This window comes from Prionailurus viverrinus, chromosome A1 (assembly GCF_022837055.1).
Source record: "Prionailurus viverrinus isolate Anna chromosome A1, UM_Priviv_1.0, whole genome shotgun sequence".
NCBI lineage: Eukaryota > Metazoa > Chordata > Mammalia > Carnivora > Felidae > Prionailurus > Prionailurus viverrinus.
In genome coordinates, this window is record NC_062561.1 from 239,043,336 (window position 1) to 239,186,521 (window position 143,186).

General features: G+C 50.9%; 2 protein-coding genes across 15 annotated transcripts; one reads left to right on the plus strand and one right to left on the minus strand.

Annotated features, from left to right (window-relative positions):
- Window positions 1-59,868: 59,868 nt before the first annotated feature.
- LOC125177012 (protein enabled homolog) lies at window positions 59,869-103,657 on the minus strand. Of its 14 annotated transcripts, none has more exons than XR_007156485.1 (7): window positions 103,442-103,657; window positions 102,877-102,996; window positions 102,341-102,421; window positions 100,349-100,795; window positions 98,839-100,058; window positions 62,134-62,238; window positions 59,869-61,449 (listed from the first exon to the last, which is right to left on the minus strand). XR_007156485.1 is itself a non-coding variant. In XM_047879048.1 (4 exons), exon 4 carries the CDS (start codon window positions 99,960-99,962, stop codon window positions 98,835-98,837), a length of 1,128 nt encoding a protein of 375 aa, XP_047735004.1. In that variant the 5' UTR covers window positions 99,963-100,058; window positions 100,349-100,795; window positions 102,341-102,421; window positions 102,877-103,657; the 3' UTR covers window positions 97,687-98,834. The 14 variants fall into 14 exon arrangements, 2 of the variants coding, with proteins under 2 accessions (XP_047735004.1, XP_047735019.1); XR_007156488.1 differs by having other exon boundaries at window positions 102,868-102,996; XR_007156471.1 differs by having other exon boundaries at window positions 102,877-103,291.
- Window positions 103,658-104,269: 612 nt separating this feature from the next.
- On the plus strand, window positions 104,270-109,284 carry IRX2 (iroquois homeobox 2). The gene is made up of 5 exons (XM_047867380.1): window positions 104,270-104,518; window positions 105,829-106,234; window positions 106,498-107,238; window positions 108,030-108,104; window positions 108,810-109,284. The coding sequence occupies exons 1-4, from the start codon at window positions 104,270-104,272 to the stop codon at window positions 108,080-108,082; spliced, it is 1,449 nt and encodes a 482-aa protein (XP_047723336.1). The 3' UTR covers window positions 108,083-108,104; window positions 108,810-109,284.
- The last annotated feature ends 33,902 nt before the right edge of the window (window positions 109,285-143,186 follow it).

The window sequence follows — 143,186 nt, forward strand, 5'->3', positions numbered from 1 at the left end:
TACGATAGATCATGTGTCGAACAGATGGGGGGACAGAGCACGAAAAGCACTTGTTAAACTTCAAGCACACTTCCATGTATTGCTAACAATAAGTGCAAACAGCACCCCTGCATATTCATGATGGGGCAGAAGGTTTATTCCTACGGTGCGTGAGTATCGAATAGCCACGTTAGCCCGCGAATCTCCAGCAACAGCCGACAGCTGAGGATCAGAAGCCTGTGGTTTGGAGGAAGCCCGTTCCCAACGCAGACGAACGGCCAAGAACCATCCTGCCGCGGTTTGGGGACGGGAACACAGAACCATCAGTGACACAAGCTGCAGGGTCTGAAAGCTGCTGTCACTCTGGGGAGGAGGGAGACAGGGGCCGCGAGCCACAGCGAGCAAGAATCGCACACGCGAATGGCCATGGCCGAAAGATCCTCTCGCCCCTCCCCCGGCAACAAAGCCAAGCTAGTTGTGACGGTGCTGGTATTGTTGCCGTGAAAGCGCAGCGGACAAGTGACACAAAGACAAGCCTGACAATCGGGACAGTCCGGCGGCCTTTCCTGCTCACTCCTCTGCCACCCAGTGGAGAGCACGCAGCAGCCACTCGGGGCGGATCCTGGGGGGCGGTCAGCACCCCCTTCACTGGAGGTGCCGTGCCGGAGGCGGGTCTGCCAATGGGGCCTGCCGAGTCCGGAGAGGGCGCCCCCCAAAACCCGCTTAAAAGTGGCCGGCTCCCTCCACCTCTGCAGGAGTAAAAACGCTTCCTGGCACAGAATGAAGATTTAAGAGTAATAATAATAATAATAATCATAGATAAGCTCATAAAACCTGTGGCCGTTCCTTAAGTAGTCCTGTCCAGCTAGCATTGGGTTTGGTTTCTCTTGTCTCTACAGATTCATGCTGACTTCACCTTCATTTGCACCCACACAGCAATAATAATGAGCACACCGCTTGTAGGAGCACCATCACCACTGAGCCCATCTGAGCTCCGCCCTGGGGAACTGGTGGAGACAACCGCCTTTGCTCAGGGCCAGCCAGCTGGTATGCCATGGAGCCGGGCTTCCAGTTCATTCTGCTGCTGCAGACACCAGGGACTCCACCCTGTGCGCCTGGCGTTGGATGGCGAGCCGCAGACCCTCACATCGAGTGCCTCTTGCCCGCCGGCCACATCACGCACCCTCCAGTTCACTTAGTAGCTTTGTAGAAGTCACTTCTTCCTCCCTGCTTGGAGGAGAACTCATGTATTTTGTGATGCACGATTTTGAATCACTTCCATCACCCACGGGGAAAGGTCAAGAAACCGTGGAGTCCCCGCCTCATCGGGTGGCATCCTGCTCATTGAGAAAATCTCTGAAGGGCGGAGGGGTGGGGGCTGCCCGCTTTCGTCAACGCAGCCCCTGCGCTTAATGGCAAAGGAGACCCCGAAGTCAAAGACAAAAGCGTGTGTTTAATTACATTTTTTAAAAGAAAACTTAATTGTTACTCAATTGTCCCTTCCTAATGACTTTCTAAAAGACAATTAAAAATATATACTCCCATGAATAAAAAAGAGCCTATCCTTTTAGCACATTATAGCTCATGTGTTCAAGAATAATTGAATCTCTGTCAATTATGATTCCGGTAAATTATAGGGAAGATCCATTCTTAGCCACGTGGATGGAATTGGAAGCTGGCATGGTCTGACACTGCACGCTTACTTTAATAAATTGACGACCTTATAATGGGCTCTTCCCAAAGCATTTTTCCCACTCAATTCATCACGTAGGTTGACCTACCTTCTGAGAGCTTGAGTTGAGGATCCCCCGGAAATATGAACAGAGAATGCGTCCGCGTTTCTCTCCTTCTAGCCCCCGGCTCACGCATCCTGGCCGGCCTCTACCCGACGGCCGGGTGGCTGGTGTCATCTCCCGCCTCTGATGGGCTCCGCTTACAGAGATTTATCTCAGGCGTCCTTGCCCACTCCCAAATCTTTGCACGGCTCCCACCTTTTCTAGTAACTGCACAGTCATACGTTTCACCTGTGGGTGCTGTGCTGGGGTCCACCACTGTCTGCAGAGTAAGGAACCGACTTAGTTCTACACAGTGCGTGTCTTTCCCCGACACCATCTGCCGAACGACAGATTCAACCCCCGGTGATTCGAAGACCGTCTTTCCCCATATTCGTAGTCCTCGTAGATACACGGGTCTCTACTCTGTTCCACTGCTCCGTTGCCTGCTTTTACACCAAAAATCTACTGCGTTTATTACTATGGTGTGTGTATTTCTTAGTGACCGGAGGGAGAGCCTGCCGTCTCTTGTTTTATGAGGTTAATGCAGATCTTCGTGAAATTTTATTCATCCATTAAATTTTAAATTTACTGTATATCAAAGTGGACTGTTGATTGGGATTTCATTAATTTTACAGATTTATTTTGAAGGAATTGACATCTTTGAAGCTGCCCCAGTGAAAAGCATAGAAAATCTGTCCAATTTATTCAGATCAGATTCTGTGTCCTATATTAGGATTTTTAGAGGCTTCTTTGTGGAGGGCTTGTGTGTTCTTGGATAAAATTAACTGCGGATACTCCGTAGTTTCTGTGACTATTTATGAACAGTTTGTACTTTGGAATGGCCTTTGCTGATTCAAAGACATGCTGTTACGGCTGTAGATGGAAACTTCTTGAGCTCTTTCTGGTTCTAACAGTTCACCTAATAAACCTGTAATTTTCTCGGGTGTATAACGCCAGTAATGATAGCTTTTCTGTCCCCCAACACCAGAACTTGGGCAGCTATGGCCAATCGCCACACGAGCGCTCTGGCACCCCCAGGCTGGGGATCCCGGCCACGCTGACCTAGTCATTCTTCAGGGGACCCGGTCTCTCAGCCACAGGACTCTGGGGCTCAGAGACACTTTGTGGTTCACGTGGCGACCCATCTAACCACCCTCAGATACAAGAGGAGCCCCGTCTCACCCTATGTCTCCAACCCCCCCCCACCGTCCTCCACTCATCTCTTCCCCCGTGGTGGCTACAGTTCCCAGCTTGCCCTCACACTTGTCCCTGTGACCCCGTGGCCCTGTGGCCTCTGTTGTGCTGTAGTCGTTATCACACAACCACATCTTCCCCCTGCACGCGATCGGGCCTGTGATGCTCCTCGTAAAATGTGGTGTTGAGCCTGCCTGGTGACCCCGGTTCAACCTCCTGAGAGAAGATCCCGTGGCACTTCCCTTTGTTTGTGGCCACGTGTGTGCCCGACACCTGGACGCCCGGCCGCGGCCCGGGGGGAGGGCACCTGCCCCTCGCACTGAGCCCCGCGGAGGCAGCAGTGACCCCCAGGTGGCTGGGCGCTCCCTCCTGCCCCCCTCGGGGCCACAGTCGGGTCGGCAGGGGTGCCCATAGCGCGTTCACACGCTCGCGGAGACTTGAGGGGTGGGGGCCGCACCCACATAACTTTTGGGCTCGCTCACAATGCCGCTGAGCCCTGGTCCCCCGTGGTCCCCCCTGCTCCGGACTCGGTAACAAAGCGAGGCCTCGTGCGGCCCCCACCAGACAGCAGACCCGCTTCTTAGACTCAGCTGCCCTTGACTTGTCCCGGCGGAGCCGCTGGCCGGAGCCGCCCGGCAGGTTTTCAAGGGAAGGGCGCTGTCAGGCTTGGAACGCTCTCCCGGGCGCTGCACACAACTTTTGCTCCTGTTTCTCTGGAAATAGCGGCATTTTGTGTGAATTTTTAACACCACACGCCTCCTCCCACGGCCTGCAGGGAAGTCACCTCGAGATGTGGCCACTCAAAGCTCAGGGTGGTGCCCCTTCTGCGTGTGAACACGTGGGGGCCACGCGTTAGAGTCAATCCCCCCCCCCCACCGGGCCTCCCGTGTGCCACCAGGGCCAGCTGGCCGGTGCCACATGGACGTGCCATTCACTGGCATTTTGCTCAACGTCTGACGTTCCAGACAATTTTCCGTTTTGTGCAGCCTCGCGGTGTGATGCTGGCACCGAGGGGCGTCTCTGCAGCGGGGGAGGCGGCTCCGGCCACGGGCCTCAGCGTGGGGATGGCGGCCGCCCGGCCGGAGCTGACGGGGGCCCACACGTCAGCGCGAGGCGACGGCAAGGCCCGTCACATCGCACACGCGGCCTTTCCCGATGCGCACGGAGCACAGGGCCGCCACTGAGGGTCCGCCTGGGAAATAGATGTCTGTGGCCGTCCCCGTGGGGCAGCCCGCCTCCAGCCGGAGGTGACGTCACCTGTTTGGTGACATCCTTGCCTGCTCCAGCCTGGTGACGCTCCGGTCTGATGGGATCACAAGTCAGCCAGTGTCGGAGCCCATCGTGTCCCTCTCCTCCACCCAAGTGGCTGGCCCAGGTCGCCTCCTCCCCCGTGCGCTTGCAAAGAGAGTGGGTGACAAATGGCAGGAAAGGCTGGATGCTCCCCGCTCAGGAAACAGGCTGCCGCGGCCGCTGTGTTTGCAGAGCCTCTGTGAGCTTTGACCTCCACTCTAAACGAGACAGGCCGCGCAAACCTGCAAGACGGTGTCCGGCCGGCCACAAACACTTCCCACCAACAACATGGTCGCCTCCGAAACGGGACCACGTAAAAGCCGGAGTGCGCACGGCCGCACGGTTGTACGGTCCGACCATTTCAATTGCAAATAGGAGTAAGCCGAGTACCTTCTAGAAGGTAGCAAGATTCCTGCTGTGGACAGAGCCAAACGAGGCTTCTCGCTTGTGCCAACCTTACTTAGCGGTATTTGTGGAAGCGATAACAGAGGCCGGTACCTGAGATCCCTCTCTGGTGGCCAGTGGAACTCGAGCCTCGTTCCTCGGGCCCCGGAATCACAGAATGTCAGCACTGACCAGGTGCCTGGGGGGGGTTCTGTAGCGGGGGACCATCTGTGGGTCAACATACACACAACGCTGTGCTTCCGGACTTGCTCACGCCGTTTGCTCCTGCTGTAAGAGAACGCCCTCGTCACAGCCTCTCGTAGAAGAGAATTGCCACTGCCCTTATCCACGGAGAAGGCCACCCTTGGCTGACTGACGTACCCGGTTAGATCCCAAGTTGCCAATGACCTCTTAATTTTACAAGCCACACTTCCCCCGCAAAACTCTCCCTGAGTCCATCATAGACATCTAATCTGCTTTTCAGCATATGTGAAAGGCCACGCACGTCGTCGCCAAGGTCCGGTTGGCTTTTCTGGGGTGACGCCCACAAGGCGCTTCCTGCCTGGAATCCCAGCGACGCCCAGATGCATTCTGTGGCAGGCACAACCATGCTTCTGCCCCTGTCTTCCGGTCACGGGCTTCCTCTTTCCAGGGGACCCGGTGGCTCCCTTTGTGGAGTAGGATGTGCCCTGGTCAGGTGTGACCGTCCCGGACCCACTTTCTCCATTGAGCACAGCCCCCCCCCCCCCCACCTCCCGCCCTCCCACTGCTAGCTGAGCAGCAAAACTGGCCGGAGAAAATGTTAAATACTAATTCTTCGGTCACATACTTAGAAGCGTGCTGGCCGTTTTTTGTGGTGATGATTTTAAATGAAGCAAAAATCAAGTTCTGGGTAGGTGACATGTGTACACAAGTCACAAGGTTGAAAAGGGGTGGAAAGGAAGACCGTTCTGACCCTGCTGACCTCCAGCTCCAGCCCCTCCTGGAGTGTTGGCTCGCAGCCACCTCGCCTCTACCCCCATCCCAGCCGGGGCTCAGAGGACAAGGGGCCACAGGCAGTTTCCTGAGTCTGATTGATATCCACGCGGGGATCCTGACCGTCCAAGGAATCTGGCGGTTGCTTCTCCTGCTGACCACACGCTGGGATGGACTCTCCCCGCCACCCCCGTCCCCATGAAGGGGAAAACCCACAGGTTTTTTAATAGCCACAGGTTTTCACCCCCCGAGACTCCAGTTAGAGCATCAACTCAAAGCATGCAGATGGAGGCGGCCGGGCAGAGGCAGGTAGGTGACCACCGGTCCCAGCTCTGCCCAGAGACGGCCTGGTCCCTCTGTTTGGGGAAACTGTGCTGGGGTGGGCTGCCCTTTGGGGGAGGATGAGGGGGAGGGGGTGTGGCCAGCCCCACAGACCCCCTAGCGTGCTCGGCCGCACGACAGGTCATGGCGTCTGCCCAAGGTGGACTGTGAGAACAGGGGGAAGTGCGTTCTGGACACTTGCCCTCCCTGGAAGGACAGTGCGTATGCATTTATCCACCTGTGCAGGGTGGGCAGACTGGAGGGCGACACAGAGTCAGGGGTGACACAGAGTCAGGAGCAGAGACTCCGGAGTGAAAGGCCAGCACTGCCCCTGCAGGCCGCCAGACCCAGGCGTGCCAGCGATGTTCTCCGTGCCTCAGTCTCCTCAAATGAAACCCAAGGCACCCACACCTTCCCGCTCAGGAAGGACGAAGCAAGCTGCGCGTGAAGACAGAGCGCCTTGCGAATGCCATGAGGTGTCTCCCTAGCCCTTGGTTCAGGGCCCAGGACAGCAGGCTCTGCTGTGGGAGCTGGGGACACGTGGCCACCGGGGAAGGCCGAGCCCTGGCCTCGGGGCGGGGGGCGGGGGCGAGGAGGGAGCAGCAAACAGGTCCCCGTGCAAATGTGCGAGGTCCCCACAGAAGCCTGTCGTAGGGACCGGCGGGGCTGCAGGAGGAGGGATGGGGGTGGAAATGTTATTTCAGGCCCCACACGTGCCTAGGCCTGGGCGAAGAGGGAGGCAGCCTCCGGTGAGGAGCCGGGGGCAGTTCCAGGCAGAGGGCAGGGCAAATAGGCCTGGAGGCAGGAGTGGGCAATGTCCGTTCACATCCCTGAGAGCCTGGGCGACAGTACTTGGAGCAGAGCCCGACCAGATCACGGTGGGCTGGGCCGGAGGGGACACTATGGTGGGCTTGGGGTTCTACTCTGAGTCTCACGGGAACCCCTCCGAAGGTTTTGATCCAGGAGTCACCACGATCTATGTGACACTGTACAAATGTGCTTCCGCGATCGGTGTCTTGTCTGATTTTTTATTCCATTCTTGACTTGGCTGGCCAAGGGACCCGCTTGGTTGACAAGGACCAGCTGGAACGCGGCCTCTCTTAGTTCCGGGAGTGGAACCCGGGGAGCAAAGGGCTTAATCGGCCACTGGTGCCAGGCGGGGTGGGTTCTGTTAACACTGCCACGATGCCCCGTCCTCACAAACCCTGAGTCGAGCCCTGGCGGGTGTGCCCCCTGCTCTAGAGAGGGATAGACACACAGAGGGAGACAGACAGAGGGAAAGGCACTCTGCCCCTCCCAGAAAGATCCATGGTCAAACGGATCGTGGAAGGTTGCCACAGTGTGTTTCCAACATTCATCATTCACGAAACACTCTAATCTCCACAGCCTAGAGTTGTCCAAACATAACGTGACTTGATTAGAAAATCCTTATAAAATACTAACTTCGACAAAAGTGACTTCACTTAATATGAAAGGATTATTTGTTTTTGTCTTCTCTAGAGATTTCCTCATAACATGCCGGGCACCACTCCATGCTGTCAATACTCACGCGACACCGCGGTGCCCTCCCGGTTGGGACAGAGGACACTGCCTCGTCGGGCGGGCAGTCGCCGATGGCCCAGCCTCGCTCGAGGGCCACCAGTCGGCAGGGCTCACGCTGGTGTCTACATTCTATGAAACATTAATTCATGATTTTCTTAATATCTTATTGATTTCCCCCCTCCAAAGGCCAGAGGTTAAGAAACTCCATAAAAACGTCCTGGCAATTTATTGCCATCCCTTTAAGATGCTACAGTTGCCCCACAGCTATTTGATTTCCCCCATTGTCTTTCCACGTAAGGTTGCAGCTCAAAATGACAAATTTACCTTTTCTATGAACTTTATATGAACTTGTTTTTAAATTTAATACGTCGAGAAATACCCAAGCACTGTTCTCAAATGGTTGTAGATCCAGACTCTCGGCAAAGCAACGGTCAAGTGGAAAGCCCGGTCAGATGACATCGCGCACCAGGACGCCTTTGCACAGCGCGGCTCAGCGATCCCAACCGTGATCGTTTTTAACAAGCGGACGACAAACCACGATCTGAGTCCTGGTGCTTTGTGTTTGTTTTTAGGAAACGGGGGCGTAAAGAGAACAAGGCTTGTGGTCAAATGCGAATGGTCCACTCACAACAGGGCAACAGCTGCCTGCAAAAGGGCCGCATGTTTGGCACTCCCGACTTCCGGCCTGAAGGGAATTTATCAGAAAGTTGGGAGCAGGAAATCATGAACCAGAAGATTAAAAATGGAAACCATTTTGTAATTTCAGGGAAAACATCCGTTACTGTAAATGCTATAATGAACAGGTGAAAAACTAAATGTCTTTTTAATTACATTATTTAGCTTGAATAGGCACAGACTTGAGAGTTTTAATTAACCTGACTCAGAAAGTAAATAATTTCACATTACAATTCTGCTCCAGCCTCTCCCGTGCAGAGCCGGCCACGGCGAGCAAGGGCGTCCTGGCATTTCCAGCGAGAGCGTCCACAGGCCGTCACCGAGAGCCAAGTGGTTCCGTGGTAGGTGAGGGGTAGGCACTGGGCAGAGGGAAGACCGTTGTTTTTGGTTTTGTTTTTCATCTTCAGCTCAGGCTTTCACTGAGCAAATCTCAGGGAAGCTTAGAGATAAGAAAATTGTCTAAAAATAGCGTGTTTCTAAAAGGTGCATATTTGGGCGGGAGTCTCTCAGTCCCTGTTTTAACTAGCTGCTTGGCCGGATTTGGTGTCTTCAAGCTTCAATTTAGAGCTATCAACGAGAGCATCTGGAGACAACCCTGGTCCTCGCATTCAGAAATCTGGTATTTTTTTTTAATTTTTTTTAATGTTTATTTATTTTTGAGACAGAGAGAGACAGAGCATGAACGGGGGAGGGCCAGAGAGAGAGGGAGACACAGAATCCGAAGCAGGCTCCAGGCTCCGAGCCGTCAGCACAGAGCCCGACGTGGGGCTCGAACTCACGGAGTGTGAAGTCGGACGCTCAACCGACTGAGCCACCCAGGCGCCCCAGAAATCTGGTATTTTAAGATCATCTTTTGTGTCGCGAAATGAGCACTGTGGACAACGTGTGCCCTCCGTGCTGGTGATGTAAGCCCGCGCCCGAGCGCCACCTCTGTGCAAACCCAGGCAGACGGGGTGGACTCAACGGCCCCCGGCCGAGCTTCACACGGGTGTACATGTGGGTGGTGAGCACTGCCTGCTTGATTTCTCTCTCAGGGAAAATGCTCCTGTCCTGGGTGTTTTCTGGCTGATGCATTTGCTGAGTGCAGTCCTGCCAGAAAGAGGGTTCAAAAAGCATTAGAGTCTGAAATACGATGCTCTTTGGGGCGTTAGTAGACAAACCGGAGATTCTAAGCATAAGTTACTTGAATTCCTTAAGTTTTGGTAGATGACTGTGTCTTCTTTCCACCATATTTGAAATCGCACTGGCATTTTAAATCAGGTGATAGCAAATAATATTTCCTTTTTAAAAATGCCCGACAAGGACAGAGCAGTCCCGGTTCCCATCATTCGTTTATGAAAGGTCCCCAGGCCTGCTGCCACTTCTGTGTCCACCTGTGCGCCACCGTGGTGACCGCACGGCACAGGGCCCGCCGGGGACCCCGACCTCCGGCTCCCTGATGGCACGGGGTTGGTGGTTCAGGAGTGCAGACCACAAGGGCACGGCTGTGTTCCATTGTTGGCCCCTGCCCAGCCCCACCTCCAGAGCTTTTTGAGTGTCCTACGACGTGGAGAAGGTGCCCTCACCTCTTTGAGGCCATGACTGTCCCCACAAGGAGGACCGGTGGGGACAAGCACTGCCATCAGCCCGGGGGGTTTCACCCCACGTGCCTCTCCAGGAAGCCTGAGACCTCCTCCCAGCCCAGGGACAGATACGCACTGGGGACAGGGGACAAAACCCTACCTCACTAAGTGCAGTGCGGAACCCCCTTGGAGAAGGTTCTAGATGGACGCTGAACTCTCCCTGGAGCTTCCTGTCTTTGCTTCCTGGTTTGGAAATGGTGACGCAGTGTTTCGAGAGGACTGAGGTTTATCAGCCTGGATTTACAGATGGGGAGACAAAGTCCAGGGCAGAGGATGAACCACACACGTGCAGGACCCGAGAACCACCGGGCTCCTAGCCAGACGCTGGCCGTGCTCTAGACGAATTCTAGCCCTAGGCGGACAGAACTGCTCCTTCAACAATCACCAGGTTCACTCCGCTGCGGGAGGTGTGAGCGACCCTGTGAACAGAGCCGGGCCATCTGGGGAACCACGTTAACAAGAGTCAGATCTCCAGATTATGAAAATGTTTAAACGGAACAGAATGATTTGAGAGAGTGCTGAAGAATAATATGTAGCAAGAACCTAAGAATTAACACTTTTACTAAAAATGTGCTAAGTGTTAAAAATACAACCGTTTAAAAGCATAAGGAAGTCAGAAAAATGCAAAAGCAAATGTGCATTAAATACCGTTCAAAGTTAAATTATTATTTTCTGGGACCTGTAATAAAATATTCTGTTGATTCATATGTTTTTAAATGTTTATAAACACTACTTAATATTCATTTAATAAGTTCAGTACTTGGAAGTTTTAGAGGGACTGGGCTTGACTGGAATCATTTTATGTCCGACATCAGCGAAGTTTTTTCTGTCTCTGCACCTCTGGCCCCTCTCTGCCGTCCCCTTCCCTTCTCCGGGCCTTGACCCTCGGTCTCAGTCTCATAGTGCTTGTGCCCATGCAGAGGGCTGGGTGGTGTTTCCCACAGTGTATGACCACCCGCAAGTTCAGGATGTGACCTTGTCTGCAAAGAAGGTCTTTGCAGATGGAATTAAGTTGAGATCAGGGAGGCTTTCCGTCTTTAGGGTGGGCCTTAAACCCCGTGGCTGGTGTCCCCAGTAGAAGATGGGGACACAGGGGACAGATTGGAGAGTGATGCAGCCACAAGCCCAGAGACACCTGAACCTCCCAGAAATGAGAAAAGGCAGGGCAGAAGGCGCCCCAGAGCATCAGGACAGTTGGCAGCCTGTCGACACTTTTGTTCTGTCCTTCTGGCCCCCAGAACCACTAGAATCAACTTCTGCCTAAGCCACCTGACTTGTGCTTTCTTCCTACACAGCCCTGGGAGGCTGATCCAGCCCTCATCCATGTCCGCACTTCCAAGTGTTCACATCTGTAATTCTGCAGAGAGGAAGAGTGCCTTTCATCCATCCATTGTGCGTGTGTGTGTTTATTTTTTATTTTCATTTTCTTTTTTTAAAATAGTTATTTACGGGGCGCCTGGGTGGCGCAGTCGGTTAAGCGTCCGACTTCAGCCAGGTCACGATCTCACAGTCCGTGAGTTCGAGCCCCACGTCAGGCTCTGGGCTGATGGCTCAGAGCCTGGAGCCTGTTTCCAATTCTGTGTCTCCCTCTTTCTCTGTTCATGCTCTGTCTCTCTCTGTCCCAAAAATAAATAAACGTTGAAAAAAAAATTAAAAAAAAAAAAATAAATAAAATAAAATAGTTATTTACTTTTGAGATACAGAGAGAGACAGAGCATGAGCGGGGGTGGGGGGAGAGAGAGAGAGAGGTAGACTCAGAATCCAAAGCAGGCTCCCGGCTCTAAGCTGTTTGTGAGCACAGAGCCCAACTCGGGGCTCGAACTCACAAACCGCGAGACCGTGACCTGAGCCGAAGTCAGACGCTCAACCGCCTGAGCCACCCAGGTGCCCCTTATTTTCATTTTCCAATTGCCTCTGTAGCAAGGAAGATTGTCTTTCTAATTTAGTCACCAAGCACAGCCTCCCGGGCATGGGGGTCCCACATGGAGATTTCCCTCCCCCTGGATGAAATTTGCCTCCGGGTAGAACACTAACAAGCTGAAAGGTGTCGGGACTCGGAGAAATTTATTGGAAAATGTGAAACTGACAATCACAGCTCGGCATCATCGAAGAAACGTTATTTTCAGAACTAATACAACGGCCGCTTTGGGAGACAGTTTGGTGGTTTCTTACAGAAATAAACACACTCTTGCCACGGGATCCAACAACTGCACTCTTCGACATTTACCTAAAGGAGCTGATAACTTGCGTCCACAAAATCCCCGCACAGGGATGTTTACAGCAGCCTCTTGCATGGTCGCCAAAACTTGAAGGCACCCCAGCTGTCCTTCAGTAGCTCATGGACGAACCGTGGTCCATTCAGACAACAGAGCCCAGCATCCCAGAGTGCTATTTGGGGGTAAGACATGGCAGCATATTCCCAGATCCCAGCTCCGTGACGTTCTGGAAAAGGCGAAACTATGGACTGTGGTTTCTGGGGTTCAGGGAGGTAGGAGGAACGGGCAGATCACGACTGGTTTTCACGGCAGTGAAATACTCTGTGTGATACCATGAAGGGGAGGCGTGTCCTTATGCATTTGTCCAAACCCATAGGATGTACAACACCAGGCTTCATCCTCAGGTAAGCTATGGACTTGGGTGATAATGATGTGCCCCTGCGGGCTCATCAATTGTGACACACGTACCACTCTGGAGGGGGTGTTGATGGCAGGGGAGGCTGTGCACGGAGGCAGGGACAGGAGGCTTATGGGAAATATCTTTACCTTCTGCTCAGTTTTGTTGTGAATTACAAACTCTTCTTTTAAAAAATCCCTTGAATCTATTGGAATTGGAATTTTCACTTAAAACTCTATGGTTTAAAAATGTTATATGGGACACCTGGCTGGCTCAGTCTGTTAAGTGTCCGACTTCGGCTTGGGTCATGATCTTACGGTTAGTTTGAGCCCCGTGTCAGGCTCTGTGCTGATAGCTCGGAGCCTAGAGCCTGCGTCCGATTCTGTCTGTCTGTCTCTCTCTCTCTCTCTCTGCCCCTCCCCCACTCACTCTCTGTCTCTCAAAAATGAATAAATATTAATTTTTTTCTTAATGTTATATAACACATGTATATTGCATGCAGTAAGAGCCACACACACACACACACACACACAATACACATTCTGTACATGTTTGTCTACATTTATTCTGGAATGTTTTTAAATAGACTTCCTTGCCTTGTCAAAAAGCAAATGACTGTCTCAGTTTTCTTCACACTTGCGATGTGAATCACGTTGAAACTTGGAGAAAATAGCACATCTGTAAGCAGATAGAGCATTCATGGGAAATTACCCAATTACTTCTATTTACTTTTTTATAAGTAGAAATTGAGATATTTTTCTGTGTTGTTAATAGCTATATGTAGTTTTAGATCTTTAAAGTTTCAATGACTCGGATCAAGTTTTAATTTTTCTAGATATAGATACTCCACTGGATTATATATCTCCTATATAATAAATTTGAATTTCTATTTGCATTATCCCTTCATCAGTCTTTTTTTTTTTTCCATAGTGGTGTTTGGCAGTCTTGTGGGTCCCAAGGGTGTCTCCCAGCTGGCCTAAATACTCAGTAGGGATGGCCCTATTCTACTGACTAATGTCATATATACTTGTGGAAGGTGTTCGCAGCTTATCTGGAAAACTGGGACGGGGAACTGTTTCAGATTTTTATTAGTTCACATCGCATTTTTTTCTAAGTCAGTCACTGATGTCCACGTGGCCAGTGCATAATCAATTTTCCAGAGCAGATGTTCTTAGGCCTCGTTCCCCCAGAATCTGTGCCACATGCACACTAACTACTCCGTTGGAGAACACTGATGGCCAACCACGGGAAGCCAAACTTGGAGGTCTCTAACTGAGGTCCGGTAAGGTCTCCCCTTGTGGAATTGGGTTGGCCCAACCTTGTCTTAGGATTTAAAGTCAGGGAGGCTGGGGCTCTGGCCTCCTTCACAGGTGGGACCCGACCTTCACACGTGTTTCCCTGAGGACATAGGAGGGCACCATGAAAGCCTATGTCCACTCACTCATTGCTGCCTGGCCCCATGGCCATTGCACTGATGGGTCTAGTTTGGTGGGAAACTAAAGGGAAAGGTGCGTCTCACCTGTCTTTAGACTGCCATCTGCCCAGCTCAGGTGCACAGCTGAAGGAGAGCCACGTGGTTTGGCTTGCTTCTATCCCCAAGGGAGCTTGTATTGCTACAGCGATTGGATTTGGAGACGGTGGCAATGCCCTGGATGGAATGTTTTAAACAGTTTAATCTTACCACGAATCAGACTGATTTTCCATGTAGAACGGACAATAGGTGGATACAGGTGTTTTCTAATTAATCATAAATACTAAATATAAGATAATGCTAATTAAATACAATATATACCATTAAGTAGTACTATCAATAATATTCAAATTTTTGATAACAAGAATGTAGAATTGGTTGTGATCAATCTCTTTGACCAAGCTAGAAAAGTTACTTGGAAAGGGTAATAACACGTATCCAAATAAATTTTATTTGATTTCAAATCTTCTGGGAACCTTTGAGTAAGAGAAATGACTATCAGTAATATGAATGAAAATTTTTCCCAGTAACACATGGCATCTTAACAATAAGACTGTGTTTATGGAGAGAAAGAGACATAATATGAAACACTGAGCACATGTCTTTTCAGCCACATTTTATGGAAATAACCAGCACACTGTATTACCCAGGAAGAAATCCTGGAGGTCATCAGACAAAACAGAAGGCCAGCAGAATGCTCTCCCCATGAAGGAACACTGATAAATTCTTAGATGACCGATCCACTTGGGGAACATAAGAGTGAGAAATATGAGTCCAAAATACAAGACAAAGTTCCTGCAAAGATGACAGTGATTCATTCCAGAGATACCCCAAATTGAGAGTAAAAATAAATAAGGCGAAAGAGGAACAGGGCACTAGAAGAGAAAAGCCACCAGTCTGGGAAATCAGTTGCATCGTGGGAAAGATGGTCCTCGATACAAATAGAAGCAAACAACCCAAAACTTGCAGACCCTTAGAAAAACTAACACAATAAAAGAGAAGTCTTCATCTAAATAACAGAAGAACCACAACCAGAGAGAACACAGGAAAACAAACAGAAAAAAAAAGACTTTAAATAATTAAAGCAGATATCCTGAGAGAGATTAAAGAGGCAGTCACATACATAAAGAAGATGAGATCTAAAAAAAAACAAAAACAAAAACTAATCAGTTCTTAAAAAGTTGAATTGAACAAAGAGACTAGAAGACTAGGTACAGACAGAGGTCAAATCCCAGGAGCTACAAGATTAGTATCACTGCATCCCATGAACAGTCAGAGCATCTAAGAGACAAGCAGAGCACACACAGAACTTACAGTGCTTGTCCAGTAGAGTTCCAGGAGGAGCAGAGGAGAAGAATTCATCTTAAAATATCAGTAGGAAGAAAAACACCTGCCCCTGAGCTCTGCCACACATACATACACAAAAATGCAAGGCTGAGTATGATAAATTCTAAAAGGTTTAGTTACTACAAGACATCACTTGATGACATTTTAAAACAACAAAGATAAAAAGAAAAGAGTAAAATCTTTCCAAAAAAAAAAAACAACAACCCAAATTTCTTAAAAATGAACAAGAGTTCATTTGACTTCAGGCTTCTCCTTGGTATGCTACGTGACAATATTTACAGCTTTGAAGCTCAGAATAAAAAGTATTTTGAAGCAGCCCGATGTGATCTCTGAAAATGGTTTGCTATTCAATTGACCCAGAAGCCCCACAAAATCATGCAAATCAAGAGGTTCAAGTCTTTGGGTTCACTTTAGGAACACACGTGAAACTGCCCGAGACATCAAGGGTGTGCATGTCTGGAAAGTCCGAGTCTCTGAAGGATGTCGCTTTGCAGAAGCAGCATGTGCTGTTCCGTCGCTACGATGGTGGAGCCGGAGGGTGTGCCCAGGCTGAACAGTGGGGCTGGACACAGGGTCAGGTACCCATAGAGAGTGTGAGATTTTTTGCGGCACGTGCTCAATATGCAGAGAGTGATGCCAAGCTTAAGGGTTGGGATGTAGGTTCTCTGGTCACTGAGCACACCCGGGTGAACAAAGTCCCCAAGATGCAGGGCAGAACTTCCGGGACTCACGACTGGATCAACCCTCACGTAGCTCTCCCTGCCTCACGGAGATGATCCTGACGGGAAAGAGCAGACTGTCCCTAAACCAGAAGAGGGATGCACAGAAGGAAAAGATATCCCAGAAGATGTGGAAACAAAACTTTATGGCCCGGGAATAAATTCTTCATAAAATAAATGCAAATAAAAGTGAAAGAGATGTTTATTTTAAACAAAGAACCATTTACCAAACGAGATAAAGCTTTAACGTTTAAAAACAAAAGAAAGTGTTTACATATATTGTCAAATGTGCTGAATGGCAAACTCACTGTCACTGAAAAAATATTACTTAAGGATGTACTCAGGCAAAACAAAACAACAACCAAAAAAAACAGTCCTCAGAAAGCAAAATGCGGGATTGAATAAATGACGGCAAACTCAGAAATCAGTAAAACTGATCTTTAAATATAACACGTCTTTGAGTCATAATGAGACAATAACTGATATAAACATAAATACCGTTTAAGAAGTTTTTAACATGAATGCTTTGTGTGTAACAGGGAGGATGTGTACTGAATTTAGGTATCCGTAGAACAACATAATTTTAAATGTGTTTCCCTAAGTTAATTCCGCATGCTAAAATTTTAAGAGAACTGCCAACATAAAATAAAGCAATAAAAATGAGTCTAAAATGCCAAAGCGCCAAGACATGGAATCAGTTAAACTCAACTATTTCAAAAAAGAGTCTATGGTAGAGAGAGTTCCCAACTGTGTTCTCTTCCTGTTTGCATTATGTATTGCCATGTAAGACATCACCCCGAAACTCACAGGCTTAAACCAGCAGACAGTTACTATGTCCCAGTTCGTAAACTGGGAGTCTGGGTGAGTCTTAGCTGAGCCCTCCGGTTTAAAATCTCCCACTGCTGCAGCCAAGGGGCTGCCCTGGGCTGTGGTTTCATCTCAGGCTCGACTGGGGCAGGATCCAAACTCATTCAGGGGTGGTCAGAAGGATTGAGCTCTTCGTGTTGCGACTGGAGAGGGTCTCGGTTCTTCACTATTTTTTGCTACCTGGGGCAGCTTAGGACCTGGTAGCTTGTTTTATCAGACGGGGCAAGCGAGAAATTCTAGGGGGAGTGGGAGATCATGATTATTTACAACCTCATCTCGAAGGTGGCCACCCATCACTTTTGCCTGTTTCTGCTCCGTAAAAGCAAGTCACCAGATGAAAGTCATCTCCAGGAGTGGGGATCATTTGTACGCAGGTCAGGGGCAATGCAAATCAGGAAGCAATCTGGCATGGAAATGGTAATCAGGAGGCTATCCGAGAAAATAGGGTTCATGCAAACAGTGATTATCAAGAACAAATGGTTTTGTTATGATGAGGCTTGCTCTGTATATAAACACAAGATCCAGCAAGGAGTTACAAGTAAATGAAACATGTTCATCTAACAATAAAACTTGGAAATAAATAAGGCAAAAGTGTATAGAAATATAAGGAGAACTATTTGCACATTCTTTGCTCACATAAAGTAGCCCCCAAAGAAGTGAGGATATGCCTCTTTTTTTCTTTTTTTCTTTAGGTTTATTTATTTATTTTGAGAGAGAGAGAGAGAGAGAGCGCAGGTGAGGAGCAAAGAGACAGGGAGAAAGACGATCCCAAGCAGGCTCAGCACTGTCAGTGCGCAGAGCCCAATGCGGGGCTTGAACTCAGGAACTGTGAGATCATGACCTGAGCTGAAGTCAGACGCTCAGCTGACTGAGCCCTCCAGGCGCCCCAAGGATACACTTTGGCTTTGAATAACCAGACTGGACTGAGCACAGTTGTGAAGTTTGAGCACAACCACAACAGTGTATGGATCCTTTTCAAACGCGAAACTATTACAAAAATCGTATGAATTAGAGAGGCCCTGTGAGAGAATGTCAATAGACAGTAGTCCCCAGAAGAGTCATGTGAGCCAAATTCTTCCAGAGCAATAAAAGAAAAAACAGATGAGCATTTTCAAGAAGTCTCAAAACTTGGAAATTCAAAACGCAATGGATTAAATAACTCATAGCTTAAAAAGGAAAAAACAACTTTAAAAATGCCTACATATCCCATGTAGGAATGCTAGGAAAAAAGATACTCCCATACATTCTTTGTAGGGTTGTGAATTGTTTGACTTCTGACAAGCAATCTGGAATCTCCTATAAAAATTAAAATAGCATACTTTTTGGTCCAGCGTTCTGACTCCTGCAATCTATTGCGAACAATGAAAATCGCCAGTATCTAAGAAAACATCTAGAGGACATATACATCCGTGTTGTTTGAAGTGACGACACATTCGAAATGAAGCAAACGCCCAGGTATGGAATTACAGACCAGATCACGGTTCTGCCCGACCACGGGTGGGAGAGTAGCCACGCAGGAATGCATAGGGCCTCGAGGACAGACCGGACGGGGTGCACGGGGCCTCGTGCAGTGAGCAAAAGTAATGGCACCTCCATGACAAGAAGGGAAGCGAAGAGAGCACACTGTCCCCGTTGGCCCATTTGTGCCCCATAAATCCACCCACTTGCCCTGGACTGTCAGCATGGAAAGCCGGCAGAGAGGGGCAGAGGATCTGCAGTTAGAGAAGTTACACACTCAGCCTGGGCTCCCTGTCTTCTTCATGCTGAGAAATGTTTGTAAAACTATCTGGAGGACAGCAAAAGCTTAAATTACATATATGTGTATGTGCTCATATACATATACACATATATGCATGCATGTGTAATATGTGTTTATACGTGTGTGCAGAGACTGTGTGTGCATATATATATATATATATATTCTTCTGTGTGTGTGCAATATGTATTTTCAAAGCCCAAATGCCTCATACGCACACAGGACTGGCAGCGTTGAATTCATTAAAATGAAACACTATGCAACAAACAAAGCCATGAGCAAAGGTTAAAAACAGTTAGCAAACTGGACAACTATATTTGTAACCTATATAACATCCATGAGGTGTGACCAGTACTACAAATGAATAAGAAAAAAAAACTGATCAAATAAAAATTACTCAAAAGAAATAATTCCGAGAATTAAAAATGTGCACAAATGGACAAGTAATTGGAGAAACAGATACAGAAGTAAGAAGCTGTTTGGGCTGAAAGCCTAGCTCTTTTATATGCCGGATGCAAGAGTAGATTGGAGCCACTTTTCTGGAAGGTGATTGTTTGCAATTCTGGAAATTCACCACTGGGAATATGTGTAAAAATATTATTTTTTATTCAGGCAAAGAAAACAAAAGTCCATGTGGAAAGTTGTTCGCTGGAATATTATTTATGGCAGAAGACCCAGAAACGATCTAACTGATCAGGTGGGAAATGCCTCCCTGGCCCTAAAAGAAGTCACGGGCCATGAGACTGTGGTGTGCAAATGCACGCCTAGTTTACTGCAATGTGCCTCTTCAGGAACTAACACAAAATGTTTCTAAGGGGAGGGGCAGCCAGATGCAGGACAGTAAGTGTGATTTGCTTTAATTTTTGGAAAAATCTGAAACCAGTGTGCATAGGCACATACGGAATATTTTCAGGAAGAATGTCCGCCTAAATAAGGGCTTACTTTGGGAGGCGGAGTATGGCATCTCGTGGGATGTCTACTTCGAAATGAAGATGGAGAGAGATTGAGAACATCACGAATAGTGGCAGGGACGAGAAAGGAAAGTTAGGTCGAGGGTCGGACACCCGTTTCATCCAATAGTTTGGGGCGCGGCTCTGCTCTTTCCCCTGTGCTGTTCCTTGACTTTGTTTTCTTTTCCCCGGGATCGTGGAGGTGATGGTAGCACGTGTCGATCACGTCAAACTACGGGCTCTCCCTCTTTCGCCCACCTACTTGTGTGTTGTTAGCTTTGTTATAATTAGAATATATCGACTTATTCTCGACACAGTTAAAACTAACTAAAATTGTAATAGGAGTAGGAGGTTTGCAAGAATAGACCAAGAATGCCAGTGACAAAAAATCATCAGGGGCCCACATTACACAAGCGACAGAGCCTCAAATCAATGCGGTCGCTTATTCTTGGCCGACCAGTGCCATAGACCCTGGCAGGCAGGCCTGGGTGGAGGGGGCGGTCTCATGTCTGTGCCCACAGGCAGAGGGTCTGTCCTGGGCAGGGGGATGCCTGTGCCCCCAGAACTCTGCAAAAGCCCTGGATGTGAGCCAGGCCCTGCCCCATCACCATGGAAACCTTGCAAGATCCTCGGTGCTAGGGCACATCGAGTACGAGTGCGATTTATAGGAAAAGTGCTGCTCTATTTCAAGAAGTCATAATTACCACTCTTTGGCCCTTCAACAACTAGAAAACTACACAGACATTGAAGACACATCTCTACTTGGGGTCAGAATTCTTAAAATAATAGGAGTGTTGAGTTTCAGGTTCCAAAAGTATTTGTATAGGAACGTTGGTTGGCGACAGTTTATCTTAAAAACTCCTCCTCCTAATACAATATTGTTTTGAATCATTTAGGAAAGAAATGATAGATAAAAACACACTTGCATTTTCATTGAGTTTCTCCTCCCCAAAAGTCCACTTTTGTATACGGTTAAATTAATTACAGGATTCTGTTCATTTCCTCTCCGTTTCAGTTTCCAGTCTCAGAAATCATTAACCGCTCATTTGAAATACAATTTAAGAAAGAAATCATCCGTTCTGTTGGAATAGATGTGTGTCTATTCTAAAACGTTCTAACAGGAGAATACATTATAATACAATAAATTAATCCTTAAATGCTAGTATCTCAGTGTTCTGAGGGGGGGAAATGAGAATTTGCTTTTATTTTTTTTACAAGACAGTTAAAGGACAGGAAGTTAGAGACTGAAGGAAGGAAGTTAGAGAGAGACTGAAATGGGTGGAGCCTAGGGGTGCAGGCGGGAACTGGCACCCCGCACGACTCCCGGTTCTGCATGAGGGATTAGCAGACGAGGTGGGTGCTCTCGGGCCGGAGGGTGACAGGGTGCCAGCCCCCTGAGGCCCCCACGAGTGGTAAGAGCGCCAGTGTCCCCATCTTGAATACGTGCACATTAAAGCCACATTTCTTTGGGGTACATATTGTCGAGAGCCCCGTGGCACCTGAACAGGGACCACATTTGCCCAAACAAGTGCGGGATTTTAAACGGTGCTGATTACACTGAACAAAAGACAAACATTGTGAGAGAGATGCCATGCCTCTTGAAAGCGTTTCACTTCTCTGCTTCCTTTCTCCACGTTGCCCCCGAGACCCAGGATCTTCTGCACCCTGCAGCCATCCCAAGGCAGCATCCCTCCACCCAGGGCCACCCCCTCTGTGTGGGCGGCTCCATGTGGGGTCTGCAGGCTCCTGAGACAGCCTGAAGGAGGGCTGGGATCTGAGTGCGAGTGAGCAGAGGCACAGGGCTGTGTCTTTCAGCTAAACTGTGTGATGTGGGCCTTCGCCCAGGGGATCAGAGGGCTGGTCCTTCTGTGGGCCGCGGTGAGCCGTCCTTCAGCACCTGCAGAGTCACCCTTAGCTGCCCCACCTTCCTCTCCTTGAGCCCCTGTACCCCGGTACTCTCCGGCAGCCCCAGGCACACTGATGTACGAATGCATCTGTTTCCTATTTCAAAAGTATCCTGATGTTATCAGTAGAACTGTGTCCGGCCCGTGAGAGGTATGTGGACGTCCTGACTCCCCATACCTGTGAACGTGACCTTATTTGGAAAGGCGTAGTCAAGGTGAAGGCATTTGGGTGGGCCGGAGCCACTGTGACTGGAATCCTTAAACCACGGAGCTCGGGGCCCGTCGCCAGCACCAGCGGCTGGAATTGCTGAGCAGACGCGCCAGCCAGGGTCGCAGAGGGAGCACGGCTCCGCACGCAGCGGGACCCCAGACGCTGGACCTCCACGTCGTGACACGGTCGTTTCTGTTGCCGGAAGGGAGCCTCCAGCATCTGCCTCCTTATGGTGGCACAACAGCACGCTAGTGAACCCGGGTACAAAACCACATACGTCACGTAACAATACCCGAAGAAAGTTCGACGTCACTTCAATTATATGGAAGGCTTTCTAACAGAAACCAGACAGTTTTCACGTCTGTCCCGGCAACTCTCACGTGTGTAGAGCTCCGTGGGACCCGATCTCCGTTCTCCCCATCTTCGTCCGGGACTGAAGCGATCTGCAGAAAAGTTTCGTTTTGTTTGTTTCTGTTTTTGTGCAGAAACGATCTACTTCCTGCTGTACAGGCCCTTCCGTGCCCAGAATCTGGGCTCACCTGCCCCCTTCACGTCTGGTTTTCCTCATGTGATCCACGCAGAGGAGATCGAGTCCCTGTTGACGAAACGGGCAACGGTATCGTTTCCGTCCTGCTGAATGAGAAATGAGCGAGCCACAGGCATCCGAGAACACCCCCCTGCCCACCCCCCCGCCATGCCCCGTACCCTTGACCTCCTGGGCCAGGCCAGGCAGGGCCCCCGCTCCTGACCCGCCAGGGTCCTCGCTCGGTTGTGCTCTGGCCGCCCGCTCCCGCCTCCAGGCAGCTCCGGGAAGAAGGTAGGACCGTAGCCCTCCTGTGGCAAAGCTCCAGGTGCATACCCATGGTGCCGCTCCCGGCTGTGCAGCCTTTTACTATCTGCATATTTATTTCACCTCTTAAATGAAATCCAATTTGAGGCTATTAATATTAATGCACAGAGATAATTCTGATGATGAATTAATAAAACACTTGGCCTCTCAATGTGCTGTTTGCTCTTACATTTAATGACGCTCTTAACTGGAAGGAGGAAGGAGCAAGGCAGGCTCCACCCGGAGCCTGGAAATTAGAAGCCACTTCATTGTTTTGAGCTCGCTGCTTTAATGACAATCAATAGAATCGATCTGGGAGAAGAAAAGTATTTACTCAGTCTCTCCCACGTGCTACACTCCTCGCTATTTGGATTTCTCAAGCATCATCTGAACGCAGTATTTCATCAGGGTCCTACGTGTGCTAATGAATTACACGCTAAATGACTTTTTCACACACACCCCCCCCCCGCATGGTTATGGCACCACAAAACATTGCTCTCCCGTAACAGCATCGGACGAACAGTGCAGGTAGGGCAGGAAGGGTGGCCTTGCCACAGAATCAAGAAGTCATGTCAATTGTAGATGGATTCACTTGCAAAATGGATGTCATCCCAGGCCCTCCGTTTTCCAAAAATAATTCCTGGCCGGTGGGCTCTTACTGTTCAAATAAAGATAATTTACATTCACACCCTGCCGGATTAGTCATTTAGATGCAATTAACTTAACTAGATTTAGCATTAAACTTCAGCTAAACACACGTTCGCTTCAACAGTCATTCAACAAATATGTGTTAAAGTCCCCTAATTAGGGTGGTTTCTCAGTTGATTGAAAACAACAACATCCACAGTCTATTGTTCTTGGAAGCCCTCCCAGACGCAGGCACATTCCTGCCCAAAACGCAGCCCGGGCCTCTGCTCCATAAGGAAGGGACGATTACCCATCTTACCAGGAATGAAAATTAAGACCTCACATGGAAGCCATTAATACAAAGCCAAGTACTAAAAAGAACTAAAAAAGAAACAGGCTCACTCGAGATGGGAGCGCATCTCAAAACAGGAATCTCCGCGCAAATTAAGTGACGGCGGGCAAGACACAGCACCAGCCGGCTCTTTCTCAACTTGCGAAAGAGATGTTTTTCAAGCCCATTTAAATTTTAGGGGGGACCTGCAGGATGAGACCAAATCTATTTAGGGCAGAATTGATTTGTTCACTGTCATTTACAAGGGGCTTCCTAGTGTTTATTCTTCTATTAAATTGGAACGAGCTGTTACATGGGGAGCAAGCCACGGGTGTGTGTTTGCCTCGCAGTGTTTAAAGGCCATCTGCTTTAGATCCGAAGCCTCGCTCGGTTTGTCTCTATTGCAAGATGAAAGGGGGCTGAGTTTTAATCACTGGTGAGCACGCACGTGCAGGGAAGTAGCGGGGACGGGGAGCGGGTGGGGCCAGGTGGACGCGGCCGCACGAGGAGCTTTTGGGGACGTGCTTTCTAAAGGGTGCGACAGCCTCAGCCGAGCCGTCGTCGGCCGTCAGAGATGCTAACCTCAGAGGGTCTGTTCGTCGGAGCGCGTTACCGTTACCAAATCCAGCAACGTGGAAAACAGACTTTTGAGGGGACGTTGTGGCCAGTGCATCGACAGTTACCGACCCCAGGGAATGAGCACACAACACACACAGGTGCCCACGCGCGCACACACACGCACGCACACCCAGGCACGCGCGTGCACGCACGTCAAATATCTATACATATGGTACATGTATAAACTCCCTGCAAACAAAACGTACACGCACAATGTTTTCAGCGTTTGTTGGCCATTTAACCGCCTTAAAACGTGCTCCGAATTACTGTGACTCACTACTTCTCATCTACGGACAAATGGAGCCGTCATACGAGTCTAGAAAGTCACGCACGATGTAAAAGACCAAAAGGCCTCACTTATCATTAGTGTAAAGTCACGGGCACTAGACAGAGCGGTGGCTGCGGAGGAGCATGAGGGAAGCGTGGCTGGCAGCCGTCTCCAAAAGGCTGAGGTTCGATCTCAACCAGCCACCGAATTTCCGACCTGAGAAGAGCTGACGCCCGCAATATCCGTTGGTTTGTAATTGTGCCTTCTACTCATCTGCGACCCAAACAGGAGATTTTGGAGATTAAAAATATTAACAGTTAATAACAGAGACACGCATGGACTTTAGGACCAGTGTCTTTGGTTTAAAAGAAAAAGGAGAACAGCCCTTCACACGCGAGGTAGGGAGGACCAAGCCGCCGCTTGCCCTGGGGGTCAGGCTGGTTGACGGAAGGGCGGTCTCGCAGGCGGTGGCCCCTGGGGACCCGCTCCGGAGTCCGCTCCCAGCCTGGGGCAGAGCTCTGCTGTTTGCCGGCCGTGCAGAGGGCAGCTCCGGACACCTGCACTTGACCAACATGCATCCGGAACTCTGTTCAAATGGCTCCATTTTTCCACGGAGTCTTTTTGGAAAAGGTGTGGCATAAACACACGAATACATAAAATAAAATGAAATGGAGTAAAATAAAATAAAAATATTTTCCGCCTCCCACCACCATGCACCGTGGCTCCGCGGATCAGATTTATGCTGGAGGGGGGGAGATAGCAAATGAAAAATGAAAAACAATTTTATATTTTAAATTTATGAGACTGGAGGATAATATATCACTTTTTTTTTTTCTCCTCAAGCTCACTGCAATAAATTGTCTATAGCCTGCTCGGCATGTTTTCTGTGTCACTCACGCGGGCTCAGTTTCAGTTAAAGCCGTGAGTCTCAACTAAATTGTTCATTTCAAAAGCAGCACTGCATAGTTAATTATTTGGGGGAAGAGCCTGTCCGATTTTTCTAGACATAGACAGATAACGTAGAAAGAGAGAAGAGGCAGACGGGAGCCTCGCACGGCACCTCCCACCCTCGGTGTCTATAAAATGCTTTCCCCAAGCTTCGAGGTGATGAAAAGGACAGAGGAAGGCGTCTAAATCAGCTGAGCTTGATATGATGCCAAAGCCTTTGGCTAAACAGAGATTGACTTAATTCTTTCAATAATGACTTTGGTCTGGAGTGCTTCTCCACCACAAGAGGGAGAGACCCAACAGAACAGAGAAAATCTCCTCAGTCGAGTTATCTTGACTCTGCTCCAGGCAAAACCTAGAAATATTTTTTTAATCGAGATTCTCTACAGCAGCCCTTTCCAAATGCCAGTATCCATCATCGCTGACTGGATCAATATCTGTGTTTTGGCCCCAGTCTCCTGCGAGAGATGGTTTGCCATCAGTGATAGACAAATATCACAGTTAAGCAAAGTATCCAGCCAGACCTAGTAACATTTTTATTGATTTTTGTTGTGCAAATAATGTCTTTTTGGGCTGAATAAATGGCTTTGAGCCAAACAGTCATTGTTTATGATTCCAAAATGCAATAAAGGGACAGGAAATATATTATGGCCAATGTCTCAAGGCACACAACATAATCATCCTTTGGTAGTAAAAACCTAGCCATCTGAAACCAAGAGTGCATATACTTATCCATGCTTAAAGGTGCTTGTAGGGCTTGCAAATCTTACACAAAATGTCCTGTTAGGAAACAGATGGTTTTGCCCTTTAACCTATTGAACAACTACTAGAAGACCAAGCAAAAAAAATAAGCACCATATTTCTTCAATCAATACAAAGAAAACAGTTTATTATACTCCCTTCGAATGAAATATCAAAGTTGCCAAAACAGCATCCATTCACTTCCAGAGAAAACACATCAAGAAACCCCCTGACTTTATCAAATGCCTTAAAATCGGAAAATATTTTAGGAAGGTTTTTTTTTTTTTAAATCGTACTCATTCAAAGGGATTGTGAGTTCGTTCCGTGTGGTGGTTCAGCAGAAAGTTGGCCACGCAAGATCGGCCCCCAAACTAAAAGTCGCTTGTGCGTGTTAATTTTGGCCTCCTTATCTTTACACGGCCTGGTTCCCCAAAGGGGTCGCTGAGGTGGGCTCCCTACTCACGTTCTGTGTGGAGGGTGGCTGCCACACTTTTGCATCCAGACCACAGCGGAATCGTGGTTCTGAGGGTTGTTCCCACGCATCCACAGAGACGGCGGTCGTGAGCTGGGCGGCTCTACACTGAGGAGCCATACAGTCATGCTGGGTCCCTGCGAGAACTCCACCTCCGGGGAGCAGCACGATTGTGGGGGGCTGGACAGCCTGCAGTCTCGCAGAAGCGAGCGTGCATTCCAAACCACGGGATCACTCAGCTCTTTAGGTCCTGCCACGGACACACGCACAGAAAAGGAGGAATTCAGCTGCACCTATGGTCTATATGTGCTGAGATTTATTCTTGTACCTAATATCATCGTTTGATTCGTGCTTTCACTTTTCGGGAGTATAAGGCTTATTTAAAGAATACACAAGCAGTTATATCCTACTTTACTCATTTATTTATACATGGCTACTATTGAATTACTTTTTCATGAACTAAAGCATTCAGTTTTCTCAAAGAGCATTTCTTGTACCATCAGAACACACTCAAGGCAAAAAACACGGTTGCTCAGAAATTATATTTAAACAGGGGCGCCTGGGTGGCTCAGTCAGTTGAGCGTCCAACTTCGGCTCAGGTCACGATCTCATGGTCCGTGAGTTCGAGCCCCGCGTCGGGCTCTGTGCTGACAGCTCAGAGCCTGGAGCCTGCTTCGGATTCTCTCTCTCTCTCTCTCTCTCTCTCTCTCTCTCTCTCCCTCTCTGTCTGCCCCTCCCCTGCTCATGCTCTGTCTCTGTCTCAAAAATAAGTCAACACTAAAAAAAATTTTTTTAAAGAAAATATATTTAAATTTGCAATTAAGTACCATAACATTACAAACGGTATTCTTTTGTTAGAACGTATGCCTCTGTGGAGGATAATATATGCCTGTGTATTGGACAGAATGTTCTCTTCGTAAGCAGTGCTTTATTATTATATGTTTACACGCGTAACGAAATGAGCTTTCACATGCACATACATGAGGAAATGTTTGGTAACAGGATGCCGTGTCCTCGAGAAAGTCAAGCTCGTGCTCACGCTCTCCCGCCAGCCGACACCAGCACTGAACAGTGGCGTTCTTTGGAATCCAAGCCCGTCTGACAGCTAAAATTTATCTCACAATTTTAAGTTTTATTTTTCTCATTTCTATATATTTTTTTAAATTTTTTGTAATGTTTTTATTTATTTTTGAGAGAGAGAGAGAGAGAGAGACAGAGCACGAGCAGGGGAGGGGCAGAGAGAGAGGGAGACACAGAATCCAAAGCAGGCTCCAGGCTCCGGGCTGTCAGCGCAGAGCCCGATGTGGGGCTCGAGCTCACGGAGTGTGGGATCATGACCTGAGCTGAAGTCAGACGCTTAACCGACTGGGCCACCCAAGTGTCCCTGTTATATTTTTTCTTTATGACATGTTTTCTCATTATTTCACATGGGGAATAAAAGTCCTCTGTCAGCCATGGGGGGGAGGGAGGGCACCGGGCGGGGGGGGGGGGGGGGGACACGACCTGGTCCTGTTATGTTCTTTGACTGTCAATATGTTGATGGTATTGATTATTTTACATACTGAATGATTTTTCTTTTCTTTTTAATTGAGTGCCCTGTCGGTCTCTTAGGGCTCTGTCTCCAATGTCATTCTGAGTATTCTGAGGAAGACAGACGCACTCTCGACTCTCACGGGGACATCCTCTGTCCTTCTCACTCCGAACTCAGACCCGCCGGAGGTTTGCTTTAGCATGAGGTGTGCAACAGAGAGCTGGTGGCATGTTCCTCAATGCTGACGAACACGTGGCCCTTTTCTGGATCATTCCAAATGCTTCATTTGTCATCAGTGGAACGTTTTGCTGGAATTCAGACTGTTTCCGGTATTCCCACCCTGCTTTCTCTCTCTCTCTGTTTTTCCCACTCCCGTCTCTGCTTTCATCGTGCTGCTGGTTGAGTACACGGCCTCTCTCGGCATTCCTTTCAATGATCTGAATCGTGACAGCCATTTTGCCTTTTCCGTGAACTGTAGCGTTTGACTGGACTCCCATAGTATTTATAAATTAGCTCAGGGGACAGCGGCATCTTCTAGTGCCGAGTCTCGTCCAGGAACCGGGTGCTTTCCTCCCCAGTCCTTGGCTTCCCTTCAGATCGGGTGGTTTTCTTCCTGGACATCCTGTGTGTTTGTGTACCATTTGCTTCTCAGCGCCCTTCAGGTTCTATTGTTACCGGAGGCGAGCTCCTTTCCCACCATCTTGCCTCCCTGGCTCTTACATGAGCGCCTCGCACCGTCCCCTACATCTTTCTGGACCCAGACCCTCTGCTGAGTTTCTCCTAGAACATGCGGTTTTCACTGCCTCTCTGGAGACCTTTAGGCGAACAGCCATTTTCCGAAAATGATGGGACTCTTTTCTCTTTCTTTCCAATATGGTAACTTGTTTTGCGTTAATGCCTAGGACCTCCAGAATAACGGTCCATGACGGTTGAGCAGTTGATCACACCTAGTGAGGGGTGTTTGCCCAACAGCTGTAACCTCCAATTTCCTCCTGGGAGCCGGGAGGCTGGCGTGTGCTGGGGGAGAGAACAACACTCTTCCAAATCCAGTTTGCTCCTTTGTAGGTGGCGTGTGAGGACAGCAGCATAAACCCAACAAACAGGTCTGGAAATGGAGCCCAACACGCAGAATCCAGGCACCTGCTGGGCTCCGTCCCAGAGCGCATCGAATGGTAGTTTCATGTTAGTATTAATTGTGGCTTTCATTACCGAGTTTTCACTACTGAGATGAGGAAATACATATTCCAAATTCAAAAATCTGTGTCAGTGATATGCGCAGGTCACATTTTGAACTATTCAGTTCAAACTACTCATTTTAAAGACAATACAGAGAAAAATTATAGTTAGCCCAGGATGTCCACTCATTGGAGTGATCTGGCCGACCCATATCCCGTTTCTTTCCTACAGGCTCTAATGTCAGGCACGAGACATTGTCAGAAACCTGGTGCCTGAGAAATTTGCTCCTTTGTCTTTTAGAGCTTTTACCCCATGAGGTGTGTAAGTCACCACTTCCTAGTTCCCTTCTGCGGTCACACCCGAGAGAAACGCTTTCTGGCATCTTCGTCCCTACAGACCAGGTTACAGGTGCTTCGCCTCCACACACCCGATGGATCCGTGCGACACTCGCTGTTCCCGTTACAGAGACAGTGGGACCTGCAGAGAAGGCAGGATTTCCTCCAGTCCAGCCACTCTCACCTCGTCGGCCCTGTAAACCTAGAAACAAACTTCTCTTCTTACTCTCTCCCTCCACACACATGTTCACCTGTGCTTGTTTACACACATGGCAAGCTTCATCGGACCCAACACTAAAGAGGAGAGACAACATTCAGTGATGAATATGGGGAGTCTACAGAATTTTGATCAATTCTCATGGGTTAGGTTCATCACCCCAGTCATATGTAAGAAAGAATATCTATACCTCTGTTGGCATTCTCAAAGCACTATGATTTCTTTCAGGATGGGTAAAAAGAAAATTTAGGCTATTACAAGTCTGAATATTGCATGCACATTGAAGAGATAATACTGAGACCCCAACCCCCAGACGGAAACCTCCGTCCACGCAAAGACTCGTGTGTGAATGTTCAGCGAGCGTTAGTCACGGCAGCGCAAAAGGGAAATCCAGCCACGTGCCATCAACTGGCAAACGAATGCACAAAATGCAGAATATCCATGTGCGGAATGCTACGCGGCTGTGAAAAGGCTCACGGTACCAATCCCCAGCATTACGCTACAGCATTACGCTACATGGCAGAAGCTGATCACAGAAGTTACGCATCTATGGCACACCTCCGTTCACCTGAAGTGCCCAGACAAGACCAATCCATAGGGAAAGAAAGGTTAGTGGTTGCCAGGGGCTGGAGGTGAGAATGGGGCCATAGCTACACGTGAACACCTGCTTTCTTTTTCGGGTGATTTACGTGTTCTACCACTAGACCAGTGGTGGCCGCATAGCTCTCTACATTTGCGGAAAATCATTAGCTCGTAACCCTTTAAATGTGTGAATTTTATGGTACATAAATTGTATTTCAATAAAGTCGTTTTGAAAAGGGATACTAACTGCTAATTTGTGTCTCAACAATTCTTTACGAAACACTAACCTTTCGGAAGTTTTCTGTTAAAGTTTCTCTCATAGAGTCTTTTAGTGCATGAAGGTAGGTAGGAGGCGTGCAGTCAGCAGACCAGGAATGAGTCAAAGCTTTGGTGTATAGCCTTGGGCAATTTACTGCGTATTTTTATGGACCCCTTTCCTTGTCTGTAAAAAAGGGACACCAGTAACTGCCTAGACACTCCCCCTTCAGTCTCTGGATGGGAAATAACAAATGCTTGCACTTGGTATGTGGTCAGACTCGGCAAACGTAGCTATTTAATTCACAGGGTTTCCATGGTGGTGCATGGCAGAGGAGGAAGAATGAGCAGGGCACCACGGGCACCCAAGCTCCACGGTGGGCCAGCTGTGCAGCCAGTAGCTGACGGTCTGAACCCCAGTTCCACCACCTGGACTCCAGGGGTCCCACAGCATGTTGTGGGCTCAAAAGTAATAACATAAAAGCACTTACCACAGGCTCTGGCACACAGCGGGTGCCTAATCAATGCTGATGTTTTTCAATCAGGCTGCCTTTTGAAGCAAAAAAAAAAAAAAAAAAAAAAACACCATAAAAAGTATTGAGCACAATACTTTTAAGCAATAAAACACACACCTTGAGTGTAGCCATCTAATTAAAGAGACACGGATATTTTATTATTGATGCTCTGTATCCACAGTAGTTCCAGCAGATGGGTTTCATAACATCAGTTAGATTACCCATGCATCCCCACCTCTGCAACACACACACACACACACACACACACACACACATCTCAGGGACTAAAATACCAAAACCTGGCAGGGAATTTCAGAAGGCTTTATGGCCTAGGTCTACTGGGTGTGGGAAAATCTGTCCCAATGGCATGGAAAAGCTGGGCAAAAACAAGTGTAAAAGTAGCGTTGAGATTCCCCGACACACTGGAAGAGCCAAAATCCGGAACATTGACAGCATCAGATCCTGATGATGGAGCCACAGGAGCTCTCGCTCACCCCTAGTGGAAATGAGAAGTATTGCAACTGCTCTGGAAGGCAGTTTGCTGGTTTCTTACAAAACTAAACCTACTCTCACCACGTGGTCCAGCAGCCGTGTTCCTTGATGTTTATCCGAAGGAGTTGAAAACCTATGGCCACAAAAACCCACACGTGGAGGTTTACAGCGGCTTCATGCGTAATGTCCCAAATGCGGGAGCAACCAAGATCCCTTGCAGCGGGTGGTGGGTAAATAAACTATAGTCCAAGCAGACAATGGAGTATTACTCAGCACTAAAAAGAAATGGGCTCTCGAGGCACCAGGAGAGATGGCGGAAACTTAAATGCATATTACTAGGTGAAAGAAGGCAATCTCAAAAGGCTCCGCACTGTATGACTCCGACCGTATGACGTTCTGGAAAATGCACAACTCTGGAGACAGGAAAAGGGTGAGGGATTTCCCGGGGTTGGGGGCCAAGGAAGGATGCAGAGGTGGAGTGTGGAGGGTTTTCAGGGCAGTGAAAATACTCTGCATGACACTGTAACCCCAGATACATGACATCACACATTTGTCCAGACTCATGGAGCATACCGCGGTTGGAATGAGCCCGCTGTGAACCGTGGACTTTGGGCGATAATGGTGTGTTCCTGTAGGTTCATCCATCATAGCAAATACCCCGCTCTGCCAGGGGATGTTCACAGTGAGGGAGGGTGTCGTGGGGGTAGGTGCTGTATGCGAAATCTCTGCATCTTCCTTTCAGTGCTGCTGGAACCCCCAAAAAACAGTCCTTTAAAATGCAAATGTAAGTGCTCACTCACAGTGAACATTCTGAGGGTGTCCTCTAGGCTATTGTTGGCTATCGTCAACAGCAGAGGCTCTCGGAGTCTGAGATGGGCACCCCAGGACACCTGCTGCAGGAAGCTGGGCTCCACCCTGGGGAATAAGCCCGCACTCCAGGGGCTGTTTACAGAAAAGCCCATTTCGCACACAAAATTAGCCGGCCAGGCACCCAGGTGTCCGTTTACCGCGCCAGAGCTGACCTTCCTAGGAACGGGCTCAGCGTGCAATGCCGTGGATGGGTCAACCATCCCAGCAGCACTGCGTGCCTGAAGGTTTGCATCAGTTACCACGCTTCCAGATCGCACTCTCCAACAAGACGCAGGCCTCGTTGGGCTCTCCGACTTTCCAGGAAGGCAGAAACGATGACGAGCATGGGGCTTAAGCAGGAAGACAACAGGAAGAGTTCTACCAACTTGGACCGTCCCCCAGACTAACCCAACCGGGCTGAAAGTCACCTTGCAAAAGGGTCTTTTGGCCGTTGGGAACCGGTGGGTGGACAAGAGACAGCAATGGCCAGGTCATTCTTGGTTCTATTCTGTAACGTTTTCTTGTGATCTTTGACCACTTTCAAAAACATTGTTACAAGCTTCAGATTGCTCATCTTTGAAATTGCACTAACAATACGATCGATCCCAAAGGATCGCTATAAGAAACAGAAAGCGGTCGATATACAAACTGCCTAGAGCAAACGAGGGGCTTATGAACATTCATTACTTTTCCTACCTTTATTCCTTTCCTTCTTTCCAAGATGGTCTGTGTTTGAAGGTAGGAGCTGCGGAGCCCAGCGCTAAGGATCAAATACCACCAGTCAGGAAGGAAGTTTCATGACTTTTAATTTTTGAAAACAACTTGACTCGCCCCCCACCAAATTCCCCAGCCTGTCTCACCAACACGTGTTCTGATAAAAAGACAGGCTGGGGGATGTGTCATCCACAGAGGACCAAAGGAATATGTCTGGGGAGCAAAACGTTTCTGTGGGGGAACAATCACCTGGTTTCCCTTGATAAAGGAGGTCCCTACGCAGCTGGGTGGCGTCGCGTTGGGCCGTGACAGTTAGTCTCAAGGCTGCAAGTATCACATCCCGGACCAGATTCTGAGATGAGGCTTTGGTGTGTGAATGGGCCAAAGCCACCAACGCTGTGCACAGCCTCATGAAAACCGAAACCAAGAGGTCTCTTGTTTGGTTGTTTTCTTTTCCTTTTCCAAACATTTTGAAGTTTTGGGGTAGACAATTTTAACCTTCTTGTCTCTCCCTGAAGCCAAGAGGTTTTGTTTTCACTGAGCACAAATGGTCCATTTAAACAGGTCGTTAAAATTTTCATGCGTCTCCTACGTTCTTTAGGACTCTAAAGTTGGGGTAGAATAAATCAGGAGGAGACTGCTAGGAAAAGTGGCCAAATGCCGGAATGAATCTCCTTTGAGAACCATCTCCTCCTGGCTGTGCAGGAAGCGAAGTTGCAGGAAAGCTCCAACGCACACAAACCCATCCACGCGCATCGCAACTGCTCTGTGACATTCTATCGACTCAGGTCCCAGCTCCTTTAAACAAACGGCAGAAGGTCATGTCACATGGTTTGCGGGTGGGGTAGTGTGACGTTGAATGGTTAACTGCCTGACAGGTCAACAGCATTTGTGCCATAGACTTGAAATCCAGACCACCACCTGGTCGGAGCTGTGGGATCCATGTCTCTCGCGAGGTTCACCAGGGCAGCCGAAATGTTGGTTGCCTTGAGTAAGAAAGATGCGTTGTCTCTGGGTAAGCGAGCGGATGGTAAGATCGTGAGCAAGGTGGCCCATGAGAGAAATCGTCTTTCAAGCCGGATGCCCTCGAGTGCCCTCCACCGTCTATCCCGCTATCAGGTACTGCTGGACCGTGGAGGGTCTTCCCAAATCCTGGGGAGACAATGTTCTGCCACCACGTGCACTACTGTCTGGGGAGAAGGTCTTCTGCATCTCCTGGGAGCACAGCACACAGGGAAGGTAACAGAAGGGAGCTGAGCACAGGGCACCCCATGGGGAGGAGGGGGCCTCCTTCACATCCTTACATCTACAGGGCTGGATGCCAGCTGGCCCTTCGGCCGGACAGAGAGTCTGCCTCCAGGACCTCTGAGGTGGTCTTCGGATTTGCTACAGAATGCCACTTGTCCCGGGCTGGAAGGGCTGCCTCCTGCGCTGAGGGCAGGCAGGCACAGTTTGAGGTCCCCGGACGGCGCCGTGAGGGCAGGAGTGCAGGCTTTCTCTGGTGGCGGGGAGTTCGGTCGTGGTCCCCGTGGCGGGGAGACGTTTACATGCCACTTCTTTTTTTATACAGCTTGATTGGAATGGGATTTACATACCACAGAATTCATCCATTTGCAATGTACAGCTTAATAATTTGGGGTACGCTTACAGTTGCGTGCAACTGTGACCACGGTCAATGTTGGAACATTTTGATCACCTCAAGAGAAACCCAAACTCGTTAGCAAGAACTCCCTTCTCCCGCCATGACCCAGCCCTAAGAGGCCACTCATCGACTGTCTCTATAACCCTCTTCTGGACATTGTACGTCCCGGAATCATAAACTCTGCGGCATTTGGTTTGGTCTCTTTCTCCCGGGATCATGTTCTCAAGGGCACCCACCTTGTAGACACGGGTCAGCACTTTACTCCTTTTGGTGGCCGACTCATTTTCCTGTGCACGATGGACCCTATTTGCTCATCCATCCATATGCTGATGTACCTCTGAGTTGTTTCCACCCTTCGGCTGTTGTGACTCATGCCGCTGTGAGGATTTGTGTTCAAGCTTTCTCGTGGAGAACACTTTCGTTTATCTTGAGCGTATATCTAGGAGTGAAACTGCTGAGTCCTACCACAAGTCTGTGTTTAATTTAACCTTCGACGAGCCACCAGGCTGCTTCCAAAGGGGCTGCGCCTATCAGCCATTCCCACCAACAGAGCGCGAGGCTTCTGAATTTTCTATGTCCACGTCCACGTGGGTTTTTTAAAAATGTTTATTTATTTTTGAGAGTGAGAAGACACAGAGCGTGAGCGGGGGAGTAGCAGAGAGAGGGAGACACAGAACCCGAAGCAGGCTCCAGGCTCCGAGCTGTCAGCACAGAGCCCGAAGCGGGGCTCGAACTCACGAACTGTAAGGTCATGACCTGAGCCTAAGTCAGACGCTCAACCGACTGAGCCACCCAGGCGCCCCATGCCGAAGCGTATTTTTATTGGACTTTGGATTCCAGCCTCCCTAGGAGGGGGGGAAGTACCCTCTCAATATCGTTCTGATTTGCATTTCACTGGAGGCCAATGATGCACGTCTTTTCACCTGCTTACTGCACATTTGTGTATCTTCCTTGGAGAAGGTGTATATTCAGAGCCTGTGGCCATTTTTTTTAAACTGAATTATTGTGTTTCATTTTTGAGCGTAAGAGTTCCTTATGTATTCCACGTACAAACCCCTATCAGATATATGATTTGTGAGTATGTTCTCCCATCCTATCCATTGATTTTATTTTCATTAATTAGTTAATCTATTTATTTTGTTGTTGTTGTTGTTGTTTATTTTTAAGTAGGCTTCCCACCCAGTGCAGAGCCCAATGTGGGGCTTGGACTCACGAGCCTGAGATCAGGACCTGAGCCCAGATCAAGGGTTGGACGCTTAACTAACTGAGCCACCCAGGCGCCCTATCCATTCTTTTAAATTTCCTCCTGGCGTCCTTTGAAGGACAGAAGTTTTTAATTCTGATGAAGTCTGACTTGTCTGTTTTGTAGTTTGCTCATGCTTTTGGTGTCATACCTACCATCCACCATCAAATCCACAGTCTTGAAAATTTACTGGTGCATTTTCTTCTAAAAGTTTTACTGTTTTGGTTCATACATTTAGGTCATTGATCCATTTTGAGCTAATTCTGTAAATGGCGTAAAGATTCAACTTCATCCTTCTGCATGTGGCCACGCGGCTATCCCAGCACAATTTGTTGTCAAAGTTATTTTTCCCCATTGAATGGTCTTGGCACCCTTGTCCAAAATCAACTGACCATAGACACACTTGAGCAGAGACAGTCTGCAAAAGGTTCATCTTCTGTCCACGATCAGCTAAGAACAGAAATAGAAAGTAAGCATTTAGAAACTGTAGTCGCACTGTGACAGAGGAATTTTATGTCTGTTGAGTTTCATCATTTAAAAGTTTGTTCTTTCACTATTTATATTCATTGTGATTGTATTAAAAAAGGCGGTCTGCTCTGGATTGGGGGTAGGGCAATCCTGGTCCTTCCTGCAAGCTGGTTGGAGAAGCGGTGATCTTCAAGATGGGGGGTCGGGGCGGGGGGAGTGGGGAGACCCAGAGGGAACGCTGCTGTGTAGGAAGCTGATCGGTTCGTGGGCAAACACTCCTTTCGTGGGTATGAAATCTACACTGACACAGTCTGGCCAAGAACAATCTGCATCTGCTCTTATCTGTGTCAAATGCAAAGTCTTTATCATTTAAAGTGCCCTATTAGTGAAAAAATTAGTAAGAACGCACTGTCTTTCTCAAATTAGCCAAGAAGTCAGACTATGCAGATCTGGGGATCAGTCAGAGGCAAGGGGTCAGCAAATGGAACCGATAAGGCCGAGCGTTCCATGTGATTTCAAATATTTCACTATACTTAAAAGGTGTGCAAATTCAAATAAATCTCAAAGCCTACGTTTATAGCTAACATTTTTTTTTTTAATTTTAAGATTGCTTCTGTTGGTTCAAAAAATGATGGGAGCATATTATTTTGCAGGGATATGAAGATTGAAGCCCAAATAGAAAACTCAGGAAAGCCTCCTTCTAGAATTCTAATAACTGATTCCGTAGAGACTGCCGTCAGGGGCTTGGGAGCACACACCGGGTACTCACTGCGAGGCCTTTCCTGGGTTATCTGGCTTTGAAAGGATCATGTTCAAACCCTGCCAAGATAAAAGGCGGCCTCCACAGGCTATGAGCTGGACCGTTAAACATTTCCATATGACAAAGTCCTCTCCTGAGGTCTGACCTGCTGGGAGAGCCCAAGTCTGCAGATCTGAAGAAGTCAGACCCTCTTCTGCCCTGCTTCTCAGAGACAAGTCTGGTGGGAGAGCTTTGAAAACTACTTTAAAATGCTTTCTGTGGGGGGAGAGTCTTAACGAAAAAGGAGCTACGTACATAACAATGTTCAACACCAAACTCTTATTTAAATGGATTTTTAGAATTTAAAAAAAGAAAGAAAAAAAAGGCAACCAGGGGTTATCATACATCATGAGAATAAGGTTCATTTCTGTTGGCTCCCACTCGCTCCTTTTGATATGCTTGTCAGATATTATTTATTTCTTATCTTGATATTTACTTCATCAATTTAAAAGAATGATAGTGTTTTCTATTTAGAAGCACCGTAAGCTTCTTTTGTCCCACCATCTTAAGTTTCTAGAAGGACTCTCTTACCGGACGTGGTCTAAACGGGGGGACATACCTGGATTTTCTTTTTTTATTATTTTTAAAAGTCATTTCTTGGGTTTTCTTTTCTACCTTTCCCACTAATTAATTTTAATCATTTTTCTCTTGACCTTCTTAGTCATCTTTAGATATGCGCTTAAAACCAGGTACTGAATGCAATCAGTGTACGGTATGTTGTTTACTCACGTCATTTCTCGCCAGTGTCTCAGATATCGGAGGCAACCGATACGTGATTTCCCACTGGCTGCAAAAGATCTATTCTTTGAAGCATTTGTAAGGCTTTTAGGAACCATTTTTATGTGAAAACAAAAACAAAGAAAATCGTTTCTCCTGAAAACATTCCTACCATTCGTCTACGAGTTTTGCGTGCTTGTATTTTCGAACGCTGCAACATGAGGCCAGTTGTGAAGTTGCGAAGCCTAACCCTGCTCCGTTCGGACCTCTCGAACGGTTTAGAGGGGACATACTGATTCCCCGTGACACACAGGGGGTGGTTTTAACGCGCAAACTCTTTGCTGATAGTAGAATCTGGGTGTAATTGGCCTCAAAGACTGGAGCCGCTGGAAGAATGACCAGCTTGATAACGCATCGGAGACGCTGTACTGGCGGCAGGAGCTAAAGGTTTAAATGTAAGAAATGTGCAGAGTTCATGCAAAGGTAATGTCTTCATGTCACACAGGACCCAGCAAACTTCTTTTTTTTTTTAATTTTTTTATGTTTATTTATTTTTGAGAGAGGGCGACAGAGCACGAGCAGGGGAGGGGCAGAGAGAGAGGGAGACACAGAATCCGAAGCAGGTTCCAGGCTCCGAGCCGTCAGCACAGAGCCCAGCGCGGGGCTCGAACTCACAGACCCTGAGATCGTGACCTGAGCCGAAGTCAGACGCTTAACTGACCGAGCCACCCAGGTGCCCCCTTTTTAAAAAATAGTTTGGGGCGCCTGGGTGGCGCAGTCGGTTAAGCGTCTGACTTCAGCCAGGTCACGATCTCGCGGTCCGTGAGTTCGAGCCCCGCGTCAGGCTCTGGGCTGATGGCTCAGAGCCTGGAGCCTGTTTCCGATTCTGTGTCTCCCTCTCTCTCTGCGCCCCCCCCCCCCCGTTCATGCTCTGTCTCTCTCTGTCCCAAAAATAAATAAACGTTGAAAAAAAATTTTTATAAAAAAAATAGTTTAATGTTTATTTATTTTTGAGAAAGAGAGAGGCAGAGACAGAGACAGAGCACAAGACGGGGAGGGGCAGAGAAAGAAGGAGACACAGAATCCGAAGCCGAGGACCCAGCGAACTACCTCGGGGCTTGTGCACACCTGTGTCAGTACCAACGAGCAGGTGCTGTGCTGGGTGACATGGTCCCTACAGAGATATGTCTCAACACAGCCAGGTCCCTCTGATAGCTGACAGGGCTGAGCCCGCACACGTGGGGCGGGGGGGGCGGGGAGGGGGGGAATCTTGTATTCTGTCACCTCTTCTGAAATACCTGCTCCAGGAAGGATTTTGTTCCCAGAACCCTAAATTGCCACGTTTGTAAGCAATATGTCCCTTTAACCCTTGGGGATTAATAAAACCTTTCTCTGTCATCTCTGGGAGCTCCTGGTTTGCCTGTTCTGACCTATGACACACAGAGGCAGCCTCACCCACGATGCCCAGGGGAACAGTGAAGGCACAAAATAAAGGACAATGAGGTATGCTTTCAGGTTAACTATGTATCAGGCAATAAAATAAAAAAAAGTGGCTGACATGTGCATTTAGCAGCCCAAAGGCTAAATGAATCCATTGAAATTACCTTTATTTATTTATTTATTTTTTTTTTATGAAACTTCACATGGAATAGTTTTTAAAAGTATATCTGGAAGGTCCAGAAAGTTGTATTTTAATCAGTCAGCCTAAAAATAAAATGCGAATAGCTCTTTGGAGAACAGAATTTGTTCTATCCCGAAAGTTCCTTTTGAAAACTCGGTTAATAAATGTATCATCAAATTTACCGAATTGGAAGCTAAATTTAAGGTTCTGAGGAAACAAATGCAACGCGCCGTACCGTCTCACTCCCTGCACGCCGTTTTGGAAGCTCTTCGTGTTTCTGTTAAGAATTTCTGAGTAGAAATGGAAGAATGGATAGTCGTACCCGAATCTCACAAGTGGATTTCACTATGTCTGTGAATATTTAAATGATCCGAAGTTACCTTCTTGGCTCTCTTAACTTCCAGGCTCTTTGCGCAGAGCGGCAGGGAAGAAACACACCCACACACACTGTAACCACTTCCCATAATAGTCTCTACAAGAGATTATTAAGATGTGGATTTTACTAATTTTATTGTGAAAAGATATGAATCATTTCTCTGCCCGTAAAACTCACAATTCGCCCTTCCCTCCCCCCGGCTCGGCATCAGAACTATTGTCGCCACTATTTTTGAGGACCCTCCCCACTGCTCCTACGCTGGTGGGGCCCGGGGCGTGGGTTCCTCTCCCCGTCCTCCTCTGGCCTCGGCCACAGCTGGCTCTTGGCCTTGAGAACTTCCTACTCCTTCGCTGATCTGAAGACCCCCACCCGCTAGGCAGCCACAGGGCAAACCTGAGCCACCTGGGTCTCGCGAAGAGAAACCCAGCACGGAGTGAGGCTCGAGGAACCACCTGCCATGAGGAGCAGGGGCTGGCGTGCGTGGCTCAGACATGTGTGAGTTCGCCTCCCGGTTTTGCCTGGGTGATGCATAAGGGAGACTGTCAGAGGGAAAGGTGTATCAGCAAAAATGGGACCGACGTTGGGTCATCAGGTCAGATCTTTGGAGCAGCGGCGAAGAAATAAGGCCCCAGGAGCTCACAAAGAGTTGCTAGGATACCGAGGTCTCCACCGTCAAACAGGTGCCACGTCACCATGACCTCGTCCAGGAACACGGTTCTCGGCCTCGTACAGGTGACTGTCCCTATGCCGTCGGCCACTGTTTGTTAGTTTGCACACAAAACTTAGCCCTAGATATTACTACATGTGCCCTTGACCCTAACGATGCACCTAGATGACATCGCACCTGCAGGGATGTTGCAGGCGGGGGGACGATGAAGCCAGGTCACAGCGGAGACAGTTCCCGCACTCAGCCGCCAATAGCAGGGACAACAAGCTGGCCCCGTGTCAGGCTCTTTGCAAGCTCTCTGGAAAAATGTCTCATTTATTCCGAGTCCTGTGGGCCCAGTGTTGTGTTGTCTGCACTTTGTAGATGAAAACAGCAAGGTTTCACGGGACAGGTGTCACGCCCGACTTAAGGGAGAAGTAACCTTAGAGACATGGAGGGGACTTCCACTCTGCTCTCTGGGGTGACCTCTGTCCTGGCCAGGATGGTCTGGGCTGAGATATTGTCCCTGTACCCGGTGGCCATACCCATGTTCTTCAAGGGAACTTTCCACAGCAGAAGAGGAGCCCGTCCAGAGCCAGGAAGCAGGAAGGCTCACAGGTCTCGGCAAATCCATTAGGAAACTGCCCGGTGACAGCTCTGGTCTCCTGGGTCACGTCTCAGACTTCTGGGTCAGGTGCTTTGTGCTTAAAGGGAAGGGTGATGGTGGTGGTGTTTTTAGCCACAGGAAAGCCTTGAGGTCACGCGTTTTGACTTAGCAAAGGCCATGCGCCCCCATCCTTGGCACGTGGAAATGAAGCCACTGCAGTGACATGGGTCTAGAAGCTTCCAGGCAGCAAGGAGGAACTTTCTCCTGCTTTCTGCTGAAGGAGTGCTGAGCAGGAACCCCGGCCTCAGACAGGCCCGCCTCCCCGCCAAGCTGCACTGCTGCCCGGGGCACAGGGCTTGCCGGGTCTGCCCACGGGCCACAAGGCGCCGCAGTGGTCGTTTCCAAGATCTTTTACCTGCAAAACCTAAAAGGAAACGTGCAGGTGCATTAAGTTGCTGGAAATGAGCAACGGGAGGCATCTCACTTCTGAAACTCGGTTTTCCGAAAGCTTTGTTTAAAACTAAACGGACGTTTCTGGTCACTCGCGGCCCGATGTGAGCGGACTGCAGAAACGCCACGTGCACGCAGGGAGCCCCTCGCCTCCTGGCGCCCCGCTCCTGGGGCAGCAGAGGAAAGGGGCTCAGCTTTTACTCTGTCCCTTCCATTAAAAGTTCGCTTCAAACGGCATCTCGCGCTTGATCACTTTACGGGCGGTCACGGGCGCGATGCACTATGGACCCTGTCCTGGGTGTCACCGAGTCAACACGTTAATTCATTTCATTTCTAAATGACATTTACTTATACGTTGCAAAGCCAGGGGAGAGAGAGTCTGTGTTGGCTTTATCTCCTCCGAAATTAAGATAGCGGCTTAAATTGAAAATGTAATTTAAATCCTCTCCGGCAGGAGAGTCGGGCCTCTCACCCCCCCCCCCAACCCCCACCCCAGCAGGGCTTCACAGAGAGACTGGAACAGCCAGGATGCCGTAGAGGCAGTTCCCCCGTCAAAAGAGAATTCGGAGCGGATAGAGACAAATCATCCCATGACAGAGGTTAAAAGAAACCTGTTACTATGACAACAGATGGGGTCAGATAACAAAATGAACAGCCACTTTTGATCTTCAAAAAATTCTCTTCCCTTTGCTCTCGCCTGTTATCTGGACCATTCCATCAAACACCTAGCAGATAACACAGCTGAAAACCCAATCGACCTTCAAGAAAACCCAGACAAGTTGGAAAGTGTATGGAAAGGTTACCATCACAGCCAAGGCTTTCTGATGATATTTGCCTGGGTACACAGAAACACACACACACAGCCATTCCTTGCGAATGCGACGGCGTAGGGTTCAAAGGAATCCACACAAGTGCTTAACACATGTACATAACAGTAATGTTTTTATATCACCGAGAATTGAGAAAGTGAGAGGCGTGCAGACCTAAAAGATTTAGGTGTCAGGGCTCCCTGTCACCACGGTTTGGATTAGTTAGTGTAGAAACAGTTGACATCACATCGGCACGCAAACAAAATTACACCCGTGAATGGCTGCGATTTAAATGGGGAGGGGGCTCAAACTCATTCGGTGGTAGTCACAGACAAGTCGATCCAAAAGCACATGTCGAGGAAAGGAAACTCGGCACGCCTTTCCCGTGCTGTTTGGCCGTAGAGAGATCGAGCGGGAGCCCGAGCACGCGGTGCATTTCCTCCAGACGTTTGTGGCGCTCAGCACCCAGCACGGTCTAGGCACCGCCCAGGTCTCAGCACCTCGAGCAGGACGCTCATGTTACAGGGCGTCTTCAAAAACGCAACATGAACGTGTTCTATATTTCGGCATATGTGACTTTTCCTTTTTGTGATGATGGTCAACAAATACATTTGCATTGAAAACCATCAAGTTGTCTCCCCCAAAGTGAGGTAAGTTCTCCACATCAGTGCTGTACAATCTGTTCTTTGTGGGCAGGTGCCCATCTCTGCTGTTTTGGCCAGATTGCAGCAGAGATGTGTGGTAAATGGGGAATTCGTCCTCTGTGAGCATGTGACACCCAGAGCCTGATTCGCAGCGGCCTTGGACGTGAAAGAGAAGAAGCGCTTCCACGAAGACCGCCCTGGTCCCGCGGGTGTGACTTCCCACAACATGGCGCCATTCTGAACTCAAGTCTTCACGGCACGGCTCAGGCTGGAGAGGATTTATTCACATTTGGTTTTAAGAAAAGAAGAAATGTCTCTCAATCAAATCTTTCATTCAAAAGATTTTGGAAAGCATACATCCCTTTCCTATTGGCTTCCAAAATAATTTCCAACACAAAATCATTTGGGATGAAAGGTGCCCAAAGCTAAGGCAGCAGAGAGTGAATTTAAACTGGCTTCAGGGATAATTATTTGCTCTGGTCGAGCCCAAACACACAAAAATGAACAGGACTCCCTACACGGTGATTTTCTCAAATACCAATAAATGTTTAAATGTAACAGAATATGGAGAACGGCCACATGTCAATTTTGAAGTGACCTCAAAATTCATAATGTCTACGATCGTGAAAAGACTAAGGTATTTTGATGTAAAGATGCTGAATGAAAACAGCAAAGGCGTTTTCCCCCCTTTCTTTTTTAGCTTAAGTGGCATTTGTTGTTTATAATTTCTGCATCTAAGAACTAAATGTCTCCCAGTTGCAGTAAAGAAACTCTGTTAAAAACCTGGTTGTTAAATGAATATTTTCCAAATTTTCTTCAGGATATAGTAGAACAGTATTCAACTTACAGCAAATGTCTTGGGTCATTATGAAGGAAGTTTGATGGAATTCGTTCTGTAGAGACAGCGAATTGCAGGGTGTTTCTGGGAGGCTGGATGGTGCTGGTCACAGGCCAGTGGTGGCCTCAGCACAGACATGCACTCGTCCTGCGGCAGCCACTCCTCTCAACGGTGAGGGTCACCTACATCCCAACGCAGTCCAAGGGGACAGCTCTTACCTCTAATTTCAAATGGGGAACCCAAGGTTCAGAGACGTGGCCATTCCCAGGAGCACTCGGGTCGTCAGGGCGGCCGTGAGCCAAGGCCAGGGACCGTCCCAGCAGACATGACCTCTGTCCCCATGGGTTCTGTGACTCTCCACAGTCTGCCAACAAAGCATCCATCTCAGACTCCGAAATGACATCCTCACAGCACTTTGCTTCTCGTCCACGCTTTTGTTCATCATTTTTATCTTCACTGAAGGTGGATTGAAATGCGTGGAGATGTGTGTGAGGTGACTCCCAGGGTCCAGTCCCCCGGTGCCACACCGTGTGCGCACGAGCCCCTAAGTTTGGTCTCCGACAACATGGGATACATGCCCGTTCTTCAATAAATGCAAGGGTGCTCTTGTAACATGGACGCAGCGAATTCTCTTTCTCCTACGTAAATAAACACGACGGCCACGTTTCTTCACCCCCATCACCCTCTCGCTCTTCTACGTGTTCCGTCTCTCTAACTTTCAGAGGACCCCAGCTCACTTTTCTGTGTTATCCTGCTTTCTCATTTGCAAAGATAACTGGCCATTGATACAACCTTCAGGTGCAACCCAGGAACATAAACGTGCAAATTCAACGGGCAAGAACATTCGGCAGATCTGACCGTCTCTGGTTCATTCTACGATTCAGTGCAGCAAACAGGATTTTTGAGTCACGCTGCAGAGAAGACAATCTGGCAACGAAGAGCCCTCTGAGACCGACATCGCTAAGTGAAAACCAAATCACACGGTGAACCTGATGTCTGTGACGTGACCGCCCAAGCCTTGTGCTTGTGGGAGGCTCTCCCACGTCCCCTGGTCCAGGCCAATGGTTCTTCCCGGGGACAAAACCGCTCGATGGTGCAACGATCTCCATCCTACTGTTTTCTTGCAGACCACGCTCCCTGTCAAGCCCCACTATCCGACAGATCCCCCGCCAAATGCCTCCTTTTCCTTGGAGGGGGGACCCTATAACCCTCAGGCACTACCGCTCCTCTCCTGGAGTGTCCTGTCCGGGCATGGCTTGAAGGCTCCCAGTGGTGACCTTTTTCATGTCTGAGCCCCCTGAAGCTCCAGGCACAGTGCCTTCAAAGCCCCAAAGTCGTAGGGCCACAGCCCGTGTTCGTGGCATCCAATGACATCAGGAAGGACCCCTCCCTCTAGAGTCGTCGGCCTCAGCCCTCCCTTCGCTTCCCAGATGAGCCGGGCTCCAGGGGGCAGCCCTCTATGCTCCTGTTGCCTGGCTCCTCTGTGAGCAGAGCATACTCGGGCATCACTGGATGATGGAGGCAGGCTCCCTGCTGACCTAGTGGCCCTGGTTCCCTTTGAAGACTCAATGCCAGGCTCCCTGGGCGAAGCAGTCAGCTGGAATCTGTCTTTGCAGGGCGACTCCATTTCCCCAAAGCTACTGCAGAAGGGAAGGCCAGCAAACTAGAGACAATCACCTGTCGATTAAGGGGAGGGGAGGGTAGAAAACAGTTCTGGGGCGTGGGTGTTAGGTGGCAGGCCGGTGGATGTGAGATGTCACATGACCCAGCGGCAGGAATGCGTAAAATCATCCCAGCCCGTGAGGGTCCGAGCACAATGTCAGCACAGCCCTGGCCTGACCCGAGGCCCTTCTTAGGTCCTGTCACCATGGTGACACTCACCTGGGCCCACCCAGCACTGCCCCACACCGCCCCGTGGCAGGTCGGCAGGTGCAGCCTCGGGCTGGGGGCTGTGCTAATACATAGTTTGAGGTGATGAATAGGACCATTCCACTCAAAGGGATTGATTTCAACTCCATCAAAGGGTTGGGACCAGAGGCCTAGCTCGCATTCAATCATGCCTGATGCCCTAGAAATGCCTCCCACACCATCTCTTTCTCTCAGGACATATATGCGAGGTTGTGCATCGGGAAGTGGAAAACTGAGGACAATATTCCATTTACAGGATGACGAACTGGCCGTGGGAAGCAGTCTAGGGCTCTGAGATGCCCTCGGACACCGTATGTAAGACACGCCTTCATTACCAACATACTAATCATAGGAACGTTTTCAATACTTTGCATTTCAAGAAAGACCTTCTGTGTTAAACAATCAGCAACAGACTCACTCCCAAACCTTGGAAGGGTTTCGGGCTCTACTTTGTGATTACTAAAATCAAACAAACAAAAAACAAACGACAACAAAAAAACTTTACACCAAGCTATAAAAGGAAATAGGAAATACTCCTTAACGAAGGACATTCAGAAACTTTTTTTCCGTACAGCAAGTAGAGGTAAATGCTTCATTCACTTTGGAACATCATCTAAGAAACATCTTTTTGTATTTGTATGGTATTTTGTAGGCAAGTAAATGCATTTTTCCCCTCTATTGGGCTGTGATGTGCTTGTCCACGAAGAAGAAAAGGTATCTGTGTTTTTTTAATATGAAATTTATTGTCAAATTGGTTTACATACAACACCCAGTGCTCGTCCCAACAGGCGCCCTCCTCAGTGCCCATCACCCACCCTTCCCTCCCTCCCACCCCTGGATCAACCCTCAGTTGATTCTCAGTCTTTAAAGAGTCTCTTATGGTTTGGCTCCCTCCCTCTCTTTTTTTCCCCCTTCCCGTCCCCCATGGTCTTCTGTCAAGTTTCTCAGGATCCACATAAGACTGAAAACATATGGTATCTGTCTTTCTCCGACTGACTTATTTCACTTAGCATAATATCCTCCAGTTCCGTCCACGTTGCTACAAAAGGCCATATTTCTTTCTTTGTCATTGCCACGTAGTGTTCCATTGAGTGTATAAACCACAGTTTCTTTATCATTCATCAGTTGATGGACATTTAGGCTCTTTTCATTATCACCTCACGCCAGTCCGAGTGGCTAAAATGAACAAATCAGGAGACTATAGATGCCAGAGAGGATGTGGAGAAACGGGAACCCTCTGGCACTGTTGGTGGGAATGCCAACTGGTGCAGCCGCTCTGGAAAACAGTGTGGAGGTTCCTCAAAAATTAAAAACAGATCTACCCTATGACCCAGCAGTAACACTGCTAGGAATTTACCCAAGGGACACAGGAGTGCTGATGCAGAGGGGCACTTGTACCCCAATGTTTACAGCAGCACTTTCAACAAAAGCCAAATTATGAAAAGATATCTGTTTTGCAGATAATACTCACCAGGTGATTTTGTCAACTAACAGCTATTTTCCAGGCACAGCATCAAGGAACGCTCGGTGAGTAAATAGCTCGGGACCCATGTGACATGTTTCAGCCATTGTCACTTGACCTTGAGCTGGTCCCTAGCTCTCCCCGAGCCTCCTCCTTACCCTTTGTGAGAGACGGCGGATTGGAGTCGGGGAATTATCTCACGGCAGCCCGGAGAGTTCTACCTGAAAATCTTTGAAGCACAAATACAGAAAGATAATGAGAACAAGAAGAAAAGGAAAACACGTGTAATCCTTCTCTGTTCTTATTTCCTTTCAGATGATCTTAGTAAAGTGAAATGCTGTTCGGCAACTACTATGCCCAACACTGGAGGAGCTCTTAAATACGTCCACGTCCCAGACTGCAAGGTTTTAAAAGGGAAAAAAATAATTCAGTGTATACAACAAATCAGAGAAATCAAATGAAAACGCTTTTTCAAGCTTTATGTCCAACTTTGCAGTCCAAATTCTAACTCCAAGTTTTAGTGCCCAAGAGAGGGGTGACCTTAAGTGACAGGTGTTTCCGTCACTGTATCAGATGGGTCCCCAGCAGAGAGGACACGTGCTGACGCACCCTCGGCAGAGAGGGGAGGGGCAGGCAGCGGCCTCCGTGCCACCAGATAAAAGAGTTTTCACACACAGAGAAAACTGAGGGGCAGAGCTCATCCGGAAAGAAAGCTCCCGAAGTGATTCTTTGAAGGTTGGGTGTTATTTAATATTTACATTTAAAAGTAAATTAAGGGCTCTTTAAAGGCTGTTTGCATTAAGAGATTGGATTTGCTTTAATTATGTGGTTATTTGTTGTTCCTATATAGGATTTGTTAACCCAATAAAAATGTGGCTTTTAATAGAAAATGTGGCTTTTAAAAAACAGGGCACTAATTTCTTAGATGGCAGCCTCCCACTCCGGGGTCAGCCCGCATCCCTCCATGACGACCCCAGCCTGCAGCCTCCCCCTCCCCCTCCAGCCTCCAGCCTCACTCCAGCCTCCATTCTTTGTGGGCTTGCAAACCCGGAAAGCTTGCTGTGTGGTCTTCGCTTGGAGTGCGGCTTCTAGTGACCACGTTCCACCTAATTTCATTTAAAATCCTCAGTTCTGGGGCGCCTGACTGGCTCAGTCGGTTAAGTGTCTGACTTCAGCTCAGGTCACGATCCCACACTCCGTGAGCTCGAGCCCCGCGTCGGGCTCTGCGCTGACAGCCCGGAGCCTGGAACCTGCCTCGGATTCCGTGTCTCCCTCTCTCTCTGCCCCTCCCCTGCTCGTGCTCTGTCTCTGTCTCTCTCTCAAAAATAAATAAGTATCAAAATACATTTTAAATCTCAGTTCTCACCTTGCTGAAGACTGAGGCTTCCTCACCTACGAGGCACGCGGGCCATCGCGGCCCCTGGGGTTGGCCTTTCCCCACCTTCCCCGGGCACACAGTGCAGGGATCTGAAGACTGACTGCGGCCCCCACGGCGCCTCTGTCTCCAGCCCCGCGTCTAACGTGTCCCGACTGCTGGGGCGACGGTGGCGTTTCAAGCGCCAGAAACGGTAACTGGAGGACGACTGCGTGGCAGAAGGCCCATCGCCCGTCTCCCTGCCGCCCGCCAGATGCCCCAGAAGCACCGTCCTTCCCGCTGCCAGCCTTTCCCGGCACCCCCCCCCCCCCCACCTCCCACGTCCGGACCACCTTCCCTTCTCCTTACACGGGCCAGGTGGGTGCACGCCCCTGCCTCCGGAACCCCACCTCGCTCCTCTGTCCCCACGGCTAACCGTGTAGCGTCCCGCTGTGGGGTCACCTGGCCCACCTGTGGGCTGAGCCCCCCCAGGGCTGCCCCTGGAACCCCTCTCCCCGGGGGGACCCTGGGCGACGGCCCAGGGCCCAGGCGTTAGTTCTTCCAGCCGAGTTACATCTGCGTGTGACTGTCGTGTTCGGCCCCAGGTGAGAAGCTCACTTCACCCCCCCCCCCCCCCCCCCCCCGCCGGCCGTGAGGTCCGGAGCGCGCTCCAGCTGGGCCAGGGTGGGCTGGGCGGCCCTTCCACCGTGCAGCTCCAGGGCCCAGCTGGAGACGCTCGGCCCTCGAGGGATGAGCGCGTGGCCGGCAGAGTGAGCACCTGTCCGCAAGGGAGAAGGAAGCGGGTGAAGGAGTGGCGGCTCACTCGGGGAACAAGGCCACGAGGCCCACCGCTTTCTGCCTGGTCTCGCTTGGCTCGCAGCCTTGATTCGCCGGTTTTGTGGCTCTGACCCTTTTCCGTGGCTTGCTGGGCCCATCACCTAGCTCCTGGAAGTGAAGCTCCTCGGGCTCCAAATAAGGCCCAGCTACGCCCAGCGGCCACCATCCTCCCTGCCCTTACACCCACCTGGTGGCCACCGGGTCTTGCTGGCCTCAGGGGGGCACAGGGCCCCGTTTCTTCAAACCTGCACCCTCACATCCTAACATCTTAGAACCTGTGCCCGTTGGCTTCCTCCAGCCTGGAAATGGCTCAGGATCGTGACCTGAGCCATTTCCAGCCTGGAAATGTGGTGTTGGTCACGTGAGGCAGCCGCCCACAGGATGCGGGCAGCGAGGGGCGACCGGGGCTGTGTTCGAACCCTTCCCCAGACGGGACCTCCGTGTGCAGCAGGGGCACACTCGTTCACACCGTACTGAGCCAAAATCTGTGCCCCTGCCATGGCAATATGCTTCTTAGGTGTGTTTTCTAGAAAAAAAAAAAAAAGGGCAAAAGTCCAAATCCTGCTTTAAGATATCTAGATATCTTTCCTGTAAGCACGGCTCTTCCCCCTTCCCGGTGTCTCCAGGCCACTGTCCTGATGCCTGTTTGCGTCTTGACTGCCCTTTGGATGTGCTCATCACCGCCGGCCCCGGCCTGGCCTCCCCCATCCCGGGGAGCACCTTCCAGGTAAGCAGTCGCGGTGAACCAGCCCACCCAGCTCCACACCCCGCCCCCCCACCGGCCTAGTCCTTGGGGCCCTGTGTCCAACACCTGCGGAAACAAACCAGACCAAACCTATGTGGTGACCCCAACACAACAGTCTACTGGGAGACGAAACACACTTCATTAAGCCTGGCGGTCTCTCCACGGACGCGTGCCCACTCTGAAAACAAGCTTCACCTTTATTTTTAGATGCGCTGATCGTCCACAGCCCCCGGGGGCGGACTGTCCCCGCAACAGCGGTAGAAACAGCTAACGTTTGTCGCACGTTTACCATTCTGGGTATTGCTAACCGTCTTACAGACTTCATCTCGCCTGGTCCTCAAAGTAGACCTTCTCCGCCGGGCCAGTCTTGTCTCTGTTTTAGTCTGAGCACACGGGTCTAGGGAAGGTGCTCTAACTACAACTTGTCAAGAATTGCCAACCGATGAGGGACGGGGAGGATGTTGTCTCAGGTAACCTGGTACCGGGGCCCCACTCTTAGCCATGACGCCGCCCAGGCCTGGGACGCGGTCCGGCTGGGCCCTGCGATGCCACCCGCCTGGCCATCTCATGACCCGCCCTCGTGGGCTCTCTCCTGGACACAGGTTATTCAACCACCCCGGGGGGCTCCTGCACCACTGACCGTGTGCCAACGGTTACAACAGTGCTAGGAAGTGAGCAAGGGAATAAACAAAGAGGCCCCCGCAGAAGGCGCCCCCGGAGGAGGCTCCCTCTGCCTTCCTACGCAATTGCTCTTCCGTCTGTTCCCACGGCGATTTCTTCCTTTCTGTCTGTGCTCAACTTCCTACCTCGTTTGACCGTATTTCATTCCGCTTTGCATTTACCGTGCGCACGAGGTACATTTACGTAATTTCATCCGTTGTATTTCTTGAATTCCTGCAACGTGACTCCACGGTTAACTGTGGCATGGAAAACACTCCCTCGGAAGGTCATGACCACCTGTTTCTTGTCAAATTCCGCGCAACCTTTTCCTACCGCGGACTCGGGTCTCCTGGGGCTTTCTCTGCACCCGCGGCTGCCACTTGTCTGCAACTTTACTGACTCGCTTTGTTCAAAACAAGAAGCCCCCGCCTCTCCCCTCCCACCTGCCGAGTGCCTCCCTGCACCCCCACAACTGCGCTCAGCCGTGCAAACACTCCCCCTATCTGCGTGGGCGTCAGTCTCCAGGATACCCTGGCACAGCGACACCGTGGAGGTTGTGGTTCCGCATCCAAACTGTTCAAGCGCTACACCATTTCCTTGCGGAAAATAGGTTCTTTGGAGGTGACCCTACAGACTTGTAGGTGCTGATTTGTTGGAAGGACCGAGGAAGGCGCGAGGGAGGGAGGGGCGTGTGGGGGGGAGGTGGGGGGGTGGTGATGACTCCACCTCTCACCTCTCCTCTCCGGAGGGTCTGTATGAAATCTTGGCTGCCCTCCCCTCTGCCGCTGTGCCCCCAGCCACCGCCCTGGGCCAGGCCCCAGTCCCCTGCCCTGACCTCCCCAAGATCTTTCCCTTATGAAACGTATCTCCCAGGTTTTCACCGTAACATCTTCTGGAAACGAGCCTGGGGGCTGAAATTTATAGTCATCCCATAACGACTCCACCTGCAGTCTAAGCGTGGAGGTTCAGAGACCCTCACGCGTCCCCTTCCTTACACAAGCATGGTCGCGACATGAGCTCATTCCTGAGGATGCGCGCCCTGGGCAGAGAACCTTCCGGCCCTTCTGTTCCCCAGCCCGCCTCAGGCCACACTCCCACAGGTAGCGCACTTGTGGTGTTGGCTTTGTGCTTTGGATTTTTAACCGTGATCTGATGGTAGATTCCCGAGGGCCCGGGTTACCCCTAACAGGGTGGCCGTGTTTCCAGAACAAAGCCCATTCCCATAAATACGCTTACTCGGTGCAGTGTATCACCGTCCTCAGCGCGTCTGACAATATCGGGACGCACGCTTAGCAAGGGGCCCCCGTCTGGCTCACACCGCGGGTTTCCTTGCGCAGTCTCAGCCAGGACCCCCGCCACCGGGTCCGGGGAGCCGTGTGGTCCCTCCGGCCAGGCCCGCAGAGCTCAGGCTTCTCTTTCATTCTGCTCAGAGCACAAAGGACTCTCCGGATTCGTTTATTTATGCACCAGGGAAACCGACAGGCAAATTTTCAAAAAGGATTGTATGTCATTAATTCCTATTGATGTTAAAACTTTCCTTTTTAGCAAAACAAAAAAGTGTCGGGTGAGCAAGATGCTCTCTGTCAATAGCGGGAAGGAAACTAAATGTGAAAACATACTAAATAATTGCCCGACGGTACTTGTACTAATGACCGTAAACTTCTACTCTGCTAATTTTTCTCTACACTTTTAATTACCGATCAATAATACTTTGCAGTTGACATTTAAAAATGCTGAACCACATGCAGCAACACAGACTGAGTGAAAATCTACAATGTGGGACTGAATTTGCCAAATCAATAAACGTTGCCATTTAACAAATAGTAGCATGTAAACACTCACCAAGATTAGCAGGCGCGAAGGGCTGCACCTGCGGGGTTTAATTACTGTTTAATAACACGAGGCTGCATCTCGCGGACGGAAGCCCTCTGCCGGGGGAAACAGGGCAGCCCCTGTCCTCGGCCCTGCCGTCCAGACCAACCTCCTCAGCCACAGGAGAGCCTGCTGAGAAGATGTGACTTGATGGTCTGAAGGGACAGACATCTCCATGCATGGGCATTCTCCTTGCTTAAAAGGAATTCCTTCATAAAAATCAAAGGGTCTGCCCAATGTCTGTAATCGATTGAATTATAAAGGCATTAGATGAAGGCATGTGATCTTAAAACCATCCTCTCGTGAGGATATCAATATTATGTCGATCATTTGTTTGGAATATAAAGGATGGAGGCTATGAAATACCCATCCACCTTGGAGACTAAAGAAAAGGAAGTCTTAGAACACCATGCAGACCTCAGGAAAATCAATTTTTGTAGAGCGCTGTGGTAGGGCATAAGCAATCTTCATTTTTATTATTATTAGCAATAATAATAAATCTAGACCTTAAGTACCGGGAGCCTGCGATTGTCAAAACGCCGTTATCCACACCGGAGGCAGAAGTGATTTGTCTCGGCTTCGCTGGGCCGTCGACGGGCAGCCGGGCGGTCCGTGTGCGTGTTTGCAAGATGGCAGTGGTCAGTGGGCCCGCGGGTCTTCTCCTTCGCCTCGGCAACTTTTTGTGCCATGTTCGGCAAGAGGAACGTGGAAACGAAGTGAAAGACGTCAGCTCGCACCACAGCTGCAGAGCGGTCCGCTGGCTTCTCGAGGCATCTCCTCTGCTCGATGGGAAAAGTCCAGAAGCTATTTAATGTTCCTGTTTACATAGCATCTCAGCCACCACAACTGGTGGCCCGAATCTGTTGACTGTGTGCCACTCGAGTCCGTTCTGGTTGAGCAGAACCAGAGAAGGGCACACTCAGAGGGCGGGCCCAGTGGCGGGGGGTCGGGCCGGTCCTCTGCGTGGCCTCGGAGCCAGGCTGACTCGTGGGGCCCGGGGGTCCCGCCGGGGCTCAGACTATCTTATTTTCCAAGGACAGTCTTCCTTTATAAGGACGCCAGGGATGCCAGGCGGCCCTCTGCACTTGGCTCGTCCTGCACCCAGACTGGGCTCACAACACGCCTCTGGGTCTCCCCTCAGCACGAGGCCGAGTGGGGTAAGCTGCCTTCCTCCTGTCGGTCCCATGGCCTCAGAGGGTATGGAGGGTGTCCCGAGAGGGACTCCTGAGAGGAAGGAGTGGAGGCGTCCAAACCTTCTCCCTCCCGGCCCCCTCCGAGACCAGCCTTCTCCATTTCCGGTCCTTATTCCAGCCCCGAGCACATGGGTCGACCAGATGGCCCTGCCCTTCCCCAGCTCCTTCTCATCCAGGGCCTCCTGGTTCAGCATCACATCGTCCTCCTCAGGTGGGCGAGAAAGGTCGAGACTGCTCTTGCTTTCGCTCTGCGCTCGGGACAGGGCGCTCTCGCGCTTTCGCTCCCACTGGCCTGCCCCGCTTCAAGGTCCCCTCCACCCCTGTTCACAACTTGCCCTTCCGTGACTCACCCCTGGGCCGGCCCCAGTTTTCTGGTTGAATCGACATGAGTTTCTGATACTTCCTGCCTCACAACGGACGGACGGCTCCCGCTCCACAAATGAAGGGCTTTCTCGCGGCATTTGAGGACCCAGCATCCCCACCCCACCCTTGTCCCCTAACAGGGCCTCCTCCAGGGCAAGCATGTGCCCGCAGGCCGCCAGGCTGGGCGGAAACCCAGGCTCGCCTTTAAGTGGAAAATGTGCTTTCACAACAGATTTATCACTGTCTGCATAAATCACGTGTCTGCAAAGGGAAAAAGACAGAAAGACAGACAGAAAGGAGGCAAGATGGAAGGAAGGGAAAGGAAAGGAAAGGAGGGAGAGAGAGAGAGAGAGAGAGAGAGAGAGAGAGAGAGACAAAGAGAAAGAAAGACAAAGAAGAAAGAAGGCGCCCCGAGAGGCAAGGGTCTGATTTTGAACACCATCTTACTCCAGAGCACCTGGCTGCTTTTCTGTCTTGAAACAACGCTGAACATATGGTCCTGGCATTTTCCAGGAGCCTCTGATGGGCTTGGCCTCCTGCCATGAGTGTGATGGCCTTGGCCTCCTCTGGGTCACTCCGATCACCAAGCCCCAGGGGAGCTCGGTGATGTTACAGGCCCTCCTCCGAAACACTGTCTGATGTATTTATCCAAGTGTGCCCTGTCCTCCCAGGCAGCTGTCAGGTGTGGAGGGACCTCAGCCACGGACAAGGTCATGGTGGGAGCCTCCCTGGAAGCCCACACTTGACTCCAGGGCTGGTGAGTGAGTCTATTCAACGTAGCAGGAGAGAGCTGTGTTCCTAATATCGGGATGAGAAGGCTTGGGTTGAGGTCAGGGGTCGGCCTGAGAGCTCAGAATCATGACAAGGTGGGGTCAAAGGGAATGGAGTGCAGAGTGGCACCTTCTGCCTGCACACGTGGCACACAAGACCTGGAGCGCAGGGTTCCCCGCGCCGAGAGGCAGGGCGTGGGCAGGTCCGGCGGAAGGAAGAGCAGGCAGTTCTCCTGGCCCTCTCTCCAGACATTCCCCCGCCACCACGACCCATTCTTGAAGCTTGCAACAGGATGGCCACTACTACTGAATGGCTGTCCGTGTGCTGAAGGGCGTGGAGAACTACAAGGTTATCCCTCAGCCGCCCCTGCTGTGCGTCTGGTCTGCAGGAAGCAGACCACAGCAGCACGTGCAGTGAGGCACATGGCAATGGAAGGTCAATGAGCACAACCCGATATCCTGGCTCGGTCCTGGGTGCAGCAGAGCCTTACGGCCCCATTCAGGTGGATGAACCTGGAGGAAACATCGGGTCAGAACCACCCTCCGTCCTCAGGAAAGCCTCAGGAGTAGCAATGGTTCCTTAGTCATCACTGTAAGAGAAGCGATTCCGGGGTGACAGCTACAAGTGGTGGAGGGCAATTCTTAGACGATTGAAGCTAAACTAGCCAGACGCTTGATCGAGCCATCCCTGAATTCCGTACCAACCCCTGGGCTTAGCTGTTGTGAGAGCCAATAAACTCCTATTAAACAAAAATGAAAATAAAACATAGGACTACGAGGAGCAAAGGTCATGGCAGGGACCGACTACCGGAGGGTAGGTAGCCCTGACGTTAGAGCCCTCTTGGTGGGACACAGGAAAATGCTAATAAAAACGCCACGGCCAGAGATGCTTCTGCAGCGTGTGGAAGTCAAAAAACGTGAATTAAATACAAAGACGTTCCCTGAATGTGAAGTAAAAACTTCGTTTGCAGCATAACTGTCCCCACTGCACCCGCACCCCCACGGGACAGGCTCCGGCCCTGTGCCCTGTCCACTTGCGAGGGGCGTCATTTGTCATTTCTGCTGAGCCATCACGACCAAATGACCTTTTTCAGACAACAGTTGGGGAGTTAGCTAGCCATCCGGGTAAAAACATATCAAAATAATAAGTAGGGGTAATTGATATTTAAATATCTGCAGAGTGGTTAGGATCAGTCAACTCGTAATGTTGCATTCGAGGAAGCGTGGCCGCCACAGGCCTACTAGCGGTCATCCTTAAAGACACCTCTCCCAGGAGAGGTCGGTCCTGTTGAGAACAGACAGACAGCGGTCTGGTTGCACAGAACGGCCACTCACTGGTGTGAACTAAATGCTCAGCCTTCAGACCGAGATTCTGTCTTCCTGCAGCAGCAGGAGGAAATCCCACCTAAGGGTCAACCTCCCCTCCATCTGGAGAGGACAACGGAGGACATTTGACAAGGGGGTGAGGACACGTGCCTGCAAGAAGCGGCCTGGCGCAGAGTGTGGGCATAACGTGTGCACCTGTCAGTGAGTGTGGATGGGGTGCGTGGGTGCACACGCGTGCTCAGGTGTGCCTCCGTGTTCATGCATGCTGTCACTGCAGTGCGCGGGTGTGTGTGCGAGAGGACGCCAGCATTAAGTGTGGCAGGGGTTCAGAGGGACCCTTTCAGCTCTGTTAAGTTAGTGTGGACACACCACCACGCTGTCTCACCCCCTTCCTGGGCACACCTCTTCGCCGCTCACACCCCATCCCACGCACAACCCCCTAGTGCGCACGCCCCTCCCGGCCCACGCCCCCTCCCGGACCACGCCCCCTCCCGGACCACACCCCCTCCATGCCCACGCCCCCTCCCGGCCCACAACCCCTCCCTGCCCACGCCCCACCACTGCGCACACCCCCTCCCTGCCCACACCCCTCCCGGCCCACGCCCCCTCCCGGCCCACGCCCCCTCCATGCCCACGCCCCCTCCCGGCCCACGCCCCCTCCCGGCCCACACCCCCTCCATGCCCATTCCCCCTCCCGGCCCACGCCCCCTTCATGCCCACGCCCCTCCCGGACCACGCCCCCTTCATGCCCACGCCCCTCCCGGACCACGCCCCCTCCCAGACCACGCCCCCTCCCGGCCCACAACCCCTCCCTGCCCACGCCCCACCACTGCGCACACCCCCTCCCTGCCCACACCCCTCCCGGCCCACGCCCCCTCCCGGCCCACGCCCCCTCCATGCCCACTCCCCCTCCCGGCCCACGCCCCCTCCCGGCCCACGCCCCCCCACTGTGCACGCCCCCTCCCGGACCACGCCCCCTCCCTGCCCACACCCCTCCCGGACCACGCCCCCTCCCGGCCCACGCCCCCTCCCGGCCCACGCCCCCTCCCGGCCCACGCCCCCCCACTGTGCACGCCCCCTCCCGGACCACACCCCTTCCCTGCCCACACCCCTCCCGGACCACGCCCCCTCCCGGCCCACGCCCCCTCCCGGCCCACGCCCCCCCACTGTGCACGCCCCCTCCCGGACCACGCCCCCTCCCGGCCCACACCCCTCCCGGCCCACGCGCCCTCCCTGCTCACCTATAAAAACATTGTCCAGGTCATGCTTATTCTGCCCAAAGGCTGTTCGTCCAAGGGATCCTGTACTCCAAGAAACGGCCTAAAGCCAATGTGTCTCCTGGCCTCTTGGTGGTCTGTGAGCTCCCCTTGGACCCCTCACCGTGCACCTGAGTCACTGTCAGAGGCTGCCCTGGCTTCCAGAACCTACTCTGCCTGCAAATTGGCAGGCGACGTCTTCCCAGGGCTCCCCCAAGCAATCCTTGCGGGGTAGGGGAGTGGGTGTCCCAGGCCCCCTCGCCCTTACCGCGTGGATAGCTCTTCCTGGGGCACCGACAGGCTCCCTCCGTGGGGTTGGCCGGACGCCCGCCCAGCGCGGCTCCCCGCTTCCAGGTTCCGCGCCTGCCTCCAAGCGGGTCTGGGGGAACCCAACCTGACACAGCACGGGCTCTCCCCTCACGGCTTCCACGCGGTCAGGACGCCACTGAGGACGCTGCCAGGCCAAGGCCGAGATTCCGTGTGCGGCCAGCTCGCTCCTGGAGGGCTCCCGCCCCTGCAGGCCGTGTGCGCGTGTCCGGTGTGCCCCGAAGGCTGGGGGTGCACCCACCCTGCCTCCGTTCCCCGCGGGCCGCGAGCGGGGGCACGGGGTGACTTCCTGTCAACTCCACAGACGCTTCCCTGCCTGCCACCCACACGGGTGCCAACGCTGGTGACCAAATGCGCTATCGTGCGCGAGACCGCAGGCTTTCTACCTCACCGTGGCCGAAAGTGGCCTTTTCTAATAGTGCCTAAAATGTCATGTTTGAAAACGAGAAGCGTGCAAAAAAAAAACCAGTCAGTAATGCACCCCCTTTAATGTAAAACATCTTCTACAGTCTGATCTGCAAGAAATGGCTGGATCTACAAGAAAACAATGGAAAATAACTAAAAAGGGCCACCTGGGTGGCTCAGTGGGTTAAGTGTCTGCCTTCGGCTCAGGTCACGATCTCCCCATCCATGGGTTGGAGCCCTGCATGAGGCTCCAGGCCGCAGCTCAGAGCCTGGCATCTGCTTCGGATTCTGTGTCTGCCGCTCTCTGCCCCTCCCCCACTCATGTTCTGTCTCTGCCTCTCAGCAATGAATAAACGTTAAAAAATATTTTTTAAACAACTAAAATATGTAGGTCATTCAACTCATGAACTTAGTCGAAGGGGTAACTAGTGTCAAGAATTGGACCCCAAAACTAAATATGAAGTCCGTGAAAATCAGCAAATCCAATGAAAACCTAATCAAATGTTCCCAGCGAGGACGCTGGGTGTGGAGAGGAATGACGGCGAAGTGTGCACAAGGGTCTCTGGGACCTCAGTGTTTACGGGGCAGCCGAGCACAGTGTTCGGGGAAATTGAGGGAAATGCAGGAAAGTGTGTCCGACCGTGTCCCCTCCATCCCACGACAAGTGGCTTGTGGGGGGGGGGCAGCACCCCAGAACTCAGAGACGCAGGCACACGCTGGCCGACCTGGCCTCCAGGGGCAGGCCACGCACCTGCTTCGCCATCGGATTTTCCACCTGGATTCTAGGGCCATCGTCGTCCGGGGCACTGCCCTGCCAAGCATCGTTTGGCTGTATGTGAAATAACATCCGAAAGCGTTTTAGAAATTTAAAAGATGTTTCGGTGCATTTTGCACCGAGAACTTTCCGTCTGCTGACGTGAGCCAGTCCGGGAAAGCGAACCGTTCCGATGGAAGCGCGGGACACTCAGCACCCTGGGCGGTTCCCGGGAAAAGTCCTGTGTTCCGTCAGCCACCTCGACTAAACAGGGAACTTGTCACCAACATTACGTAAGGGGGGGAATACGCAGTGCCAGGAGACCCTCTGCGGAAAATATTCTCGGGACGCCAAGGAAGCCACGAGCCGCCGTCAGGCTCCCCTCACCCAGAGCCCAGGGAGGGACAACGGGGCAGGGGGGCCACGTTCACACCCGGCACGGGTCGTAGCACGGCCACCTGACGAACGATGGCCGCCCATGGTGTCTATCGCGGCGGGAACGTGAAGCCTCATTTCAAGATTTAGTTTTCTAACTGGATTGAAAAGTGTTCATTAGATGGTCTTAGATGTCGTGTTAGCACCTTTCAAAATAATAAGCATTTATTTACATAGGTTACAAAGGATTCCAAAAACTAATCCACAGTGTATTTGGTGGGGGGGGGGGGGGGGGGGAATGACATTAAGAAAATTGTGAAGGAGCCACAAAATCAGCTGGCTTTGCCTTCAGAGAAATGCGCCCGGGCAGACAGCCTCCCCAGAGGCACGAGCAGGGCCCTGGCCCATGATTAATGAAGCCCCGTAAGGATGCCGCCCCTGAGATTGACCTGCCGAGGCCCGCTCACCCCCCGGCCCGGGTTCCCGTGCACCCCACTCCTTGGATTAGCAGTGACAACATCCTGGGGGAAATTACCCAGCGCTCCGGATTGGGCCCTCGTGTCTTCAGGAGCATTCGTACCCAAACAAGGAGTAAATTAAGCACGCAGAGTGATTTCCCAGGATCTTTGAAAAGCAATCCATCCCAGCGCTGGCACTCACGCGGCCGCGCGCCTTTAGCTGCGCGTCTGGGACGCTCTCCCTCCATCTGACAGCCTCATTCTTCCGCAGGCCCAAAATCTCCACACGTTTTAGAAAGTTAATTATTAAATACCCTCGATTGTCGTTGAGTTGTACAATAGCAGGGACAGAGGCGCAAGTAAGTTACGCTATCTCTCCCCCCCATCTACCGCACATTTAACCACCTTTGATCTTATCTAATAGCAGATAGAGAACTGAAATAATCACCATTTAAATATATTAGGTTGTTTGACATAGGTACCGCACACAAGGAAAATCAATAATGATTATACAATCACCAGATACAGTGTAAACGGCATACCGCAAAATCTTTACGGGGCGAGATAACATCACAGAGATCCCAACGAGAGTCAATAGCCATTAGTTTTTAAGAGTGGCCACTTGAACTTGTGCGTGTGGGCGTGTGCATTGGAGCCCTGGGTGTAGGATCTTAAAATAGACGAGGTTCAAAGAAATAAAGAGAAGTCGGGTCTAAGAGACCCGTCTCAGTGGCGGCTACGGCTTGCTGAACTTTTGTAAACCCCAGTATTATCTGTTTCCATTGAAGCAAGAAACGGCTGTTTACATTTTGCTCAGTTTTTAGGGAAATTCTACTGGCTAAGGAGGTTCTGTACAATTACAGTTAAATTCAAGTGTCTGAAACACTTAACGCGGAGAGCTCGGCCTCTAAGCCTTGGCCTCTAGCAGGCTCCTTTTCGGCTGAAATTTGCTAACACCCGACACGCCTCTCTCCACTAGGAGGGGAGGAGAGGATCTTGCGAACAGGTCTGTTCTGTGTTATTTTCTTCAAGGCAGTGGAGTCCTGAGATTCTCATAAATGACTTTTCACCACTGAGTCATTTGGCAAAGAACATCGTTTTCACTCAGGGAAATACCTGCACGAGTTCCGGCAGCCCAGAGACCTCTCTGGGCATGTGAAAATTGATGAGAGTCAAGGATTCTTGGTCAATATTGAAGAATTAAGAAATGGATTCAGTAAAATGCAAGCGGTTATCAACTTTCCAGATTGTACTCGGGCAGAAGAGGAGTCACGATGATCAATCTGTTCTGAGTCCTCAAAGCCGGGCCCGAAAATGCATGTGCTGATTCCATTGACATATTGGTCCCTCTTTGCCGTCCAGACGCCATTCTGATAGGCCAACCTTCTCAAGCATTAATCCGGATGACAGCGAGTGTGTTCTCCCTCTGCTGAGAGTCATTGAGAGAGAAGCGTTCGGAGAAAAAAAGTCCGTGTTATTCCTCTATTTACATCCACCGGTACTAAAAACTTGGCACGCCTGAGCCCTAAGCAAATACTGCAAGATGAAGAAAAAGTCCAGCAAAAAATAGAACGCAGCCATTCCTGTCCTCTTAGAAAATTAAAAGCTCCTGGAAGGAATACAGGCGTCGCTTTATAACCCTTATCCCCTACCCTGTGCAACCTGGCTGTCAAATTTACTGTTTAAGCTTTTCTTTGTAATCACGCGATTATACACTTTGTCACCTGCCCCACCCCCATCATTCCATCTAATGGTTTTAAAGGGAAAGGAAATTACTTGTCTTCCCAGCCAGCACTTGACAGTTTTATGGGTCGTTTGTAATGAAGCTATTCTTTGGCTTTAATGGAGACCTTGATCCCGACCAGTGTGAATAATTGTCAAAAGGTGATTAATTAAATATTCACCACTCCCCTATAAAATTGATCAACATATTACATTACACTGCTCCAAAAGTTATTTTATTTCTTCATTCGACTTCAAATTCTATGCATTTAAACAAGCTTTAAACCGGAGCCATATAATTTACTACACATTAATTATACATACACGCTGACTAAAGTAAGGAGTGTTTTACACCTTTTTTAACTCTGTAAAACGTGCCACTATCACTTACAACATTGAGAAGTCCAGTCTGGGAAACGAGATGTCTTACATTCGCTTCCGGCGTGTATAGAGTAGTTGCCTTGCCTAGCAGGTTTCAGATTCTGCAAACACGTAGCTTTATGTGAAGTAAGTTTCCAAGGCAAGATAAAAAAAAAAAATATATATATATATATATATATATATATATATATATATTTTTACATATCTGAATTCAATCGATGTGTGAAATTTTGGCTTTTAAAATATCATCCCAGGGGGGCACCTGGGTGGCTCAGTTGGTTACGCATCCAAATCTTGATCTCAGGGTCTTGAGTTCAAGCATCGTGTTGGGTTCCACATTGGGTGTGAAGCCTACTTAAGAAAGAGAGAGAGAGAGGGAGATTGAGGAGAAAGAAAAAAGAGAAGAGAAAGGAAGAAAAAGGAAAAGGAAAAGGAAAAGACCATGCCAGGATGAGGCCCATCATTGAACTTTGCTCATCCTTTTCCTGAAGCACCCTGGGCTAACCATTGAGGTGAGTGAGAATGAGGCACAGACAAGGGAAGTCGTGGACCAGGAACTTGGCTGGATAAAAATAATAAATAAATAAATAAATAAATAAATAAATAAATAAATAAAAATAAATAAAATAATAAATAAAAAATAAACAAATAAAATAAAGAATAAACAATAAATATAAATAAAATGATAAATAATAAATAAAATGATAAATAATAAATAAAATAATGAATACATAATAAAGAAAAAATAATAAATAATAAATAAATAATAATAAGTTAATAATAAATAATACATAATAAATAAATAAAAATAAAGCCCAGACTCCCTTCTTCTCCACAACTCCCAGCTTCCATTCACCCTGGGTTTTGACCATCTGCGTAAATACATGCGGAATCTTCCTAGAATGTGGCTCCTTCCTGCTCATGTCCCCTGACCCAGCATCCGAGCTGTCTTCATCTGAGTGTGGGGCAAGCAGAAATTCCCAATTTCGAATGTAAACTCCACCTCAAAGACGCCCATGAGGCCCAGAAATTATACCAAATTTTATTATTAACGAGGAATAGCTGTGATGTGGTGAATTATGTTTAAAAACCTGTGAAAATAAGTGGAGCGAAAATCACGAAAACTCCAACAAAACAGGCCAGTTTTCTGCAGACAGGGTCTCTGCACTTGACCGGGGAGCGGCCGGTGAGAAATAGAGCGTCACAAGCGTGCTCCAGACAGAGGCCAAACGGTGCGGCACATTCAATGAGCGTAGGAAAGTCAACACTTCACAGAAGTGTCTCTGCTCCTCACACAGGGAGACGCCGAGCCGTCTGAACCGTGCGGAGCCGCCAAGGGTTAGCGGGCACCCCGGATTCCTGCTGGGTGACACCCAGCGCGCAGCGGGACCTCCGATGGAGACGCGCACCGCGTCCACCCACGCGCTGGCGTTCCAGAAGGCCCCGGAGGCAGCTCAGAATGCAGATGGCTGATTTCACTGAAGTAGTCAATCAACCCCCGGCCCCCTTTTTTTTTTTTCCAGGCTGTTAAAATGTCACCGAGTGAGCCTAGCAGGTAAAAAAAAATGATGAGCAAAAAAAAAATAATATTTCAACTTGAACAAACTTGCTATTTGTACACTTGATCACATGGGTCTGCTGGTGTCCAGATGATTCCAGCAGCAGCTACAGGAATGAGTCCCACAAAGGGACTGAGTTTAATCATCCAATCCCAGACTGTATTGATTTTGGGACTACTTGCAATGACTATATAAATAAGCCATTTCTTTGCAACTGTATCTACAGCCGGTCATGAACCCAAAACCTTCACAACCTGGTCCAAAGTGAATTATGCCCCGCAGAAATAAATTAATAAAACTAACACAGCCGGGCTCCTCCACCAACTTATTTTCACGTTTCAAGAGCTCAAAAATATAAAATCAATAATCATTTAGTCATATGGGTAAATGAAGCGACATAACATCAAAGTAAACCCTTTAGCTATGCATCCTAGGTAATTTATCTCATCAAAAGGCAGTGGTAATAATCCTTTCCACTCCCAGACAAGCTGCCACATAGCTGCTGCATTATCCTGGAGTAAACGCGTTGGGAGAAAATATTAAAAATCAATATCTGTTTCCTTCTATCAGACCAGATGGCACCCATCATAAATCCATCCCTGTAAAGGGTCCTTGGAGCTGGGTGCCCAGGGTGAGGAAGACAGCTGAATTAACAACATAGTCGACGCTCTGCTCAGTGGGTACCAGTAGCTGGATTTCTCTAAAATTTCAGTATTTTACAATCGCAAAAAAATTTGCTGAAATTATAATGACGAGGGAAAAAAATCTATCGCAGCCATAGGGCGCAGAAAGGAAGTGATCACCAGGACTGCGAAATACAAACGTGAACGGCAGCTTTCAGGAGTGCCTGCAGGGGATCCCAGGTATTGGATTGATTTATTGGATCATTCACTCATTCATTCATTCATGTAGCCTGCTGATTTCTGGCCATGAAATTCAGGCATGAGCCCCTCCAAGTGGAGAGCCCATCACCCTGTCACACGCTGGTCAGACGGCCTCTGCCCACCCAAGACACCTACTAACAGGGTTTGCCTGGCTCTTTTCTGACCACAAGTGCCCACGGAGAAAGAGCTGTGTCGCTGAGCCCCCGAGAGGTCTGTTCCCTAAGGGAGGGGAGAGCTGCCTGATCCCAAGCGCCCTGACAGGGGGGCTTTGCCGGTGACAAATTCGTACACTAGACATCTGGACACATGAGCCCGAGCCAGAAGCTGCATTCACGGTGTGCCAGAGGGTAAGGCTGCTGAGCCTTGACATGAAGGGGGCAGGAGAAAATGCCGGAGAAGCTCCTCTCAAGAGTGGACGGCTCCCCATTTGTAAGACCTGCTTAGTTTCAGTCGAGCCTGAATTGTATTATTTCTGGGAAGTGGGAGGTTGTTGTCATTCTTAGCACCACCTCTCCTGGTGAAAGCAGAACACACACACACACACACACACACACACACACACACAGTAATTAAGCATTGGAAAAACAAAAATTCCTCCAACATGAGGAGGAACTTTCAGGAAAGGCCAACTTAAGTCTTGGGAATCTGCTTCCAGCCATCCTCACTTTGAGAAGCCATTTAGATCTCATGTTGTCCCTTACAGACGGAACTGTGTTCCCCCCACATTTGTATGTTGAAGCCCTACCCTCGGGCACTTTGGAATGCGGCTATGTGGAGACGGGGCCCTTATAAAGAAGTAACCAGCCGAAGGGTGGACCCTAATCCAGCGGACGTGGGCTCTGACTAGAGGAAGAGACACCAGGAAGGCCACCTGCAAGCCTGGGCCACAGCTCACACCAGAAAGCATTCCTGCTGATGCCTTGATTTTAAACACCCAGTCTCCAAAACTGTGGGGGAAAAAAATAAGTCTGTTGTTTAAGCCCCCCAGGCTGGGATATTTTGTTACAGCAACCCATGCAGACTGATACACAGCCCTGAGTTCCCTGTACTTGAAGTTCAGTTTAACAGCTGCCTCAGAATTTCCTCCCTGCAATAGCTTTATACACAAAGTGTTTCATAACAGGTTCCTCGTCCCCTTGGATAAATAACCCTGTGAAGAGAGCCCCAAAGAAATCTCTTCTGAAGTCAATCCTACTCGCGTCAGTTTAGGGGACAATCCCTGTATTTTCTTTCAGAAGAAAATGTTCTCGTCCTCAGTCCCGGTCACTGAAACGTCCCCATGACCCACTTATCTCATTTTCAAATACGCATCCCCAGATTGAACATCTTACCTGTTGTATTCTCTGACCAGTGCACACAGCCTCTTAGTCCGCGTCTAGATACCAGGTATTTATGAATAAGAACTAAGACGACATCAGATTGTGACAGAATCCTTATCACTGCTGATTTATTGGGAACTTACACGTAATCAAAAGCCCTAATTATTTTCACACATATTCTTATGTAGAAATTCATGATTGATCATCTATCTGACGTTTTGAAGTTGCTTTTGTTTTAGGCTAGGTGTGTGCCCTTAGGTTTTTTTCTCCTGGCAAATGTGAGTTCAGGGTCGACTCCTTGCTCTGGCCTAAGGAACGTTGTATGTGAATCTTCACTCCCAGGCGGAGAACTTACTACTGTCCCCAGAGGGAATGTCATGTCACAGATTGCAGTGTGGCGGACAGGATGTACAGAAACCATGCTGCCCCGTTGTCCCCGAGTAGAGATCTCCACAAAAGCCTGCATGTCCCAAGGAACAAACTCCAGAAGAGCAGAGGCTTCCTCCACCAACCTGCCGGGTATTTCCAGCCCTCCAACGGCCCTGCACCTGCACGGGCTAAGAGGAACCAGCCAAGGAAATGAAACACCACGGCTTTGTGTGACGTCAGCAAAGAGCAGACCGATGCCTTATTATTCCAAGAACATCCAAACTTGAGCCAAATTATCGATCATACCCAAAGTCTAAAACAATGCTGTCATGTTAGAAAAGTTTACTCTGACGATAATGTTTCAGTTCACTTGGCATCTTTCAATGCCCTCTCGGAGAATCTCTCTCAAATTGGGCACTTATTTTTATTAAGTACTGGAAGTTGAACCATACTTATAAAATTATTCCATTCCTTGAATGTAACTTTTCTTTCTTAGAAATGACTAACTGAGCTCTTGTTATCTGCTTTGTTCAGAACCTGGAGTGTAAACATTTGGACTGTGAAGAATTTGGCTATCAATCCTCAGAAATATCACATTTACTTCCCCGTAATACTATATATCAAAGCATCAAACGGATTACAAATGAGACCCACTCAGAGAAAGTCACCCGAAAGCCCGTAAATGTGATCCCAGACCCTGACACACAGTTTTGCTTCCCAAGATGGCTGTGAAGGTGGACCATACATCAAGACCACTGTCAAGTGTTATCAGGGGGGTTGGGGCCATCAATCACGTGAGCCTTCCATGGGACCCTCCCAAGCCGGTGGTGTTCCATATCTTTCTTTTAGGAAACATTTAATCATCGACACACTTCTCAATGGGTATTAAGAAAGTCAACTCTTTAAATCTCTATGGTTGCTAAGAGACTGATATTTAATGTTCGAAAATTTTCATCTATATCAGATATATTTTCTTCTACGGCAGACAGGATCTTGAGATCTGCCAAGAGGGTTAAAAAATAGCTTTTATAAAGAGAAATCATACACTTTTGTAAATATTAGTCTTTCCTTTTTAGAAACGATTGTCTGCAATTCTAATTTATCGATGAATTTTCAACATAGCATACGACGCATACTCACTCTGGCTAACGGCAATTAGTAACTTGGGCTTAGGAACTGAATGTTTGGCAAGCAAGGAAAATATGCCCTAGATAACCTTTTCCCATTTATGCTTTTCCTTCCCTTCCTGGCTTAGGTTAGACCAAGCTGCTTCAGACTTGAATGGAACGGACAAATTAAAAGAATAACATCCACTGCTAAAACTGAGGCCAGAAGGGAGAATATAAATCAACCAATATGCTCTTTTAAAAAAATACCAGTGGCCAAATACAGATTCCCCACTGCTTCCTCTTCCTCACCATCATCACCATCACCCGGCTCAGGTGGTGTATCTGGTGTGGTTGAAGGAGCCACGTCTTATACGTCAACATTTCCACTTAAGTTTAAACTGTAGACAGACTTATGCACATAGGTTCTCATATAAGAAAGTTAATTTTGGCATTATTTATTTATAGTAGCGCTGTGCCTTCCTACCTTTAGACAATCTGGTATGTATTTTATACTAAATACATACGCATTATTACATCAAAGCACATATAGGGTTTTTGTTTCGTTGAGTCATTGATTTACATCGAGCTCAGTGTTAGGTGTTAAGCCTTCTCGTTCTACACCTTATAAAACTTCAGCCAAGAGCCCAGTGGAACTTCTAAAGGTAAAAAAGTCAAGAGCTGAAAAGAAAAGTGGCTGATGGACTTAGCAGATTAAGCGCCACAGAAAAGGAAAATTCGGAGGGCAGAAGGAGCAGACATCCGAGCACAGAAGGAAAGAAAGAAGGACTGCGCTCAAGCAAAATGTATGAAATCTTCCCATTAATTGTGTGCTGTAAATTATGCAAGTGTATAATCAAACAGACATGTTTGAGATAGAAGAGCATTGGGCAATAGTTTTAAAATGAAATATATGTATATATATATATATAAATTATACATATACATACATATATATATATATATATATATATATATATGCTTTTTGGCTCAGAAATCCCAGACACGCAGTACCTTATCACACACAAATAAAATTGAATGAGAATATATGTGCAAGGATGTTTTTTGTATGACCATTGAGAATAGCAAACACCTAGAATGAATATACATGTGTTTCCTTGGGGAAATGGGTGAATAAATTACGATAATCTACTTTTGTGCCACAGAATATAACACCACCATCCAAAAAAGAGAGAGAAAGGGATGCCTGGGTGGCTCAGTCGGTTGACTGTCCAACTCTTGATTTCAGCTCAACTCATGATCCCATGGCTCGTGAGTTTGAGCCTCACATTGGGCTCTGAGCTAATGGCGTGGAGCCTGCTTGGGATTCTCCCTCTCTCCCTCTCTCTCTGCCCCTCCCCGGCTCACACTCTCTCTCTCTAAATAAATAGACATTTAAAAAAAAAAAAAAGAGACAGAGAAAGTGGTAGACACCACAAAAGGAAAGATTAGGGAACTTGAAGATACAGCAATAAAATGTATCCAAAAAGGAGCACACAGAGGAGGAAAAAAGACAAAACATCAAGGATAACAACAAAAGCTAGAGCCTCAGTGGAAAAAGGTCAAACAATCTAATGTAAACCCATTTGGAATCTCTGAGAAAGAGAAAGCGTCAGAAATATATCTGAATAAATGACAGTGGATATTTTTACAAATCAATGAAAAAACTTAGCAAAGCCCAGTCAGGATAAATACAAAGAGAACCATGCAAGGCAGCTGGGGTAAGGGGCGGGAGTGCACAATTCAGGGGACCGCAGATAACAATGACTGCAGACTTCTGAGAATCAGTGAAAGCCAGAACAACGAAAAAAGAAAATCTATAAAGTGCTGAAAGGAGAAAGAATCAAGCTATAATTCTGTGTCCAGAGAAACATTGTTTTAAATAAGGCAAAATATTTGTCCAGATCAATAAAAGCGGGAAGAATTTATCACTAGAAGACATTTACTATAAACAATGTTAATTTCAAAAGTTCTTCATGCTGGGGGCACCCGGGTGGCTCAATCAGTTAAGTGTCTGACTTCGGCTCAGGCAATGATCTTGTGGTTCATGGGTTCAAAGCCGCGTTGGGCTCTCTGCTGACAGCTCAGAGCCTGGAGCCTGCTTCACATTCTGTGTCTCCCTCTCTCTCTCTGCCCCTCCCTGCTCATGCTCTATCTCTCTCGGTCTCTTAAAAAATAAATAAATGTTTTTTTAAAAAAAGAAACCTTCTTATTGCTGAAATTAAATAATGCTAGATAGGAACTTGGGTCTATGGAAAGGAACAAAGAGCTCCAGAAATGGTAACTAATGGTAGATAAATATTAAGGTCATTTTTCTCAATTTTGAATTATTTATTTATTTTAATTGTTTTAATGTTTATTTTATTTAAAAACATTTTTTATGTTTATTTATTCATTTTGAGAGAGAGAGAGAGAGAGAGAGAGAGAGAGAGAGAGGCACGCCTAAGCAGGGGAGGGGCACAGAAAAGGAAAGATAAAAATCCCAAGCAGGTTCTGCACCATCAGTGCAGAACCCCATGCCGGGCTCAAACTCACAAACTGTGAGATCATGACCTGAGCCAAGATCAAGCATCAGATGCTTAACTTAACGGAGCCACCCAGGTGCCCCAGTTCATTTTATCTTTGAGAGAGACAGAGTCTGAGCAGAAGAGGGACAGAGAAAGAGGGAGACACAGAATCCGAAGCAGGCTCCAGGCTCTGAGCTGTTGGCACAGAGCCCAGTGCAGGGCTCGAACTCAGGAACCATGAGATCATGACCTGGACCGAACTCAGGAACCATGAGATCATGACCAGAACCAAAGTCAGACTTAACAGACTGGCTTAACAGACTGAGCCACCCAGGCACCCCTCAATTTTGAATTTTTTAAAGGATAATCGATCATTTAAAGCCAAAATGTCATAATATATTATGAGGTTAATATCATATGTATAAATAAAAGTATGACATTGGAAATTGTCTTGTAAGGGTCTTATATACATAGATATGCAATATTTAAAGGTAGATTTCTTGAATTAAAGTTGCATACTGTAAGCTCCAGAGACCGCTAAAAATATAATTAAAAACAGATATAACTAACAAGCCAACAATGGAAATTAAGTGAAATAAACAGAAAAATCAATCTAAAAAAGACAGGAAAAGATAAAGGTACAGGAGAGAATAGATAAGCAGCAATATAGTAGATTTAAGCCAAACCACAACAAGTGATATTAAGTATTAAAAAAATCTAAGACACCAGCTAAAAGGCAGGGATTGTTAAACATAATAAAATGTAAGACCCGAGTACAGACTGCAAGTCTATAAGAAATAAGCTTAAACATTAAAAAAAGAGAGAGAGCTTTGTTAAAATAATAGGATCAAAAAAGGCACACAATGAAAATACTAATCATAAGGAAGCAGAAGGGACTATTTTAGTATCAGACAATATACACTTCGGGACTAGGAATATTTGTGTGTGTGTGTGTGTGTATGTGTGTATATATATATATATATATATATATATATATATGGATATTTCATAGTGATAAAGTAGTTAATAAAGAAAAAAAAAAGCAATCCTAAATTTGTATGCACCCAATAATAATGTGTTGAAATATATGAGGCAAAAAAAATTGACAGAGTGAAAGAGAACTAGACAAGAACAGTTGGTGATATTAACACTCCTCTCTCAGCAATTGATAGAACAAGTAGAAAGAAAATCAATAAGGACATAGAAGACCTAAATAACATCATCAACCAACTTTAATCAATTGATCTATATAGAATACTCTGCCTAACAACAGCAGAATGCATTTCTCAAGTGAATCTGGTATCTTCCCCAATATAGACCAAATAATTGACCATGAAACAAGTTTCAATAAACTTAAGAGGGATGAAATTATACAGAGCATATTCTTTGATATAGTGGTATTAAATTAGGAATAAATAATAAGAATGCATCTATAATATTCCTGCATATTTGGAAACTAAGCAAAATATATTTAAATAACCCAGTGGGTCAAAGAAGAGGGTGAGAAGAAAGGGAATTGAGAAAATAGTTTAAATAAAAATGAAAACACAGCACATAAAAATGTGTAAGCTTCAGCAAAAGCAATGCTTAGAAGGTAATTTGTAGTTTAATGCTAAATATGAAAAGAAGAAAAGTTGAAAATCAGTGGTCTAGGCCTCCCCCTTAGAAGCTAAAAAAAAAAGAATATCAAATAAATAAGAGAAGGAGTGAAATATTAAGATCAGAGCTGAAATCAATGATTAAAAAAAAAAAGACTTACAATAGGGAAAAATCAATGAAACCAAAAGCTCATTCTTTGAAAAAAAATCAATAAAATTCATGAATCTGTAGTTAACTTAACAAGAGAAAATGAGAAGATATAAATTATTAATATCCAGAATCAAAGAAGGCACATCACTACAGATCCCACAGATGTTAAAGAGATAATAAGGAAACATTATAATGTGTTTTATGGCAATGCATTCAATCATTTATATAAAACTGAGACAATTTCTTGAAAGATATCAAACATAAGGAAGAATAGAAAATATGAGTAGTTCTGTATTTATCAAAATATTAAATTTATCATGAAAAATTCCCTACAAAGAAAATTCAGTGATCAATTATTTTTTAAGTTTATTTATTTTTGAGAGAGAGAGAGAGAGAGAGAGCACAAGTGAGTGGGGGAGGGGCAGAGAGAGAGAGAGGGAGAGAGAGAATCCCAAGCAGGCTCCACACTGTCAGCAGAGCCCGATGGAGAGCTTGAACCCATGTACTATGAGATCATGACCGATCTGAAGTCAGACCCTTAACTGACTGAGCCACCCAGTCCCTCCAAAAATTCAGTGATCAATTCTATTAATATTTTCAGAAATAAGAAGAAGAACAATGATAAAAATGTTTCAGAAAATAAAGGAGGAGGGAAATACTTCCGATCTCATTTTGTGAACCAAAACTACTTTGTTACTAAGACACCAAAAACAGAAGAAAAAAGAACTATCAAAATCCATTATGAAAAAAAAGGATGCAAATTCTTTTACAAAATATCAGCAAATAAAAACTGGCAACAAAAAGAAAATATATTATGACCAAATAGAGTTCATTTCAAAAATTTAAGATTAAGTTAGCGTTCGAAAATCAATCAATATAATTCACCATATTAACAAGAAGACAAAGAAAGAGAAGGAGGAAGGGAGGGAGGAGAAGAAGAAGGAGAAGAGGAAGAAGAAATTACTTCAACAGATGGAAAAAAATATTTGATAAAATTCAATACCTTTTCATGATTTAAGGCTCAGCAAACTGAAAACAATAAATTGAAGATCACAAAATCAAGTAGCAAGATATCCCAGGCTCACTGATTAGAAGAACCAATATTGTTAATATGTGGATATTACCCAAAGCCATCTACAGATTAATGCAATCCCTGTCAAAATGCCAACATTTTTCACAGAAATAGATCAAATAATCTTAAAATCGGTATGAAATCAGAAAAGACCCCAAATAGCCAAAGACTCTTGAGAAAGGAGAATAAAACTAGAGGTATCACAACTGAGGGTTTGAGATGTACTACATAAGGCTGTAGTGCAACGGTATGGTCCTAGCACAAAGTAGACACATAAATCAATGGAACCCAATGGGGAACCCAGAAATAAACCCATGCTTATCTGGTCAATTAACTTACAACAAAGGAAGCAAGAATATACAACGGGAAAAACTGGACCATTTTTACACATCATACACAAAAATAAATTCGAAATTGAACAAAGACCTGAATGTGAGACCGAAACCATAAAATTCCTGAAAGAAAACATAGGCAGTAATATCTTTGACATCAGCCATAGAATTATTTTTCTAGATATGTCTCCTAAGGCAAGGGAAACAAAAGGAAAAATTAAACTATTAGACCTACACCAAAATCAAAATCTTTTAAACATGAAGGAAGCGTCAACAAAGCAACAAGGCAAACTACTCAATGGGAGAAGATATTTACAAATTACACACTCAATAAAAGGTAATGTCCAAAACATATAGAGAACTTATGCAACTGAAAACCAAAAACCAAATAATCCAATTAAAAATGGGCAGAGGACCTGAATGGACATTTTTTCCAAAGAAGACATCCAGATGGCCAACAGACACATGAAAAGATGCTCAACGTCACTCATCATCAGGGAAATGCAAATTAAAATTGCAATGAGATATCACCTGACACCTGTCAGAAAGGCTAAAATCAAAAACACGAGAAATAACAAATGTTGGCGAAGATGTGGACAAAAAAGAACCCTTATGCTTTGTTTGAGGGAATGCGAAGTGGTTCAGCCACTGAGGAGAACAGTATGGAGGATCCTCTAAAAATTGAAAATAGAAATACATATGATACAGTAACTCCACTACCAAGTATTTACCCAAAGAATACAAAAACACTCATTGAAAGGGATACATGCACACCCACATTTATCGTAGCACTATGAACAACACCAAACTATGGAAAGAGTTCAAGTATCCATCGATCAATGAATGGATAAAGAAGATGTGGTGTATATATACAATGGAATATTACTCAGCCATGAAAAAGAAATCTTGCCATTTGCAACGACGTGGATGGAGCTAAAAAGTATAATGCTAAGTGAAGTTAAGTCAGTCAGGGAAAGATGAATATATGTTTTCGCTCATGTATGGTATTTAAGAAACAAAACAAATGGGGGCACCTGGGTGGCTCAGTTGGTTGAGCATCCGACTTTGGTTCAGGTAATGATCTCACAGTTGATGGGTTCTAGCCCATTGTTAGGCTGACAGCTCAGAGCCCGGAGCCTGCTTTGGATTCTGTGTCTCCCTCTCTCTGCCCCTCCCCTGCTCACGCTCTCTCTCTCTTTCTCTGCTCCTTTCCCACTCGCACTAGGCCTCTCTCTCTCCTCTCTCTCTCTCTCTCTCTCTCTCTCTCTCTGGAAATAATAAGTAAACATTTAAAAAAATTAAAAAAAAAAAAAAAAAAGAGGTTAGAGTGGGAGAGAGCCAAAGCATAAGAGACTCTTAAAAACTGAGAACAAACTGAGGGTTGATGGGGGGTGGGAGGGAGGGGAGGGTGGGTGATGGGCATTGAGGAGGGCACCTTTTGGGATGAGCACTGGGTGTTGTATGGAAACCAATCTGACAATAAATTTCATATTAAAAAATTTAAAAAAATGAACAACAAAAAAAGAGATAAGCAAACAACAACAACAAAGACTTATACACAGAGAACAAACTGGTGGTTGCCAGAAGGGAGGTGAAGGGTGGTAATTGAAATAGACAAAGAGGATTAAGAGAACACTATCTTGATGAGCACTGAGTGGGGCAAACAAAAACAAAAACAAAAAATCAGCAAACTAAGGGAGCAGAGAACATCCGTAAACCAGTAAAGATCATCTGAAGTTACTTACAATCAACATCATCTTTAGTGGTGAAAGACTGAATGTTTTCCTCCAGGATCAGGAACAAGGCGAGGGTGTCCCTTCCCACCACCTCTAATCAACGTTGTAGCAGAGACTCTATTTAGTGCAATAAGGCCAAAAAAAGAAGCCATCATCACAGATTCTCAAAGAAGAAATAAAGTTGTCTTTATTTGTGAATAATATATTTTGTGAATGACATAATTTTTACATGGTAAGTCCTAAATCATATGGACTCATCAAAAGTGTCTAGAATTCAGAATGGATTTGGCAAAGTCACATGATGAAAGGTCAATATGCATAATTCATTATATGCTAGCAAAAAGCAACTGGAAAATGAATTTTAATATCCATTATCGATAGCATCACAAATACGTAAAAACAAAAATGTCCAAATATGTGCCGTGCTCACATCCTGAAGACTACGGAATATTGCTGAAGAAAATGAAACAAACCTACGTAAATAGTGAGATACATCATGTACCTGGATCAGACACCCAATTTGTTACAGTATCAATTGTCCTTTAATTAATCAGTAGATTTAGTGCGATACAAATGAAAACCTCAACAGGCTTTCCAGTGGAAAACGACAGGCTGACTTGAAAACTTGAGCAAACGGGCAAAGGACCTGGAGGAACCAAGACTGTCGTAAACTGGACCCGAGAGGGAGGGCCGCCACAGTCTAGTTTCAAAGCTTGCTGTTCTGCTACAGCCATGAAGCCCATGTGGTCCTGACATTGAAAGGGACGTGCAGCCGATGGCACAGAATCAATTACCGAGAGACAGATCATACGGACGCGGTCAATGGCGTTTCTACAAAGAGGGTAGGGCAAGTTCGTGGGGAAGAGACAGTCTGTCTACTAAACGGTTCTAGGACAAGTGGACGTCAAACGCAAATTTTAACTTGAAATGAGTCACGGCCCTACATATAAAACTATAAAAGTTCTTGAAGAAATAATAAGAAATCTTTGTGACACGGATACAGGCCAAGATTATTTAGGACCTAAAACGCATAGACCTCATAAAAGAGAAACTGACAAGTGGAACTTCCACAAATTAAAGACTTTGTGCTCGGGAGGATGTCACAGAAATAGAAAGGCATGCCACGGACTGGAGAAAATATTCACAATATGCATGTCAGACCAGAGGCTGATGTCCAAAATATCACTCAATAAAAACAATACAAACAGCCACTTTTTTTTAAATGTTGACAAATGTCTCAACATTCCATCTGTAAGCAAAAAATATGTGAATGATCAATAAACACATGGAACATGTTTCTTTAAATCATCAAAGAAATGCAAACTAAAATCCCGAGAAGTTACCAGCGCAAACCCACCAGAATAATGAACGTTTTAAATCCTGAAAATATCGGGTACGGACGGTGACCGGGTACGGACGGCGACCGACGGTAGCATTAGAATCACTGGTGGAAATTTAGAGTGGTACGCCCCTCCAGAGAGCAATGTGGAAGATTCTTATAAAGTTGAGCATGCACTTACTTTATGGCCCAGCACACAAACTCCCGGGTGTTTACACGAGAAGTCAAAAGAATATTCCACACAAAGACCAGCTCATGTGTGTTCACAGCAGTTTTACTCTCAACAGCCAGTAAATGAGCACATTTAAAGTTATGCCCTAGTCATATGCTTACAGATACAATTAGAGAGAAGCTGAGAAGGAACTAAGAAAGCATGATCAAGTCAAACAAATGAAAGTTTATAAAGGAAGAATGAAATGGAAAAATACGCTATCTGCGAAAGCAGAAACAGACAAAAATATACTGAAAAGAAAAGCTAAGTAGACAGATCAGTGCTCATGATAAATGTAAGAGCTCCTCTCATGTCGTAAATGACAGAAGCTTACACACTAGGTAAAAAAATCCTACTACCAGTCGGTTGAAGGGACACATCAAACATGAAGAGGGAAAGACAGGAAGGATAGAGATGTGATCATCAAACTCTAAAAACGAGCAAGCAAATGGAGCGTGTGGATGTGAAATAAATTTGAATTCAGAGTGAAAACACAGTGGAGAAAGTCAGATCTTCATACGATAAAAGGAATAAAGGACTAAACTTATGTCGATTGGAAAGTTTTTGCACCCAAAGACAGAACCTGAAAACACACAAAGCAAATAAAGACACGTAGAAAAGTCTCAACCATAGTAAAGAGATATGAACTTATAGCTCAGAAACTAACAAATCAAATAGAAAAAAGAAAAGTGGCAAAGTTGGATACTATCTTTAATAAGCTTGGTCTAATTTGCCTTTTGCTACTGAAATTGAACAATTAGAGAATACACATTATTTTAAAATATTCATGAAACGATCACAAAAACTGAGCCTTTATTACTGCATATGGAAATTTCAACATATTTTAAATCAATCCATCCATCTTTGCATACACTATCTTTCAACAAACATAAAAAGCGGTTCTTTGAAAAGAAATAATATTCAAACTGTATGTAAATTGAATAGGAAAGATTAATGCACAGGCACAAGTAACCAAAATTCAAGGTAAAAGGTAATCAAAACTTTATAGGAATACATTTTAAAACCGACCCATGATGAAACGATCTTGGAGGTATAAATCGCCAACACTGTCTCAAAACTGGAATCTAAACCACTGGATTAGTATGTGGTCAATAAAAACCAAGGACCTTGGTGATATGGAAACTCCCTCAAGACACGTTAGCACAAGAAGAAAGTGTCATACCGCAGTGTGTTCCGTAAAACTTACTCTATCGTCCGCTGTGAGTACAATTATTCTGTCACGGTTCTGTGGTTCAGAAAGTTGAGTGACTCAAAGTGTCTTGCGAGGTGGGGTGGAGGGCTGTCTTCCCAGCGCACGAACTGACTGTTGGAAGGCTTTGGCATATGTAGCCTATGGCTTCCGTGAGCGCAGGTGCACACATGTGTATGTACACGCAACTTACGGGACACGACTTACGCACATACATGCACACACGCCTTACATGTCTGTAGGTGCGTGTAGACGTATAGAAGTGCTTAGAGAAAGTGCTGGGGGTACACACTGAGTCTGGGGAGGGGGAATGACTTTGGGGTTGTGGTCTACAGGGGGTTGAATGGTGACCCCCAGAAACATTCTCCTGTGTCCTAATCCCAGAACCTGTGACTAGGATTTTATTTGGAAAACCATTGCCTGCAGATGTAAGTAAGTTAAGGACCTTGAGATAAAGTCATCCTGGATTATCTGTGTGTGTCCTGAGTCCAGTGACAGCCCCCAGGACAGACGGAAGAGGAGAGGCTGTGTCGGGGAGGACAGCCACTTGAACTTGGAGGCAGAGGCTGGAGCAAGGCGGCCCCAAGCCCGGGAACACCCAGGATCATGAGCAAGCACCCCGACAGCGAGAGAGACAGGGATGAAAGCATTCTCCCCGGAGCCTCCAGGGGAGCTGTCACAGGGTCCTACCACCGTGATCCAGTACCTGTGAAAGGGCGGTGGGTGATCTGCTGTGCGCTAGGGTCCTCAACTATTCAGCTTCTCGGTCATTATGACGATTAAAAGTCACAGTCACATCGCTGCTCTGTAGGAGGGGGTGCTGGTGAAGGACAGACAGCCGCTCCTACGGGTCACCCTCCACAGTCGGTCCCCGACGTCACTCAAACACAGATATTGAGGAGGGAGACCCCGCGACCACGTGCTCCATCACAGAAGCGCTGACTCAGCTTTCCAGGCTTTTATTTCCAGATTTTCTGTGACTTATTATTTCCAGGGTTTTATTAGTATCGCACCTGCTTTATCACACACACAATCTAGCCAATGGTAGCGGCTCTCCTTGCAATGGTTTCCATATGGCTCTGCACCCTTCTTGTTCAGTGTCTACTCAGGGTTCCACCGCGAGGCTGTATCGCGGCGGTTTTGACCCAGGACCTCTTCTCTACTTCTTTTTTTATTTTATTTTTTTATATTTTTAGTTATACTTTCTTTTATTTTTTCTTTATTTATTTTGAGTGAGAGAGAGAGAGAGAGAACGAGTGGGGGAGGGTCAGAGAGGGAGGGGGAGAGAGAATCTCCAGCAGGCTTCATGCCGTCAGGGCAGAGCCTAACTCGGGGCTTGATCTCAGGACCATGAGATCATGACCTGAGCCAAAAGCAACAGTTGGATGCTTAACTGACTGACCCACCCAGGCGTCCCTGTCTTTCTTAATTATAAAATGCCACATATTTGTGGTGAGAAGCAATATGAACATTGATAAGGACACATACTCACCCTGGACCCTTTATTCGATTCCTCAGAAGTTAAACTTCCAACCACATAGTGCGAATCTTGACAAATACTTCCTTGCGTATGTAGCTGGTGTGGGCATGATTTTAGAGCTGACGGATGGTCCTCTGCCAGTGCATAATTACCTACTACGCTTCCTGACAGGTGTTTAAGCCGGTTCCAGTTTTCTGCTGTGACAAGCACACCTTCGTAATGCTCCTATGCACGTAGTTTGGGATATTTCCATAGATGAAATTTCCAGAAACGGGATTCTTATTCAGAGACTACGAAGATTCTATATTTTGACAAACATTTAAAAATAGCTTCCAGGGACGCCTGGGTGGCTCAGTCGGTTGAGGTCCTACTCTGGCTCGGGTCATGATCTCGCAGCGCGTGAGTTCGAGCCCCGCGTCGGGCTCTGTGCTGACAGCTCGGAGCCTGGAGCCTGCTTCGGATCCTGTGTCTCCCTCTCTCTCTCTGCCCCAACCCACTCGCATTCTGTCTCTGTCTCTCTCAAAAATAAATAAACGTTAAAAACATTTTTTCAATTGCTTCCAAAAAGCATAGTTTATATCTATGCCCCGAAATAGATGATTTCTGTTCCCTCCACCTTGAGCACATTCTCCCGTTTGCTCATGAAATAGCTTGAGCTCTTTTGTTGTTGTTGTTGTTGATGTTTAATTTCCAGTAGGCTCTTTGGGGGTCATTTTGTTGTTACTTTATATCATTGTTGCCTGGGCATGTGTTGTTTGGGGAACCATGCAATAATTTTGCAACCTCAAACTTGCATCTTTTCATATGTACTTTATAAGCATATGAATTTTTATTTGTGGGAAATATGGGAATATATATACATACCTGTTTACGAGAACCTAACACCATTCTAATTTGGTTCCATAACACGAATGAAGTAACGGCCAAGAATTCCCATTAGAGAGAAAAGGATCTTTGTCGGCGCGAACCCTTCGCAAGGAACTTAACCCTGGCCTTGTGGCCATCGGCAGAAGCCAGCTCACGAACACTGTGTAACGTCGCTCTTCCTGAGCGAGAGTGGGTGCTGGGGGCTTGCCCCCTCCCCAGGGGGATGTGCAGAGGGGAACAGCAGGAAAGAGGGAGGCGACCATGCAGGGGAAACAGCCCCACATCAAATCTGAAGCTGCCTCTATCTTGAAGCAAACCCGCCCCCCTCCCCCCACCCCAGGCCTCCTCCCACGTCCAGCAAAGCGGGGCTCCTGCCTGCAGAGGTGCGGCAGAGCCAGCTGGCAGGGCAGAGCCTCCTGGGAGAGCAGGTGTGGAGAGCGGCCCGCACCCGGGGCCCGGAGCCGCCCTGGCCTGCAGACCTGTGCCCAGGCCGGGCTGGGGGGGGGGTGGGGGGGGGTGGCCGGAGCCTGCCCCGGGAAGGGCTAGCCCTGGAATGGCCCAGGTTCCAGGTTCCTGGTGCCCGGTGGTGGAAACAGGTCGAACCAGTTGTGCGGGGAGCACCTCTCACCTGCACTGAGGTGTGTGGCACCTGAGGGCACATTCCAGCCGTGGGGGGTGGGGGGAGGGCCGGCAGTGGGGGCGGCCCCTGCAACAAACAGCACACACCAGGCCCGGGGCAACCCCAAACACAAACAAAGCATGCTCCTCACTTAGAGGCGGCCATCAGCACAGCAATTTCAAAAGGACTCAAGTGCCTGCTCCCCCCACCCCGGCTGCCAGGGGTCAGGGGCCGGGAAGCGGACCCAGAGGAAGCTGGCCCTTGCCCGAGCGCAGGGAGGCCCGTGACAAATTCTGGCTTGGGCAGCCCTAGCACAATATAGGGACCCCTGAAACTGGGGGTAAAGAAAGGACAGGGTCACCAGAGACCGGGGGGAGCGAGAGGCCAGAGACCAGCCGGGCAGACCTGCCCAGTCCTCCCCCCCCCCCAGGGCCCCCCAGGTCAGCGTGAATCAGCTTTGGTCTCACGGCGAACAGTCCTGTCCCCCCGGTGACCCACCCGCACCTACCTGCCTGGGGCTGGCCGCTCTCTCCCCCCACTTCTGGAAAGCGGTCAACAAACGTTCTCTTCTGAATTCCTCCTGGAGTCTGCATTTCCTGCTGTTCCCCTCCCCCGACAGAGAAAGCCTCCACCCACACTTGGTAATGTGGCCTGATTCACACACACACACAGGGTCTCTGCGCACCTGACTAAGGTAAAGACCTGCCTGGATTTAAGGGTGGGGGCCCTTCCCAGAAGTGGGGGGGGGGGGCTGTGGGGAAGGCAGAGACCGAAGCAGTGTGGCCACAGGGCAGGCAGGAAGCCTGGGGCTGCCGGCAGCTTGACTTCCAACTTCTGGCCTCGGGTTCTGACACCGTAAATTCCCGTCGCTTTAAGCCGCCCCATTTGCGGTCCTTTTTTACACCCGCCTCCGGGAAGAACCGTCTTCTGGACCCATGGGCTGCTCCCTCTAAGACTTTGGAAGTCTGTGGCCACATTCCCCAGATAAACCCTCTGACCTCCCCACGCCTTCCGGAAACTCCCTCTCCCTCCGTTCTGGTTTCTTCTCAGATGTCACCTCGTGACCTTCTCTCGTGGGCACTGATGAAAAAGCCCTCGGATCGCCTACCCTGTTTCCCTGTGCCTCTAGCCCCTTTGACCCCCTGAGAAACGACGATGTGTCCAGCACAGCTGGTCAGGCCACAGCCGTCCCAGACATGCGCCTTCGCAACACAAGACAGCTCCAGGGGCCTCGGCCCAGGCCGGCCACCACTAGCCACACGGACAAGCCCCAGCCTTGAGCTCATGGATTCAGGGACCCCGTGTACACATCTGTCTGAGCACCAGCAAATACCAACAGAGCACCCTGAAAATAGAAGCCTGGGCCCTTCTATGCTTGGAGCACCAGCCCGAAAGCCCATGTGAATTAGAAGAGCCCACTGAGATACATGCCCATGAATACGCTATTGCTTCCGACCGCACAGGTGACGGAGGTACGGGTGAGAGACCATGCTTAGCTCACGGTTGATTAAAAAAGCACATCGACAAACTAGGGGTGCCTGTATGGCTTGGTCAGTTAAGCGTCCAACTTCTGCTCAGGTCATGAGCTCACAGTTGGTGGGTTCCAGCCCCGCGTCGGGCTCTGTGCTGACGGCTCGGAGCCCGGAGCCCGCTTCGGATCCTGTGTCTCCCTCTCTCTCTGCCCCTCCCCTGCTCTCACTCTGTCTCCCTCTCCCTCTTTCTCAAAAATAAATAAAGATTTAAAACAATTAGAAAGAAAAAAGAAAGAACATTTAAAACAATTAGAAAGAAAGGCAGGTGAGGGAGAGGCTCTTTGGAGAGGACGCTGTAATACTTTTTTTTTTTAATGTTTATTATTTTTGAGAGAGAGAGAGAGAGAGAGCGAGCAAGCAGGGGAGGGGTGGAGAGAGAGGGAGACACAGAATCCGAAGCAGGCTCAGGCTCCGAGCTGTCAGCACAGAGCCTGACATGGGTCTCAAACTCACAAACCGTGAGATCATGGCCTGAGCTGAAATCGGACGCTTACCCGACTGAGCCACTCAGGCGCCCCAAGACGCTGTAATACTTTTGAAAATGAAAAAGTGAAGCGTGCTCTAAGCCCTCGGAAAACTCACACGCTCATCCTCAAACTTGCAAACCTGAGAGACAGAAGGGAAATCAGAGGAGCGTCAGCGATAATCCTGGAGAACACGGAAGGCGTCCATGTGAACCACAGACACACACGCGTGGAGAGTGGGTGACGGGCCGGCACAACGCGGCCACGGTCACTCTGGATGCTGGCAATGGTTTGCAGCTCCTGCTCTGAACTCTCAACGCCGTCCGCACCACATCAGTTTCTGCGTGGCGCGACCCGGTGCAGGCTGGGAGCGTGTGTCCCCAGCCCCCAGCGGCCTGGGGAGGACACTCATGACACAGGCTTCCCCCGCCCCCCGCCCCGCTGAGTTTGTTCACGCAAAGTGAGGACACAGTCAGAATGTAAATAAATAACCAAATATTCCCCTGTCAACACTCCTCCTCACTTGTGTGGACATCAGTCCCCAAGGGAAATAGGACTGGGTCTCACTGAGCCCCTTCTTGTCCAATGGGCACAAAGCTCGGGCCAAGGCCCTCGGTGTCCGCGTCAGCCAGCGGCATGTGGCGTGGCCCAGCTGCCCAGGGAGCGTGTTGGCTTGGGCCGCAGGCCATGGCGTCGCACCCTCGAGGGCTCAGCCAATATCCCCTGCCAACGTAAGGCCCTAACCTGTATTTTGTGCACCGTCTCCGGGGACCCACCAACTGGGAGATGTAAGCGGCCTGTGACATTCTCCCCTGATTTGATTGGGAGGTTGAGCGTAGCGGGCAGGAGTCTGCTGTGAACCCAGTGGAAGGACGGACCTGCCACCAGGACAGGCCATAGGAGGCTCCTGCTGGCTGGGCCGATGCCATAACCAGTGACTTTCTGTCCTCCCCCGCATGAGAAACAACCAGCCCCCCCGTTTTTAAAATAAAACAACGACTGTGCCCAGGGGTTACCACTTTGCAGGTGCTCGTATTGGTCTGCTCAGGTTGTCGTAACAAAGTGCCAGGCCTGGACAGACTGAACGATAGAAATGTATTCTCTGGTTCTGGAAGCCAAAGCCCGAAATGGGGGTCTGCAGGGCTGGTTCCTTGGGAGGCCTCTCTCCCCGCTGCCGTCTCTCCCCGTGTCCTCACGTGGCCGTCCCCCTGTGCGTGCCTGTGTTCTACTCTCCTCTTCTTATAAGGACACCTGTCACATGGGGTTAGGGCCACTTTTAATGGTCTCATTTGGGTTGGTCACCTCTTTAAAAAAACTTTTTTAATGTTTTTATTTATTTTTGAGACAGAGAGAGACAGAGCATGAGCAGAGGAGGGGCAGAGAGAGGGGGAGACCCAGAGTCCGAAGCAGGTCCCAGGCTCCAAGCCGGCAGCACAGAGCCTGACGTGGGGCTTGAACTCACGGACTGTGAGATCATGACCTGAGCTGAAGTCGGACGCTCGACCGACTGAGCCACCCACGTGCCCCTGGGTTGGTCACCTCTTAAAAGAGCTTATGTCCAAATACAGTCGCACGTAGAGGTACTGAGGTTAGGGCTTTAAAGGATGAATTTGGGGGACACGGTTCACCACACAACCATTGTCAACAACTATTTGCTGGTCTATCTGACGAACAAAACAATGAACAGACAGAAACGTAACGCCCAGCAAAGAGCGCCGGTGGACTGGCTCACGCCTCCAGTCACAAGGACAGAGCTGCCTGGGCAGGTGTGCTGTTCTGGACCGGTGGTGAGGACGAAGCAGGTGGTGGGGAGCCTGGACACCCCAAAGACAGGCACCGCAGAGTCCCCCAGGGGCGATCGTGATGACGGAAGATCACACGCGCACGGCGGACGCCGTCCCGGGGGCCGCGAGGCGATATCGGCAGCGGCCCACGGCCACCACCTTCCACCGACCCTTTCCCAGAATTTAATGAACTAAAGCATCCTTGCAAAGATAGCGCCTCTTACCCCTGTTCCATCTCCTCTGAAACCCCCGCGTCAAGGTCTTGGTGCTTATTTTCAGTGTGCACCTGCTGTCCCCTGCGCTGACAGCGACGAGCCTCTGTGCTCTCCCTTTCTCAACGGCCTCAATCCTCCTGTCTTTGGGAGGGAGGAGTTTTCTGGGAGCGCCACTAAGCTCGGGCCCTGGCCTCTGCCGTCCTGGTGGCCCTCGAGCCTGGTGCCACCTTCAGCCTGAAACCCGGCCGGGCCCGTGGCTCTCCACCACCTCTGCCCAGAGGCCAGGCTTTGGAGACACCCTCCTGGCCCTTGGCAGAAAGCACGCCAAATCCACTGTGAAGTCCAAGTAGCTACTTCTAACAGATAACTAGACAACCTCTGCGTTGTTACTGACTCAGTCATTCAACGGCCAACTCTTTCCAAATGCCAATCCTGCAGCCCCATCCTGCTGAGCCGGGAGTGAGCACGTCCCACGAGCCGCCTCTGGTGGGGCGAAGGAGTGCTTCCATGCTTCCAGGCCAAGCTGCCTCTCGGGGCCACATCCATGCACCCCCATCTCCGCCACGGCACGTCCAATCTGGCGGTCTAGTGATGAGCCGGCGGGGATCGCTCAGATGTGACACAGACACCCTTCCCCCTCTTCCTGTGTCACGCCCGGTTGTAGTCACTGCCCCGTTTTCCCTCGGGGACTGTGGCTGGATTTAGTCTAAAACAGGGATCTGTCGCCATCGTCCCCATCAGAGGACGGGAACGTGCGAGGCCAGCGTGGTGAAGTCGATTTCCATGCCTCTGCCAACGTCCCCTCCCCCCCAAATTAAAAAGTATGGAAGAAAGCGTTAAAGTGTTCTCAGCTACAGAGAAACCAGGAGAGCAAGCATATCGTCCAAAGCCACGTGTGGCTCTTGACCCCCACACACCGGGTGTGTGTGTCAGGCCCTGGGCTAGGTCCCCAGGGTCTGTTCCTGCTAAGGAACAGCCCCCTCGCCTGTCGGGATGAGCACTGGCTGTCGTATGCAAGTGACGAATCCCCAGATTCTACTCCTGAAACTAGTACTACTCTATAGTTAACCAACTTGAATTTAAATAAAAAATAATAATAATTTTTTAAAAAGGGCAGCCTTCTAAGGAAGCCATTGTAGCCCTATTGCACAGAGCAGAAGACTGAAGGTCACAGAGAACCAGTAATTTGCCAAGGTCAGTGTAACAATTACCTGTTGCTGGGACACAAATTGTCCCAAACCTAGTGACTTAAGTCACGTACATTGTGTTATGTCTCATGATTCTGTGAGCTGCCTGCACTCGGATGGGAGCCCCTCCTGTTGGCCACATCCAGCCGGGAGCTCACAGAAGCGTCCCAGATGCCCTCTCCCGGCGGGGCCTCTGTCTGTGTGGCCTCTGTCTGCCTGGGGGAGGAGGGGGTCTGGCCTGAGCTTCCTTACAACATGGCAGCCGGGCGCCCAGGAAGCCAAGCCCCCATCCCCTGCTGGAGCTGGATGTCGCCGAAAGTTGCTTCCGTTGTACTCTGTTGATGAAAACCTGTCCTGAGGCTTGTGCAGGTGCAAGGAGAGGGGGCTGGCCTCTCCCTCCTGGCGTGAGGAGCCTGTGAGGGGCACAGTCTGGGCAGAGCAAACAACAGGGAAGGGGAGGAGGGGGCTGAGTTTTCAAATGATGACCATGTATAACTTTGATAAAAATAAAAACCAACTTAGAAAAAAAGACCGACTAGATGAGACCCGCAAATCTGTGGAAACATAATATGAAAGAGTGGAGGCTGTTTCAACTTGTCCTTTGTAGGAGAAACAAATTCGGAGCTTGGGAAAATTTGCTATCCATTCAGTAAACGTTACCTCACATCGTTAAAAAGATAATTCCCAAAGAATAAAAAATGTTACTGTGAAAGGCCTATAGTTACAAAAAGAAACACGTATTTGGCGTTCTAGGTTCTTTGAAGAAATGTCTTCAATCAACCAACCAAAAGGTCACAACTTATAAACCACTGACAGACGATACTAAGTCCTTGATAAATCAAGGACTTATTTAAGTTAAAAAATACTTTAAATTGAGTTGAAAGATCAAAACGTTAGGAAAATAATTTCAATTTACATGGATGTAAAAGGCTTAGTATCATAAGTTACAAGATCACTTATTAATAACAGAAAGATCAACAATAAAATTTAAAAAAAAAGAAAAGAAACTAAGGGGACAATTCACAGAAGCAGAAAGCTAACTGACCGATAAATATGAGATGTGTTCAGGCTCAAATGTAACAAAAGACCAAGGAGAGTTAACACACGGGTAAAACATTGTTTATCTCCAGTCATACTGGCAAAGATAGAAATGATTGAGAACGTCCAGGTCGGACAGGATTTGGTAAACAGGTGGAGGGATGTAAACATAAACTCTTTAGGAGTATTTTTTTAAAAAAAATTTTAATGTTTATTTACTTCTGAGATAGAGACAGAGCATGAGTGGGGGAAGGACAGAGTGAGAGGGAGACACAGAATCCGAAGCAGGCTCCAGGTTCCGAGCTGTCAGCCCAGAGCCTGACGCAGGGCTCGAACTCACAGACCTCGAGATCGTGACCTGAGCCAAAGTCAGTCGCTCAACCAGCTGAGCCACCCAGGAGCCCCAGGAGTATTTTAAACATTGTTTTGTAATTTTAGTAAAACGTAAGACGTATATGTTTGCTACTTAAAGCATAATTTATATATGATACAAAGATCAGATGGTAAGTGTCAAATTTGGTAGCTTTCGTAAATATACACATGCATGCAATCATGACACCGATCAGCATATCGGGTGAGGTCTCCACCTGCCCCGACCCGTCTTAGTCCTCCACCACTGACGTCCCAGGCGGCTTGTGGGCTCCTGATTAATCTTAGCCAGTACTGTTCTAGAACACCATCAGCACACCCTTCTAGACTATCTACCCTCTTTTGTATCTAGTTTCTTGTTTCAACAAAATGTTTTTGAGATCCACCCATGTTGTGTGTGGTAGTTCAGCCTTTTGATTACGGCATTATTACATTTGGTAAATAGACTACAACTTAACTCTCCATTCATCTATTGATAAATACTTGGCTTGTTTCCAGTTTGGGGCTGTTATGAATAGTATCACAATAAACATTTGGGTCAGATAGTTTGCAGGACATGTGTATTCTTTTCTCTTGGGTAAATACCTAAGAGTAGAATCTCTTAGACAAGTGGCAAGTGGATGCTGAACTATATATAAAAGTGCCAAGAGTTTTCCAAGTGTGCATGTGATTTCACACCTCACCAGCGGTAGTGAAGAGTCTGGCTTGTTCCTCATCGTTGCTAACACTTGATATTCTCAGGCTTTAGTTTTAGCCTGACTCTAACGGGTTTGTAGTAGTATCTTGTGCTTTAAGTTTGCATTTCTCTTATGACTAATGACATTGACCATTTCTGAAAGGCTTATTGGCCATTTTACGTCTTCTTTTGGCAAGTGTCCATTCAAGACTTTTACCCATTTTTTATTAGGCTCCTTGTCTTCTTATCAAAGTGTCTGATGTGTTCATATATATGCATTTTGGTCAAATTATACACTGTATACAATATATCTTATATCACAGGATTCATGCTATAAACAATATAATCTATATCACAAATTATACACTGTGGCTTGTCCTTTCATTGTATTGTCCTTGTCACTTACGGATCACTTGAACTCCAACTAAAGCCTTTTTTCTTTTAAGGATATTCTTGTGTGTGTCCTATCTAAGGAATATGTGAATCACTGAAACTGTGAAGATATGCTCATATGGTTTTTTTCCAGATGTTTTAGCTTTTGCATTTAGATTTATGATCCATTTCAAAATAACTCAGTGTATGGTCTGAGGTAGAACACACAGTTCATTTTTTTTCATGTGGATATTGAGTTGCTTTTGCACCAAGGTATTTATGTCAAAACTAAGTGACCATCTAAAGGGGTAGTATCCAAAATCCATAATGAACTTATCGAACTCAACACCCCAAAACCAAATAATTCAGTGAAGAAATGGGCAAAAGACATGAATAGACACTTCTCCAAAGAAGACATCCAGATGGTCAACAGACACATGAAAAGATGCTCAACGTCACTCATCATCAGGGAAATGCAAATCAGAACCATGATGAGATATCACCTCACACCTGTCAGAATGGCTAAAAGTAACAACTCAGGAAACAACAGATGTTGGCCAGGATGTGGAGAAAGGGGAACCCTCTTGCACTGTTGGCGGGAATGCAAACTGGTGCAGCCACTGTGGAAAACAGTATGGAGGCTCCTAAAAAATTAAACATAGAACCACCCTATGACCCAGCGATTGCACTACTAGGAATTTATCCAAAAGACACAAAAATGCTATTTCGAAGGGATACACACACCCCAAGGTTTATAGCAGCGCCATCAACAATAACCAAATTAAGGAAAGAGCCCAAATGTCCATCGAACTGGTGAATGAATAAACAAGACGTTGTGTGTGTATATATATATGTATATACATGCAATGGAATATTACTCAGCAATCAAAAAAATGAAATCTTGCCATTTGCAACAACGTGGATGGAGCTAGAGTGTATTATGCTAAGCGAAATAAGCCAGGCAGAGAAAGACAAATATATGCTTTTACTCATATGTGGAATTTAAGAAACACAACAAATGAACATAGGGGAAGAGAAGGAAAAATAAGATAAAAACAGAGAGGCGAAACATAAGAGACTCTTAAACACAGAGAACAAACAGGGCTGCTGGAAGGGAGGTGGTGGGGGGATGGGCTAGATGGGTGATGGGCATGAAAGAGGACACCGGTTGGGATGAGCATTGGGTGTCGTATGTAAGTAGTGAATCACTGGGTTCTACTCCTGAAGCCAAGACTATACTGTATGTTAACTAACATGGATTTCTAAAAAATAAGTAAATAAAAGACTAAGCGATCATCTATGTACAGATCTACGTTGGGCTCCCTATTCTGTTCTGTGGGTCTATAGGTCTTTCTATTCACCGGTGTCAAGCTGTCTTAATTACCATAGCTTTATAGTCAGGCTTAAAGTCAAGTGGCGTAAGCTTTCCAAGTTGGTTCTCCTTCAAAATTGTTCAACTTATCTTGTTCTTTGTAACTGCACATAAACTTTAGAATAAGTCTATCAGTTTCTCCGAAAACAAAACAAAACAAAACAAAACAAACCAAACCACCGATGTGTCGATTGATGCCATATGTCTACATACCAATCTGGGGAGAATGGACATCTTAACAGATGGAGTTTGCAATCCAGGAGTGTGACATACCTCTCGTTTTATTGACACTTCTCTCCCTCACTCTTGCGTAGTGTTCTGGGTAGAGTTTTTGTGTGATACATCTGACTCAATTGATTCGTACTCACTGAAATTTAAATGCTTATTTGTTAAAAAATTGTCAAAAATTAAATTTCCTATAACTTATTGCTACATTGTAGCAATATAATTGTTTTGTATCAAATGTCTATTCTACTGAAAGCGATCTACAGATTTCGTGTAATCCCTAGCAAAATACCAACATTTTCACAGAACGAGAACAAACAATCCTAACATTTGTATGCAACCACAAAAGATCTTGAATAGCCAAAGCAATTGAAAAAAGAATGACAAAACTGGATGTGCCATAATTCCAGGTTTCAAGTTACATTAAAAAAGGAGTGGTAACTAAAACAGTATGATACTGGCATAAAAACAGACAGATGGGTGCCTGGGCGGCTCAGTTGGCTGAGCATCTGACTCTTGATTTCAGCTCAGGTCATGATTTGAGTTTGTGAGTTCAAACCCCAGGTCAGGCTCCACACAGTCAGTGCAGAACCTGCTTGGGATTCTCTCTCTTCCTCTCTGTCCCTCCCCTGCTCATGGATGCCCATGTACATCTGGTCTCTCTCTCAATCTCTCTCTCAAAATAAATAAATAAACTTTAAAGAAATAGACATATAGATCAATGGAACTGAACAACAACAAAAAAAAAAACCCAGAAATGAACCCACAATTAAATGGTCAATTAATCTTCGATAAAGCAGGAAAGAATATACAATGGGGAAAATGTCTCTCCAACAAATGGTGTTGAGAGAACTGAACAACCACATGAAAAAGAATGAAATTGGAGCACTTTCTTACATCCTACACAAAAATAAACTCAAAATTGACTACAGGCCCAAATGTGAGACATAAATCCATAAAAATCTCGGAAGAGCACAGGCAGTAATCTGTCTGACATCAGCCATAGCAGCATTTTTCTAGATATGTCTCCTGACGTAAAGGAAACAAAAGCAACAATAAACTATTGGGACTACATCAAAATAAAAAGCTTCTGCACAGCAAAGGAAACAATCAACAAAACTAGAAGGCAACCAACTGAATAGAAGATATTTGCAAATAAAACATCTGCCAAAGGGTTAGTAACCAAAATATATAAAGAATTGATCGACTCAACACCCCCAAAACAAATAATCCAATTTAAAAAAGGGCAGAAGACATGAATAGGCATTTCTCCAAAGAAGACATCCAGATGGCCAACAGACACATGAAAAGAGGTTCAGCATCACTCATCATCAGAGAAATATAAATTAAAACCTTGGAGATTTGTCACCTCACACCTGTCAGAATGACCAAAATCAGAAACGCAGTAGGGGGCCTGGCTGGCTCAGTCAGTAGAACATGAAACTCAGTCTCAGGTTGTAAGTTTGAGCCCTACATTGGGTGTAGAGATCACTTAAAAATAAAATCTTTAAAGACAAAAAAAAAAAAAAAACCCAGAAGAAACAACAAGTACTGGTGAGGATGTGGAGAAAAAGGAAACCTCTTGCCCAAATGTCCATCAACTGATGGATGGATAGAAAAGATGTCGTATATATAGAAAATGGAATACTGCTCAGCCATAAAAAAGAATGAAATCTTGCCATTTGCAATGACATGGACAGAACTAGACAGTATTATGCTCAGCAAAGTAAGTCAGTCAGAGAAAGACAAATATATGATTTCACTTATGTGGAATTTAAGAAACGAAACAAATGAGCAAAGGGGAAAAAAAAAAGAGGAGACAAACCAAGAAACAAACTCTTAACTACAGAGAACATATCGATGGTCACCAGCGGGGAGGTGGGTCAGGGGATGGAGAAATGGGTGATGGGGATTAAAGAGTACACTTGTCATGATGAAAATAAAACAAAATAAAATAAAAAGAAATGCAATTGTTTTCATATGGATTTTCTATCCTGTGACCTTGCTACATTCACATACTAATTCTGATAGATACTTTGTTTTTCACAGTCATGCTGCCTAAGAAACCTTCCAAATTTTGCCTTATTTCTTCATTTGCTTGTTTGCTTGTCTGCTTATTATCTTATTACACCAGCTAAGACCCCCAGTGCAATGCCGGGATCCAGTGCAAATCCTTATCGTGCTCCCAACCCTGAAAGGCATTAACTCTTCTCTGGTTAACACTGATGTCCGCTGTGGTGCATGTTGGTGTTCTCCGTCCAATTGAGCGATTTCATTCTGCCCATGGTTTTCTGAACATTCTTAATAAAGGAGTCATAAATTTGTCCATTTTTTTCTCCATCTACTGACATGATTTATCCCCTTTACTCTCTTGACATAGTGAATTACATCGATTTCTCCAAGTTGAGTCAACTCTCAGTTCCCGGGATGAACCCCATTTGTGCATGGTGCTTTACCCTCTGATAGGCTGCGGGACTTGGGTCCCTTACATGCATGAGGACTCTTGTTTCTATGTTGATGAGACATGTTGGCGCTGTGATGCATGCACATCAAACACACAAATACAGAATCTGAGAAAACACCTGTCATAGCCACCGGAGTGGCTAAGTGGAAGAGACTGAGCATGCCAAGTGTTGGCACACGTGTGAAGCAGCCAGCGCCCTCCCGCCTTGCTGAGAGACATGAGACCGTACCGCCAGCCTCGTCCCTGACGACACCGCACATCCGTCCACCCCGCGACCCGGTCACCCCACTTCTTACAATCCATCCTGCTCCTGGACCGCTACAAATACGGGACAGCCTTCGTAGAAACCGCAGCACTGTTTCTAAAAGTGAAAGCTTAAACGACACAAATATCTTTACGAGGGGTCTGGCTGATTGACCGCAATGCATTCCAAGATGAATGCTATGTAGGTACTTTTGAAAAAAATGAGGAAAATCTCTACAAAGTAATTTGTAGTGAGGTCCTTGATTTATTGTTACAAAAAGAGTAGCAGGGTGTTGAATAGTGTGTACAATAGGCTACCTCGTCTCTAAGAAAGAAAGGAAGAGGATTTACTTATTGTCATGAATGCACGCATGTCTTGGCTTACATTTGCAAAAAGAAACGGGGAAGACTTCCTAGAAGCTGACGAAGACGGACTGATGGCGGTGGGGGAGACAAATAAAAGGGAAGGAAAGAGGCAAGACTTTGCTGAGTTCACTGTTCATAACACTGAAACCATGGGAATTATTCTGCAAAAAATGGAATCCAGGGGCACCTGGGTGGCTCAGTCGGTTGAGCGCCCAACTTTGCTCAGGTCACGATCTCACAGTTCGTGAGTTCGAGCCCCGCACTGGGCTCTGTGCTGACAGCTCGGAGCCTGGAGGTGCTTCGGATTCTGTGTCTCTCTGCCCCTCCCCTGCTCATGCTCTGTCTCTCTTTCTCAAAAATATAGAAACATTAAATTTTTTTAAATGGAAGCCAGTCCAAAAAGGGGAAAACCCTAAAATTAAGGTAGATAGAAATACATAAACCTGTATAACATTGATGAGATAATGTAATACGTTCAAGTAATTTTGAACATAGTGCCTTATGCATCCTAAATATGATGTTTTCCAGATACAAAAAAAAATTGCAAGGAAATTTAAAAAACAACTGCACTCAGTGAATTTATTGTTATTAATAATGTCAATGCAATATATTTTGAGATAAATCAAATAAGTGAATATACCATGTTGAAGGAAATAAGACTTTCGATATATGGGGAGAGATATAAATAAAAATATTTTGATGCTAAATACAAATTAGAAATATATGTGCACTTATCTGAAATATAATTGATTATGTGCTTTATTTCAAAATCTATATATAAAAGCTGACCATAAATATTTTTCTCAGAGAGTCATGTAAAACTCTGGCAAAGTCAGAGAGTTCAAAAGAGAACAGATATAGAGACCTGCTCTTCCCCTCGCTCCTTTATCGTATGCACCCGATTCATCACTTGGTACATAGCTTTTTAAAATTACCAAATACACATGACATGGCAAAATGTAGATTCTTCTGATTTCATGCTGCAGATTTCACTCCTCGTGAATAGTTACCTGGCGTTTCCTGTGTATCCTTACAAATCTTTCTGCACACAATAATAGCATTTTGAAAAAAAAAAAAAAACAAATGAAGAAAGAATCCACCAAATTTTGTGACTGATTTGTATCCACTGGTACTGTTACAAATCCTCCCCTCCAGGCCTCCCTGAAATTAAGAGAACAATGCAGAAAGGTCCCCTCTTAGAGTTCCACTTCCTGAGTGTCTGTCTGGTGCTCCTGCAACTTCCCCCCAGAGCCTCAGTGCAGGGACACTGATGTGGCTCCTGGTTCTGTGTCCTGGGAAGGGGGTGGTCTCACCGGGCCCTGGTCGCCCGTGCTCAGAGGGGGCAGCACAAAATATCCCAAGGGCGCCTCCCATTCCCTTGTATGGACACGCCCATTTCCCTCACCTCCCCCAACTCCCCACCCTTGTCCCCACCAAACTGGTGCCCCCTTCTCCGATCTTCTCATTCTAAAACGTTCTATCCATTTTTGATTTAGATTCTATGTGTCGTGCCGTAGGTAGCCTTTGGGATTGGCTCTTGCCCCACAACCTAATTCTCTGGAGATCCATCGGGATTGCCTCGTGGACCCACAGCTCACTGTGTGCACAGCTGAGCAGTAGCTCTACCATTCGGCCTCAGAAGGACATCTGGCTGATTCCAGTTTCTATTACAAATAAGGCTGCTGGGAACATCCGTGTGCAGAGTTGGTGTGAATGCACGTTTCTGTTTCTCTGGGACCAATGCCCAAGAACGCAACTGCCGGACTCTGCGGGAGTTTCAAGTTTAGTTTTGGAAGAAACTGCCCAACTGTTTACCAGAGTGACTGTATCATTCTGTTATGCCCACCAGCAAGGTGTGGACGTGCCCGCTTCTCCAAGTGGTCACCAGCATTTGAGGGTGTCACTCTTCTATTTACCTTTGCCATTCGAGGGGGGTCATGCCTTTCATTGTGGTTTTAATTTGCATTTCCTTGATGACATTGAACATCTGTTCATGTGCCTATTTTCCATCTCTATATCCTTTTTGGTGAAATGTCTTCTTAGATCTTTTGTCCAGATTCCAAATGATGGTCTCCTGTCATTGTTTTCTTTCTTTCTTTGTTTTGCTTTGTTTTAGTGTTCTTTATATATTGTAGATACTAGTCCTTTGTTGGATATGTGTTTTGCAGATAATTCCCTCACTCTGCAGCTCATCTTTGCGTTCTTTTACAAATATCTTTCACAAAAAGAATAATAGTTAAAACTGGAAGTGTCTTTCCCAGAACAAAAATTTTAATTTGGATCAAGTTCAATTAATCAAATTTTCCTTTTCTGCGTATGCCTTTGGTGCCTGGCCTAAGAATTCACTGCCTAGCTCCTAGATCTTAAAGATTTTCTTCTATGTTTTTCTCAAAGTTCTACAATTCCATTTAAGTCAGTGATCCATTTTTAGTTCATTATTGAGCAAGGTGTGAGAGTTGGGCTGACATGTTGTACATGTTGTTGTTTTGCTGGGAATGTCCAGTGACTCCAGCGCCATTTGTGGAAGAGACTAACTTTCCTCCACTGAATTGTTTTTCATTGTCATCAAACAGGTCAGGCTCGTGTGGGTCTGTGTCTGTGCTCTCTATTCTGCTCCGATGATCTACATGTCTGTCCCTCCACCAGCACCACATACTCCGGACTCTGGTAGCCACGTAACGTCTTAAAATAAAATCGACTGATTCCCCCTACTTTGTCCTTCACCAAAATTATTTAAGCAGTACTAATGACCATGTCTTTAAGAATAAATTTGGGAATTGATTTGCCTGTATCCACAAAATTCTTGCTGGAATCAAATTAATTTTTTAAATACTATAACTCTTTCCCACCCTGAATATTTTATGTAAAATATCATCACCGTTCAGTTTGCTCATGTTCAAGTTTCCTTTTCCCAAATGTCAACACGCATTCATTCAGTCAACCCAATTAATTGCTGTGAGCACCTGCTATGTGCTGGGAACAGCACAGGTCATTCCGGATGCAAAACAGAAAACACGTGCCCACTTTGCTCAAGGAATGCAAGTTTGGGGGCTGATGGCTAACTCGGGAATTTTCTTTTTAATGTTTATTTATTTTTGAGAGAGAGAGAGACAGAGTGAGAGTGGGGGAGGGGCAGAGAGAGAGGGAGACACAGAATCCGAAGCCGGCTCCAGGCTCCGAGCTGTCATCGGGGCTCGAACTCACGAACTGTGAGATCATGACCGGAGCAAAGTCGGACGCTCAACCAACTGAGCCATCCAGGTGCCCCTAACTCAGGAATGTTTTAAAAACTCCACGTTATTTTCAATGTGCATATCTATTAGGTCCTAAAGTTTAACACCCAAAATTGATCATGCCGTACATTGGAGAGCCAGGGCTCCTGTCATCTGATCTGCCCCATGACCTGTGGTCCACGACGCTCAGGTGCAGGGGACTGCCCCAGGGGGAAGCAGTGGTGAAATCTGCACAAGTGTCCGGGTCAGTTCTCTGCTCATCTCCCTTGGCTCCTTGCTGTGCCTCTTACAAGTAAAAATGAACAACCAGGAGTGAGCCATTCATCCACCCGTTCATTCATTCATTTATTCAACACTTATTTAGTGTTCATGACTTTCCCAGGCTTGGACTGGGGGGTGGGAGAATGAGGCCAGAGAGCCCGCCTACCCGGACACCAGCAGCTCCCAAGGAGAACGAGGGGGAAGGACTGACGGGGTGAAGCAATCTGTAGAGGCCCGGCCAGGGAGGCAATGTGCCTGCTGGTGGACAGGCCAGTGGGCCAGGGTGCTGCGAGCAGGGAGCCGGGGAGCTGCCAGCCTACAGCTGTGGGCAGAAACGAGTTCCAAAGGGCTTTCGGCCATGTTGGCACAGGGAAGCTTTCGGAAGTGTGGTGGTTCCCAGGCAAGAGTGCCCACCTCCTGGCCAGGCTCTAAACAGGTTGGGGAGCAGAATGACATATGCAGACCACTATGATCGCTGACAGGCCAGGCCAAAGGACCCGGCCTCGCGGCCTCTCCCACTGAGCAAGGGCTCTGAGCAGATTTGTATGTGAAGACCCAGATCCCTCTGGCTGCAGCGGAGAGGAGAGTGAGAGTGCCTTGTTTCTAGAAGGAGCTTGAGGCAAGAAAGGCCGGAGGAGTCTCCTCCAGGAGTGAGGTGGTGTTGAAGGGTCACAGCCTGGCAGAGCAGCACCGTCTGTCTCCCAGGCCCGCCTCTCTTCTCCTTTCCTCGCTAGGCTGTGTGCTGCCCCCAGCCCCTCTCTCTAACCTCGACTGGGATTTCTTAAAGATGTTCCCTGTGACATCAGGGAAGATGCGGGAATGCACTCAGCGTCAAGGCAAGCCTCTCCCCACGGACACTTGCAGTGATCCCTGAACCTTCCCCTTCCCTGGAGGCCTCGGTGCCCATGGTGCCCCCCGCCTAGAGCAGAGCCAGGGGCCAGGCCCACCTCCCACGAGGCGAGGCAGTGACTCTGCAGACCCCAGATGGAAGGCACAGTGATCCTGGGGAGCCTGCTGCCCAAGCAGCCCGTCCCCCTGCCGGGCCTCGGATAATGGCACAAAGACATATACACAGGTGACAAAATCCATTTAAAGGTCTGAACGGCAAACCCAAGACCTAGTTGTTTGTTTTGTTTGTTTTAATTTTTTTTAATGTTTATTTATTTTTGAGAGAGACAGAGCATGAGCAGAGGAGGGGCAGAGAGAGAGGGAGACACAGAATCTGAAGCAGGCTCCAGGCTCTGAGCCGTTGGCACAGAGCCCGACGCGGGGCTTGAACTCACGGACCATGAGATCATGACCTGAGCCAAAGTCGGATGCTTGACGGACTGAGTCACCCAGGCACTTCCTTGTTTTGCTTTTAAATAAAACCCCTAAATTATACTTCTTCTGTAGTATAACACTTTTTAAAATGCTAACTCTTATTTTTTATTTTCATTTTCAACACAAAATATTTCCACACAATAGAAACGTACAGAGTAACATAACTGCATGTGACCATCATTCCAAGTGAATAATCATTCACCTTTCGTGGGACATTTACATCAGATACGCTTTTCAGAATTAAAACATCACCAATAGCGCTGGACCCCTCTCCAAATACCAACCCCCCCCCCCCCACCCTTCACAAGTACTCAGGCGCCCTGCAGGGGAGTGGAGGCCTTCCTTCCCACACTGTGACAGCAGCCTCTGGGACAGCCCCCCACCCGTCTGTAAATAGCACAGAATATTGTCATCCGTAAAACTCCACCCTTTGCATCATCTTGCCCGAATCCTTTTCCTTTCGGAGGATTTTCTCACTCAGCTTTGTACCTTCAGGACTTACACACTTTGACCCAAGGGGCACTACCTTCATGCACATTCACCCCTGGGGGCCACTGTGTTCCATGAAATATGCCCCACGTTTTGTATCCAGGCCTGCGCTGACTGCGGTCCGGGGGTCCCCAGTTTGTACTTGGCAAACAACGCTGCGGGCGGTGCTTGGCCACCCCTCCCTGCCTCCACTGGCCTGCTCTCTGTGGTGGACCAGGAAGCGGGGGGTTGCAGACCAGAGAAGTGGGTGTCTGCTGACCTCCCACGTGCTGCCAAACAGCTCCCTAGTTTCCTCTCAGCAATTTCAGCTAGCACTGCAGTGAGAGGCATTCCCTGTGCCTGCACCCTAGTCTGGTGGCCTCCAGTGGACGGAAAGTCGCACCTGGGGCACTTTCTGATTTCCCATCACTAGGGAGTTGGGGCATCCTTGAGCCTTTTCAGACCTGCTCTCCGCACAGTCTGTTCCTATCGCGGGTCCATTTTCCCACCAAATGGCTCGTCTTCACTCTCGGACTCCGAGGATTCTTTCTGATTCTGCACAGCATGGCTTGTCCTATCTGCAAAGCTCCCAGGGTCCTCCCCCTGGCGGGGGTCGGCCATTTCTGTGCTGCCCAACTGAAGTTTTTATGATGACTGTTTTGGTGCAATTTGTCAAATGGCTTCCGCATGCTCCCCAGTTTTTCAAAAGAAAAACAAAACAAATCAAAAACAAAAAGGAAACAAAACCCTCCTGCCCTCCCTACCTAAGCAATCCCAGGTGTGCCACAGCCTCCGGGAGAGCTTGGTAGGGGCCGGGCTGGCCTGTGCGCCTGCCCTGTGCCCCCGAGTCGGCGGTCTGGGCGAGCTGTTTTGGGGTACACACGGCCGACGAGGAGTTAGCCCGAGGCGATGCAACACGGCCCCAGACAGGCGCTAAAGCAGCCGTCAGACGGCTGAAGAGAAGCCTCCTTCGCCAGCGTATTCCTGCGAGCGGGGGTCCTACCTGCTCCTGCGCCCGCGGGCTCCGCTCGGTCCGCGCCGCCGGCCCCCGGAGGTGCGCCCCCCGCTCGAGCGGCGACGGCCAGGCCGGGGTTGGGGGGGGGAGCGGGGGGCGCTGCCGCGGGGCAGGGAGGGGGGCAGCTGAGTTGTCCCGAACACTGTTTGCCTTGCAGAAACACTTAAAAAAAAAAAAAAAAGCCGAAACGCGAACCAGGAGCACAACGAAGCCAGACCCCGGCCCGACCGCCGCTCTGTCCGCGCAGGAGCGGGGAGACCCTCCCGGAGGCGCGCGGGCGCGCGTCCGCGTGCGCGCGCGGGGGAGAGGCCAGGGGGGCGGGGGGGGGGGCTCGCCCACCTGCCTCCCGCGCGGATCGCTGACCCACGCGGGCCGCTCCCGAAGCGGGTCTCCGGGAACGGAATTCGGGCCCAGGGGCTGCGCGCCGGAGGCGGGGGAAGCGGCGGCAGAGGAGCTGGGAGGACGCGGACGGGGGGAGGCGGGGGGCGGGCAGGGACAGAGGCCGCCGGACGCGCGGAAGTGGGGACGCGTCGGAGGCGGGCGCCGCGGGGGGGACGCACACTTGGCTGCCCGCTCGAAGGCACCGGGGTCTGCCGTCGCTACGCTCGAGTCAGCAACCGGTAACCAAACACCGGTGCCTGGGGAGCCAGAGAGGTGCCCTCGGTGCTGGGGTCCCGACCCCACGGGCTGCCCCCCGGCCTCTGGGGGCTGCGCCCTCGGGTCTCCTCCCGCGAGGCCGCAGGCAGCTCCAGGCCAGGGGCGAGGGGACCCCCCAACCCCCCACCCCCGCCTGCCAGGGTTCTCCCGCGCGCTCGCTCTGCGGGGACAGGTCTCACCGGAACCGTGTTTGAGAACCTCCGAAGAGCGCCGCATCTGCAGCCCCGTCGGACGAGCCCGGAGGTACCCGCGCCGGAGAGAGATTGGCGTCTCGTTGGGACTTGCTCTTCGCGCAGTTCACGGCGGCCAGCGCTGCTTTGCGAGAAACAGAGGGAGACGGAAACAAAGGAAGTTGCAGATGCGAACTTCGTGACCCCCGACTCCTTCTGGCTGCGTTTGCTGCAGGGCCCCAGGAAGTCGTGGGCCAGCAGCGACCCGGGATTCGGAACACGCTGGGCAGGTGCCCTGACGCGCCCACGCCCATGTGGCGAAAGTCACAGCCCTGGGGGGAAATGTGTACGTTCACCTTAATCGACCCCCCCCCCCATTACACGTTCCATTTTGTAAGTGTTGCCACCAACCCCACAAACTGCGCCCATTACCCGGCAGTGAGGCAGAGTGAAGCAAGTTCGTGCGCGGCTTCGGTTCATCGAAACGCCCGGCCTAGTTTTCCTTCTTCCCCAAGTTAAAGCGACGCGGGCAGAGGTAGGCCGGGCCGGGGCGAGAGCGCCCACCGCCGTTCAGTGGCCGGGGACTGCGCCGGGGCCACCGCTGCAGGGACCAGGCCGCAGCCGCGGGCCACAGCGCCCCCTCGCCGCCCGCGCGCACGACTCCCGGGCCCGCGCCGCTCCCCGGCCTCCCCGCGCCCCGCCCGAGAGCCCTGGGCCGACCGAGGCTGCGAGGCGGCCCGGCCGGCGCCGCCAGCTCCTTCCGAGAGACCCTCGGGCGCAAGCCCGGCTCCAGGCCTTTCTCTGCGCTCGGCCTCGCAGGACGCCCCGGCTCCTTGAAACGTTCGTGTCCACGCCGACTCGCTCGAAAGGCACCGGCGGCTGTGGGGACAAGACACAGAAATGCGACGGTGTTAACTTCTTTTCATCCGCGCGCGGAGGGGAGGAGAGGGAAACCGAGCCCGAAACCGCGCGCCGCCTACGTGACGGTTACGAGCCATCGCGCTGTCACCGCAGCTGGCCGGGGCTGCCGCGCGGGCCTCGCCTCCGTCTGCCGCTCCGGCTCGGACGCCACGAAAACAGCCGCGGCCAGGCGCCCGGACACCCCTCGCCCGCCACCAAAGCGCCCGGGTCCCCGCCCTGCTGCACGGGCGGCCTTGGGGCCCGGGGCCGGCGGCTCGCTCCCCGCGCGGCCTGCGCTCTCCGCGGTCACCGGGGACGGAGTTCGCCACCCTCGCGGGCGGCCGCGTGCCGAGCCACCGCGTCGGGCCTCCTCGCTTGCAGCCTGTTTTTCCCACTGACTTGTTTTAAAAGAAGAGCCAGCCAACTTTAATCCAAGACAAGGAAAGTGACTTAAAAAAAAAAAAAATCCGGGAGCTTTAACGTGAAACGAAGTTTATATATTCCAGGAACAATGCGGAGCCTAAGTTTTAATGTCTCTGCGTAGGCATGTTAATTTGCTACAGTCACTACCAATAAAAGCGGCAAGCACTGCGATTCGACTGTTTAATAGTGCAAGGTAGACGGTTTTTATTAGTAGCAGGCAGCAGTATGGAGAATTTGGATTTCAGTGGAGGGGTGTAATTGCTGGGGGAAATACGCGGGAGGAAGAGGCTGTCTTCAGAATCAGCAGCTCGCGCGAAAGAGACGAAGAGGAGACAGCCGTGGTGGAGACGCGCCCTGGGCGGCGGGAGCCCCTCCAAAGCCACGTGGCCTTGTCTGCTTATATACTTAATTGATGTCAAAATCGAGTGTATCCGGAGCATACGCTCCTGTTCCAAACTGGGGATGTTTTTGTAATAATTCGCTGTTTTCTTTTCTGCCCCTGGCAGAGATCAGGCCCAAGGGGGGTGGAGGGAGAGGGAGGGAGGGCGAGGGGACGAGCCCCAAATGCTAATGAAACACAGCAGGAACTGGCCTTTGGAAATGGAAACATTGCAGGCCAGTCATCCTTGGTGATAAACATTAGACCTGATTTTTTTTCACTTAAACTATCTAATTGGGAGCGAACCCCCGAAGCCTGCAATCTGATCCGTTGGCTGTTACATTTGTCATCCCACCTGGGTGACTCTCTTTCGAGGCCTCTACCTCCCAGAATCCCCTCTCCGGAAGACCAAAAACATCCCAGACCCCGACGCTGGTATGCTCCGAGGACTGCTGGAGCACCAACCCCCCCCCCCCTCCGTTTTCTCTTTCCTTTTCCACACTTCAATAATTGGTGTAAAGTCTGCCCTACACTGAGTTAGGACGGCCCACGTGGGGCGGCAGCGTGGTGGGAACCAGGGGGCTGGGTCCTCCAAGTGGCCCAGTGTGTGGGAAGCCCCGATGTGGAGGTTGAAGCCAGGAGGCTGGATTTTAGGAAGAGGGGGAGCACTGGGGAGACAGGAGCCAGAAGACTGGTGGCGGCTGGAGGCAACAGGCACCTACTAGGAGCCACAAGCCTGCAGGCCACTGAGGATGGGTTCTTCTCAAGCCCGACACCTGGGTTTGGGACGGGCTCCCCTGGACCTAGGGAAAGACAAACGCAGCTTAACTATGTCTTCAAAGTTCTGCTGGCCAACAGGACTGGGCTGCAGCCTAGCCCGGGGTCTGCCCCCGCAGGACCTTAACAGAACTCGGCAGCCGGGCTGCCAGGGTAGAGTGCAGGGAAGCGTGGGGGCGAGAGGGCTGCAGGCCGAGCCCTCACCTGCAGGGATTCGACCTTACAGGAAACCTTTCCGAGGCGGCCTCTGGGGAAGAGGCACCTGTTGGATGGGCGTCTGCCCAGGACCCCACACACGGATACCCGGTGGACCTCCTGAGCACCCCCTCCCCCAGCACCCTCCTGCCCCTGGTGGGGGAGGGGTGGAAGAGAGGCAATGGAGTGAAGGGTTTTCTGGGGCTGGGGTCCCAGGGCCCGCCGCTAAGCATCTCCCCTCCGGGCCCCCAGAGGCACGTCCCGAGCCGCCAGTTACCTGGCCTACCTCTGCCGCTGCCTGCGTTCCTGCCAGAGGCCTGGCTCCTTCTCCTTCCTCCCCAAGTGACAGCAAGGCTTCGCGTCGTGCCAGAGGCGGTCTGTCCGGTGACAGTCATTCTCTAGAATGCTTTATGACACACGTCCGACGGAGGAGTCAACTTATTAAAATAAAATCAAATAAAACTCTCGGGGGAGGGGTGGCATCTTCGCGGGTGGGACACGGGCGGCGTGTGTCTAAACCTTCCCCAAAGCGGAAAGTCCTCACGCCCAGAGCCCCGGGTCTCCGCTGTGGACTTCGGGGCAGCAAGCTCACCTCTGGGCCCTCCTGGCAGTCCGCGAGGAAGGCGCCCGGGATCCGGGTCCCGCAGGGACACGCGGGACGGCGCGGGGCAGGCGACCGGACCCGAGGCCACGCGGGGCGCCTTCCACGGCGAGGCAGAGGGGACCCGGGAAGGTGGAGGTGAGAGCCGCGCACGCCACCCCCAGGAGGACCCGGGCCGCCGGCGCTGCCACCCCGCCCTCCCTTCGGCCCGAGGCTCCCGGCCGGAGCCTGGGGACACGCGCGCGGTCACCTGGGCCGGCCTCTTCGTAGCGCAGAGCGGGGCGCGGGCCGTGCGTCCCCCAAGTGGACCAGACCCGCCTGCGTGCGGACGGCCTCCGCTCAGTCCCCGCGGGCCGAACGGGGAGGGGGGGGAGGCAGTGGCTGCGGGGGCTGGGGGTGAACGAGGAAGGTGACGGGGGCGGCGGCGGGGAGCAGGCCGGCGGAGGAGGGGGGGGCGGCGGGAGTACGGTCGAGTGGGAGGGGGCGCGCGCCGGGGCTCGGGGCTCGGCCGGGCCGGGCTGCGGGGCCGCGGGCCGCGGGCTGGGGCTGCGCGGGAGGCGACTGCGCCACAAAAGCCTGCGCGTCCCTCCCTCCTTCTCCCCCGCCCTCCCGCCGCCTCCTCCTCCTCCTCCTCCTCCTCCTCCTCCTCCTCCGCCCTCCCCTCCCCGCCCCTCCCCCGGCCGCGGCCCGGCAGCGGGAGCGGGCGGAGCGGGCGGAGCAGGGGAGGGGGCGGGCGCCCGAATATGCAGATGAGCGCGTGACGGACAGCTCCGCGTTCCAATGTCCCTCGGAAACTCGAGCGCTCCTTCCTCAACTCCTCACTCCCGACTCCAGACTCCCCCAAACCCCGACCGCCGGCCTGGCGCGCGGCTGCGCCCACCGGCTCCGCGCCGCTGCCGCCGCCGCCCCGCCGCTCCCCCGGCCCGCGGGCCTCGCAGGCTAGTGCGCGGGCCGGCCCGCCTCGGCCCGCGGCCCCCGCGCCCGCCGCCGCGCCGCGCCCCGGCCGGGCGTGGATGGAGGGCGCCGCGCGCCCTGCCCGCTGCTCGGCGTGACGCGGGCCCGGCGCCCCGCGCCCACCATGTCCTATCCGCAGGGCTACCTGTACCAGGCGCCCGGCTCGCTGGCGCTCTACTCGTGCCCGGCGTACGGCGCGTCGGCGCTGGCGGCGCCGCGCAGCGAGGAGCTGGCCCGCTCGGCGTCGGGCTCGGCGTTCAGCCCTTACCCGGGCTCCGCGGCCTTCACGGCGCAGGCGGCCTCCGGCTTCGGCAGCCCGCTGCAGTACTCGGCCGACGCCGCCGCCGCCGCCGCCGGCTTCCCGTCCTACATGGTAACCGCGCGCGGGCGAGTGCCGGGGGGTGGGGGTGGGGGCGCGATCGGGACGCGAGGGCGCGGGGAGGGTGTGCCGTGGGCGGGGGCTCCGGGGTCTCGGACCCGGGCCGTTCGCGCCGCTGGCGGGCCCGGCCGGCCCGGCGACGTTACTCAGGCCGGGGGTCCGTGCAGCTTCTCCCCTGGCTCCCGGGGTGACGTTCCCAAAGAGCCCGAAAAGTGCGACCCCGCTGCTGGGGTCGGGAATCCGTCCCGGGTGGTCCTCGCTTCGCGCGCCAAAGCCTGGCGAGGGGTCCGGAGCGGGCCGGGGGCGCGCTCCCTTTGGCTCGGGGAGCGGGTCTCGGCTCCGCTGGGGCCTCCGCGGCGACCGCGGAGCGCGTGGGGGTTACTTGTGGGGCTTGGGGTCACCGGGTTGGGGGAGCGGGAGGAGCGGCGGGAGGCGGCTCCGGGACCCCTCCTGGTGCGCCACGATCTCGGCCTTTATCTGTCCCACAGGCCGAGCTTTCGAAAAGCGGTGTGGGCGGGCGTGTGGCAGCCCCGGTCGCCGCGCCCGTCCCCTGCGTGCCGCGGCCAGCTACTGCTCCCCCGACCGGGGGTCGGCCCGCGCGCCTCTGGTTCCGCAGCTGGGCCCGGCCCGGGTGCTGCTGACGCCCGTTTCGGGCGAGCGAGGCCGTTACGGGGGGAGCCGGGGTGGGGGGGGGGGGGGTGTCGCCGCAGCCCGCCCTCGGTGGGATTCCAGGGCAGCGGCCCTGTCGCCGGGGCCTTGGCGGAGGCTGCAAATGTCTCGAATTTAAACGTTAAAGGCTGAATTAAAATGCTAATTACCGCGTATTTGAAGAATTCGAAACGGTGACTGGCTTCTGAGTTGCAAATTGGATTTGCCGAGCTTTAGAGCGGTGAATAGCCGAGCGGGGGCTCTGGGGTGGTTTTTTAACCATATAAGGACGGGGAAGGGGGAGAAGGGGGAGCCAGCCAGAGAAATTTAGATATCAAGAAAGTACCTGCGGGCCTGTGTCTGTGCACGTCCGCGTGCATCCGTGCCCGCAGCTCAGGGACAACGGGGGGAAGTTGTGGCGTCTTAGCAAAGTGAAATAGTTCAAAAATTCGAGGTTAGAACTGCAGCGTTTTCGTGGTCAACAGCCTGTCTTGCGTTATGCGCTGCGGGCTTTTTTTATTTCCCCCCCCCCTGCTCTTTTGCTGCCGGGAAATGAGGCTCCAGCGCGGTCCTGACCCTGGGAACGGCAGCGTCGGGAGGGCGGATGCGGGCCAGGTCCCCGCGCACCCCATTCACCAGGCTCTTGTTGGTTCCAGGGCGCGCCCTACGACGCGCACACGACCGGGGTGGCGGGCGCCATCAGCTACCACCCGTACGGCAGCGCGGCCTACCCTTACCAGCTCAACGACCCCGCGTACCGCAAGAACGCCACGCGGGACGCCACGGCCACGCTCAAGGCCTGGCTGAACGAGCACCGCAAGAACCCGTACCCCACCAAGGGCGAGAAGATCATGCTGGCCATCATCACCAAGATGACCCTCACGCAGGTGTCCACCTGGTTCGCCAACGCGCGCCGGCGCCTCAAGAAGGAGAACAAGATGACGTGGGCCCCGAGGAACAAAAGCGAGGACGAGGACGAGGAGGAGGGCGACGCGGCGAGGAGCAAGGGGGAGAGTCCAGACAAGGCGCAGGAGGGCACCGAGACCTCGGCCGAGGACGAAGGTGAGCGGCGCCGCGGCTGGCGCGAGGCCGCGGGGAGCTTTCTCCCCAGGCGGGCGCAGAGCCGAGGGCCGGGGAGACGCCGCGCGCCGCCACCCAGGATCGCGTGGGGCCGGTCGAGTCCTCGCGCGCTTCCCGGGGGAGGCCCTGCTGCCCCCCCCCCCCGCCCCGGGGTCGTGGCCGGGGTGGGGGATCACGTGGGGGGCGCGGGGAGGGGGGTGGGGGTGCTGTCCCTGCGCACCACAGCCGTGCCCGCGCCCCTGCAGGGATCAGCCTGCACGTCGACTCGCTCACGGATCACTCGTGCTCGGCCGAGTCGGACGGGGAGAAGCTGTCTTGTCGGGCGGTGGACCCCCTGTGCGAGTCGGGCTCGGAGCACAAAGATAAGTACGAAGACCTGGAGGACGACGACGACGACGAGGACGACGAGGACGACGGCGAGCGGGACCTGGCGCCGCCCAAGCCCGTGACCTCGTCGCCGCTCACCGGCGTGGAGGCGCCGCTGCTGAGCCCCCCGCCCGAGGCCGCGCCCCGCGGTGGCGGCGGCGGCGGCGGCGGCGGCGGCGGCAAGATGCCCCTGGGCAGCCGGACGTCGCCGGGCGCGCCGCAGCCCGCCAGCAAGCCCAAGCTGTGGTCTCTGGCCGAGATCGCCACGTCGGACCTCAAGCAGCCGAGCCTGGGCCCGGGCTGCGCGCCGCCGGGGCTGCCCGCGGCCGCCGCGCCCGCCTCGACCGGGGCGCCTCCGGGCGGCTCCCCGTACCCCGCCTCGCCGCTGCTCGGCCGCCACCTCTACTACACGTCGCCCTTCTACGGCAACTACACAAACTACGGGAACTTGAACGCGGCGCTGCAGGGCCAGGGGCTCCTGCGGTACAACTCTGCGGCCGCCGCCCCCGGAGAGGCGCTGCACTCGGCGCCCAAGGCGGCCAGCGACGCGGGCAAGGCGGGCGCGCACCCGCTGGAGCCCCACTACCGGCCCCCGGGCGGCGGCTACGAGCCCAAGAAAGGTAGGCTGCCTGCGGTGCGCGGGTCCCCGGGGAGCCAGCACCCCCCAGAAAGCCGGGCGAGGGGCCGGGGCGACCCTGGGGCGCGGCGGGGGGAGCCTTTGTTGTTGAAGGGAGGGCAGGGAGTAGGCGGAAAGCCGGGCTCCACCAGCAGTCGTGGGGAGTGGGGGGGGGGGCGTGTACCACGGGGTTGTGGGGGGGGAGGGAAGGGCCGAGCGCCCCTGGCCTTGCAGGAAGGCTTGCCCCTAATTGTCTCGGTTTTACTTAGCTTACCGTTGTTATTACTGTTAGTATTATTATCCTGATTGATTCGTTTCGGCAAAAGACCGATTGTCACCAAATGCAAATTGCAGTTTGCCTTCCCCTTGGTTGGGCTTAAGCTGCAGAGTGTTCTGGGTTCCCGGAGCCTCAACTGACTCTTCGCTCCCGCCTTTGCCTGCAAGGAAACAAACCGTCCTAGCAACTCTGAGAGCCGCCCGTTCTTCCAAATAGACAGCGAGAATCTCGGCCCCTTCTGCTGGCCTTTCCCGGGTGCCTCCATTGCTCATAATTCAGGCTGGAGTTGTTAAGACCTGTGGAAGGAACTCAAGGGGGCAGGAAGAGAAAACGGGAAGAGGAAACATGCCCCCAGTCTGTCTCCAACAGTGGGGAGAGGGGGAAGACAGTTCCCCCAAAGTGTTTTGTGCGTTCGGGGAGCGAGTGTGCATGGGTGTGCGGGCTGGTGGGTGTGCAGCTGTCTGTGAGACAGATGGCTCTGGGGTCAGGTTCTGACTAACTGCCCCCTCCCCTGACAGATGCCAGTGAGGGCTGCACCGTGGTCGGTGGGGGCGTCCAGCCCTACCTATAGAAGCCCCAGCTCAGCAATGCAAGTAAGTGGGGACCCTGATGTCACCTCCCACGCCCCCCCCCCCAGCCTCCCTCCACCAAGTGAGCTGTAAACTTGCTTAATGTATGTTTGCTGCCTCCGGTCCTGGAGTCTGAGGACAGAGCACTGCAGCGTTCTTCGGTCTTTTGGTTTTGTTTTGTTTTGTTTTTCCTTTAAGTGGGAACCTAGCTGGTCTCTCTAGAGTCCCCCCTTTTCCACTCCAGTTCTGCTTTGAAGAATCACTCCTTTCACTGGAATATGTATGTGGCACCAGTGCTGTTGTCTTCTCTTTGGAAAATAGATTACCCTAAAATTTGGGTATCTGTATGCAGTTGGGGACCGTTTTTACTGCACTGCACACATAAATAGACACTGGCGCTGATGAGCTGGTGGTGCAGAGCGTGGGGCATCAGAGCTTTTAGAGGTGGTGTTTGCACAGTAAGCCCGAAGAGAAGTGAGCCGCACTGGCCGTTTATCAGGCCTGGCCCCCATGTCCAGACGGACTAGATAGGACCCTGCAGTTCGCCTGGCTCACAGCAGCATCTCGGAAAAATACCTACTTTACAACTAGGCAAAATTACTAATCACAGATCTCGAAGATGTTGGGAGAGAGGCAGAATCATTTCAGGTCGACTCATTTTTGTAATGTGATAACGTTGATGTGGAACTGAAGGATTTGGGATGATTTGGTTTTTTCCTTGGTCCACAGGTAGGTGTCACAATTGCTTTGGAAAAAAAAAAAAAGTCAGCAGGCCGTTCTCTCTCCCCAAGTTCATAAATATACAGATAGAAAAAAACCATCTCTAAATCCGGACCGCATCTTGCCCCACTGTAAACGAGGAGCCACAGACTCTGACAGAACAGACCTTTGTTGGACATAACGTGAATTTGTTGGCATAGTATAGCTTCCCCCGATGTACGTGTGACTTTTGAAAACAATCTTTTTTCTCAGGATATCTTGAATTGATCACTTCATTGCCACGGTATATATTCTATAGGTGTGATAGGATTTACTGTAAAATTTATTTGTAAAAGATGTACACAGTAGAAATAAAACGTGATTGAAGAACTTGAGTACTTAAGAAGTGGAAACAAATTTGATATTTATTTTTATAATGATATAAAGCTTCTAGTAATTTATGCAAGTTGTATTGCAATGGAATCTAAACTTTTTGTAAATAAATTCTGCCTGGTTTTTATTTGAACATTGCTGGTTATACAATCTTTGTTGGTTGTTTAACAAGAATTCTCTACTAATTTATATCTTAAATTGTAAATAAAAACAGACTAGTCTACAACAATATGGTGTTTGGGGCTCATTTTTCCTAGGAGAGTGATTTGGGTAGGGAGCCCCAGTTCGTAGCAGCCCCTCCTCGCCCCCCCCCCCCAGGTGATATGACCTCAGGCATTTTAATGAAAATGTGTAAAATAATCTCTCCCTTCTCCTGCTCAAAAAAAAAAAAAAAAAAAAAGGAGAGGGTGGAGGAGAAAGGCAGATGAAAAAGAAATACACAGCAGGCCAATAATGTACAGCTTTAGAATATTTATATGCACATGTATTGCAAGAAAATTAAGATTTTTGTGCTCTGAATATGCAAATTACTTGTTAACCTACATTTTTTTTTTTTAACTTGGCAAAATTAAATGACCTGCCGTACTTTCGCATCAGGATCCATTTTATATTTATTTCCACGCTGGCTTATTGAACCTCCTCAGGAACGTAAGCCTGAGAATTGCGATAAAAGCCTGCAGTGCAGAGTCACTCCTCCGACCATAAATTACTGATGGAAGTAATTGTTTATTTTAAAGCCCAAATTACCCAAATTGGCATAGATTATTCGGATTTATTGAATGACTCCGTAGCTCTCCTTTTCATATAACTCACATTGAACGCAAGGCGAAAATCTGGGAGGAGAGATTTATTTTCCTTTCAGCGGCTCTTACCCTTACCCTGGGGGGAAAGAAAAGTGTAAACGACCTTAGACTGCGGCCTGGGCTGCTCACTCTCTAATTATAGGACAAGTCCAGAATTTGTAGGCAAGTAGCGTATTCCCTTTGACGGGTATCATAAAAGCAGCAAACCTGTCACCTTAATTTTCAGCAAAATTATATGGATATCCATATAATATAATTTCAGAAAAGAAATGAACAATCATTTGTTTCCTTTCCAAAGATAAATTGAGTGAATATAACTTACGGTTATAAAACAAGAATAATAGCTTCTTAGATTGCCCTTTAATCAATCATACACTTATCTTTCAAGAGGTTCATCTATTTTATTCCATGATTAATAATGCTACAGCATGAGCCCATTATTGGATCCCAGCGGGGGACGTCCCGGATGCTTTTAGCTGCTTTGGAATGGTCAGTTGGGGTTCATTATGGGCTGATATTGAACAATTTATAAAATCTTGTCTAAACATCTGCCAGCGACGATAGGCCGATGTGTCTGCGGATGGGAAATTGCTGGACCAGTTGATATTGACAAACGGATCTCTCTCCAGTGGCTTTTTGTGCAGTAGAAATTAGCAGCCTCTTGCTGGGGTCTTGTTAGAAAGGGTATTTGAAAGTAATCTTGGATACTTGAGGCGAAGCCGGGGGCTGTTCACTGGACACCCAGCCAGGCCAGTGGGGAGGGGCACCTGCGGTTTTCTCCCCAGAAGAGGAACAGATCAGGGTTTTGGTTTTCTGCTCCTCCTTGGGCATTCTGTTGGTTTTGAGCATGTAGGCATTCGGAGGTTGGACAGAAAGCGAACCCTTCGTGTAGAGAGCTGTTTTTTGTTTTTTTGTTTCTTTCCCTCCGTCCTGCCTCCCCGAGTAAGAGAGACCTGGAGTTGTTTGGGCTGAGCTCTTTCTTGGTGACAGGGGAGATTTTTCACATGGGAAACCTTGCCACTCTGTGGCAGTGCGTCTGGAAGAAAAATGTGAGGTCTGCAGACGTAAAAGGGAGCCGTGAGCTCTTTGCTTATTTTTGTTTCTGACATGAAGCCTTCATAGAATTTCCATGAAGATAATGATGTTTCCCCTCCTGATAGCATTTTCGATTGCAACATGAAGGCATAGGACTGGCTGGCTTTTATTAATTTTCGCCGCATTTCCTAAACCATCAGGGAACAGCGTGCACGTGGCAGCACTATCTGTTCTAGGTAATATTAGAATTTGAGCATTTTTAAGACTTCTCTGAGAAGCACGAAAGTTAATGACGTTTAACAAATCAAACACGGGAAGACCAGGCAGGCCATGAAGAGACAGCAGTGAAAGCACTCTGTCTCTTCCGGAAGTCTCAAGTAGGCCAGTGGGAAACCCAAAGGAGAATTGATGTCCGTGCCTAGGTTCAGAAGATGAGGCCTGATGGAAGCTTCCCCCTCTTTGGAACAGAAGGTGGTTTGACCTGCACGCGGGGTGGGTTCTCTGCGCCCGCCCACACGCGCCCGGCAGGACCCGGTCTCCGGACAACTGCCCCTTTCGACTGCTGGGAACCCAAAGCAGCTCCGGAGATTAGCTCAGCCAGACGAGTCTTCTTTGATGTTTCTGTGCCCAGCAAATTATCAAAGATTTCCATAACTTACTCACCCTGCCTCCCGACCTGAATTTCTTTCTGGAGAACTTGATTTTTCAATGCGGGCTAAGAACTTAAAACCTGCAGGTGTTTAGAGGGGGCTTTTGTAACGAAATGCAGAGTGATTTATGAGGTCTTCTCCGTGAAGATCTTTAGGGCAGATGAAGGAGGCAGGAGAGCGAGGGAGGCGGGAGGGAGGGGAGCAAGGGAGGAGGGGGAGGAGGCGGAGAGACAGACGCGGAGCCCGACCCTTCGCGGGGGAAGGAAGTCGCCGTGGGGTCCGATTCCCCTTTGGGCGGTAGAACCTGGTGAGCCAAAGCCGGCGCCGGCCGCGACGGGCGGCGGCAGCCAGCGCCGGCGGGGAGCGGGGCGCACGGGGCCGTCGGGCCGGGCGCTGCGGCCGCGGGTCCCGGCGCTCCCGGGGCTCTCGGCGCGGCCCTCCGCGGCCCGGGCTGGGCGATCGGAATCGGCGCTTTCATCCCCGGCGGGGCCCGCGGGCCGGGCGCTGCCGAGATCCCCGCGAGCGCTGGCCCGGCGGCCGCGGCCTCCCGCGCCCCGCAAATGTCAACATTTGTTCCCAATAAAAGAGTCATTGTTTCTGCAGAGCCGCGCAGCGACTGCCTTTGAAACTTGAAAAGAACTTCGTCCACCTTTGTCGGACGCGAGGCGACAGGGCGGGAGCGCGGAGGGGACGGGCCGGTGGGCGGTGGAGGGGGGCGCGGCTGCCCGGACACCTGCGGGCGCGCGCGGGGGGCGGCCGGGGGCGGAGAACCGCGCGCCCTCCCGCCCGCGCGCGCTTCGGGGTCGCGGAAAATCGCCCCGAACTGGTTGCTCCGCCGGCGGGGAGTGAAAGGGGGCCGCGTGTTTGTCAACGTCGCGCAGTAAACGCGCCCCACACGGCCGCTGCTGGTGTCGGGTGAGCGACATCAGTGAGAAAAACTCACTGCGAACCAACGTATTGCGTCGGGGGCGACCCTTTCCGATCGAAAGGACACCCCGAATTATTAGAAAGTTTCCTCCAAATAACCCTATGCAGTGATTATGGGACAGATGGGTTTTTTTTTTTTCTGAGTGCAAATTGGAAATCTCAAAGAAAAAAAAAACCCATTTATTTTAACCCCAAATTAAGGATATACGTAGATCTGCACAGCTTTCACAACAATAACATTTCAAACATTTAAAAAGTGTGTTAACCCACGAGGCAATCTTGGGAACAAAACACAACAGTCTGTGATATGTGGATATTATGATTAACATCATTTGAATTTCTACAAATCGCAAAGGGGACACGTCCCTTTGATGTATTTTCAAACCTTTATGTAAGTGACAAATCCCTACAGATATTTTAAAGGCTTATTATGAGGAGGAGTAATCTATGACAATATAATTTTCCAGTTGCTGGAAATCACTTTCCGTCGGCGGGAATGGAAGCACGCGCCAGCCTTCCCCTCTGCTTTGGCGGGAGCTGCATGAGACCACTATTTGGTGATGTGCCCAGGGGCCTCGGTCTGGGCAGGCAAAGGAGAAAACGCTCGTGTTGGGGTGCAGACCCCCATTCGCTGGGCTGCTAACCTTTCACCCGAATCTCCTGCAAACAGAGGGATGTAGACTCACCCCCACCTCCGCCCTCCACCCTCCACGCAGAGAACAGGCTTGTGTTCTCTCCACGGAGGGCAAAGCGTTCTCTCTCTTTCCGAGAAAGATAAAAATTGAAGATGTTATTAAGGACTACTCTGGCCATCTAATAAAAAGGGAGTGAGTTATGAAATCTCTGTCCTCTGTTCCTCCGAGCTCCCAGGTAGAAGGAAAGAGGAAAAATGGTTTTTGTTTGTTTGTTTAAGTCTGGCCCCGAGATCACAAGGGAGAGCCTTCTAAAATAAGGTGCCCAGTGCTACTTTGTTCCGCATGGACCTGAGCACAAATTAGGTCTAATGTTCTGAAGGAAGCAGCACACCCTGAGGTCTGGGGCTGCCTGCAGATGGGAGCAGAGTGGGTCTTTACAGGAAATGCCCAGAGGGCAGGTAGGAAGCATTGCACAGCACTGGCATTTTTGTGGGGAGATAAATTGACAATTTATTGTGTGTAACTCCTGATCAATTATTAATCCTTAGTGTCAACAACAGGGTTATAATTACCTTCGGTTATTTAAAGGAGTATTTTTTTTTCCCACTCCTCTGATCCATAATTAGTTAATGCTCTTGAACAAGGATCCGCAGAAGAGCCGGGCTTCCTTTTTGGTGGCTTTGGGGGGAAACAGCCACAGTCACCTTCCCGCTCTCAGAAGCCCCCTCCCAACCTCCATTCCCTCAGTGGGCACCTCCCCCCCCCCCCAGGCTGTAAGTAATGATTCCAGATGAAAATGGGGGGAATAATAAACAAATAGAGCGCAGCTGGAATTAATAAGTCTGGTCTGATCAAAGTTAGTGGCAGTGGGACAGCTAGCAGCTACCAGGGTCTGAGGCCCAGAAAGGTGCCCAAGCTCTCGCCTCTTCTCCAAGATCTAGAGAAAGGGCAGGGCGAACGTTTTAACCCCTGGCACCTTCTAAGCGGGGAGAGGGGCTGGGCGAGGACCCCTGTTCCTAGGCGGGGAGAATTCCCCCCGGAAAGGGGCCGACCTGGCTTGGGGCTTGAAGGGAGCCTCGCTCTAGCACCCGCTCCACCCCGGGGCAGGGGTGCGGGGTGGTCCTGGGCGGCTAGAGGCTGGGCCATGGGTTAGCTGGTCAGAGGGGCACGAGCAGGTGGCCTGGGTTAGCGGCAGCGGCCGACGACCGGTGCCGGAGGAGCTCGCAGGGGACAGGCAGCGTCTGCCGGGGAAGCTGTTCCACAGCGCCCACGGAGGACCTCAGTTGTCCCCGCTGTCGCCCTCGCCGCGGCCCTGAGTGCGGGTGCTCCAGCTGGAGGTGCCAACTGCGTTCCCCCCAGGACCCCAAGCTCCTGCCTGTGGGCACAGCCCCTCCAGGGTCGTCCGAGCACACGCGCATTGGGCTGGCACAGGTAGGAGCGTTTCCTCGGGGCACTGTTTCCGTAGGAGCTCTCCAGACGCCTAAGCCGTCTTTCGGCCGACACCCCACACCCATTTCTGCCCCGCGGTCCTCCGGTGCAGCGCCGCCACGCGTGAGCCTCATTGGTCACATCGAGGCCCCAAAAGGCAGGCCCCCCCCCCCCCCGCCCCCGACCTGTAGAGCCACGCAGGTCAAGGGCCCGTGGAGAGGCGGTGGCAGGCCTGGGGCCGCGCCTGCGCCGGACTGCCTGGCCAGAGCCTCCTCGGGGTCTTGGCCGGGAGCCCGCGGCGGTGGGGCGCGGGGGACATCCTGGAAGTGGGGCGCTGGCGGGACCGGAGGAGGGTGAGCTGGCACTCTGGGACCTCCGGTGGCCCCACGCCGCACGCGACTGTGGTCTGAGGACCCAGCGTCCAGCTGCCTGCCCTGTCCCCCCACTTTTGGCCCCATCCGTTTGGGGTCATGGGTAACTGGCCCTCGAGCCTCCTTAGGGCAGGCCGCAGCCAGGAGCCCTGGGCGGTGGACCAGCCTGCGGCAACGCACGACGGCTGCTGGTTCCGGGGAGGCCACCCACTCCCACCGATGAAGGCTGGCCTCTTCCTCTCCGCCCTCCAGCCCTGCTCTGGACCCCCTTCCGTGACTGGCTCGGGTCCCCGTCCCCTTCCCCACCTCCCCTCGGGAAGCGCGGCTCCGAGGTGAGGGGTGTGACTGGAGACCCTGCGCTCAGAGCTGCCGCGCCTTCTGGCGTCCCCCTCTGTCCCTTTCCCGCACGGGAACCGCGTGTCCGGCGGCAGGAGGGCTGGAGGGCCACGCCCCGAAGCTGCTGAGAGCCAGGACCCCGCACCTGCCACGGCCTGTGTTGCGCGCCGGGTGGTCCTCCGAGTGGCGCGCGAAGGGACCCCGCGCTGCGCCCCGCACGCCCTTCCCTCCCTTCCCCAGGCAGGTGGCACCCCCAGGGACCGCTGCAGACGAGGGAGGGTCGCGGCACTCGAGGGGGCGGCTGGCCTCTCAGCTACCACTCGCCGCAGACCAGTGGCCTGCGAAACCTCCGCTTCTCCTTTTTTGGAAATTTGACAGACCCAGGCAGGGTTTACAGGCCCAGCAGAGCAAATGCAGCTCCCTCCACCTACTGCCAGACTCCATCCCCGCGCAACTCCCGAAGAACCAGCTGGTGGGCTGCCTGGAGGGGGTGAGGAGCCCTTGAGGAGGCGGCGCAGCCCGAGGCCCAACGGGGGCGCCCTGGAGCGGGCCCGGTCGCCTGGTTTCCGTAGTGCTACAGCCTCGCAGAACCGCCCGCAGAACGCGTTGCGTGTGTGTGTTGGAGGGGGGGCCTCCAACCCAGCTTCCCCCACCCCTTCCTTTCCGACCTCTTGAGGCAGCTCCGACTTAGAGTCTCGGAGCTGCTCGCTCGAGGGAGTGGCTCGAAACCTTCCGGCCTCCTGCAGGCTGGGGGACGGTCCTGAGGCCGAGGTGGGGGCGGGGCAGGGCGCTGGGGGGAGGGGCTGAGAGGTGAGGGTCGGATCTGGGGAGGTGGTGCCCTACCTGACCTTTGGGGGTCAAGGCCTCGTGCATCTGGGGGATGTCCTGGCCCCAAAGCGACCTCAGCTCAGTCCTTCCCGCCATTCACACCCCCCGGGGGAAGGGGGATAACTGCACCCTGGAGGTCTGCACAGCCCCAGACCAGGAAATGCTGGTCGGCTGGTATGGGATAGGCCAGCCAAGGCCCAGAGACCCCCCACCCCTGGGCCCAGGTGCAGGGGGGCACGGGGTGCAGATCAGGTTCCCCGAGGTCGGTGCCCAGCCCTGACGTTAGTTTATTTAAATAGGAGGCCCAGACCAGCTCCAGGTTTATTCTTCCCGACTCTCAAGCAGTGGAAAAACAATTTGTTTTGTAATGATTATATGATCCTCAGCCCCTCAAATAAAGGTGCCCTTGGTGGTCATGGGCCCAGATATAAACAGGAGTTACCGACAGGGCCCAGGCTTTGGGAACCTGCTTCGGGCAGGGCCTGATTGGGGTGGGGGGAGGGGGAGGTTGAGCCCACGCCCCGAAGGGAGAGAGTGTGTTGACCATTTCTGTGGGGCTGGACTTTTTAAGGCTGTGCCTTCAGAAAGATAAAGCCGGCCTGCCAGGAGGCAGCCCCACAAATGAGTTCTATTGTAAACACTGTACTGGGACCTCACCGTGGGAAGTAGAAGCAAAGAACGTATTCAGGTGCACACCCCTCCTCTCCGGCCCTTTCCGGTGCAGACGAGGCACGGAGAGCAGGAAGCAGGCGTACTCCGGGGAGTAGGGAGGGAAGGGATGTGTGACTGTCCGGCCAGGGGGGCACTTTTGGCCTGACTCTTTGGGCGGGGGGAGGGGAAGCCTCCGGCAGAAAACTTCTCAGGTGGAATGGGAAGCAGGTTGGCCGTCCATCACCTCCGCGGAAAGGCTGCCGGGGCACCTTTACCTGAGCACTGGCGGCTTCAGGGGGGCGTGCCGGGGGCAGGTGCTGGCTGCGACAGTGGCGTCATCCCTTGCAGTGTATTCTGCAGGAGACAGAGTGCGAGCTCTGTCTGGGGCGGGTGGCCTCCCTCTGGCTCTGGCTGGCCCCGCAGGGGTGCATGCACTCGGAGGGGGCTGCTGTGGGTCTGGGAACCCCAGAGGAGACAATGCAGGATGGCGGCCTCCATACTGCCCCAGGGGCGGGGGCAGCCCTCATGACTGTCCCTGTGTGGCTCTTTGAGTGGCTCAAATGGCCCTTCCCCCAAAGCCCGCCTCCTCCAACCGGGAGGCTCTGCAAGGGGGCTCCTTGTTGCCCCCGGGCTGGCCCCCGCGTTGCCACCCACCTGCCCTAGCGGGTCACTACCAGACCCCACCCCAGCCGGAGGCCCAGTGACGTCCACGGATCCGGGGGACAGACGAGGCCCACACTGTAGGTCTGAATACTGAACGTTTGTAAATCGGGCTTGTGAACTGCTCAAGACAATGGGCTTTACCCTTCTATCTGGGGAAATACACCTTCAAATACCAAAGTCACAAATGTGTGTGAGCATGATTTGCACGGAGGTTATGGACCTCATGGGGAGGACCGAGGTCACGGTCACTGTGCCGGGCCAGACGCTCTGTTCTGCGGGGCGGCCACCTGTGGATTTGTGGTAAAATAAACTCACAAACTGTGTATTTTTATTCCGCTGATCATTTTCTTGTCTTGGGCCGAATTACCCCTCGTAGCAAACAAGATTTTCACATAATTTGTGTCCTACTGACAATACGTGATCTAAAAATTAACAAGTTGATGTATCGGGGTGCCTGGGTGGCCCAGTCAGTTAAGAGTCCGGCTCTCGACTTCCGCCCAGCTCATGATCTCGAGGTTCCAGTCTGTAAGCCCCGGTCGGGCTCAGCGAGGGGCATGAAGCCTGCTTGGGATCCTCTCTCTCCCTCTCTCTCTGCCCCTCCCCCACTCATGCCAGCTCTCTCTCAAAATAAATAAACTTAAAAAACATAAATAAAACGTGGTGTTCCAAGCATACATCTCGATATATTTTCAACAGAAACTGTACAGAAAACCAGATGCAAGAAGTAAAAATGACCAACTTCGTTTTGTTTTCCAAAAAAAAATTATTTTCTTCTAAAATACTCAAAGCTATCTCTTGACATTTAAAGGCAAAATACACATTATAATTTGTAAATATCCAACATTTAAATAAAAAACCTAAAAAAATACAGCTGCACTGTTTTAATGTTTGAAATGTGATCCCTGATGGGGAATCTCTGAGGTTGAGGGCCCTGTGGGGGAGGGGAGAGTGTTTGGGGGTGGGGGGGGGGGCTCTGGGCAGACCCTCAGCTCTCCCTGCTTCCCTGGGCCCATCAGAGGGCAGGCCTGGACTCAACTTGCTGAGCCTCCTTGTCCCCTTCTGCCCAGGGAAGCCACCTGCTTCCCAAGGTGTGTGGGGAGGGAGAGGTCGGGGGGCAAGGCTGGGCAGGTGCTTTCATCTGAACCAGGGGCTGGACGGCAGTGGGCAGTGGGCAACAGGAGCTTCAGATGGTGTGAGGGGCAGAGGAGACCCCAGCAGACCCTCACAGGGGGAAGGCGGGTAGAGAAGGGCGGGACAGACAGCGCTGCTAACTTCACGCGCAGGAAGCTGGACCCGTCACCGCTTTCGTCACAGGGAAAGTTCCAGCACTTTTAAGGTTGCGGAAACATTGCCCAGCGAAGGCACAGGGTTCCCACGTGCCCTCTGCTCATCGCTCGGCTTCCGCTGCTGTTTGCATCTTGGTTCCCGGTGGTATTCGTGGCACGGCCTGATTGTATATCCGCACTTCATCATTAACTGAAGTCCGGGGTGTACGTGAGGGCTCACTCCGTGTGTTGCACGTTCTGCGGGTTTGACAAAAGCACAGTGTCACGAGATCCGATTCTATGGAGACTTCTTCCTGACCTGAGAGGTGTCCCTTCGAATTTTGTGAGAAATAATAGATACAGTCAATAAATGAGTACAATACAGATAGAATACAATGAACACATGAATGTATATAAACACTCAACGTGAATACATAAATATACATAAATAACAGAGTTGCTAGATACAATTCAAGACATCCAGTTACATTTGACTTATATATATATGTATATAAACAATGGATACTTCGGCACTATAAGTGTGAAGAATGTCCCATGTGGTAGTGGGACTAAAATGTTGTTGCTTTTCCGTCCTTTGTACTTTGCATGTAACTTTTCATTTTATTTTATTTTGTTTTGTTTTATTTTATTTATTTGCTGAACCTGACAATATTACTTTTGATGAGACACATTAAAAAATATTTGTCCAGTGACACTTTTTAAAAAATTTTTTAATGTTTTTATTTTTAGAGAGAGCAGACAGAGAGAGAGAGAGAGAGAGAGAGAGAGCGTGAGTGGGGGAGGGGCAGACAGAGAGGGAGACACGGAATCCGAAGCAGGCTCCAGGGTCCGAGCTGTCAGCACAGAGCCCGATGCTGGGCTTGAACTCATGAACCATGAGACCATGACCTGAGCCTCGTCACTTAAGGACGGAGCCCCCCCCCCCCCCAGGCGCCCCCCAGTGACACTTCTTTTAAGCCGTGTTTTGCAAGGGAGGAGCCGGAGGGAGGGATCCAAGTGGAGTCCATACACCCACATTTGCTGAGTAGGTGCACGGAGCTGGAGGGGTCAGGTGGCTCTCGTTCAAGCCAGAACCACCTTCTGGTAAGATAGGAAGCAGGGGGCTGTGTCTCTCAACACAATCCGCCAACAATCCGTTGGACCTCCCCTTTGCTCTGGCCTGCTCTCACCCCTTCCCTTCTCTCTTTTCTGCCATGAAAATCTATTCTCAAATCACATACCCTTCCCATAAGTAAATACTGCTGTTTAAAAACGGTCACTTTAATTCAGCATAAAATTACTAACGGTCACCATGTCCACGGTGTCTATGTTCCACGTGAAGTGGCTTCATATCTTACAGTCCTTAAGCAGAATGGCATTGGAGTCATCTGGAGAGAGAGAGTCAGGGTCCGTCGGTTTAGCATGGACACAGGCATTGGTATTTTTTAAGTTTATTTATTTATTTTGAGAAAGAGAGAGAGAGAGAGAGGGAAAATGAATCCCATGTAGGCTCTGCTCTGTCAGCCCCGATGTGGGGCTCAGTCTCACAAACCATGAGATCATGGCCTGAGCCGAGATCAAGAGTCAGAGGCTTAAACGACTGAGCCGCCCAGGCCCGACTATTGGTATTTGTTTAAAACGGTGATGGCCTGAGGTTAAGAAAATGAGCAAATAAGAAATAAAATACCCTTGGTGGAAATTCAGGCAGCGTTCGGACGGCAGACCCCGGGTGGGGTGGGACAGAGCTGCGTAGCACGTGTGAAATGACTTCGGGGGTGGATCTGACGTGTGGGGCCCTGCACCCTCTGGAAAGAACCGGGAGTTTCCACAGACCCCTGAAGTCCTGCAAACATAGCTGTCCCAAGGCGATGGGGGCTGGGTAGCCTTGCTTGGCCGTCAGTGGGTGGTCAGAAAGCTCTCCAGTTTCCATCAGAGGCAGGTTAAGTGTCTGCATGTTATAGGTAGTAATCCCCAGTTTTGGAAGCTGGCCTTAGCCCTGACTCGGCCGTGGGCCCACAGACCAGCCTCCATCGCACTCCGCAGGAAGGAGGGGCGTTGGCATCCAACCTTGGGCCCGGCCTACGTCTGCAGACTGTTTGATTTACAAGGTTGCGCCTCCTGGCTTCCGTGAGCACCGACATTCAGACGTTCACGAAAGCAACCGGCCAGGGATTTGCTGGATTTGCACTGACCTGAAATCTACACGGTGGATATGTGGGGGCCCCCAGTGTCTGCAGCCGGGGAAGGCAAGAAACGATAGGATGTATCAAAGCCAGACCTCCAGTCTCCAGGCGTTTCCGGAGATGGGGAGCCCCGCTCCGGGCACACGCCTGCTCAAGCCGCATCCAGACCGGTGCCCTTTGGATCGCCAGGCTGTTGGTGGGGGATCGGAGTCCCTTTCAAGTTCCCACTTTTCAAATCAACTGTAACTGAAAGCCGGAGATGGTTTTCAATAACGTCTTGTTGGATTTCATTGTGTTGCTCTACGGTCCCACCGATGAATCTCGATGTGTTATCAATAAGCCCATTCAAATTCACCATAAGCCTGCAGGGGACGTGGAGTCTCCTGCCGGCTCCGGAGGCTGTCGATCCCTGTGCACCCGCGAGTGTTTGTCTCCATCCCACGGAACTCGGGTCTTCGTCTGTGGACTTCTGTCTGCCCGCACTGGCCAGAGCAAGCCGCCTGTGTCCGGCACTCGGCACCGTTCCCCGCTCTGTGTTGTACGTCTGCGGATAGACATCAGAGGTTTTCAAAAAGAACGTGCCTTTCTCTGAGCAGAGAGAACGGAAGACACGTGATGATTGAAAAAGCGAAGCCCCATGGTCTGCCTCGTCTGCCCTGCTTCCGGGCTCCTCTCTTCTGCTCACCACCGCCTTCTCTGTGGCCCTTAATCTCCCCTCTGCCCGCAACGGCATCCCCACACTGGATCCCTGCCTCAGGCCCCCTTCTCGCCGCGCCCTTCCGCACCAACCTCCAAAATATCTTAAGTAGATCGCAGACCTCAACTCGCCTGGTCCAGGCCTTCGCCGACAGGACCTGGGGCTCACCGGCCTTCCACACGGTCCCCCACCGCTTCCCTTGCCTGTTCACGTTGGCAAACACATCTTTGTGCTGGTGCTCCCCACGGACGGCCAGCTGCAGGGATCCCGTGCAGACAGCTGTCTGCTGGGGCCTTGTGTAGACCGTTAGCTGCAAGAAGTTTGTGTAGACAGTCAGCTGCAGGGGGCTGTATGGACAGGGGCCTCCATGGACAGAATCCCGTTCACCCTCTTCAACGAGTTAGGACCCTGTTCGCGGAGTGCAGTCTGACTTATATGCGGACGGTTAGGACTTATTTTAAGTTTGTGCCCTCATCAAACACTTGTTAGGTGATCGTGATGCCTTGAAAAGCCGCAGACGGGTTAAAAGATGTGTGTGGTGTGGAGCAGGAGGGGGTTTCATCAGGGAGGGGAGAGGGTCTCTGCACAGGTGGATCTCGTGCAGCCGCTTGCTGGCAGCTTGTGACCCTGTCACCTCGTCCTCGCTCTTGGCTGTGCAGGAAGTGAGCGAAATGGTACCTTCGCATGTTTGCTTAACGGAAGCTTCCGGTAAACGTCTCTGCAAGACGGGCGGAACCCTTTTTAGGTACAGACGCCCCGGGAACTCAAGTTAGGCTAACAAGTTTACTTTCTGTGTCACCGAGCTCTTCACTGCCACCGAGTAAGCGATGGCTTCTTAGCAGTGACGTCGGCTCCGTTCATAATTCTGTTTGCAAGTACATTCTGTACAGGCAGACCCGACTTGATGCACCTTTCATAAACGGACGTTTTGTGGCGACGCGGTGCGGAGCGGGTCTCTGGGCCCCTTTCCTCCCACAGCATCTGCTCACTCTGTGTCTCTGTGTCACATTTAGGTGAGTTTTGCAATATTTGAATGACGGAAACTTGGTTGGCCTTCTATCTGTCTCGGTGATTGTGCTCAGAGGTCTTTGACATTGCTGTTGTAATCGTTTGGGGTCCATGGTCCGCCTGGTGTCCTCACATCCGGTGTCTCATTTAAACCTTGGGTCTCCCTGGGTCCATGTGACTCTCCTCACGTGTTGTGCCGGAGGGGCTGAAGCTCTAGGTGATTTCGGGACCCAGAGCGAATTGTAGGGGTGGGAGCTGCCAGCATCGACTTCGCGATTCCTCCGTGTGCCTTCTGTGGACTCCCTCACGCAAACCTCCCTGCAGCGCAACCTGAGAGCCACGGTCATCGTCTCCCTTCCACGTGAGAAGACTTGTTGCAAGTTCCGGGGACTTGTACTCTGCCCAAAATAACCCAGGCCAAGGAATGTGCTCTGGACCCCACACTGGGTCCCTCCATGGCCGTGGCCAGTCTCCCTGGCCCCGTCTCCACCCAGACCCTGCTCCTCCAGGCCGACTCATCCTTCCCTGCACCCCATGCCATCCTCACCCGTCCCCGGCTGTCCCTGCTGCAAAGTGGCTTCTGTGCACATGAAGGCCACGAGCAAAAGTGCAGCCAAGGGTCGTGAGGACGCCCACAGACGCCCCCCAGCACCTGAGACCTGTGTGCACACACAGCAAGCTCCAGTGAACACAGACTCGGCCTTCCATGCAACACAGCGTTTCTCTGCAGCGGTGGGGGACGGCCGTGGACGCCCGGCCACGTCACTTGCTGTCTGTTCTACGGCACGTCCCTGAAAAGGGCTTCAGCATCTGCAGAAACCCATGAACAGCCTGTCCTATCCCAAACCACGGCCTTGCAAAATGGCTGTCTCAGCTCTCGGCCGGCCTCTGTCTCCTTCAGGGCTGCCTACAGGCACAGGGGCACTTCTGGGTCCAAGCCCATGACCTGCCTGGGCTCACCCCTGGGCCTCTTTCCGAGACCCCTCCTTTTCTGCCCATACATCTATATCTATATCTGTATCTGTATGCCCCTCTCCCGTGGAGGTTAAGTTTCCCAGAGTAAGTCAAGCACGGAGCTGAGGCTTGTGCAAACATCCTCTAACGTACTTTCTTCTAAGGAGCCAAGTGCCAGCTTCTAGCTGACTCACAGACCCCCGAGGACATGGCCGGGCTTGCTGCGTTATGCAGAACCGAGGGCACAGCTACAGAAGCGCATCCCGTCTATCAAATCCTTCTTTTTGAGCTCTCTTGATTTACACATTAGGCGAGGTCGCTTCACCCTTCATAATCACACACAGCATCTTTGCCTGTGTGTCTGGTGCACACACACACACACACACACACACACACACACCCCGAGGTCCCGAATACCACGACGCTGTCTTAGTTGTACTCCGAGCCTCATCCCCTCTGAGTTCCGCTTCGCCCGCACAATCTGATTTTGGGGCAGGAGCCTTACTTCGTGTGGATTAACAACCCTTACGAAGATGTATCAAGGTGACCACGTATTTCGGGAATATTGGGGACTGTCACTCATCACCAGTCAGCGAGGCTCTGGACGGCACCTGCTGCCTGGACAGAATGGCCAGGTCCGTGTGGAGTTCGCCTTTCCTTTTCGCTAGGCTCTCCCCGTCCCGTATACCTGGAGCTGGGCAGGAAGTGTGCAAAGGCCAAGTTTCAAGGGACACACATGTCCAGGTTTGGATACAGATGAGTATATTAGGTCTGGGATGAAGTGTGAAGGCTTGAGGGTCAATGGGCGAGCTGGTTCTGGCTCGATGCTGAGCACCGTGAAGGGTCCTTCTCAAGCGCGTCCTCCTGTTGATGTGCCCACCCCCTGTCCTCTTCTTGTGTGACCTCGTCGTCCTGCTCGCTGGCCTCTCCGGGGGGTCCTCACCGAGCCGGCCCCTCGCTGGCCCCTCGTGGTATCCCTTGGCCTCCATGGATCCCCGTGGTGGCCAGTGGGTGGGTGCGAGTGGACGTTCCCGCAGGGAGTCCCAGGAAGGACCGTCCACGGACCAGCTGCGTGGCCCCTCTCTTGGCATAGTGACACCCAGGTGCATTCTCAAGGAGTAATTGTTACGTGTTTTGAAATCCACGTTTATGTTTATTGAGTATTATAAGCAATCCACATACATCTACTGAGTATCTTGTGACCCGAGAAGGTGTGGGCAGAGCACAACGTGTGTGGTGTCGGGCCGCCTGCCTTCCAGCTCCAGCAGGCCGCTTCCTGACCCTCCCCGACCTTACCTGTGTCAGGTGCGCAAGCAGAGCCTCGAGCAAGCCCTTCCCGAGGATGTGTCCACACAGAAGCTCCTTAATTCGGCTCCTTTTTTGGATCAGCTGCTGGACGATTCTACGGAACTTAAAAGATACCAGACAGCGTACAAATTAATTTATTATCTGGAAGGACCGTGTGTTTTCACCACAGACTCCTAACTGCAAAGTGAGCATCGTGGTAACAAAAGGAAGATTATTTTCTTTCAAAAAGGTTATGTTTAAATCGGAGCCCACACGAGGCAGACAGGAATCAAGAGATTTTTACAATACCGTGGAAAATCATTTAATAGATTATTCAATTTCTTGAACATCATTAACTATCGAGCTACTTACAGAATTTTTTTATTAGAGGAATAAGTTAGAACGGTTCCTAAACCTTCTAGGCCACCAGTGGCCGTTGTGAGCACCGTCCGCGAAGGTGATTTCAAACCTGAAAAGGAAATTTTGGAAAGGACAACGATGTGGCCTCCAGCAGAGGCGGTATGTTCCCCTGAGGGCGGGAAGGAAGGAGGAGAGAGACTGAGAAAGACCTCATAACGCTCACAGGAAATTGGCTGCATTGGTTTAGGACTCTGGTTGGTAGAACGCAGCGGCACAGAGTTTGCTCCTCTGTGCAAGGTGGGTCCCTGAGCTTCTGTGCTCCTGTTTTGGGCAGGACGTGTCCCGAATTCGTGCAGGCGTGGGCTCACGGAAGATGCTATGTGCAGAGGGTCTGCAACGTACGACAGGACCTCGGCGTGTTAGATTTAGTCGGATTGTGTGTTTGTGTCTCTTTCTGTGTGTTTCCTGTAAGAGGACGCCTGGGGTTTCTGACCCCGAAACCCTTATCCAAACGGCTCTCGGGACTTCGCAGATACCCCCTTAGTACGCACCACTGGCTGGGAGATTCAGGAAAGCAGAAGGCGACATCGTCTGTGTGCTCCAGAAGGCATACCAGAGACAGCATGGTTTCTCCAGCGTCCCCCGTGGCTGTCATGGAGCTGGGGGGACCCAGAGACGACGTGGTTTCTCCGGGGTCCCCCGTGGCTGTCACGGAGCTGGGGGGACCCAGAGACGACGTGGTTTCTCCGGGGTCCCCGTGGCTGTCACGGAGCTGGGGGGACCCAGAGACGACGTGGTTTCTCCGGGGTCCCCCGTGGCTGTCACGGAGCTGGGGGGACCCCAGAGATGACATGGTTTCTCCGGTGTCCCCCGTGGCTGTCACAGAGCTGGGGAGACCTAGAGACCACGTGGTTTCTCCGGGGTCCCCGTGGCTGTCACGGAGCTGGGGGGACCCAGAGACGACGTGGTTTCTCTGGGGTCCCCCGTGGCTGTCACGGAGCTGGGGGGACCCAGAGACGACGTGGTTTCTCCGGGGTCCCCGTGGCTGTCACGGAGCTGGGGGGACCCAGAGACGACGTGGTTTCTCTGGGGTCCACCGTGGCTGTCACGAAGCTGGGGGGACCCCAGAGATGACATGGTTTCTCCGATGTCCCCCGTGGCTGTCACAGAGCTGGGGAGACCTAGAGACCACGTGGTTTCTCTGGAGTCCCCCGTGGCTGTCACGGAGCTGGGGGGACCCCAGAGATGACATGGTTTCTCCGGTGTCCCCCGTGGCTGTCACAGAGCTGGGGAGACCTAGAGACCACGTGGTTTCTGCGGGGTCCCCGTGGCTGTCACGGAGCTGGGGGGACCCAGAGACGACGTGGTTTCTCTGGGGTCCCCCGTGGCTGTCACGGAGCTGGGGGGACCCAGAGACGACGTGGTTTCTCCGGGGTCCCCCGTGGCTGTCACGGAGCTGGGGGGACCCCAGAGATGACATGGTTTCTCCGGTGTCCCCCGTGGCTGTCACAGAGCTGGGGAGACCTAGAGACCACGTGGTTTCTCTGGGGTCCCCCGTGGCTGTCACGGAGCTGGGGAGACCCAGAGACCACGTGGTTTCTCCGGGGTCCCCGTGGCTGTCACGGAGCTGGGGGGACCCAGAGACGACGTGGTTTCTCCGGGGTCCCCGTGGCTGTCACGGAGCTGGGGGGACCCAGAGACGACGTGGTTTCTCTGGGGTCCCCGTGGCTGTCACGGAGCTGGGGGGACCCCAGAGATGACATGGTTTCTCCGGGGTCCCCCGTGGCTGTCACGGAGCTGGGGGGACCCCAGAGATGACATGGTTTCTCCGGTGTCCCCCGTGGCTGTCACAGAGCTGGGGAGACCCAGAGACCACGTGGTTTTTCTGGGGTCCCCCGTGGCTGTCACGGAGCTGGGGAGAAGTGCATTGCCCAGACCACAGTCCAGAGTGAAGGATAGAGTGGCAGGATATACTGCACTCTCTGAACCCAGATCCCAGGTTTTCTTCTTTAAGAATAATCCCCCCCTCCCCATTTTTTCAGATTGAAGCATCTCATGATGCTGTTTGGGGGGAAAAAAGTCAAAAGTGATTAAGGTGATGACCTGCCATCTCTCAAACGCTCGCTGGCTTTGAGCCGTGCTAGAGAGAGGAGAGCTTCACATGTGGACAAACTATCTCTGCTGCACTTGGGAGTCATGAAATATATTGAAAGACATTTAAAAATACCTTTGCCTGGATCGTGGGATGATGGCAGCTGGGTAAGGAAGAGTTTAGTATGCTTCCAGTGAAAGTTCTTTATTGGAAAAGCTGACAGGTGCTCCATTTGTATGAGAAAAACCAGCCATTGTTATCCTAACCCCTCAGAATGCTTAACACCCTGCTTGTCAGAAGCATATAGATCATGGTTCTGTTTGAGCAGTATTGTTCAAAATTTCTATTAATAATTCCTCACAAGCACTTCACCAGTGACTAAAATGACCTTGGATTTTACAAATGGAAGATGTTCCCAGCCACATCCAGGGGTGAGAAGTAGGCAGGCGGCCCCGATGGGCTCCTACCCTTTTGCATCATTTGCGTGCCTTTTCTTAGGCAGTTTTCAGTTCAAAGTCTTATTTTAATTTCCCTTGGGGATGCCATTTCATGGGTGTGAGCTTAGACTAAAAAAAAAAAAACTTCCTGTTTTTTTTTTTTTTTTTTTTTCTTTCCCCCCACTCTGACCTCATGGAAACATAGAGCTAATGAGGCCGGGGTTGTACGTTTGGTTTGACTCTTGGGGTGAGCTGAGCACAGGTGACTCCTCTCAACTCAGAGGTCTAGGTGACCTCGCAGGATTTGCAGACAGTTCAGAGGGCCCAGGATCCTGCCGACTCTCCTCTGTGGGTGAGGGGCTGCCCTGCTGGTGGGGAGGTGAGTGTGGACGGTCGAACCCACCTCAGGAACACAGAACTCCCCACGGGACTCTACTGTGTGGCCTTGACCTTGCCCACGTCAGCCTGTCCCCTAATTCAGCTCTCGTTGTTACACTCTTCCGAGGGCTAGGTCCGGCAACTTGACCCACACACGTTTTCCATTTAATCCACAGGACGAGACTGGGGAAGGAGAATCAATGCGACCTCTTCTAGATCTAAGAGTTTGTGATCTCAAGGATCTCTGGGTTGAGTTGGGGTCTTTTTGTACTTAGCAAGAGCTCCTTGAACCAAGGGCGTCTCATACGAAGTTCACTGATACTTATTTGGTTGGTTAGGTTTAAATCACTTAAAAGCCCAAGCCATGGGTTCAATTCCATAATGACTCAGTCCGTAGTGGTGGTTAGAAACTGCCTTAGAAATACAGCCCAGTGTCTCTTGGAAACATGCTTCTTGATACAAGACAGAGCGTGGCTTCAGGAAGTCAAGTACCCGCCCCGTGAAGAAAGGACTACATGGACAGAAACTTCTCACCGTGGAGCGTGGTGACAGGTTCAAGACTACGTAAACATTGCGAGACGCTCTGAGTATCGTAGCTTTATTTTCAAGGTGGGGGTTGGGGTCCACAGCGGGTCATAAGATCAATGAGCAGTTTCCTTGGAGCAAAATAGAATAGAAAAGGTAGTCGGGTAGAGACAAAGGCCTTTTGTACTTGTTCAGATGTGTGTGCACGTGTGCGTAGATGCAAAAGTCCCACTCTTGCGGAGGATTGAGGTTGAGACTGAGAGCCCCCAGTGTCGTCCGTAAGCAGTAGGTTGTTCACGCTTCTCTGAAAGGTGGTTAGAATCTTAGATTCATTCTGAGAGGGACGCTTGGCTTGTGCGGGGCTTGTGCAGAGACCAGCACGACCCTGGCCGTTCCCCATTTCTGCCCCGGGACAGGAGGCAGAGGCAGTGCCTGACTGTCGGTGAAGCCGGTGAAGTTAGTGCAGCGGCAGTCAGGTGAGGGAACCCGGGCCGCCGTGACCAGCTGCCAGCTTTGGAAGCATCGGGTGCGTGTAAACTGGGGTCTTTTTTTTTTTTTTAATGTTTATTTATTTTCAGGAGAGCACAAGCCGGGGAGGAGCAGGGAGAGAGGGAGACACAGACTCCGAAGCAGGCTCCAGGCCTTGAGCTGGCAGCACAGAGCCGGACTCGGGGCTCGAACTCACAGACCGCGAGATCATGACCTGAGCCGAAGTCGGACGGTTAACCTACTGAGCCACCCAGGCGCCCTCAACACTTTTTTTTTTTTAACATTCATTTATTTTTGAGAAAGAAACAGAGTGCGAGAGGGGGAGGGGCAGAGAGAGAGGGAGACACAGAATCCAAAGCCGGCTCCAGGCTCTGAGCCGTCAGCACAGAGCCTGACGCGGGACTCGAACTCACCCACTGTGAGATCATGACCTGAGCTGAGTTCCGACGCTTAACTGGCTGAACCCCCCAGGCGCCCCTGTAAACTGCATTCTTAAGTTGCTGATGATAACCAGTGACGGTCAGTCTTGTCATAGATACAGGGTAGCCCGTGCCCAAACCGGGGAGGGGGGGGCAGCAGGGCCCGGAGAGGCTTTCCAGGTGCCCTTGTGGCAGTGCTTGCTTCTGGAAGCTTCCAAGCTTCCCGTTTTCTTCCCTGAGCACCCTGTGGGCTCACTCTGTAGTTGGGCCAGCCACGTGGCATGCCACAGACGCCACGAAGGAGACTGTTTTGCAAATCCTTGGCAAAGTGTGCGGACAACAGAAATCCCCACGAATACATAACCCAAACCTGTGAGTCGGGCCTAACAAACATTCTCAAAACACACGGAGAGAAAAGAGAACGCCAGCAAGGACCACGTGATCCAAACCCTAATGTCCAAGTATGAGCCCCCCCCCCCACCCCCCACCAGGGCCCTAGGCTGGACGCACAGACTCACCTGTCCTTCTGGGCAGCCTTCCTTCCAGGAAACTCACCGAGAAATATTAGTCTCACTCCACTTAATCACTGAATGCGAGCAAGGAAGCATCGCCTTCATTGAAGGCACTCAGGAGTTCTGGCAGCTTTTCGCTGCTACGAGGCTGAAGAGGGTCGCGGGGACTGTCTCGGGGACACAGCTCTCCCGCAGGATCGCCTCTCCGTCATTTCCTTCCCGAACTGGAATCCCCGGGGCCTGTGACGCATGGGCTTAGCCCGCGTCTGCTGCGTCGCCCCCGCAGCGAGGGCTCTGGACCCTGGTCCTCACCCCAGCTCAGTCCCGGTTTATCAGATACATCGCCCCCCACGCCCCAGCCCGTGGGGCCTGTGGCCTCAGGATGGCTGCAGGGAGAAGCCTTGGCCAGCGTGCCAGGCACGCGCATAACCCCGTGCCCGGTGCCCGCCACATGCTGCGTCAGTCTTTCCTGTCACCCTGGCTGAGAGAATGAAGGCCCCTCAGAAAATGCTCCACGGCCTTATGCCCACGTCGCAATTATCCTGAAACCCCGGATCCCTGGCGGTGAGCACAGAGTGGATGCACCCGAGGTTCTCCTTTATTTACACCAGGAAGTGGACCATTCACACGCGTGCTTGAGGCCGGTGTCACCACTGGATCTGTGGACGCAGGGTGGCCAGGAGGCCGTGGGGAGGGGGATTCTGCTCACTCGCGGAGAGACCTGTCCCAGAACAATAGGGCGTGAGGTTTCTTTGCCCACAGAGGTGCCCCTTGTTTTCTGTGGGTGAATTCCCCCTTACCCTACTCTCATATTCAGACCGGTCAGCGTCCCGGGAGGAATTACAGTGGTATCACAATGGGTAACCCGCGGGATGGGTACTCGGTGCCCTGCTGGCTTAGGAGCAGGAACCGCAGGGAACAGGGTGGAGGGGACCATACGGGGCTCGGGTTACAGCGTATCGTGTTCAGGACCCGTCGCTGACTGTGCCCCCCGGGGAGTGTGGCTTCTGGACGGCATGAGCCCAGCTTCTGAGCCTCGTCAAGACCCTGGAGCCCGGTGCTGGTGCCTTCCCGGGCCCCCTGTGCTCCGGCAGAGGGCAGGACAGCTCTGCCGTGGGTCTGTCCTCCACTCTGCACAGAGGGAGCCACGTGCCCTTGTGTTCAGGGTCCACTTGTCCTTCACGTTTCAGGGAGGGACGGGGTGAGGGGAGGCAGACAGCAAGGTGGCCACAAACGGGCTGGTCGCCGCGGCACCTCATCACTGGACACTCACGGCCAGCTGTGCGGACGGCTGGGCCAGGCCACGTGTCCAGCCCCGGGGCCAGCCCGTGGGCGTGGGATTCTTCCCGTGTGCTGCTATGCCCACCTCGTGGGTTACCCTGGAGCTGGCACAGGACGGACAGAGCGCATGCACGGGGGACGGACGGCCATGCAGGGTCCAGAGAGGCAGGACAACGTGTGCTCAGCCTCCCGCCCTTGTCCCCGGAGTCCGCTGCCCATGGCTCCCCAGCCACAGGCAGGGATGACACGGGATCGCTCACGGTTGCATTCCCAACGGCAAAGTCAGGATTTCCCACCGCCAGGAGCACGACGAATCCGAGGGGCCGTGACCCCGAACGTGGGGAGAAGTAACTAATAAGGTGAATGGCTTATCTTTTTTCCTGAATGACACAGACCATTGTGAGCATCCGATCTTCTGGCCAAGGAGTTTTTTGGCGTCAGAAAAATTCACAGAATGTTGTTGCTGGGGGATTTAAGAGGGAGCTGAGCCCCAGGCAGTGGGGATGCGGGCTGGGTCTTGGCATGCCCCTGGGGTTCTGCGCAGGACAGAGAGTTCCCTTGCCGGACGCGCAGAAAGCAGTTCTATCTAAGTGCTGGGCCACCAAACGGTTCCTCCTTCAGGTCTGCGCAGAAGGGATGTGTTTTGTACCTGGCTGGAATCTGGCTGGGTTTTGTTTGTTTCAACTGAGTATCTTTTTTCTGTTTTTAATGTCTGTTTATTTATTTTGAGAGAGAGAGAGAGAGGGAGAGAGAAAACCCCAAGCAGGCCCTGCACGGAGCCCCACGTGGGGCTCGAACCCAGAAACTGTGAGATCAGGACTTAGGCCGAAACCAAGAGTCTGGTGCTTAAATGACTGAGCCCCCCAGGTGCCCTCTGAGTATCTTCACAACGGGAACTGCCAGTCCTGTGGAAGATCTATGGGGGCTCGTCAGTGGCCCTGACGTAGGGCCTCCGCACCGGAGCGAGGTCTGCCCTCCAGCACCTCGACACAGACGGGCTCAGCGCCAGGGGCAGGGAGCTCCTCCGTGCCGTGCATGACTCAGGGGAGGCCGCATGGGAAGTCCTTTGACACTTGTTGGGCTCGATGACACTCTAGCAGCCGACTCAGCGCTGACTCATCACGGCATCCTTCACTCAGTTCACTTATTTGCAATTTGGCAAAAGTTGGAAAGTATAATGGCTTCTATTTTTAAGTGTGCAGGCAGGAATATTCTATGCAGAACTGTTAAGTCCTGGCGTCTCTCTCTAGCCTTTGGAGACTGGGAGAATTCAAAAAGAGAAAGGAAAGTTTGTAATTCATGTGTGTACTGGGATTCTGATGAGGAGAAAAACTAAATATTCTTTTAAATATGTATTTTTTGAATTTGCAAACGATATGGAAATATATATAATCACACAGTAACTTTATTCTAAGCTAATCATGTGGAAGGTTTGTGAAATGCAATCCTGTAGGCAAGCGATTACATCACGAAGTTATCGTCACCTCTGAGTCTACGTGGGGACTGTAGAGCCAAGAATCAGATAGAATCCTTTCCGGGACTGTTTTCCTGATTTCCATTTGTCATGACTGCTGATCTTTGCTTTTATTTAATGTCTATTTATTTATTTTGAGAGGGGGGGAGGGAGGGAGGGAGAGAGAGAGAGAGAGAGAATGAGCTGGGAAGGGGCAGAGAAAGGGAGACAGAGAGACTCCCAAGCAGCTCAGAACCTGACATGGGGCTGAATCTCACAAACCGTGAGATCATGACCGGAGCGGAAATCAAGAGCCGGACGCCTGACTGAGCTGCCCAGGCGCCCCCCCGCCGCCCTCCCCCAGACCCTTGTTTTTTGTCTGTGAGTGACTGACTTCGTGTGGAAATTAAACATCTTTCTATACTGATTCTTCCCTCCTCCTCCACATTAAAAAAATGATTTAGTTTGGATTGATTGAAAAATACCCTTGAAAAAAAAATTCTAAACATGTATAAAAAAATAATGGCACAATCAAAATTAGCACTTGGCATGGGCACTACTTGGACCCGCCTGGAAGCTGGCCAAGGCGGAGCGGGCGTGACAACTGACAGCAGGCTTTATGGCCACCGCGTCTGCCACGTCCATCCTGGACACGTAATGGTAACGGGTGATGCGAACTGTGATAATGACCACGGAGATTTATTTGCAGAATAAGTTATTATTTCTCAGGAGCCGGACAGCAAGTATTAACACGTGAGCTGCTGTCCGCGGGCTCTCCACAAGAAAGGTCGACCTTTTGGGGCCCGAGAGGCCGTCCTGAGACACAGGATTAAGGGGGTGCGGGGGCCGGGGGGGCATCAGCCCGACTCTGAGGCCCCGATGTGTGGCCAGACTGGCTCCTGTGCTGTTACAGGGTGGAGTACCTTCTGCGGAGGGTGGTGGCCCACATCGGCGGCAGCCTCCTTCCCTCTCTTTCTTAATTCCTTCTTTCTGTGCACGTTCACCGTACATTTACTTCCCCAGAAACCTTCCGCAGCTCAGGCGTGGCCACATGACCCAGTTCAAGTCCACGAAGCAAAAATGGGAAATCGCTGTGGGGTGTGTGGTGGGCGGGAGGAGAGGGATTCTGAGAAAGGTTCACTTCCCTGATTATAATCCAAAGGAAACCAAAGGCCTCTGTCTTGTTTTCCTGCTCTGTCCCTTCCTCTCTGCAGACAGCCGTGGGCGGAGGCTCTGCTGCCCCGGGGCGTGGGGGTTGTAATGTCAGGTGGACAAGTCCAAGGACGCAGAGGGAGGGTGAGAAACGGGACGGCGCAGAGAACGTGGCCCTCGGCCCGTGCGCGTGCGGGCCTTCCCCACTGAGAGCTCGCCCGGCTCATCGTCGTGAACTCCCCTTATGGGGCATCAGAAGCGGTCCTAAGTGACCTAAGAGGACACCCAGAGACAGGACCGGCCGCGGACCCCTGCCAATGTCCAAGGGGCATTCATGGCAACCAGAGGAGAACACCCGCGTCCCCTCCAGCGCGTGACGGCAGCATGGCCGCGGGCCGCACCTCATCGCAGGTTCTCCAGCAAATACTTCTGACCGAATGAGTGAACCGGTTCGTCACCGCGTTCCTATTGTCTCTGGAAACATCTCTATTTGAAGTCCATGACCAGCCTCACGCGGGAGGAATCCTGTCCTTGGCCAAGGCCAACGCGTTTCACGGGAAGACGGGCTGGGGAGTCACAGGTGTGAGGACGTGGGGATATTTGGACGTCCATCTCCCGTCGCTCGGATCGTCACCTCTGCCCCGACAGTTCAGCGCGTTGGGGACTGTCCTCACTCCCCGCCTCGCGGTGGGGAGGACGCGAGAGAGCAAGGGCCCTTCTCCCTCCCACGTGGTAGCTTTTCGGTACAAGCCTGGCAGGGGCCGTTCAGTGGTGCCGACGTGGGGCTTCACCGTCTCTCGAAGATCGGCTTCCTCAGCCGCCGCTTGGGCTGCTGGCGGCCAGGCGTGGGAGGTGGGAGGGTGGCGACCTGCTCCGAGGTGTCTCCAGCCACCCCCGGGTCCGCCCGGACTCTGGGGGAATAAGAGGCTTTGGAGCAGGTGCGCCTTCCTCATTCTGTTCCAGTCTCTCCTCTTCGGCCCTGAAGCGTCTGCCTGTGGGGATCCACACTCGTCCCCCGCCCCGGCCCAAGACTCCGTCCCTCCTGCTCAAGCAGCCGCTGTCTGTCTGACCTCTGACTTGCCCCCTGACCCCAGGAGCCCATCCCGGCGCCCAGGAGGCTGCGGCCAGCTCCTTCAGCCCTTCCCGGACACGTGACGGCAGGCCCACCCCAAACCTCTGCCTCCCACTGTATCGCGTCCGGCTCTCAGGCCACAGTCTCTGCCCTGCACCCACCGGGCTCTGGCCTTTGGCATTTCCAAGGAAGCCTTTGGGGGGCAAGCAATCCTTCCCTTTCTCAAGGGCGCGGCTCTTGCGGCTGAAGCCCGGCTCCCGGATCCAGCAGGCTCCGTTTCGTAACAAGGTTGTTTGGCAAGTGACAGCTGGGCACTGGCTTCTTGCTTCCAGGTCCATCTGTCCCCACCCCGAGGCCGTGGCCGCCTCGACTTGGGAGATAATTCACAGGCACCAAAACTACTGTGGGCTAAAGAAAATAACAATACATTGGAAGTGTTTCACAAAATGTCACCCCAGCGCACGAGCTCTTGTAAATCCCCAGGAAAGACAAGAGACTGGGAAGCCGGGTCCTCAACTCTAGGAAGCAGATACTAAGAGAATTGTAAGCACTTAGATGGCAACACGGAGATCCAGAGGCTGGAGGGCTGAGCACGCGGACAAGGACCATTTCTCAGTATTGATGACAATATACGTCTCTATATAAAATAATCTCCCCATATGTCAATATATATCACTAATAATCTCTATGTAATATCAACATGTACGTATCACTAATAATCTCTAGGAAGCCCTGTGGCTCTTTTTGTCACGAGCCCTGTAAAGTCTGGAGCCCAGGGTCCCCCGGCAACCGGACAAAAGGCTGTGTGATGTTTCTTAGAATGACTGCAGAGACTGATGACTGTGCTCAATCAATCAATCAATCATTTCGTCCATTCATACGACACCTATGTCCCAAGCACCGAGTTCTTTGTAAGGCACTGGCCCTCTGTGCCCGAGGACTAAGTGGGAAAACCAAGGTGAAATGTTCCTGAGGATCCACATCAAACACGAATCCGTTAAAATGACTAATTGTTAATTCTAAACCAGGAGGTATTTTGAAGAGTGGTCTAAGGAAGCTATCGGATTTCATAGTAGAAAGCAGAGAGACCCTGCAGAAATGTTTTCAGAGTTCAAGACTTAAACCCTTTAAAATCATTTTTAAAGATAAAATTTTATTTTATGGAAATGCTAAGCCATGTTACTACAAACCCAGTTCAACCGACTGCATATAAAACTCCATCACCTTGCCTCAAGGTAAGAAAATAAAGTTTACTGCTATTGAATCATACTAAAATATTCATCTGTCAGGACTTTGTCAACCATGGTTTTGATGGCATTTAAATTGAATTTAATATAAATTTAAAAGCATCTCCATTTGATGTGATGAATAAAATGGGGCCACCATCAACTTCAATTTTAATACCTTAAACGTAGGCATTTCCAGCTGCCTTGGTGCAACTATACTCGGCACTTACTCGTTATAATATATGTTTTTAAACATTTTGTTATTTTAAATTTGCAAATAATACAGAAGCCAGAGGTGGAATCCCAACTTGGATATCGCGGCCCCGAATAGGTTCTAGAAGCCAGTGCCAAGCCGTCCCAGCTCGGGGGGCCTCCCGTTGGCGCCTGTGGACGAGAGGACCCTGGCTGGGCCGCGGGGTCTGCTGGCAGGAGGGATGCCCCCGCGCACCCCTCCTCCGGGGACCCCAGCCGTGCACGGTCCGCAGGATCGCGCTGTCCTTCATCAGCCTGACGCTCTCTTTCCTCCGTTCTGCTCCCGGAAAACACTGACCATTGTCAGCCGTGGAAGTCACTTCTGGGGGGATGAGCCCCTTCCGAGTGCGAGGCGTTCGTTGTGGCCCGGGGGTCTGGTGTGTGTGTGTGTGTCTCCTGCCAGGAGAGGGTGGTGCTCGGGGGAGAAGGAGGAAGACGTCGCGGGGCGCGCTGGGTCAGGTGCGCTGAGGGGAGAGGCAGGCGCCCCTCCAGGTCAGGGAGCTTTTGCGTGGACTCCGAGCTCCGAGTCCCGGCTCATCGCTGGCTAACCTCAGCCCTGGGCGTGAGTAGGCCTCCCTCCACTGTGACATCCCAGAGGCAGGGGGCTCCCTGAAGACGCACAGAGAGGTCTCCTGGCCCCCAGGGTCCCAGAGGAGGTCTGACTAGTCTCCCAAAGACAACCACGGCCAGGACCACACCTCTCTGTGGATCAGTGCCAGGTGCGGTGCCCGTGGCGGGGTGGGCGCTGAAGTTCCGGCCACCGGCCTTGGTGAGCTGCACGCCCAGTGGCCAGGCGGCTGTGTGCAGAGAGGCTCTAGAAACCCCTTTCCAGGGACTGGCCTGCCCGGTAGGAGAGAGCCAAGCTGGGAGGGAGGCAGGGAGGCGACCGTCAGCCCTGGACGTCAGACGGTGCCGGTCACAGGCACAAACGCCTGGTCTGGGTCCAAATGGGCCCGACTGGGGAAGACGGGCCTTTTCAGGAGGGGCTACAGCACAGTGGGAGAGAGCGGGTACGTTCCTTCAAATGTCACTCCTGTCCTGAGGTTCGGGGGGTGCAGGCTGCAGGGTGCTGGGGGACACAGAGCCTCCACTGTGAGCCTCGGGAGCTCGGGGCCGGCCGGGCAGCCCTTGTCGCTGTCCCTCTGGCCCAGCGGCTCCGTGAGGATGCCATGTCCTTGTGAGTGGGTAGGGGGCGGGTGTCTTGCCCTCCAGGAAGGCAGGCAGGCCCCGGCACGGCTGGGACCAGGCTGGGTGAGGGTTGGAGCCCGACCAAATCAGAGGGCCAACCAAAGGGACACCTGGGTGGCTCAGTCACTTAAACATCAGACATCGGCTCAGGTCGTGATCTCACAGAAGGGCCAAACGGGGATGGTTGATTCTAAAGGGGAGGGGACGCTTCTGGACCTGGAGGGCCCAGCGTAACCCCTCAGACCCTGTTTTCCCCCAGCAGGCAGGGGACTGAGGCCCAAACCCCTGCAGCCGGCTGACTGGGCCAACCTCAGTGGGGGCCAGCCTCCCAGCCCCCACGGCCGTGCCCCCGCCAGCTCTGCGCCCCCCACCCCACGTGCACCAGGCTCCCAGATACCCTCTGCCCTGCCCAGCCCTCACCCTGGGATTGGGGGGTGAGGACTGGGATGTCCCGTCACTGTTTTTCAGGGACAGTATTTATTTTCGTCCCATCTGCCTATTTTCATTTTAGAATACGTTTTATTTTCTCACGAGATAAAGCCTTATTTTACTTACTGGAAGATGTAGTGTCGACTTAGCTTCATGTTTCTACAGAATTGCTTTGGGATTTTCATGTCCGCCTACGGAAGTCCCCATCTGTGGGTGTGTAAACTGGTTCCCAAAGCCTCGTGCGTGACAATGCGTCCTGAGCCGGGGTCCTCGTGGTTCGAACGTCCTCCCACGTGGGGTCCCACACAGCTCCCGGTGGGCACCCCACCTGGCCTCTCTCTGCACCGGTGGCCCAGGCCGGGGACCTGCACGCCCGCGGGCTGCAGACCTGAGTAGGTGGGAGCGAGAGAGCAGAGTCCCGATCCCTTCCGAGGGGGCAGCTCAGAGGCGTCCAGCCTCCGCCCGAGGCCACACGTCCTCTCCCACCACGTCAGTCCCTGGGTACATGGTGGCCTCTGGTCCCAGGGACCCGTTTTGCTCTGGGTCCACACTTGTCACCGTGCACTCCACCCCGTTTCCAGGCCTGGGGATTCTCCTCACTTGCTTTCCTGGGCAGCTCTGCATTTAAAATTCAGTGATCTCGGGGCGCCTGGGGGGCTCAGTCTGCAAGTGGCGACTCTGGCTCAGGTAACGATCTCCCCGTCTGTGGGTTTGGGCCCTGCGTCGGGCTCTGTGCTGACAGCTGGGAGCCTGGAACCTGCTTCGGTTTCTGTGTCTCCCTCTCTCTCTGCTCCTCCCCTGCTCACTCTCTCTCTCTGTCTCCCTGTCCCAAAAATAAATAAAAAAAAATTAATAAAAAAATATTCACTGATCTTCACCTGACACATCCATGTGTTTGGAGTGGCAGGGGAAGATCCAACACTTACCCTATCTTCTGACTCGACTTTGGAATCTAAGCAAGTTATTTAAATAAATAAAAATCGCCTTCAGGGACATGTAGGCAAATCTGTAATGAATACACAAAAATCAGTTGCCTTCCTAGGTACCACCAAAAGACCCCTCAGAAGATACGAGGAAAGAGAAAATCTTGCTCAAAACACCTAAGATAACTGAGGACGTGACATTCTTGCGAATAAACCTGATAAGCCATTGCAAAATCCATGTGGGGAACCTTTCGGACGCATTTGAAAGCCTGCCAGGGAGGCCTGAGCCGAGGAGGAAGGGAGGTTGGCAGCCTCACCCCAGGTACCACGGGAGTTTGGCCCAGACCCGATGCACAGGCCAGCAAGTGTCTGTCACAGCCTTGCATTCGATCGTAAGGTTCCCGTGGACGGGTAACGTGCCGGAATAGCGAGGAAGTCCCCGAAAGACACGAGCAAGGAGGGAAGGGGGCAGCAGGGCCCATGAGGTAGGCGAGCGAGTCATAAAGTGTCTGCGGCTGAGCAGTTCCGGGGCACGGCTGGACAGACGGACCGGGCAGGTGCAGGGAACGTGCACTTTGCTTACAATAAAGGCAGCATCTCGTCAAGGCCAAAGCAAGTGACGTGAAGGAGACTGAGAAACCATTTGGAAATACGTAAAAGTGGACCCTTATCTTACTCTAAACAGCAGCAAACAAACAGACCACGAAATACCCAATGGGCTGGGGGTCTATACGAAAAGAAATCAAAGCGAGGTCTCCAGCAGGCCAGAAGGACACCTTCCAGCTGTGACCCAAATAAAGGTGCAATTAAACCAAGAAAAAGTAATGGCATCCACGGCATGCGGATCTTCGCACGGCTGCCCTCACCCCCGAGACCCGTGGCCGAAAGCGAGGGCAAACCGCAAAGCTGCCCTTCTTCCAGTTTAAGGGCCAACAACCTACCTCATAGGACGTTTCACACACCCACGGAGAACGAAGGCCCAGACACAGGACAGGAAAACGGGCAAAGGCCCGGAAAACACATTTCCCTGGGACACACGTGCGAGCTCGCGGTAACGTTCCGCGTGGCCGTCTGGGCAGAGTTGCAACCCCGTGGTGGGGAGCTGGACAACACGTGGCACAGCTACCCTCTAGAAGTTTCGCTGAGCTCCACAAACAGGAGGAAGCGCAAGCACAGGACGGTGGCTGCTACGGGAGGACGCGAGAGTCCCCCGCGGCGGTGGGTGGAGCCGTGGCCTCTACAAGGCTGTCCACGTCCTGACCCCCAGGGCCTGTGAAGGGGACCCTGGGTGGGAGAAAGGGCCTTTGCTGATGTAACTGAGGTCATGAGGGGCTTACCCCGGGTGACCCGGGGGGCCCTAAACCCGCGATAGGCATGCTCTAGGAGTGAGGCCGCGGGAGATCAGACAGACAGATGGGGAAGACACGGAGGAAAAGCTCCCGTGAAGACAGAGGCAGAGGTGGGAGAGATGCGGCCGCAGCTCGGGGTGCCTGGGGCCACAAAGGCTGGAAGGGGCAGGAAGCGGGAAGGGCCTTCCCTCGAGCCCTCGAGGGCAGCGAGGGCCCGCCGACACCTGGATTTCAGACTCTGGCCGCCAGAGGCGGGGACAACACATTTGTGCTGCTGAAGGCCAGATGGCTGCGGGGCTTTGTCATGCGGTCACAGCGACTGAGCAAGGAGAGAGCCACCTGTCCCAGAGAAGGTGCTAATGAACCGGTGCGCCCACCCAGTTTTTGATGCGGGGCGTCTGGGATCTGCCTTACGTCACTTGGTAGCCGGTCACCTGTCACAGACAGACGGCGAGTTAGGAACGTAAACCTGTCCTCTTACTTTGGGGGATGAAGCCCAGGAGGGATGCGGGAAGCACCGGGATGGACAGAGTCCCTGGGATGGACGGCATGGCTGGGTGAAGGTGGAGGGAGAAAGGACCGAACAGGGAAGCTGCTCTCTCAGCAGGTGTAGCTTGGGGACCGAGCGCCTTCCCTGGGGAGCACGCTTCAGCGTAGAGAATGCACGCAGCCGATTAGTTTATTCTTCGTAAGGGACGGTGTAAGCGCACACACAGGGAGGACGACAGGAGCCTAGACGAAGAATTCTCAGGTCCTCATAGGAAAAAGCAGGGCCCCCGAAAGAGAAGCGTCGTCAGAAGTGATGTTTCAGAAAGATTTCTTCCCAAGTGCTTCGGGTATTCCAGGCAGAAATCCCGCTGGCTGGGGTGAGATGCAGTGAGAGCTACTGTTCTGTCACCGGGCACAGAGGACAGGCCTGTCCCAAGCTCACGGCAAGAGCACGTCCATCCACACCATGGGGAGCACTCACAGTTTGGCCCTGTCCACCCGGATGGTTGTCTGTGCGGGACGTCGGCAGAAACCCACTGTCGTGGAGCCTTTATGTGCCCCACTCCCCATCCAAGATTTTTCTCCAGCGGCTCCGCGTGCCTCCCTTAAAAGGCCCTGAACCTCCGAGGGAGCCAGCTGCTCTGAGGCTGGCGGGAGGCCTGACTGGTGGGACCGACCGTGTCCCCTGCCAGCCTGACTCCTGGCGGGAAGGAGAGCTGGCTCCATGGAGGCAGTGAGACCTAAGGACAGGTTCGTGAAGGCTGCTGGGAAAACTCACCGGCTGTGACACAGAGCCACTTTCTGCCCCGAGGGCATGGCTAGGGAGGAAGCATGCAATGCTGGACACTGGCAGCCCTCACGTGACCATGAGGCCTTCCAGCCTGGGCCAGTGCTGGCTCCCCGCGTCACAGAGTGAGGGACAGAGCACTTCTGGGACAGTCCTGCCACATCTAACTTCCTCCACGTCTGCACCCGACTCATGGTTCCCTGCTCTTCCTGTCTGTTGGAATCGGGCCTCCTATTACTGTAGCTGAAAGCTTCCCGTGGACAGACACATGCCAGGCAGCCACACGGAGCTCGGACAGCAAAGCACTTGGTTGACTTTTGAAAAAAAAAAAAAAAAAAAAAAAGTCTACACCTGAGGACGCCCAGGAAGCCTGGAAGCTGAGCAAAGCAGGTTGGGACAGCCCGGCCAGACTTGGGCGGGTGTGAGAATAAACCCTGGGTAAACCCCAGCCACGTCAGAGAGGCAGATCCAAACCGGAATGAAATGCAGACCCTGATTCTTTAAAAGGAGGGTCCTTTATATTTCGACCCTCAAATTTTATCAAAGAAAAAAAAAAACTACAAGCTTGGAAGGCAGCAAAAGCTACTAAAATTATATCTTGTGTGAAAGGATTAAAATTATTTTTATTTTTGGGGCGCTTGGGTGGCTCACTGGGGTAAGCGTCCGACTTCGGCTCAGGTCATGATCTCACAGCTTGTGCATTCGAGCCCCGCGTCGGGGTCTGGGCTGACGGCTCGGAGCCTGGAGCCTGCTTCGGATTCCGGGTCTCCCTCTCTCTCTGCCCCTCCCCTGCTCATGCTCTGTCTCTCTGTCTCAAAAATAAATAAAAACATTAAAAAATCTTTTCAAATGATTTTTAGTTTTGACTTTAATGAAAATATGAAGGAACACATTTCTAACGCAGGGTAATCATGACGAGAATGGAAAGATAAATGTGTCCTCCAGGTTCCCGGGAGAGACCACGTGAAAAAGCAGGACCCAGGCAGCAAGAGACAAGAAACATCAGGATTTTCTTCAAAGACCAAAACAGCTGGAAGAAAGCCACGCACATATACGTATTTTTAAATAAGAGGCGGTAAAAGGCACAGGGCATGAAATCACGTAAACCATAGACTTCATTTTATTAAAAATGTACGTGCAGGAAAAACACTGAAATACAGCATCTGCAACATTAATGGGCCAGTCAAATTAGGCAGGTGATTCACTGCCGTTTTCAGGTTGTCGATCAAGAGTGGGTACGTTTCTAACCGCAAACTGAGCCTGAACTTAACTAACGCTGAATACGTGCAGATCTAGTTTGTTCATTGTCTGTTTATTTACGTGTTATTCATATGTATCCGGTAATTACATATCCAGTCACAAAAACTGGGGGAAGGCCCTTTGGCTGGCTGTGTGCTTGTAATCATTTCCAGAGCCGTGCAGTTTGCTGGTGACTTGGACTAGGTCTTGGACAGCGGTGTCCCTGAGTGGTGACGGGTCC

Bases quoted from the DNA above. Each gene is read 5' to 3' on its own strand.
- LOC125177012 (XM_047879048.1), bottom strand. From the start codon at position 99,962: ATGCGGCGCTCTTCGGAGGTTCTCAAACACGGTTCCGGTGAGACCTGT.
- IRX2 (XM_047867380.1), top strand. From the start codon at position 104,270: ATGTCCTATCCGCAGGGCTACCTGTACCAGGCGCCCGGCTCGCTGGCG. The intron at 104,519-105,828 runs GTAACCGCGCGC...TGTTGGTTCCAG, and splicing joins CCGGCTTCCCGTCCTACATG to GGCGCGCCCTACGACGCGCA. The intron at 107,239-108,029 runs GTAGGCTGCCTG...CTCCCCTGACAG, and splicing joins CGGCTACGAGCCCAAGAAAG to ATGCCAGTGAGGGCTGCACC.